This window comes from Panthera onca, chromosome A3 (assembly GCF_046562875.1).
Source record: "Panthera onca isolate mPanOnc1 chromosome A3, mPanOnc1 haplotype 2, whole genome shotgun sequence".
Taxonomy (NCBI): Eukaryota; Metazoa; Chordata; class Mammalia; order Carnivora; family Felidae; genus Panthera; species Panthera onca.
Genome location: NC_138341.1, coordinates 113,568,760 through 113,690,655, shown reverse-complemented (window position 1 = coordinate 113,690,655; position 121,896 = coordinate 113,568,760). Strand labels below are relative to the sequence as shown.

The 121,896-nt window shown below is 47.5% G+C and overlaps 3 protein-coding genes and 1 long non-coding RNA gene across 10 annotated transcripts in view; 1 reads left to right on the top strand and 3 right to left on the bottom strand.

Moving 5' to 3' along the window:
* Positions 1-436: 436 nt before the first annotated feature.
* TM9SF4 (transmembrane 9 superfamily member 4) lies at positions 437-54,342 on the bottom strand. 3 transcript variants are annotated; one of them, XM_060614972.3, is made up of 18 exons: positions 54,176-54,342; positions 32,120-32,233; positions 26,801-26,900; positions 21,820-21,988; positions 21,590-21,719; positions 20,321-20,444; positions 18,884-19,002; positions 18,643-18,754; positions 17,175-17,245; positions 14,363-14,495; positions 13,226-13,307; positions 13,055-13,130; positions 10,027-10,110; positions 8,306-8,481; positions 7,728-7,791; positions 6,316-6,435; positions 5,376-5,465; positions 437-2,400 (listed from the first exon to the last, which is right to left on the bottom strand). In XM_060614972.3, exons 1-18 carry the CDS (start codon positions 54,188-54,190, stop codon positions 2,251-2,253), a joined length of 1,929 nt encoding a protein of 642 aa, XP_060470955.1. In that variant the 5' UTR covers positions 54,191-54,342; the 3' UTR covers positions 437-2,250. The 3 variants fall into 3 exon arrangements, with proteins under 3 accessions (XP_060470955.1, XP_060470949.1, XP_060470964.1); XM_060614966.3 differs by lacking the exon at positions 54,176-54,342 and adding an exon at positions 52,826-52,848; XM_060614981.2 differs by lacking the exon at positions 54,176-54,342 and adding an exon at positions 32,330-32,359.
* On the top strand, positions 53,406-59,088 carry LOC132666849 (uncharacterized). Of its 4 annotated transcripts, none has more exons than XR_009604871.1 (3): positions 53,406-53,526; positions 54,833-54,958; positions 59,050-59,088. It is a non-coding gene; the product is annotated as an uncharacterized LOC132666849 (long non-coding RNA). The 4 variants fall into 4 exon arrangements; XR_009604873.1 differs by lacking the exon at positions 53,406-53,526 and adding an exon at positions 54,277-54,368; XR_009604878.1 differs by lacking the exon at positions 53,406-53,526 and adding an exon at positions 54,518-54,602.
* On the bottom strand, positions 56,177-100,627 carry HCK (HCK proto-oncogene, Src family tyrosine kinase). The gene is made up of 13 exons (XM_060614994.3): positions 100,366-100,627; positions 84,827-84,941; positions 81,472-81,514; positions 81,022-81,121; positions 79,675-79,773; positions 76,157-76,260; positions 73,104-73,253; positions 72,407-72,559; positions 70,752-70,931; positions 69,880-69,956; positions 63,715-63,868; positions 62,733-62,864; positions 56,177-59,504 (listed from the first exon to the last, which is right to left on the bottom strand). Exons 2-13 carry the CDS (start codon positions 84,938-84,940, stop codon positions 59,305-59,307), a joined length of 1,506 nt encoding a protein of 501 aa, XP_060470977.1. The 5' UTR covers position 84,941; positions 100,366-100,627; the 3' UTR covers positions 56,177-59,304.
* A 17,824-nt stretch (positions 100,628-118,451) lies between these two features.
* The window catches only part of CCM2L (CCM2 like scaffold protein), a 17,854-nt gene continuing 14,409 nt past the window's right edge, over positions 118,452-121,896 (bottom strand). For both annotated transcript variants that reach the window (XM_060614948.3, XM_078444165.2), the window contains exons 8-10: positions 121,240-121,369; positions 120,528-120,666; positions 118,452-119,612 (exon numbers count right to left, since the gene is read on the bottom strand). In XM_060614948.3, the coding sequence (XP_060470931.1) occupies positions 119,302-119,612; positions 120,528-120,666; positions 121,240-121,369 (580 nt within the window). In that variant the 3' untranslated portion in view covers positions 118,452-119,301. The remainder of the gene's footprint in view (positions 119,613-120,527; positions 120,667-121,239; positions 121,370-121,896) is intronic.

Genomic DNA, 121,896 nt, shown 5'->3' with positions numbered 1-121,896 from the left:
CTGGATCTATCCATACCTGAAGCCGAACCTTTCCTTTCCTTGATGACTTACGAACCAGTCAATTCCCCTTGGGACATAAGACAGTTTGACCTATGTTTCTACTTGAAGGAGTCTTAGAGGACAGAGAGGTGAAGTGAGTTGGCAGTAAAATATTGGAGCTGGGAATCCAAAACCAGGTCTCACTGCTACCCAAGCTCAAACTTGATTGCCACTTCCTACCTGTGGGACCAGGGCAGATGCCTGCGATTCAGGATGGAGGGACGGAGCCAATGGGAAACGCTATGGGCTTGTACCACACAGGGGAACAACAGGGGCCTGAGCTCCCGAAAGCCTGACATGAGACTGAGCTTTGAGGGAAACCACTCAGCTCAACCCATGTAGGGATGATGACTCACCTCAGGCTCCTAACCCCTTGAAGAGATTCAAGAGACAGGACAACAGGTCAATGGCATATTTATTTACAATCGGACCAAAAAAAGGCATACAGGCATCTTTTAATTAAAAATAATAATGATGATGATTAAAAAAGTCAGAAAAATTGATGATGTTTGAACCTTTTATGAGGAGTCCATTTCCTAATTCCCCCCACCCCCCAAAAAGAGAATCTCTTAGGGAAAAAATCCGAGATTTGAATGAACAAAAGCCTCCATTATCATTCTCTACTGCTTGGGTTCCCTTTTCTCCAACCTGATTCTTGGTGGACACCGTTTGGCGCTACGGAGTCACTGTGAGCAAGGTTGAGAAGTCCACTGGTTTGACTGGTGGAGCTGGTAGGGGCTGCTGGGAGAACCTGGAGTCGGGGTGCAGGGTGTCATGGGGGTGGGGTGTGTTCCGAGCTTAGCCAGCATCCTGAGCTTTGTCTTGTGGTGGGAGTCCCAAAGGGGCTGATGCAAGGGTGAGCGGCTGTTACTTAAACACTAACCCCAGGGTGGGTTTGGCCTCTTGCAACTTAAGAACAAATGTTTGGTTTGGGACATGCACAGGGTGCACAGGGGGTTGGGTGCTGACAGAGGAGCCAGGCTTGCAAAGCTAGCTCCCTCTTTCTAACTTGGCTCTTTGCCTATTCCTGGGAATCGGGGAAAGACTGACAGAACTGACCTTCCGTCTTCCTTCCCACAAGCAGGTGTCACCCAAGGAGGCAAGAATCAGACAGACAGGAGATGGAGGTGGAGGCGGAGGGGATGGGTCTGGCTGAAAGAGCTGAGCATGAGCACTGAGGCTGGGGGATGTCAGGGATAGAACGCCTCTCTCCCCAGCCACCTAAAGGAGGGCATCTGAGGTCTCCCGGCCTTATTCTGTGCTGGTAGGGGGAGTGGAGAGGGCCCGCCACCAGCACACTTCGCAAAGAGCAGCAACCCCCCGGGGAAAGAACTGGGGAGCAATCCTGAGGGGTGAGGACCCTTGTCCCAGACAGACACGTGGATGCTTGGCTTGACTCTGTAAATACTTGGCCCTGGATCCAGGGTTTCTTGGCACACACAGTTCACTGCAAGTCTCTTCTCTGGTCCAGCAAACTCCCGCTGCTCCGAGCAGGGGTGAGTCCTGCTGTCCTGGGGCACTTGGCCCCAAGTACTTCCCGGGGTTTTTCTTGTAGCAATAAGACTTGGTCACCCTGGAGGCCTGGCTGGAAGCCCTGCTTTGGGCAGCCCTGGGAGGAGGTTGGGGGGAGAGAAGAGTGAGGGAGAGGGCTGGTAGAGGCTGGTCGGCACTGAGGATGCACGTCCGGGCTAGAGCTGGGCTTTGTCGCGGCATCAGAGGTGAGGATGGGCCGTGAGAGGCTCGGAAACCTCACCGAAGCCCCAGAAGGCCAGGCGTTTCCTCTTCCAGTTAGTTGTGGGGTGGCCAACAGCCTGAGGAACTGAGGTGGAGACAGTGACCAAACCCAGTGTCTTGGTGATTTATCCATCCTGGATCCTTACGTTAAAAAAACTAAGGAAAAAACCCCCAACCAAAAATAAACCTGAATAAACAGGTCTGAGAGTTCCTGCTGGAGGGAACTTTCGTAGCACTGAAGAAAAAACAACCCACAAAAACCTCATCCCCCACAGAACTGGAATAAATTGATGAAGAAAAGTCCAAGATTTATCTACAGGCCCTCCCGCCCCCCACGCAGCCCCGGGATCCAGGAACACTGTGCCAGGAGTTACATTCCAAACGAGCAGGAGTTATTTTATTTGCGTGCCTGCAGTTCCCCACGCAGAGTGGCTTCCTGTCCGTGGACAGAGTGGGCCTGGCCATGGTCCACCCCCATCAGTCTATCTTCACAGCAGCGTAGATCTTGCGGACAAACATGTAGGCTGCATAGAAGCCAATGGTGCCCGTGAGAAGCCAGAAGGACAGGACCATGAGGGCCGTGTAGCCAAAGTACAGAAGAGAGGGGATGAACTCGACGATGTCCAGCTGGGGCGAGTGGAGAGAGAAGAGAGGGGTGGACACTTAGTGTCAGCCTGCCATGGCCAACCTGGACACCGCCCCCCACCCGACCTTCTCACTGATCTTGTGGTGAAGCGGAAGCCTGGTAGGGGAAGGGGCTTGCTCCGAGTCGGCAGGGAGGGGCAGGCGGAGCTCACAGCCATGGCGAGCCTTCATCGGCAGCAGGGCCCGGGTACCGCCTTGAGTGCTCATGACCACCATGGCAGGTTTTTAACCAGCCACAGATGGGGGACAGAGGGGTCCAACAGCACCCATGGTTCCACAGCTAGGAAGCAGAAGGAGGTAGAATGTAAGCCTTGGGCTGGAGGGCTGGGGGTGTCCAAGGCCCAATTCCACTATCCTAGGCCATTTCTTGTGCGGGGGGTCGGGGGGTGGGGGGGTGGGGCGGGCAGGTAGGGGTAGGAATCTTCCTGGAGAAGGGCCTGAGAGCTCATTAGGAGAGAGAGAGGAGCCAGGGCCAGCATGCCTTAGGAATGGCCACAGCTGTGTCACTTCTTCACCCTCCACAGTCCCCAGAACAGCATGGCAACAATCCTGGATGGCTGGAGCAGCAGCCGGGAGGTGGTGGGAGACAGGATTAAAGAGCGGGGAGCCACCATAAGCCAGCCTACAATCCTCTCCTCCTAAGAATGCTTCTGTCACTTTTGTTAACATCTCACAGGGAATTCATCTTGGAGCATGCTGGACTCTCCTGCAGAGTTTAGGGGCCCGGCAGGGATGCCAGAGACCTGTTTGTGGTGGTGTTTGCTGGGGTGGGCAGAGCTAATCTGGAACCTTGGTATCAAGACCTACTCGGCACACCAGGGCCTGAGTGGGGCCTGTGCTGGGGCTCATGGGCAGACACATGGTCACAAAATGCCAGGAGCTCGGAAGAAATCAGTATATCCTCTAACTGGGGGGTGAAGGCCATGTTTTCAGGCTTAACCCTCCCCAGGTTCCTACTTTCTCGTGTCTGGAGATGGGGTGAGGGAGGTAGGGGACAGGACAGTGGTAGGTAAACCCAGTGGCAAAACCAGGAAAGGTACAAGGCAAATAGGCAAAGCTGGAAAGGCCCCTAGAATTCAGGCCGGCCAAGGCTGTCATTTTACAGACAGGATCTGGGGCTGGGGTGGAGGTTTTTAGAGCAGAGAAGAAAGACTGGGGCACAGGGAAGAAGACAAGGAGATCATGATATGATCCCGGGGCAGTTTAGGAGGCCCTGTAGCTAGGTTTCATTTGCCCAACACTGTCTCCCATCTTCCATCTTCCCAGTGTTTTGGGGTACCCACTCCTTTACTCTGTGGCCCTGCTGGGGCTGTCAGTTTTAACACAGAACCTAAGCAGGTCGATCAGAGGACGCCATCCCATGGGACCTGAGGAGCAGTGAGGGATGGCATGTAACCCAGGCCAATGAGCATCTTCCCTGGGACTGGTAACTTGACGGCAGAGGAAAGATGTTCTTTTAGCTCTAGGGCTGCCACTGGCATCTTTCCACTTTGAGGCAAGATCCTGCATGCAGATTAAAGCCAAGAATACACACAGAGCTGAGGAATGGATGTGGAGCACCATTTGAAATGCTGGATCTAACCATGCCTGAAGCTAGAACTCCAGCTTCTCAAACTTCCCAAGTTATACCAGTCAATACATTCTCTTTTTGCTTAAGCCAGTTGGAAATGAGTTTTGGTCACTTTCCGCTCAAAAGTTCTGATGAATACGGGCTATAGAGGAGGGAAATTAGATTTCTTCTGGATGATTCCAGGAATAAGAAGATGGCCTGAAGATGGAAGTTACAGGGTGATGGATTCCAGTGTGAATCAAGGAAGACTTTGATAATGACAGGAGGTGCTAACCAAAGAGACTGAGAATGCCAGGAGGGAATGTCTTCTGTCACTGGAGGTGCTAGAGCAGGGGTCAGCAAGCTTTTTCTTCAAAAGCCAGATAATACATAGTTTAGGTTTCGCAGGCCATGTGGCCTCTGTCACAACTACTCAACACTGCCACTATAGTGTGAAAGCAGCCATAGACAATACGTAAGTGAACGAGCATGGCTGTGTTCCAATAAAACTTTATTTACAGAAACAGGCTCACTGGCGCACGCACTAGTTTGCTGACCCCTGAACTACATGGTTACTTGCTGGGATCTCTGGAAAAGAGGGGCACAGTCGGCAAACCGGAAGCGGGGGTGGAGTATCATAGGAAGATCCACACAGTTCTTTCCAACCTGACGATTTGGCCAAAGGGCGTTCTAAGCCTCCACCAACTGACCTGTGACTCTGGTTTGGGAGGACACCCTGGTTGCAAGCAGAGAGGACTCTGCCTGTTTTTGGATTTTGGAGACCTGAGAGGCACAGCGGGTGAGACCGTCTTCGGTGGTAGCCTTGGAAGGGAGGGGTCCACCACAGTGAGCCCAAACTCCTTTCAAGTGGCCCATCCATCTGGCTCATGTGTCATGCACAGACCTACCAAAACCACTGTGGCAAGTGGGGATCTGCTTGTGTCCTTCCATGCCACTACTGGGTGAACCTGAGTTCCTAAATTTGGGCGCCAAAGCCTATTTCGGAATTTTCTGCTTTTATCCTCATTAACTCTTCTCATCTACCTTCTTTGTTCTTTCATGTTCTTGCTATTTCTTTCTTAGTTTGAGCTGAGTACCTCATTACCAGTGTCTCCAATTTCCTGTGAACAGTGCTGTAAGGTGAGAGATTTCCTTTAAGTTCTGCTTTGGCTGTATCTCACAGGTTTCGCATGCAATATTGTGCCACTTATCCTGAAGGCTTTTGTCTCCCAAACACACAGAACACAGATTCTCTCTGTCCTAAAAGGCAGCATGTTCTAGAACACAATGACTTTGGTTCTTCCCACTGTTGGTGGGAAAGACTCAGACACTTGGGTGTTCCCCCAGCACCCTCGTCTCCACCAACCTGCCCTGAAAGGGCTGGGGGCTCCCTCACACAGGGCAGTACCTTGTTAACAAAATAAAAGATGGCATAGACAAGGACGTAGAACGCAGATCCCCCGGAGACTAGGAAATTCCTCCACCACCAGCGGTAATCCTGAGGAGGAAACAGAGCAGAGTTATTGTCTCTAGGCACAATCTCTCTTCCCCAAGTTTCATGGTTGCCTGAGGGGCTAAAGACCCTAGATAAGAACAGTGATATTTGGGGTCATGGGAATGTTTTCTGTCTTGACTGTGATCATGGTTACACAACCATATGCATTTCTAAAAATTCACTGAACTGTAGACTAAAATTGGTGAACTTTATTCTGCATACGTGATACCTCAATTAAAAAAAAAAAAAATCAACAAGGACCACAGCAAAAGAGCAGTAGTAACAACAACTAACATTTCTTGAGCAAATGCTCGCTGCAGGCCAGACACCATTCTAAGTGTTATACATGAATCAGCTCATCTACTCCTTGTAGTAGCTGAGTCAGGCCCTCTTGCTATCCTGTCACATGATGAGGAACAGAAGACACAGAGAGGTTAACCAACTGTCCAACCAGGGCTTCTAATGCAGGAGCCAGGAATTCAGCTCAGGCTGTTTGTCCCAGAGCCCTTCCCAAGGGGCTCCACCAAGAGCTAGTCTGCAGAGGGAGGGAAGGTCGTCCCATCTGCCTCAGCTACTGGAGAAACCACTACTGGAGTGGACTCTGTACTGACAAATCTAAGTGTCCTTCTGCAAGTCGCAGTAACTACTCCATGTGACTATGCTGTGAGGTAGGGATTCTTAAATCCAGTCTACAGCTGAATAAATGGGGGTTCAGCTAAGTGAAGTGATGTACTTGCCTAAGACCTCATAGCCAGAGGAGGGGGGCCCACATGGGAAACCCAGACAGCTTCATGACCCATCCAGTCCAGACCCAGCTTTCCTCACCCCCAACTCTTGGCCCCATTCCCCTCACCTCTGCACAGAGCTGGAAGTACACCATGACGATGCTGATTTGTGAACACGACACCACCAGGATGATGAAGACAAGGAACAGGAAGCCAAAAAGGTAATAGAACTGATTCTCCCAGATTGCCTGTGGACACATCACAGCTGGCCTTCAGCTAGCCTGCCTCCACCCAGCGACCCCTTCCCTTGGCACATGCTGCCTGTTCTCGAAAAGCCACCCCTCAGTTCCAACCGGCACACCACCTGCCATCAGGACAGGAATGGAGACACCATCATGATACCATTGGGGCCTGTAGGCCTCGCATGTGGGGTCTGACTGGCCCTTCCTCTCTGGAGCACAGGGGGAGCCAGGCTGTTCTCAGGGAGGAGCTGCGGCATGGCTGATCCTGCAATGGGTGGGCCCCAGCCTGAACTTGACAACTTGTGGAAAATAATGAATCCCACCCAAATCAAAATTACACAGCAGCCACCACCACTTACGGGCATCCTACTGTGTGCCAGACAAGGTGCTACATGCTTTATGTGCATCTCCAGATATAAGCCTATGAAAGTGTGGCCATTCATGGATGAGGAAGCCAAGGCTCAGAGAGGCTGGCAATTGGCCCAGGGTCACACAAAAAGAGTAAGGTACCCCCTCTGGGGGGCAGCCAACCCATCCTCTGACCCTTTTCCTAGGCAGGGCTAGGTGGGCAAGGGGGTCTCAGCAGGGAGGGGCTGGACCATTCCAGAGCAGCAGATGCTGGGCCAGTATATCAGCAGGGAGGGGCTGGACCACTCCAGGGCAGCGGATGCTGGCCCAGTATAGATTTGGTGCAAGGCACTCTAGGTGCAGAGTGCCGAGCTGGCTCAGCCAGGTGCAGATGGCTCTAAAGAGCCCTTCTGCCAACTTCCATCTTGGCAAGCCTGGGCAGGAGTCACATCATTCCAACAGCTACTACTTAACAAGCTCTGCTTGAGTGCCAAGCCCTGTGCCTTTTATAGACATTGTCACATTCTAGCCTCACAACAATCCTGAGAATTAGGAATCACTCCCCCCGCTTTCCTGAGAGTTCAGAGTATAACAGGTAAAAAGATGTATAGGGACCTGGAAATCAAATCAGATGCCATGATGTTAGTCATGGTGGAGACTGGCTGCCATATTACTGACACAGCTTCTATTTACTGAGCACTTCCCACACACCAGACCCCATATACAATGGCCTATCTCATTTATCCTTCCAAGCCATCTGAGGGGCAGGAGTGGACACCCTGAGAGCATAAATGGGCCTGTCTGAAATCTCTCAGGTGGTAAGAGGCAGAGCACATAAGTGGAGGGACAGGGACGAGGCTAGTAGGGGTGAAGGTTGTGTGTGGAGGGGCGGGGGAGCACCCTACCAACCTCTTGGGGCTGACCTAGCCCCGGGGAGAAGCAGTACTCACACTGAAAATGAAGAAGAGCTCGATGAACATGGCGCCGAAGGGCAGGATCCCAGCCATGAGAATGCTACGGTAGAAGGGGAGGGTTAACACCGCTAGGAGAGCCGGGCCACTGGGCATCCAGGCTCCTCCCAGGTAGCATGAGGGATGGTGCTCACACAGGTGTGGTGGTTCTAATTCTCTGGCATACTTTTTGGACCATGACAGCCTCCTGAGAGAGAGGCAAGCTGGGCATCAATCTCCTCATTTTATAGATGGGGAAAGTGAGGTACAGAGAGGTGGCATAACTTGCCTAGATCTAAGTGATGGTCTTCCCCTGTCTCATCTGCACTTTTCCATCCCTCCCTTCCCTATCCTGGGGGTTCTTAGGCCAACACCAAGTCTGGTTACAACTTGGTCTCCTTAATGTGGCATCGAGTTAAGCTTTCACGAAGTCTACGAGAGCCTGTTGGAGCTGCAAAATACCAGGCACAACATCCCAGGGGAGGGAACCCTGTTCCATGTTCTAAGGAAATGGCTCAGGGCAGTGTCCGCCTTGCCCACTCTAGAATTCCCTGGGCTCACCCCTGCCAGAGACTCACCCAACAAATCGGTTCATGTACCACCGCTGTTCGGGGATCTGCCGGGGAATCTGGTTGGTGCGCACAGGGTTGTCATATGGCTGCTTGCGGAAGCCGAAGTAGTAGCCCAGGTAGACAAGGGGCAGGGAGATCCCGAACCACATGCACAGCAGGGCCACCATGGTGGGGAAGGGTACCTGTGGGCACAGCACCGTGAGGCCCCACAAGGCCCTGAAGCTCAGGCCAGGGGCTATGCAGGGAGGAGGGGGACCTAATGGGTCCCACGGAAGGAAGGCCACTACGACCGAGAAGATCCTGCAGACACATCCCCCACAAGGCTCCTGGCCAGAACCTCCTGGGGCTGATCCAGCCCTGAGGAAACATGGAGGGCAGCTTGAGGACCTTAAAGAAGGAGCCCCGGCATCCCAGAGGGGCTTGTCATCCAGGGAGGAGGCAGGAAGCAAGAACATAATGGGGTGGTGAAGAGGCCAGGATGAAGAATTACATGGTATGTTAACCGAAGACGAAAGGGAAAAAACAAAAGTGCACAAATTGTGTGTTCCCAATTTTGTTAAAATGAAACACCATAATACACTATGAAGCCAAAAAAGCAGGTTATAAAACTGTATGTATAGGACTCCATTTTAATAGAAACATCCCAGTATTTATATGTATATGTGCCTACAGAGGCCTATGCTGAAAAGTTGACAGTACTTCCTCAGATGGGATGTAGGGATTATAAGTTATTTTTCATTTTTTTCTTTATCCTGTTCTACACAGTATTATGTTGTTATAAGAGTCATGCAAACTGGAAGAAGTGAATTAATATATACAAAGTGTTGAGAACAGTACTTATTCCAATGTAAGCACAATATAAATGCCTGCTGTTACATTGCAATTTTAAAGTTATATCATTCTATTTTAAATATAGCTGAAAAGACTGCAAAAATATACTACAACTTCTCTGTACTTTCCAAAATTTCTACAATGAGTATTTATAATGAGCAGTTGGTAACTAACTGGGAGGAAAATGTTGAAAGAGAGAAGGAACACAGGTATAAAAGAGGAAGTGAGAGGATGAACATGACTCTGTCTTTCCTGAGGGCGGCTTCCCCAACCGCTGCAGAGAAGCCAGTCCACCGGCACCCCGGACTCCCAGCCTCACCCAAGGACCTCTGATCAATGGGCACCTGCAGGTGGAGGGGAGGCGGCTCTCGCCACTGAGGCCAGGATGGCAAATGCCTGCCCTCCCCCTCCACTGCAATCCTGCCACAGGATCAAAACCCACCCCCAGCTGAGTCTGCAATCCTACTCCATGAGTCCCGCACAAGTTACTACCAATGGCCAGGGCTGGCAGGGTCCCCGCTCTGAGGGCAGGACAACCCGCGGGAGCTGGTGTTGCGGGACAGAGACAGGCGGAGAGCCTTGTGTGGGATACTGACCTAATAAACCCACAGCAGGCAACGTTCGCTTGGCCGAGGCAACGGGAGATTCCCCAGCTGGCCCCTGGACTGTGGAAATCTCCCTTTAGAGAAGTGAGCTCTGGCCAGCTGTCTGCAAGAGCCCACAGGAAGGCCAGGGCTGGAGTATGGGCAGCCGGACGGGCAGGGCTGGGGAAACCCCAGCTCGTCCACAGCCCCTGAGACTGGGAACAGAATGCTGGGGACTCAGAAAAGGGAAGGGAACGGCAGGAAGTGACCTGTGGGAGTGGGACCGAGCATAGCCGGCCCTCCCTTACTTACTGCTCCTGATGAGTGCTTTCCCCAGATGAAGCAATTCAAAACGAAGCAGATGCCAAAAACCACACCAGGGTACAGCGTTGCCGTCTGGAAGCAAGGGAGACCAAGTTGGGGGTTGCAACTAGGGAGCTGCCACCCGTTCCAGTGGGGTCCCCAGACTAGAGGCCCTCAACCCTCCTTGTCCCTCAGGACTCAGCTCAAGGACCATTCCTTCCAGAAAACATTCCCTCAACTGCCCTTCCCCTGCCCTCATCCCAGTCTGTGAATATGTATTGTTACCTGGTCAATGTCTGCCTATCCCCGAGACTGGAAGCTCCTCAGGAGCTCCCCCTGCCCACTGAGCTGCTCCCAATCCTTAGAACACAGTAGCTGCTCAATACACACTTGCTGAACAGGAATGGCAGCTCCCTAGTTGCAATGAATGCAACTCCCTAGGAATTAATGAATAAAACTTTTATAAAACACCTATGTCTGGGCCTCACCCAAACAGCCTAGAGTGGTGGATAAGCTTTGAATCTTAGGGGCAGTGGGTGCTGGCCTCACAACACATCCTCTCACCTACTCCTCACTACATGCCTGCCTCGATGGATAATTAGCATTACCCTTTTTAAAGAAGAGGGCACTGAGGCCCAGCAATGTTAAATACACACCCTGACTCCACACAGCTAAGGGTGGATCAGAGGCTCAAACACAAGCAGTGTAACCTGAGTCCCAGCTCCTGACCCACTGCATTGTAGACCATCCATTCAGATCTCTTGGACTGGGGCCCAGGCAAAGGGAACCAAAGCCCTGGGCCTACAGGAGCCTTCTTTACTGCTGTGGCCGCCCAAGCACCCAGGAGGGCCACTGACCACATTGCCTGAGGGCCCCTGCAATCCGGCACTCAACCTCCAATGCTAATTTCATCTTAGGCCCATAGCCCCACTTCCCCGCCCTCCACAACAGGTCACTGCCCTTGTGCTGTTATGCAAGCAGAGTTATCTCAGGGTATCCGCCTCCTGAGTGCTAATGCTGTACCAAGGGCCTTCCATGCAGTTTCTCTATCCACACAACAACTCTGAGGGGTAGGTGCAACCATCCCCCACTGGAGATGGGGAAAGAGAAAGGACAGAGCCAGGACTGGGAACTAGGAGATTCCAGAACCCCAGACCACCCTGCTGGCTGCTTCCGCCCACCTGAAACCTTCCTCAAGGCCCACTTCAAATGCCATTTCCTCCCTTGTTGCGTGTTCCTGCTTCATACCACTGTGCAGCAGGGCATTCATCTGCCCTCCTGGACGAAATTTACAGAATGGGCACTGTGCCAGGTACCAGGGGTGAGAACAGGAAGGTTCCAGCAAGGCAGACAGACCCGTAAATGGAGAACTAGCTCCATGGCACTATTTGTAGGCATGAGGCTCTGCCCAGGTTCCTCTGGGGTGTCAAGGAGGACACAGAGGTCAGAATGGAGGAGGAGGCTTCTAGAGGGTGACACTGGAGCTAGACCTTATGGATGAGGTGGGAGGAGAGAGGGGGTGGTGTGGCTGGGCACAGGGGAAGACAGGCTGGAGAAGGGCAGATGAGTATCTGTACCGCTGTGGGCCGTAGCACATGCTCACCTGTGGGCAGAGGCAGAGCCCCAGGGAAGGGTCATCTCTTGCAGGGACACCAGGGGCGCCTAAGATAGTCAAGGGTCCGGGCGAGAGGCAAAGATATCCTAAACCTGGGCAAGAGTTCTAGAGCCAGAGCTGGAGCTGGGAGGGAATTCACAGACTGTCTGGCAGGAAAACTCTCGACACTTGTTGCCCGAGAGGAGGTGGGCAGGAGGGAGCAGGAGGCTGGGAAGCAACGCAACAGTCTGGCCTGGGGGTCCAGGTGAATGATGGTGCCTTCAGACGCAAGGCCCAGGTGCGGAGCAGAGAGGCTGGGTTTGGTGTGGGGCTGGCTGAGGGAGGTCCTGGGGGTGCTGTGGGAGGAAGAGCCGCACCAGGGGAGGTGGGGCTGGGTTCCATGCCTCCATAGGTCCTCAGTTCTTGGCACACCGTGGCCTGAGAAAAATACTCAATGCATCAAGAATTTAGGACCTTTCTTTGATCCTTCTAGAACAGTCCCCTTCACAGCTCTTCTACAGGGAGGGCTTAATTTGTGCCAGGGGTGTCGCAGCTAGAGCTCCCCTGGGGCTTTTGAGAGAGAGAGAGAGAGAGAGAGAGAGAGAGAGAGAGAGAAAGAGAGAGAGAGAGAGAGAGAAAGAGAGAGAGAGAGAGAGAGAAAGAGAGAGAGAGAGAGAGAGAGAGAGAAAGAGAAAGAGAGAGAGAGAGAGAGAGAGAGAGAGAGAGAGAGAGAGAGAGAGAGAAGGGTTTCAGAAAGCTGGGACCACAAGCTTCTCTGAGTTTGGCACCAGGGGGTTCCTGGGTCCTGGAGGGCCTCACTTGTCTGGGAGAGGGGGCTTAGGGCTCCCTGAGAGGTAGGGTCAAGTCCCAGGCATCCTCCTGGGTTTCTATGGTCTTTTCTGTTGCCAAGAACTGTCCTCACCACCAGGAGGACAGAGAAGGGCAGGACCTGTTCTCCCTGAAGAGGAAATGGAGACAACAAAGTCCAGAAGATAGGCTGGAAGCACCATGGCCAGGCCTCTTTTACCCCTGGCGGGTACTTGTCTTTGCTCCATGGCACAGGATGTTCTCTCAGCAGCCCTGGTGGTCAGTTTCTGGCCTTAAACTTTAACACCTAGGCTTGGTGCCCAAATTCTGTTATTCTGAATTTTCTATTTCTTCTCTTGTTTGAGCCATCAGACAGTGTAAGCTAAAAATCACCTCAATTCAATCCTCTCTTCTTACAGATGCAGCAAAAGGCCCTTGGAGGTCTCAAGGTGCCTGTGGCAACAGCCCAGTGTTCCTGACCCTCAGGTGAGTACCCCCCCCCCCCCCCACCCCAACTCTATCACTCTGCTGCTCTGCCTCTGGTCCTAACCCCCACCACAGACTGCCTACACTGCTGAGGAGCCTAGGAAGCTTCTTGGCTCCACACCAACACTGGCAGGAGGTTAGGACACTTACACAGAAGGCTCCTTTCTTCCACCGATGGCCTTTTAGAGTGCGGTACAGACGGCCAGCAGAAAATCCACCAAACACCCTGCAGGGAAATGGGAGGGATCCACACCAATGGGATTTGCTGGCTGAAGGGCAGGCAGCCTATGCCAGCCCCAGAGCCTGCTCAGACACACCTACCCCATGAACATGAAGAGGAAGCAGGCCGTGGTCATGAGAGCTCCCCGGCTGGAGGGCGACAGCATCCCGAGCATGGCCACGACTGTGGAGGGAGTGGGGGAAGAGAGAGAGTCAGGGTGGCTGATGGCCATGGTCCCAGGCCCCAGCCCCCATCCCAGGATAGCAAACAGGGCCCAGGGCAGATGAGGCTAAATGAGGCTCCCTTCTCCTTTGGCCTTCCTGACAGCATACTCCCTTCCTCTCTGCAGGGGAAGACCGGTCTCAGCTGCGATGCAGAGGGGCACAGTGGCACTGGGCCTTGGCTGGACACATCTTAACTGTGGCTTCCAGCCCACAGAGCACTTGCAACCAGCCAGGCACTGAGCTGACAGACAGCATTATGAACGCCAGCTCACTGAATCTGCCCTATCAGCCCTCCAAGGTAGAGGCTGGTTATCCATTTCTCAAATGAGAAAACACGTTCGCAGAAGTTAAGTGACTTATCCAAAGTTACAAAGCTCAAAGGCATGAGGCTGAGATACAAATTTAGGCAGATCAGTTGCTGAGAGATTAGATCTTAAAAGTTCTCATCAAAGAAAAAAAATTATGTACCTACGTGGGGTGATGAACGTTAACAAAATGTACTGTTGTGATCATTTCACAATCTATACACATATCAAGTTGTTGTGTTGTCTACCTTAAACTTACACAGTGTCATATGTCAAAAAATAGTTAAAATGGAAAAAAAAAATTTAGGCAGACTGACTTAAGAACCGTCTATAATTACCATATATTAGGGTTTTTTGGGCTGTTCTCTGAGAAAAGACCTGATTTCGTTCCCAATGCCATTGCTGACTTGTGTTAGTCACTAAGGCCTGACTGTAGAGACAGGCCAATGTCACAGCACTAATGTGCGGCTTCACCGATGGAGTGGGCGTGGTAGGCTATCAATAGTGCTGGAAAACTCTGAGGGGCATCAAACCACCAGAGCCTGGTGCTGAGAGGACCCAGCCTTCCCTCTGGAATGGCTGACTCTGTCTGGCCCTGTGTTGCCGACATGCCCCCCTTCTCCAGGAGGGAAGCCACTCCTCTCTCAGACTCAGGCCTGTGCTCCTCTGGTGACAGGACCCCACACCCAGCCCCACCAGGCCCACTCACAGATGACTATGAGGATCATACAGAAGAGCTGAATGCCTGAGCCCAGGAGGGAGCTGAGGATCATGGGGTACTGGGGGGGCCTGAAGACATCACCATGAACCAGCTTCCACCCAGACTCTTCCATGGTGTCTTCCTGCAGGAAAGGGTAAGAGAATGAGGCTGCTTCCTGGGCTTCAGAGGAGGCAGCTCCTGCAGGGACCATCCCCAAGGACCCATGCCACCTGACTAGGGCTGAGGGTCCCTCAGGTATCAACCAGCCTCCACTCTGACAGGGGTGTAAGCAAATGAAATAGCGCTTCCCAGAGAACTGTCACATGGAAAAGGAGGGCACAAATATGAGGCTGATAGCTACATAAAAGGCAAAACTCCTCTCCAAATTCCACATGCCTGGGGCATGAAAAAATAATTTAAACATCAACACAATGAAATGTTAACTCTGAGCGGTTTTGGGTTGTGAGATTTAGAAGCAATTTTTTTTTTAGCTTTTTTTTAATGTTTATTTTTGAGAGAGAGAGAGTGTGAGCGGGGGGTGGGGGTTTCAGGGAGAGAGAGGGAGACACAGAATCCGAAGCAGGCTTTAGGCTCCGAGCTGTCAACACAGAGCCTGATGCGGGGCTTGAACCCATGAACCGTGAGATCATAACTGGAGCCGAAGTCGGATGCTTAACCGACTGAGACACCCAGGTGCCCCACCCCCCCACCGCCAGCTTTTTTTACCTGATTATAAAAGTAGTATGTGTGGGGCACCTGAATGGCTCAGTTGGTTAAGTATTCAACTCTTGATTTCGGCTCAGGTCATGATCTCACAGTTCATTGAGTTGAGCCCCACATCGGGCTCTGCGCTAATAATGTAGAGAGCCTGCTTGGGATTCTCATTCTCTCTCTCTCTCATTCTCTCTCTCATTCTTTCTCTCTCTCTCTCTCTCTCTCTCTCCCTCTCTCCCTCCTCAGCTCGCATATGAGCATGCTGTCTCTCACTCACAAAATACACTTAAAAAAATTATGTGTTCTTGTGTAATAAAAAAGTGAAAAAATATTTTTTTGGCATATGGCATGATATTCAAATGGACAGAAAGTAGAAAATTTTTTAAAAATCCAGAAAGACTACACAAAAGATATAAAACTCATAAGTAAACAGTCAAAAGTTTTTAAAAACCCAGAAAGACATAAAACAATGCCATTGTTTTGATACATTTCCTTTAGCCCTTTATATATGTATATGTGCATATGTATATATAATTTTTAAACAATGGAATTGGAATCATACTGTATTTACTGCGTACTTTGTTATTTTCAGTTGATGTTTGATCATGAGCATTTCACCATTTCCAATAAATGTTCCGTGCATTACTATTTTAAAGTCTGCACAATTTTTCATTGTATAATTGTACCATAACATAACCAATCCATTATTATGGAATATCAGGCTACATCCAGTTTATTCAAGTTATAAATATAGCTATAATAAATATTTCTAGCCCAAGCCTTTGTGTTTTTGTTTTCCTTAGGAAAATTCTAGAAGAATTACTGGGTCAAAGCAAGCAAATCATTTTATAGCTCATGGTATATAGACTGATTAGTTACTTTTCAGAAAACTACCAATTTATACTTGCTTGGGTGGTGTGCAAAGGTGTTTAGCTCAGGTCAACCATGCCAATGGTAAGTATTATACTAAAAAACACTTGAGCTGATTTGAAGGTCCAAACTTTTTTTTTTTAATGTTTATTTATTCTTTAAAGAGAGCAACCGAGCACAAGTAGGGGGAGGGGAAGACAGAGACAGGGAGACAAAGAATTTGAAACAGACTCCAGGCTCTGAGCTGTCAGCACAGAGCCCGACGAGAGGCTTAAACTCACAAACTGTGAGATAATGACCCAAGCCAAAGTTGGATGCTTAACCACCTGAGCCACCCAAGTGTCCCACTGTCTTCTCATTATTGTTGGACTCTGTGTTTGGGGGTGGGGGAGGGCAGTTATCCCTGAGGTAAAAATGGGTATTCGCAAGTTTGCTAGCCATGTATAGTCTATACATTTTTTGTTCCTTCTCACATTAGAAATTCTGGGGCTTTTTAATTATTTTAACTGTATCATCTTTTTTCAAGTTTGTTGCAAATACTGTCTCCCACTTTTCTGTTTTGTGTGTGTATGTATTCTGACATGCAGAACAGTTTTTAGATTTTTTGTTTTAAGTAGGCTCCACAGCAAATGCGAGGCTTGAATTCACGGCCCTGAGATTAAGAGTTGCATGCTCTACCAACTGAGCCAGGCAGGTGCCCCCAGTTTTTAGATTTTTAATGTCATATCCATTAAGTTTTCTTTCTGTGATTTCTCCCAATCCTTTTGTGCTTGGAAATCAGAAAGCCTGTGCTTGGAAATCAGAAAGCCTATCCCCATCATTTTGGGATTAAACATTTATTTTCCCTTTGAAACTACTCTATCTCAGAGACACACACACACACACACACACACACACACACACACACACACACACACACACAGAGTCTGATAGGCCCAGAGCCCTACTGCTAGTCTGCCCTCCCTCTCCAAGTCCATCCCTCCCCAGCCAAGACACACACACACACACACACACACACACACACACACACACACACGCACACAGTCTGATAGGCCCAGAGCCCTACTGCTAGTCTGCCCTCCCTCTCCAAGTCCATCCCTCCCCAGCCAAGACACACACACACACACACACACACACACACACACACACACACACACACAGTCTGATAGGCCCAGAGCCCTACCGCTAGTCTGCCCTCCCTCTCCAAGTCCATCCCTCCCCAGCCAAGACCTCGTACAATGTCATCCTCCTTGTTATAGTTGGCGATGTCCTTCCGGAGGGTCCGAATGATGATCATGCTCAGGATGCCTGAAACAAACGGGTGGGGAGAAGAGTTTTGAGTACTGCCAATACGGTCTCCTGGGCTGCATGCCCTCCTAGGCTTGGTGTTTTGCTGAGTGATGGCTGGGAACTTCCTCCAGTGGGAACTGGCTATGCAGCTGCCTCTCCTGAGCAGAGCTCTACCCCAGCTATCCAGACAAGGGCACAGGGAGGATCGCTCCCCTGGTAGGGGCAGAAAAGAGGGCAGGGGACAGGTATGGGCAGCCAAAGCACAGTGTTTTTTTTTTTTTTTTTTTTTTAGCACAGTGCTTTTTATTCCAGGGAGAACAGCACCCAGCTGCTCTGTGGCTTGGTCTTACTGACTTCTGTAGCCTCACTTCCTCCCAGACTCACCTCTTACTCTGCCCTGCTTGCCTGCTCCTTTTGTCATCCGTTCACAGCCTCCTCTACTCTCACCTCCACGCCTCTACCGGGGCTACTCCTTGCTCCCTTTGCCTGCAATGCCCCACTCTGCCCCGACTCCCACCCCCACTGCAAGACTCACTCTAGGCATCTTTGCCTTTCAACACACCAAATGGTTTGGAGGTCCCCTCACTTGTACCTCCACAGTAGCTCGTTTGCCTCTCTGGGCAGCACACGACAGTGGTTAAGAGAACGTGTTGTATGACCTCAAGCTAACTTAACATTTTAGGCTTAGCTCATGGAATCTGAAGGAATGAGAGGTTTGTAAAGTGCTTATTAACACAGCAGCTGGCCCTCAGTAAGCGTGAAATACAGAGCAGCAGGCATTATCTTTACTTCCCATATGATACTGAAATGACCAGTTTTACTCTACCTCTGCCCACTACCCTCCCCCTGCTCGCCAGCCTCTCACCAAGCCTGTCCTACTGCAGGGCCGTGGCCTTGCTGGACCAGTCCTTCCCCGGGTCTCTGAATGGTGGCTCCTCATTCAGAGAGGGTTTCTCTAAAGCAGCCTTCCACAGCTGGGCGTCTGGTCACCCTGTATCTGCTCCACAGCACTTATCACCCTCAGGTCTCAACCATGTTTTTGCTTTTTTGTCTCTCCTACCACCAGAACAGATTCTGTGGGGGCAGAGACTGGGCTGGACCCGCTCAATGCCACATCCCCGGCCTGTGGCACAGTGCCTGCACAGCATGGGCAACAACAAAATCTTGTCCAATGAATCAAGGAAGGTGTGCATGAAGAGATGTATCTGTCTCTCCCTAGGGAGCTCTCCAAGGTAGAGACTGAATCTTCTTCACCTCTGCACACCTGATGCCTACCACAGAGCCCTGATGTCTGTTTTGACCTACACTTGGCCCCCTGGAACACCCTAGAAGTCCCCCTTAAAGTAATGTGATGCCTCAGACCTTCCTCCCTCACCCTCTTGTCCTCTCTACCTTCCATCCCACAGATCTCTCACCTGATAGGAAGAAGACCACCACGACGGAGTTAATGATAGAAAACCAGTGGATTTGCACATCACTCATGGTCAGGTAAGTGTCCCAGCGAGAGGCCCATTTGATGTCACTTTCCTGGAGGGTGGCAGGGGGAGGGGGAAGATAGGGTGGAAAAGAAGCACTTAAGAGTCAGGTCTCTTGTTAGACAATTCCTGCCCAGACCAGAACCCGCCTCCCCTGTCATGAGCTCCAGCCCCTTCTCACCTCCCAGTGTACAGAGTAGGTGAAGTACAGCTGATTCTCCTTGGTGGGGTCAATTTCCTGGGGCGAGGAGCTGGTGCCCTCAGGCAGGGTGCAAGAACTCTTCTCATCTGCTTTGATGTCTGTGAGAGATAGAGACTCAGTCTGTTCCCGTGGGGGCCAGTGACACTACCCATGGGCTGTTCTTTGGGGGCGGGGGGGGGGGGGCCCTCAGAGGCCTGCTGCTGGGACCCAGGGTCTGAGCAGAAGCAAGACAGTTGTAAAACTGTGCATCCCAGAGCCCTGACCTTCCTAAGGGCCGTTGGGGATGCAGAGAGGCATGTGCTGAGTGTGCAAGAGGGAGTCTGAGACCCTCATTTAATGTCTTCCTTCACTCAATTCAAACATTCACGTATTCACTCAGTCACCCTCACCAAACAGGAAAAATACCACCCATTCATGCTATCATGTTTTCTCATTCACTGTCTCCAAAGGCCCAACACTTCAGTAATGCAATCACTCAGATGCTTTGTTCTTCATTTACTCATCTGTTCATCCTGTTATCTGTCCACCAATTTAACACATAGTAAGAACCTACTACGTGCCCAGTACTGTGCTGGAAACAAAATGGGGAGAAAAGGAGACAGAGTCTCTAAACTCAAGGAAACAGTTGAGGGGAGAGATGATGTCAAAAAATCCCATGGCAAATGTAAAGCTGTGCTCACGACACTCACCAGAAGGAGGGGCAGCACAGTGCTCTGAAAGCACAGGATCTATGTCTTACATGAGATTTCTGGGTATGACTGAAAATGAGGTTCCATAGCTTAAAAAGAAAAAAAAACAAAGAAAAAAAAAAAGCCAGAAACCCACTACCACCTGGACCAAGGCCAGGCCTGCTAAATCCAAGTATGTCCCATGGTGAGCAAAGGCTGACAGGTGAGAAGCTGGACCAGGTCCTATCAGGCCTATAGGGCTAGAGTTGGGCTCTCAGATTCCTGCACAACTGTTGACCTGGGCCAATTCTAGTCTACGCCAATCACTCACACAGAGGAAGAGAAGCACAGAAACCAGCTGCCCGACCGCTCTGCCTGCCCCTTTGTTCTTCAACTGAGGGTAAGCCGGCTGGTTCTTATGAGAGGCCTAGCCAAGTCTCAGTGGCTGTGTGTTCTTGGCCAGGTCACCAATCTCTCTGAGTCTCTGGTTCCTCATCTATGATCACCACATACCTCCAGGGGTTGCCGGGAGGTGGTAAACTGGGAAGATGCCAGGCCAGGACACAACAGATGGCAGCTCTTCCCTTGCTCGTCACCTTTTCTGATGGGAATGCAGTGACCCTACCTTGGCCGGGCCCATATAACACAGCGGCCTATCAGCTGTCTCAGAAACGAGTGTGAGAAGACCCTGGGTGTGGAAGCCCAGGCCCATCCAGCCCTGCCCCTCTGGTCACACCTCCCCACTCACCCTCCAGCCTGATGCTCTGGGGAATCACCTCGAAGCGGACGACGCGGTATGTGTGCTCCTGGTCCTCTTCCAGGTCCTCCCGGTGGTAGTAAAGGATGAACGAGAGGTGATTATGCAGGTAGATCTAAAACAGCGATGGAGAGAACAAAATACCAGCAGTCAAGAAATAGCCAGAGAATCACCCCAGGTAAGCAGGTCCCTCCCCTCGTCCAGCATGCCGAGCTATTTCAACCTGCCAGAAACACTGCTCTCACAGCACTCCCCACTCAGAAACCCTCTAGGGGTCCCTGGGGCTTAGGCCCACCATTCAAGGCCTTCTATCATCTTCTCAGACATCTAGCTCCCCCGCAGTCTCCCCTGACATCTCCCTGCCCCGTGCACAGTCCCCACTCCGCAGCTGTGTTCTCACATCTGCTGCAGCTAGGACACCACCCGACTCCACTCAGCTCTAGCCTACCTAGTTTTCAAGGCCCACCTCCTTCATGACAACCTGAACGCACAACAAGCTCTTCTGAACTCCGCTGGCATCAGTCGTCATGGCGCCAGCACCATCAGTGAGCAGCAACTAGGACTTAAGATGCAGGGTCTACATGGTCAGTCCTCTTCCTAACTGGGATCAGAAGCCCTTTGAGGACAGGGATTATGCCTCAAAAGAAATGGTTTTGCCTTTTATTCCCCACGCGGTAGGAGTTCCGTTTAGAAAATTAGAAAGATAGGAGAATCACTATTACAACCATTGCCATTATCAGCATATTTCTCAGAGGCTGTGCTATGAAGCAGACACACAAATTATCTGATTTACACTGCATAACAACCCCAAAGGGCGGGTATGGCCATTACATACATCTTACCGACGAGGAATCGAGGGCACAGTGAGGAAATAGGTAGGCTCAAGGTCACTCAACAACTAGTAGGTGGTGGAAGTGAGATCCAAAACCCAGGAAGCCAGCATGCTCTAGACCACTACAAAGCTCTCTTTCCTACATACTGACGGAATTCTGTGTTTTTTCTTTTGTTTTAGTCTTATAAATGTGGAATCTAACTTTTTAGGGACTGTGCCTTCCACTTCCTGTGTAGCATCTGCCAGAGCCTTGCCCAAAGCACTCGGACTCTGACAGGCCATGCCTAGGGGCACTAAGAGAAAGCTGCCCTGGCCATCCTACCTTTGTGATAAACCTCTAGCTAAATATATCCTTCCCTGGGGCCCCAAGAGCTCGTGCCTTAAAGGGTGAAACTCCCACAGCCCTTCAGCCCGCCGAGACACCCTACCTTGTTGACATCCGTGAAGCCAAGCCGGTAGCCATGCTCAAACTGCACATCCTTTTCCTTCTTCTTGTCATCGCCTTCGCGGTTGGAGTAGAGCTCCAGCCGGGTGGCCACAGGCAGGTTATCGGCAATGCTGGAAACCGAAGGCCCGCTCAGTCCCTCTGGGCCGCCTCTCCCGTCAGTGCCCTCCCATCCACCAAGGCGAGGCTTGCAGGGAGCAGAGGACAACTTACAGGTGGACATAGTAGTCTTCCGTGATCCGCTCGGCCACAAGCCGGCTCTGTTCCACGGTCAGGGTCACTGGCTTGTTGGACTGGCTACACAGAACTTCACACTTCTTTTCGCTGTTCATTAGCACCTGGAAAGGGGTGTTGACAATCCGGTCCCCTCTCAGCACCTCTCCTGCCGTAAGAGAGACAGATGGATCTCAGAGTTTCAGCCCTGAGGTTGCTGAGGCCAGCAGAGCCACGGGGACACCGGGCTGACTTGCAGGGCCTCTGGCAGTTCTGCACCTGGCAGTCAATGCTCTGCCCTGTCTGTAGATAGCTTGCCCATCCTACTCCCACCTGTACGCTCCACCCCCGTTCTGTTCTACCACCCCCAGACTCTCCAGGGCACATCAAATATGCCATGTCACTCCATGCCTCTGGGCCTCATGTCATTTCCTTTGCCCAGAGTGCTACTTCTTGCCCCATGTTCCTGGGAAATTCCTCCTCACTCTTCAAGCTGTTTCTATTTCACCCTCTGGGAAGTGCTTTCTGAGTTCTTCAGGGCTGAGCCCATCACCCTCTTCCCTGATTTGCCTCTGTGTACAGGCAGTCTTGTACAGTGGCAAAGACAGGACTGGCCACTGAACCTTGGCTCTGCCACTCACTATCTTAGCAGTCTTGGTTAAATTACTTAATCTCAACAAACTTCAATTTCCTTACCTGTAAAATGGGGATTATAATAGTAACCATCTCACAGGGTTACAATGAAAAATAAAGTACCAGGCACAGAGCAGGCAGACAACAAATACTATTTTTATCATCAGCATCACCTTTGCACCTTTCCATGTCAATGATGCGACTTTGCACAATGTGTTAATATATTACATTTCTGCGACCTCTGAGTTCTTTTAAGGGCCGACAATGTGTCCTATTCATTTCTGTGTCTTCAGATCCTAGCTCAGGCAGGGAGAGGAAGTGGACTGAAATCCAGCACCTGAGATTTTTTAGCCAAAACATGTTTTTACTTAACGAACTGGCACATCCTTTGCATGCCTGTTGCTTCAGAGGGGCCTCCGGATGTCATGCTAGCAGGCACTGAGCAGTTAGGGACTGTCAACTAAAACCGATGGCACTTTCATTCTGAACTCTACTAACAGTTCTTCTGGGACACTGTGAAACTGGGGCAAGCTGAAGACCCACCGAAGCCAACAGGCAGGACTAGCTCCTGCACGAACAATTGGTCTAACACGTGCTTCCCAGCATGGACCTGCTTGGATATGGCACTCTCTGCCTAGTCAGTCAGTCAGTCATTCCTTCAGTTGTTTGTTCATTCATTCATTCGTTTGTTCATTTGTTCCTAACGTGAACCTAGTACTGGTTACGTGCTGGGCCCTGAAGATGCAATGTTGAACAGACATACTCATGAATCTTACAGTGTAGTGGGAAGACAGACTTTGGTTAAATCATCAGGATAACGAGACTACACTGTATAACAAGAGGAACTTGCTCTAGACATGGGGGAGCAGGTCTAGGAAAGTTTCTCTGAGGAAGTGATGTTTGAAGTGAGCTCTAAAAGAAGAGAGGCGTTAACTATGTAACGAGACAGAGGAAGAACATTCTAGACAGAAGGAACAGTACATGCAAAAGCTCCTGAGGGTGGGAGAAGTGTGGTGAGTCTGAGACACCTGTGTGGTTGCGGTGCAGAGGGCAGGTGGGAAAGTGACTTAAGGTGAGCTCAAGAGATGGGCCAGAGCTGGACCTGGGGGCCTGCGGGCTGTGCTGGAAGTCCGATCTTTATCCAGGGAGCAAGAAACGCCAGTGAAGGGTTGCTAACAGCTGAAGGAAGACAGTATCTGATTCTGATGACAGAAAGATCACTCTGGCTGTTTTGTCAAGGAAACACAGAAGAGGCAAGGGACTGGTTGGGGCGATGCCAGTCAGTCATGCACGTAAGCGATGACGGTGGCTGGTCAGGGCTATGCTGAGGCTGGAAGCACGTACACAGATTCAGGAGCTACCGAGCAGGCAAAACTAGGGGACCTGATGCTGACTGATAAAAGGGATGAGTGAGGAGTGGTGCACATCAGGTAGACTGAGGTTTCCACAGCCGAGTGCTAGGGGGAAAACAGGAAGAAGAGCAAATTTAGACCGAAGGCGTTTTTTCAGTTTGGAGACGTCAGGTGGGTATGTCAAGCAGGAGGTGAGATATCCAAATTTAGGGCTCAAAGGCCAGGTCAGGGCTGTGGATAGAAGCTGTGAGTTGCTAGCCTGTGAACTGTGCGGCAGGGCACGAGCTGCGCCACCTCAGGGAGTACGACACAGCCATGCAAAGTAGCAGCTGTGACGAGTGTGGACGAGGCCACTCAGGAGAGGGTCTCCCCTTCTCCCCCTTTTAGAAGCCTAGTAACAGCAGCTGACTCCATTAAACCCAGGGAGCGACTGGCCAGTGGAGACCAAGGATGCCAATAAGACACGTGCACGGTCCACTGTCGAAATGATTCAGGTCATCCTCTTCATTTCACAGACGTCCATGCTAGAACCAGACAGGGACAGTGACTAACTAGCCCATGATCATTCAAGGGGACTGTGGTAGTGCTAAGCTCTTGGGCCCCTTCCTTTACACCATGCCCTAATGCCCACTTCTTTTTAGTTTACAAGGAGCTCACTTGAGAAAAGGAAGGACATACACAGAGAGAAACCAATCTGCAGACCAAGCCAGCAGGTATCATTTCTTGATATTTAGAAATTAAATTTAAACCAAGAAAGAGGACATGCTGGTTTGGAATGGCTCATTTCTAATACAGAAGTATTCCTTTCAACCTTTTATAGCTGGAGCAGAGAGCCAGCCAGGCTGAATGAGCAACAAGCTATGAACGTGGACCCTCTAAGAGAGCCTGACATTGTACTCCAGTGCATCTGCCACAGACACTCCCTCGCACGCCATGATATGAACCTCCATCAGTGCGATCACCATGAGCACAGCCCTCAGACAGTCCAAATGAACCTTTCTGGGGAAGGCAGCCAGGACAACAGAAAGAATTGTCTTTAGAGTTAAAAAACAAAACCAAAAAAAACCTGGTCTAGTATCTCAGTTTCTCCACCTATTGGCAAGTCTTAAACCCCTGAAGCTGCTGTTCCCTCTACTATGAAATGGGGGTAACCATATTGGTGAATGACTGGGGCACATGACTTTACCTCCTTTTGTCTCACTTCCCTTACCTATGTTAAGGGGATAGTAAGGGTAGCTACCTTCATAGGGCTCTTGTGAGAATTAACTAAGTTAAAGCAGAGAAGGGCCTAGAACAATGCCCAGCTCCTAGAAGAGCCCTGTAAATACTAACGGTGGTGATGATGATAATGCTAAGTACAAGGCTTGCCATCCAACAGGTATATAATCAAGGAGGTTTCTGCTCCATTCAGGTAGGACACTTAACATTGACTGAATCCTCCTGTGGATTCTGACACTGGGTCAGAAGTGGGAGAGATAGGAATGGAAGGCATGATCCCTCCACTCTAAGAGCCCCTAGGCCATGAAGGGAGCCACTCCTTCAAGACAGAATGATACAATACAGCAGGATAACTTTTATACACAGAGGTTTCTATTTCTTTCTTTTTAAAAAAAATTTTTTTTAATGTTTATCCATTATTTCACACACACACACACACACACACACACACACACACAGAGTGCAAGTGGGGGAGGGGCAGAGAGAGAGAGAGAGAGAGAGAGACACAGAATCTGAAGCAGGCTCCAGGCTCTAAGCTGTCAGCACAGAGCCCGACACGGGGCTTGAACCCACAGACCATGAGATCATGACCTGAGCTGAAGTTGGAAGCTCAGCTGACTGAGCCACCCAGGTGCCCCAAGAGGTTTCCATTTCTATGAGGCAGGAACATCCCCCAGCTTCATAGAAGATATGGCAGAGGCTCAGAGAGGTTAAGATCACCCAGTGTCACACCGAGGTGCTGAGCCACGGGCTGCCAACGAGTCCACACCAGCTCATGGGAAGGGAGGAGCTGCTCTCAAGGGTCCAGGTAGCAAGGGGCCTGGAAGACAAAGCAGGTCACGTTTCTCAGACAGAGACAGGTGGTTGGGCATGGCATGGTGTGGAAAGAGAAACGAAGCATAAGTGACAGGCAGGAGGGGCAGCCCAGACAGTGAGTGGAAATCAGCCCTGAGGCAACAGTACGAGGCAAGACTGAGGGCTGGGAGGTGCTGCCTGGTTCTGGTTAAGCTGACTAAAACATCTGAGCCATGGGTAGCCCTGACAGAGAAGGCAGCCCTTTCAGAGGCCTGCTCAAGAAAGTTCTCTCCTTTCTCCCTCCTCAGCTAAAAGAGGAAAGTCTCCTAAGTTCCTTGAGGTCAGGGACAGCATCCTTCCAAAACCAAGATGGGCACAGCGTAAGTACTAATAATTATGTCAGGAACAGAGGCTTCTGAATGAGTGTCTTTTGCTTTAAGTCTAAAATTCTACCAAATGAAGAATTATTTGAATTAGAATAAAATGGCTACTATTTATGGAACACATATGTCAGACACTGTGCTGGGTGCTTCACACATTATTTGAGGCAAGTCTTGCACAACCACTTAGCAAGAACTATGGTGATGTTTCTGCTTCCTTTAGGGCCAGAGGTAGTCACTCATTCTTTTAATTAAAAGCAGAGTAGGTTACAGAAGCCAAGAGCGACAGAAGGGAGTATCTAGAAATCAAGGGAGAGCCAGTCTGAGCAGTAGCCTGCAACTCTGAAGTCCAAACACATGGACTCCAAGCCCAGCTTAGCCATTAACAACATAACCAGAGGCAAGTCACTTAACCTGTAAAATAGGCATAAAAACAGCAACTACCTCCCCGGGGATGTTACGAGGATTGAATGAGCTGATATGTACGCAAACCACGTAGAATGGCGTCCAGCACACGGTAAAGTCAGGGTTCACGGCTATCACCATTACGCAAAGATCTGGCTTCCCATCTGCGACAGGCTGACAGTGAGAGAAAAAACTTACCGAGATTCTCTGCCTTGTAGGTTATTTTGCTGGGCTGGCAGAAGGGCAGCGAGTAGTATTCATAAGGTAGCTGGGTTCGAGAGCTGGTGAGCTTCACAGCCTGGTGGGAGAAGAGAGGCTGTTTGTTGTTCCTCAATCCAGAAACCAAGACAGCTGTTTCAATAGTTCTGCCTGTACCCACACATTGCTGGTATAGTCGGCAATATTATCAAATAAGCAAACTAAGTGCAGCAGATGCAACTGTAGTATACTACACACGATAAAGTCTACAATTCTGATTTCGTGTGTCATTAGTTTTAAACTACATCACAGATTTTGTTTAAACTCATAACCAAATTCAAATACACTGAGAGTCGGATGTCCTTTGACCCTATAATTTCACTTCTGGGCATCTTTCCTAAGGAATAACTCCAAACGAGGATAAACTTTAGGAACAAAGAGGTCCACTCCTTGCTCATGACCACAGCGTGGTTACAGTGCCTACAGTTCCTCGAGCCCATCAGGCTCTGCGCCCGCTGCTCCTCTTGGTCCGACCCCGTGCCTGTCTGGCTCCTTCTCACATTTAGGTCCCAGCTTAAGGCCCCTCGTCTGGAAGTCTTTCCCCAACTATTTCATCTAAGGGAATTCCTTCATTTGCTGTACTCCAACATGTGTAGTTTCCCAGGTAACAGGTCTGATACAACATAGTTATTCTGTTTACCTGTTTTAAAAAATCAGTTTCCCCCACTAGAATTTAAGATTTAAGCTTCAAGAGGGCAAGGACCTACAGAGCCAGGCACACTTGTAATGCTCATTAAATGTTTGCTGCATGACAGAAGAGAGAAAAAACGGGAAAACAAGTATAAGCCCCCACACTGGTCAGTAAGCCATAATATACTCATCCAATTAAATATCACGCAACCATTAAAAATGAGGTTTAAGAAGACCATGAAGGAGAATGTTTAGGAACTGATACACGCACACAGACTATAGCTCTGAAAACAGTGACAGTCATAGACAACACCAAACCGTAGGTAAACAGAACAAAATGTCGCAAAAAAAAAAAAAAATTCTAGTCTACGTGTACATAAAATTATCTTTGCTATTTAGAAACTATCAACCATTCCTCATGCATCATCTATAAAAGGACCAATAATTTTTAGAATCCAGGTCCACAATCCTTTTTTAAAATTCATGCTTTGATATGGAGGTTCCTTAAAAAATGAAAAAATAGAACTACCCAACGACCCAGCAATTGCACTACTAGATATTTATCCAAAGGACACAGGTGTGCTGTTTCGAAAGGGCACATGCATCCTTATGTTTACAGCAGCACTATCAATAATAGCCAAAGTATGGAAAGAGCCCAAATGTCCAGTGACAGATGAATTGATAAAGATGTGGTGTATATATGCGTATATATACATATACACAATGGAATATTTCTTTTTAAAAATTTTTTTTAATGTTTATTTACTTTTGAGAGAGAGACAAAGAGACAGAGCACAAGTGGGGGAGGGGCAGAGACAGGAGGGAGGGAGAGGGAGGGAGACACAGAATCCAAAGCAAGCTTCAGGCTCTGAGCTGTTAGCACAGAGCCTGATGGGGCTTGAACCCACACACAAACTATGAGATTGTGACCTGAGGCAAAGTCAGACGTTTAACTGACTGTGCCACCCAGGTGCCCCTATATACAATGGAATATTATTCGGCAATCAAAAAGAATGAAATCTTGCCATTTGCAACAACATGGATGGAAGTAGAGTGTATGATGCTAAGCAAAATAAGTCAGTCAGAGAAAGAAATATAATTTCACTAACATGTGGAATTTAAGATATAAAACAGATGAACATAAGGAAGGGAAGCAAAAATAATATAGAAACAGAGAGGGAGACAAATCATAAGAGACTCTAAAATACAGGGAAAAAACTGAGGGTTGTTGGAGGGGTGTTGGGCTAAATGGGCAAGGGGCATTAAGGAGGACACTTGTTGGGATGAGCTTCGTGTGTTGCAAGTAAGTGATGAATCACTAAATCCTATTTCTGAAATCATTATTATACCATATGTTAACAAACTTGGATTTAAATTAAAAAAAAAACCTCATGCTTTGAAATTAGGAATTTATTTTAAAAAATTTTTAACGTTTATTTTTGACAGAGAGAGAGAGAGACAGAGCATGAGTGGGGAGGGGCAGACAGAGAAGGAGGCACAGAATCAGAAGCAGGCTCTCTCTGAGCTGTCAGCACAGAGCCCGATGCAGGGCTCAAACCCATGAACCACGAGATCATGACCTGAGCCACTACCTGACTGAGCCACCCAGGAGCCACAAAAATTTTTATTTTAAAAGGGCAGGGTGGACAATGCCCTCCAGCTGAGTCTGGAGCAGTACCCCATATTTAATGACTATGTGTGTAAAGAAATGCAAAAATGTTCATACTAAGTGGGATAAATAAAGTCAAACACTTCAGGCCAAGTCTTGTCTATAAGGAACTTACAAAAACTGGGTTTCAGAGCTTTTTTAGATGTCGGACTAAGAGACAGAGGACATCTATTAAGCGTTTCATGAATTGCTTGAGACAAAATGGCCAAAAAGTTACTGTCTATTAGAACAGCCTGCTATTTTGTGTTTCTTCCATTCTCTCTTTCTGGATAATCAAAAAAGAATCCACATTACAAAGAAACTGAGCCCCACCTTTATGTTCCCTCCCACCCTCCCTCCCCCAACCCAAAGTGTGCCCTCTTCCATCCCCAGCCTGGCAGGACTGGAAGCCAGAGCCACCCTCTCCTCCCTGTGCCACAAGCTTTGCTCTGGAGGCAACTTTTGACAAAAGCACTGAGAGGAAGGGCACTGTAGTAGTTAAGAGATGGAGCAGTTAAGAACTAATCCTACTTCTTTGTCTCCATATGACCTTGGGCAAGTTGGTTTACTTCCCTGGGCCTTGGTTTCCTTATCTATAAAATATACAGTAAATCTGTAAAATATACAGTATCTGCCTCAGAGCGTTCCTGGGCTGGGGGGGGGGGGAGGCGTGCGGAGAGGGAGGAATTGTGAGTTAAATCAGGCATAATGCCTGGCATGTACATAACCCTCAATAAACGTTACTTTAATTACTGTTCCTGAAAGTAACAGTCTGACCTCCGAGGAATAGAGATGCTCACAATAATGCAACACACCTAATGTTGCATCTACTCATTAATTACTGCTTAGTTCTAAATGCAGATGCTTTTTAACATATTTATATGCTCTCAGACATACTTATACACCCTGCCAGTCTATGTATTAGGAGCTGGTAACACAGCAGTGATTGAGACAGATAAGATCCCAGCTCTTTTACAACTTGATTCATAGCAGTTTTTGTTTTTTTTAAAAAAACAAATGTACTATTTATATATTTATCCTCTTCACTGATTAACAACTCCTGGACAATCACAAACTGCTTGTATGTGATGCCCCAAATAAGCATGACACATAGCAATCTGTCATTTTGCTAATACCTAAAATGTGGTGTCAAACAAAGGGGCCCATACATGGTGGCACATCAGGTAGATGGCCCTTTGTGACCTTCTTGTCTTCTGTTTCTCCTTTTGGACACTGTGACGCTCAGGAAAGGATACAAACTTGATTTTCATGCAATCTTACTGAGTTGCTTCTGCACAGACCAGTGAAGATGTGGTTCACATCAACACGATAACGAGGCAGGAAATGTACGTTTATTTTAGGAGCAGGATTTATTTTTGGAACTAAGTTTTGTTAGCCCTTTTTACAAAATCACTAAGGATGTGAAGGACTACTCAAAACTTTCAACTACTCGTTACTTTGCCAAGGAAGGAACAGTGTAGTAGTCAAGTAACTGGGGACTTATAGAGGCGAGGGGATGCCAAGTGCCCTACACGGTCAACACTGTACAGGAAAAAAAAGACCCAGAAAAATACCAAAGTATTAAGAGTGGTTATATTTGGATGATGACAGAGGAGAGACCCTTTGGCTGGGAGCCCGTGCACAAGATTACGCCCCTTCCCCGTCCTCCCTGGTGGCAGTCCATATCCAATGACTGGTTCATTGGGATACAAAGAACCAGTCCTCTTGCCTCAACTTGGAACAACTCTGAAGGGTCGGCCATTCCAGTTCCAGAGCTTCCCGCAGGCCTCAGTGAATCCCTCTGCCCAGTCCTGCTTCCCTCGCTCCCTCCCGAGCGCTGACCCTGAGAGCCTATCCAATAAATCTGTACTATATCTCTACCTCGGAGTTTGTACGGATCCAAAAAGATCCACCACCAACCCCTAGCCCTACTTGGGGCTCTGAGAATGCCACCACCAGTATACTGTTAAAGAGCCACTAATCAAAGTGCCAGCCTGCCCACTGCCCCTGACCAACCATATTTTAAGAAACTCGTTCCCCACCCTGGCTAGTTGACCGACTGACAGGTGGACATCTAGCTTGAAAAGCAAAGGTGTCTGGTGGGATGGCTTCTCTTTACACTTGAATTGTTCATGCACCAATTTGCCTTATCTATTTACCATTGATTCCACTATTTATTTGGATCTGATTCATTTTTTAAGGAAATACATTTATTTAAGAAGCTAATACTATTATCACTATTAAAAATGGAAAACCAAGAGCAGCCATAAAATCATGAGTTGAAGTAGTAGCTATATTTCTTAATACACATTAAAAGAAAACAGCTATTAAAATAAATCGTATTTGTCAACTACTTGAAATCACCTCATATACCCCCACTCAGATAGGTAGTACACAGTTTAGAAAAACTGAACTGGGGAATCCAGCTGTGGCAAAATCTGCAAGCAAAAACACAGAGCCGTATACGATAGGCTGTGTGTGTGTGGACAATGTGGGTTATGCAAGAGAAACTGGTGACTGAGAAGAGAAGGGGAACTGATGAAAGAGGGAGGCAGAGGTGCCACAGAGGAGGCAGCCGGTTGAGAGAGACAGACAGACAGACAGACACACACACACACACACACACACACACACACACTCACAACTAGGAACAGGGACACACGTGAGGATGAAAGTGAGAGAGAAACACAGGCCTGGCCAGAGCCAGAACCAAAGAGAAAGCCGGAAAGGGACACAGAGAGAACACACTCCCACAAGCAGAGTTGCAGACAGGGAAAGGGAGAGAGATGAAGAGGCAGAGTACCCGGAACGGTGGACTCCGGATAGCACTCCCCTTCCAGCCAAGCAGCACGCAGCGGACTCGCTTTTTCCCAGGGCGACTGGCACGGGCTTTTGTTCTCTGCAAGCTTGGGCCCATCTCACCAGGGCCCTCCAGCCAGGCTGCCAGCACAGAGGCTCCAACAGCCCAGAAACGCACCTACCTTGATTTCTACAGGGTCGTTCTGGTGGAAGTTGATTGGTGCAACCCCAGGGACATAGAAGGCGTGAGAATCACACGCGAGCGAGAGGAGCAACAGGGACCACGGCAACCAATCCTGCTTGGAAGAAGAGAGGCTGTAGTCAGAATGGGGGAAAGAAGCGAACATCTCCCTGGGGCAGGTCAAGTCATAGCACCTTCACGTCTGCTTTACCTGACCCAGTGTCATCCCTACTCTGTAAGTGCTGCCTTCCACATGCCCCCAAGAGTCCCAGACGGCACCGATCTTGCACTTCTGCACTTCTGGAAACGAGTCACAAAATGAGTGAAGTAATTAACATGGGGACAAAAGGGAAGACTGTCATACAGGAGCCACACTTCCCCACTTCCGGATCAATGTTCTTTCCACCATGTCATGTTGTATCACTCTTCAGTATAGCTAGCAGGAAGCTAAGCTCCACAATGTTCCACAAATTCCCTTTTTTCTACGTAGCAATGGGCTTACTTTGTCAGGAAGGTCCCATATCACCAATACAGCTTCATACACGCCTTCTCCAAACTGTATGGGCCTCATCCCCTGCCACTCTCCTCCTCACTCAGTTCCAGCTATGTTGGCTTTCTTGTTGTCTCTTGATAGCAGGCCCTTCTCTACCCCTCAGGGCCATCCCCTTTACTGCTCAGAATGTCCTTCCCACAGATACATGCATGGCTAATCTCATTCCTTATTTCATTCAGGTCTCTCTCAGATGTCACGTCCTCAGAGAAGCCTTCACTGACAATCCTATCTAAAATAAGCACCCCCACGGTTCCCATTACCCATTCTCCACCCCCCTTGCTTCATGTCTCTTCATGGATAATTACGTACTTGATATGTACAATATGCATGTGTTTATTTGTGCAGTCTGTCCCCTTCCACTTGAATGTGATCTCCGTGTGTCCCCAGTGCCTGGCACAGAGCAGGCACTCAGTAAATGACCTACCTGCAGGATAGTCACCTGAGAAAAGACAAGAGTGACCAATTACTGGCCTCAAGAAATGCACTCCATTGAAACATCTCTTTCCCTTAACAACATGCTTCACCCCCTCAAAGAACTAGAAGAGTTTCCTGATTCTCTCTCTCCATTTGGTCTAGACAAGGGACTCTTGTCCAGACACCCGGATCACAGATTCACTAGTGTTCCTGCATCTGCCCTCTCTGCCCCCTGTACTGTCACAGCATTTCAGACCCTTGTTTCCTCTCACTGGACACAGCCTTCTGATCACCTTGCCTCCACAGCCCCTCCATCCTTCAAGTTACCAGCACATGCACGCACACACACACACACTCAGATGGTTATATGGAGTCACAATTGCTCAGGGGGCTTGCCAAAAATGTGGCCTCATCTGCATTCTTACCAGGAGCACAAGCTGAGAAAAAGTGGCTTTAATAGTTTAAGGTTCTGAGCTTGGTGCACTTTCTGTAGATGCATAGCTTGGTTAAAGCCTTAAAAAGAATATATTCAGGGGCGCCTGGGTGGCGCAGTCGGTTAAGCGTCCGACTTCAGCCAGGTCACGATCTCGCGGTCCGTGAGTTCGAGCCCCGCGTCAGGCTCTGGGCTGATGGCTCGGAGCCTGGAGCCTGTTTCCGATTCTGTGTCTCCCTCTCTCTCTGCCCCTCCCCCGTTCATGCTCTGTCTCTCTCTGTCCCAAAAATAAAAAAAAAAAAAAAAAAAGAATATATTCAGAGTGTTCCCCCCCCCCCTCCCAATTTGCTGTAAACGTTTGTAAGTATCTGCCAGCTTGTTCATTATGAAATTACGAAGGAACAGTGTGACCCCAATAAAAACAGTGAAAGATGACTATGACAGCTGTACTGTACTTAGTAATCAATGGGGTCAGGGGTTAACAGCAGGATATTTAAAAGAAATGACCAGACTAGAAGGTAGAAAATTATCAATGGGGTAGGATTCTGTATAGAAAAACAATACTTTCCCCTTTCTGTCCCTTAAAATTTTTTTTAATTTTATTTTTTTAAGTTTATTTATTTTGAGAGAGAGTGTGTGTGTGAGTAAGAGAAGGAGGGACAGAGAGAGAGAGGGGGAGAGAGAGAGAATCTCAAGCAGGCTCTGCACTGTTAGCACAGAGCCCGATATGGGGCTTGGACTCAAGAACCGTGAGATCATGACCTGAGCTGAAACCAAGAGCAGGATGCTTAACCAACTGAGCCACCTAGGCACCCCAGAAACTTAAATTTAGATTTATAAAAGAGTTGTAAAAATACTATGAGAGTTCCATGTACTCTTCACCCAGTTTCCTTTAATGTTAACATTTTACATAACCACAAGCAGGCAAGGCTTTTAAAAATAACTAGCTTAAAAATGTTTTGAAAAAGTAGCACATACACAGTAAATAATTCACACAGTACAAATGGATATACCATGAAAAAGAAATCTTCCTCCCACTTGGGCTCCCTATAGACAACTGCTATCACCAGTTCCTTGAAAATCCCTCTAGAGACATTTTACGCACTCCCAAAGGGAAGGGTGTAGTAGTACGAGTTTGTCTTGAGTACAACAACAACAAATAGGATTTATTCTCTCTTTTTGTGATGGAAAGCCTACGGACCCAGGCTGGCTACAGCATCTGATTTCCTCTCCATCAGACAATTTCCTCTAATTGACCTGTTGTGAGAAGATTATGGCCCTTCCTCTTTGGAGCCCTGTGCTAGGCCTCATTGGTCAGTCTTTAGGAATGTGAGTGCTTTGAGTCAAAGAAACAAATCAGGTCCTCTTTCCCTTAATTCCTCTTTCTACTTGAATTCCAGTTCACTAAATGCAAGGAGAACAAATCCTGCAGTTCTGGCACAAACCGCCCCACAAATGCTGTTTAAAAAACAAAAACAAAAACCACCTGTGAATTTTTGAAAAACGAGGCAGAAGACAGACCATCCTCACGCAAAGATACTATCAACATACCACACATCAACGGATCTTAGAGGAAGGATCAACCGATGAAAAATGGCAAAGGCTATTTCCTTAACGTGCCATCGTCTTTGAATAATACAAGTTGGCAACCAAAAGCAACTCAGAAGTTCAGTTGAGAATTAAGGGCTGCATCAAAATGACACTGTCAGTTTTAGATATTAAAATGTCACTGTTTTGATATTCTCATATGGCTGGAGGGATAATTAACTAGAACCCTTCTGGATCGGGGGGGGCAATCTGGCACTCCATCAAAAGCCTTCCCCCTCCCCCCCAAGCACATACTCTTTGACCCTGCAATTCTACTTTGAGACATGTTAAAAAAAATATGGCAGGGGCACCTGGGTGGCTCAGTTGGTCAAGTGTCCAACTCTTGATTTCGGCTCAGGTCATGATCTCATGGTTCGTGGGATAGAGCCCCATGTTGGGCTCTGTACTGACAGCTCAGAGCCAGGAGCCTGCTTTGGATTCTGTGCCTCCCTCTGTCTGCTCCTCCCCACTTGTTTTCTCTCTCTCTCTCACTCTCTTTCTCAAAATAAAAAGGAAAAATTATTTAACAAAAGAAAAATATGGCAAATATGCCAAAATGTACACAAAAGGATGTTCAATATGGTGTTATTTAAACTGTGAAATTTTCACTAAAATAGCCAATATTAGTGGAATAGGTTAAATTATAATGTATCCACTTACCTATTTATATACTCACTAAAAAGGAAATATTTCTTGAGTGGGAACATTTAAGCTTTAGATCTAAGTAGAACAAGCAGGGGATAGAACACTGCATAGCAGGATTCTCCCCTTTTTAAAAAAGTTACCTTTGAGAAAATGTGTAGCAGGCAAAACGGGCTCTGGGTGTAATGGACTTTCTTCCTTTTTTTATATCTCTATTTCTAACTTTTCTTAGGGGATTATAAAGCATTTATATCAATTAAGAAAAATAATAAAATAAATGACGCAGAAAGACAAAATCACCCTTCTGAACACCTAGGGTAGAGTAATTCTAGGTCGGTACGGAAGGACTTGCACCTGCTGGCCCAAGATACCTTTCCATCAGCACCTTCCACCTTTTGTTTCTAAGCCTTCAGGAAAATCCCAAGATTGTCTTGGCCCTTAGTGAGCAGACTTGGTCAGGTGAGGCTGCCTTTAAGCCTCTGCTCAAGCTGTTTTTCACACCTGCTCTCACCTTATTCAAGTCTACCTACACTTGAAGGTCCAGTTGAAATGTTCTCCAACACCCTCAGATCTCCACAAATATGTCAAAATGTACATAAAAGGATACTCACCATGGCATTATTTAAAATCGTGAAATTCTGGAATATACACAATTTCCTTTTTAATTACCTAGTTATATACTACTTTAATAAGTATATAACTGGGTAAGCAGATACATTATAATTTAACCTATTCCACTAATACTGGCTATTAAAAAAAATTTTTTTTTAACGTTTATTTATTTTTGAGACAGGGAGAGACAGAGCATGAATGGGGGAGGGTCAGAGAGAGAGGGAGACACAGAATCTGAAACAGGCTCCAGGCTCTGAGCTGTCAGCACAGCTCAGACGCGGGGCTCGAACTCACCGACTGTGAGATCACGACCTGAGCCGAAGTCGGACGCTTAACCGACTGAGCCACCCAGGCGCCCCAATACTGGCTATTTTAGTGAACAACTTCACGATTTCAAATAATGCTGTGAACATCCTTTTATGTACATATTTTGTGGAATTATTCTTTCCCTTTCTTTTCAAGGTACCTTGTAAGTATCTCTATGATGTCACTAGAGGCAAGAGAATGGAAACTACCCAGTACCCAATTTTCACATCTATACATGTTCAAGGATTAGTGCTTATGTTATTTGGCCAATACTTAAATCTGCGCTTGTCTAAGGCACTACTATAGTACATTTCATGCTGAATTGTGGTCATTTAAGCTTCTGACATCTGTCCACCTGCACTAATTACTTGTCTAGCCATGTTATGGGAGTACTCAAACTAATAATAAGCGTCAACCAACCTCTGATCTATAAAAATATAAAACCATCCACTCACATAAGATTGAATGCTATGGGTTTTGTTTTGTTTTTTAGTAAGCTTTATGCCTAACATTGGTCTCGAACTCACAACCCTGAGAACAAGAGTTGCGTGCTCCATGGACTGAGCCAGCCAGGCACCCTGGAATATTATGGTTCTTAATCTCTGCTGTATCCTTAAGAATCTGATTTTTTTTTTTTTTTAATTCTTAAATTTAAGGAGTTCTTGATACCTCCTACCTTTCCGCCTGTCCAAGGATCTAGTTTGAGACTCCTGGAGAATATCTATTACCCCTATACCCTATCTGTACATCTAGGATAGTGGTTCTCAACCCTGATGCATATCAGAATAAGCTGGGAGTAAATGGATTAAATTCCCAATCAAAAGGCACAGGTTGGCTGCATGGATAAAAAAAAAAAAAAAAAATAAGATCCAGCAATATGCTGTCTACAAGAGACTCGCTTCAGATCTAAAGACTCACGAGGGCTGAAAATGAAGGGATAGAAAAACATATTCCACATAACAAAAAGAAAGCAGGGGTAGATATACTTCTATCAGACACTACAGACTTACAGTTTAAAATTGTGTCTAGAAACAGAGAAGGTCACTGTATGAGAAAAGGGTCTATTCAACCAGAAGATATAACAGTTATATCTAAGTTAGAAACATATACACACCCAACATCAGAGCACCTAAATGTATAAAGCAAATACTGACAGATCTGATGGAAGAAACTGACAGCAATACAGTAATAGTAGGGACTTCAATATCTCACTTAAAATAATGGCCAGAACATCCGGACAGAAAATCAATAAACAGCTGACTCAAAAAACACTACAGACCAAATGGACTTAACAGACACATATGGAACCTTCCACCCAACAGAAGAAAACACGTTCTTCTCAGCTGTACACAGAACACTCTCCAGGACAGTTCACATGTTAGGTTCACACAACAAGTCTTAACAAATTTTAGAAGACTGAAATCATTCCACATATCTTTTCTGATCATAATGGAATGAAACTAGAAATCATTAACAAAAAAATGGGAAATAAGCAAATATGTGAAAACTAAACAACACACTCTTGAACAACCATGGAGTCAAAGAGGAAATCCAGTGAGAATTTAAAAGTACCTCAGACAAAAGAAAATAAAAAGACAACCTACCAAAACTTATGGAATGCAACAAAACTAGTACTAGGAGGAAGTTTACAGGGGTAAACAACTACATTATACATTTATATATCTCAAAAAGCCTAACTTTACATTTCAAGGAACCAGAAAAAGAACAAATGAAGCCCAAAGTTAGCAGAAGAAAGGAAATAATAAAGATTAGAACAGAAATAAATAAAAACGAGGATTTTTAAAAATAGTAAAAAACAAAACAAAACAAAACAAAAATAACCCCACCCACAACAGAACTGTGTTGGCTTTTTGAAAAGCTAAAAATTGACAAATGAAACTAAACAAAATTTAGCAGCACCAATGAGAGAAAAAGAGGCAATGCTCAAATACAATCAGAAATGAAAGAGGAGACATTATAAAAGGTGACTCAGAAATAAAAAGGATCATAAGGGACTATTATAAACAATTATACACCAACAAATTGGGTAACTTAGGAGAAATAGAGAAATAGGTAAATTCCTAGAAACACATAACCTCCCAAAACTGAATCAAGAAAAAACAGAAAACTAAAACAGACCGGGGCGCCTGGGTGGCGCAGTCGGTTGAGCGTCCGACTTCAGCCAGGTCACGATCTCGCGGTCCGTGAGTTCGAGCCCCGCGTCAGGCTCTGGGCTGATGGCTCGGAGCCTGGAGCCTGTTTCTGATTCTGTGTCTCCCTCTCTCTCTGCCCCTCCCCCGTTCATGCTCTGTCTCTCTCTCTGTCCCAAAAATAAATAAAAAAAAAAAAAGAAAACTAAAACAGACCAATAAAAAAAGGGGGGGCGGGGGATTCAATCAGTAATCAAAGAGCTCCCTTCACAGGTGAATTCTCCCAGACATTCAATAAGTAATACATACTAATCCTTCTTAAACTCTTCAAAAATAAAAGAGGGCATAATTCTGAACTCATTTTATGAGGACACCATCACCCTGATACCGAAACCAGACAAAGATACCACAAGAAAACTACAGGCCGATAGCCTTGATTAACATAGATGCAAAAATTCTCAGTAAAATACTAGCAAGCTGAATCTAATAGCACATTAAAAGGAGCATACACCAGGGGCACCTGGGTGCCTCAGTCGGCCAAATGTCCGATCTCAGTCTAAGTGTCTCTCGGCTCAGGTCATGATCTCACAGTTTGTGGGTTTGAGCCCCGCGTCGGGCTCTGTGCTGACAGCTCAGAGCCTGGAGCCTGCTTCAGATTCTGTGTCTCCCTCGCTCTCTGCCCCTCCCCCACTCCTGCACGCACGCTCGTGCTCTCTCTCTCTCTCAAAAATAAATAAACATTAAAAAAAAAAAAAAAAAAAAAGGAGCATACACCAAAATCAAGTGGGATTTATCCCTGGGATGCAAAGATGGTTCAACTTAAGCAAATCAATGTGATACACATTAATAAAATGAAAGGAAAAAAACCCCACATGATCATCTCAATAGACACAGCAAAAGAATACGACCAAATTCAACATCCATTCACAATTTAAATTCTCAACATAAAAGATATAAAAGGAACTTACCTCAACACAATAAAGGCCATATATGAAAAGCCCACAGTTAACATCATTATTTCTTGCTAATCAAAAATATATATATGTGTTCTGAATTTCCCCTCTCAGAAAGCCAGATACCGGACCTTTTTGCCTTACCTAATACGTGATTTGAAGCCAGGGCAGAGGATTACAACCTTCTGTAGTCATCAAGCCAATTAAATCTAAGAAGTTACTCCAGTTCTACCTTCTTGTGAAACAGAGATACTGCCCTGGACAACTAAGGGGCTCCCTGAGAGCTTAAGGCTGCAGACAAATGAAAAGCAAATCCTGAAAGGCTTCAATACGCTTCTGTTCCAAAGTCTCGAACCCATAGCACAAGTACATACACCAAAACCAAAGAAAAAGACACAACAACAATGACAATACTCACTCACCCTGGTGGAAAACTCAACACGAAAAAGCAACAAGCCACAGAGCCACTGGGCACCTACCAAGTAAGTACAAGGCACTGTGGCACACAGTCCTTTCCACTTTACAAATACTGACTGGTGCCATTCTCACAACGACAACTGCCTGGGGATTTCTGTCACCATCTCACAGACGACGACTGACAGTTAACCCGAGACTCCGAGATTAAATAACTTGACCCAGCTGAGAAGGCGGAGGAACAGGGATGGTCTTTTCAGGCAGGTGAGCTGCATTAAGAGATGACGAGCATGTAAGGACGATACTGATCACAAGGGCAGCCAACACTCACTGAATGCTGGTTACGTTCTACGAAATACTAAAATACAGAGCTCTCCAAACTGGTACTGGAGAAGGCAAAAAAGACTTAAACAGACAAAATGAAATGGAAGTGTTAGAAGCAAATATAGATATACTTTTAAACAATCTTGACATGGAAAGTTTTCTAAGAATGCAACAAAATCCAGAAGCTAGAAAGAAAAAGGATATATATAGGAAAAAGGAAGAAAAATGTACAATTATATACATTATAGACAAAGAAAAAGACAATTTGGGTAAAAATATTTACCATACACCCAACAGAGGATGAATTCCTTCAGTATACCAAGCGCTCTTACAAACCACTGAAGGACAAATAACTGAAAAGAATATGCATGGGCAGTTAAAAAAAAATTCAAAAGGCCAAACAGAAATTTAAAAATAATTTTAAAAATGCAAGTCAAAATAACAACATCTGACTTTTTTTTTTTAATTTTTTTTTTAATGTTTATTTATTTTTGAGACAGAGAGAGACAGAGCATGAATGGGGGAGGGTCAGAGAGAGGGAGTCACAGAATCTGAAACGGGCTCCAGGCTCTGAGCTGTCAGCACAGAGCCCGACGCGGGGCTCGAACTCACGGACCGCGAGATCATGACCTGAGCCGAAGTCGGCCGCTCAACCGACTGAGCCACCCAGGCACCCCACATCTGACTTTTTACCTATCAGAGTCACAAAGCTTTAAAAAATCTGAATACACTAGATATAGGTAAACTGGTGCAGTCTTTAGGGAAGGCAATTTAGTAATATATACTTAAATGGAATAGAACTATTTTTGAAGGACTGCCCACATAAGTTATGAAGTGTAAAAAAATATAATGCACAGCAGTGTGTATAGCATAATCTCATTTATCTAAAAAAAATTTTTTTAAAGCATGCCAAAGACATCATAAGAAAACTACAAATCGTCCTCATGAACACAGATGGAAAAAATTCTTAACAAAACATTAGCAAATCATATCCAGCATATATAAAAAGGTCTACATGGGGCACCTGGGTGGCTCAGTTGGTTGAGTGTCCAACTCTTGATTTCAGCTCAGGTCATGATCCCAGGGTTGTGGGATCAAGCCCCATACTGGGCTCCACACTGAGCGTGGAATCTGTTTAAGATTCTCTCCTTTCCTCTGCCCCTCTCCCCTGCTCCTGCATGCTCCCTCTCTCTCTCTAAAAAAAATAAATAAATAAATAAATTATACATCTTAACCAAGTGGGGTTTATCCTAGGAATACAGGAGGGTTGGCTTAATATCAGAAACTCAATGTAATACCCCATATAAATAAAGGACAAAAACCACACAATCTTCACAAAGAAAAAGCACTTGACAAAATCCAACACTCATGATAAAACCTCTCAACAAACTAGGAATAGAAAGGAACTTCCTATTCCTATTCTAAGAGCAGCTATGAAAAACCCACAGCCAACATCATTCTTAATGGTGAAAGACCGAATGATTCCTCCCAAAATGATTGATAAGGCAAGAATGTCCACTTTTGCCATTTCTATTCAACACTGTGCCATAAATGCAGACAGTGTGCACTGAAGCAAATAATTAAAGACACCCATACTGAAAAGTAAAGGAGCTTTCATTTGTAGATCACATATTATATATCTAGAAAATCCTAAGGAACCCACAAAACAACTATTAGAACTAATAAAGTGAGCAAGGTCAGAGACTACAAGGTAAACATAAAAATTAATTGTATTTCCACATACTAGCAATAACCCCAAAATTAAATTAAGAAAATAGTTCCATCTGTAATACCTTCAAAAAGAATAAAATATTTAGGAATACATTTTTAAAAAAGACTTGTATACTGAAAATTACAAAACATTCTAAGTAATCGGAGAGATGTTCCATATTCATGGATTGGAAGACTCAATATTGTTAGGGTAGCAATTCTTCCCAAACTGATCTATATATTCAATGCAATCCCTATCAAATTCCCAGCAGCCTTTTTTTTTTTTTTTTAATGTTTACTTATTTTTAAGAGACAGAGAGAGACAGAGTATGAGCGGGGGAGGGGCAGAGACAGAGAGAAAGACACAGAATCTGAAGAGGCTCCAGGCTCTGAGCTGTGAGCACAGAGCCCAACATGGGGCTTGAACTCACAAGCCATGAGATCATGACCTGAGCCGAAGTTGGACGCTTAACCGACTGAGCCACCCAGGCGCCCCCCAGCAGCCTTTTTTGTAGAAATTGAAAAGTCGATCCTAAAATTTATATGGAAACACAAAGGACTCAGAACATCCAAAACAACTTATAAAAAGAACAAATTCTAAGCTTATTATAAAGCTATAATAATCAAGACAGTGTGGTAAGGATATACATAAAGACCAAAGGAACAGAACTCAAAGTCCAGAAATAAAGCTATATGTTTAAATTGATTTTCAACAAGGTTGAGAAGGCAATTCAATAGGGAAAGGATAGTCTTTTCAACAAATGGTTCTTGGACAACTGGGTAGCTATCTACAAAAGGAGCCTCACACCATACACAAAAATTAACTCAAAATGTATCTTAGACCTGAATACAAAAACTGAAACTTCTAGAAGAACAGTAAGGAGATAATCTTTGTGACCTTGAGTTAGGCAAAGCTGTCTTAGATACAACACCAAAAGCACAATCTATATTTAAAAATTTGATAAAATGGATTTCATAAAAATTTAAAACGTTTACACTTCAAAAGATATCATTAAGGAAATGAAAGATATGGGCCAAGAGGGTACTAAGCTAAGTGAAATAAATCAGACAATGACAAATACCGTAGGATTTAACTTGTATGTGGAATCTAAAAAACAAAACAAATGAACAAAACAGAACCAGACTCATAAACACAGAGAACAAATCAATGGTTGCCACAGGATATGGGATGAGGGGGATGGGCAAAATAGGCAAAGAAGATTAAGAATTATAAACTTCCGGCTATAAAACAAATAAGTCATGGGGATGTAAAGCACAGCATAGGGAATACAGTCAATAGTACTGTAATAACTTTGTACGGTGACAAACGTAACTACACTTATAGTGGTGAGCATTTCATTATGTATATAAAATATCACCATTCTGTACAACTGAAATGAATACACTGTAGGTCAACTATACTTCAAATTTGAAAAATTTGAAAAAAAAAAAAAAAAAAGGAAACGAAAGGTCACAGACAAGAAGAAAAATCTTTCTAAATCACATATCTGATAGAAGACTTGTATCTAGAATACATAAGGAATTCTTATAACTTAATGATAAGACAAACAACCCAATTTAAAAATAGGCAATAGGGGGCGCCTGGGTGGCTCAGTCGGTTAGGCAGCCGACTTCGGCTCAGGTCATGATCTCGCGGTCCGTGAGTTCGAGCCCCGTGTCGGGCTCTGTGCTGACAGCTCAGAGCCTGGAGCCAGCTTCGGATTCTGTGTCTCCCTCTCTCTCTGACCCTCCCCTGTTCATGCTCTGTCTCTCCCTGTCTCAAAAATAAAAATAAAAACGTTAAAAAAAATTTTTTTAAATAAATAAATAAATAAAAATAGGCAATAGATCTGTATATACATTTCACCAAAGATGTAGGAAAGGCTAATAAGTACATGAGAAGATGTTCAATATCATTTGTCATTAGGGAAATGCAAACCAAAACCACAATGAGGTAGACCACACATCCCTAAGAATGGCTAACCTCAAAAACAAGACAATAACAAGTGTGGACGAAGATGGGGAGAAACTGGAACTCTCATATACTGATGAGAGTGTAAAATGGTACAGCCATGGGAAAGTTTGGCAGTGTCTTTAAAAAGCTAAACATAAACCTAGTATACTATTCAGCAGCTCCAATCCTAGGCATTTACCCAAGAGAAGAGGAAACAGTAGTCCATACAAAGACTAGTACATGGGGGCACCCGGGTGGCTCAGTCAGTTAAGCCTCCAACTCTTGATTTCGGCTCAAGTCACTATCTCATGATTTGTGAGATGGAGCCCTCTGTCACTGGCAGGGCAAAGCCAGTGCCTCTGACACTCAGAGCACTGACAGTGCCTCTGCCACTGGCAGGGCAAAGCCTGCTTGGGATTCTCTCTCTCTGCTCCTCCCCCACTTGTGCTCTTTCTCTTTCAAAATGAGTAAATAAACATTAAAAAAAAAAAAAAAAAAAAGACTTGTACATGAATGTTCTAACAGCTTCAATCACAAAGTCCAAAGCTGACAATCCAGACACCATCAATTGGTGAATGGAGAAATAAAATGTAGTAGTCACTCAATGGAATACCATTCAGTAACAGAAATGAGGGAACTACCAATTCATGTTGCAACATTGATGAACTCCATAAACATTACGCTAGGTTAATGAAGCCAAATGCAAGTCTATATGGTATATGATTCCCTTATGCGAAATGCCCAAGAAAGGCAAATCTAGAGACAGAAAGATCAGTGGCGGGCTGGTGTTCGAGCAGGGGTGGTCTCCAAGTGTCATCCCCTTGGCTGGAAGGGAGCCTGCTGGGGTGACAGAAATGTTCCAAAACTTTGTGTCATTGTGATGACGATTGCACAAGTCTATACATTCGCTAAAACTTACTGAATTTTACACTTAACATCAGTCATTTTATGGTGTTAAATGACACCCTTATAAACCTGAAGAAAAAAATAACCAGCTCAAGGGAAGCACAGAGGGAACAAGTCTGGCAATAGAATGGCAGTTGTTGAAGCTGAGTGATGGGATATGGGGGCTCCTTACGCCGTGTCTTCTTCTTTTGTACATGTTGAACACTTGTTATAATAAAAAGTTTTCTTAGAGATTTTTATGTGTACAAAAATGTTCTAGAGGAACTTTTCTTTTTTCATCAAAGACTATGTACCCCTGACGAATGGACTAGGAGGGTAGCTGTGTGACTTTTTCATTGATAACTTATTTACCCTGTTTTCCAGGTACATGGATCACCCATATTCAAAATAAATATTTACATTTTAAGAAGGGGAAGGAAATGGGTTGCCTCTGAAAACACCTGGGCAAATTCCTCTGAAGATGTACAGAAAACGGGGGCTAGAAGGCAAGGACGGTGCAGAGGGGATTCTGGCAACAGATGCAGGAGTAACCAGTGCTGGCTTCAGCAGCGCATGTACTAATTAGAACTGGAACGATAACGGCGATTAGCATGGCTCCTGCACAAAGATGTGTGAGTAACCAAACAAGATCAGTAATCCTTAATCTTGCGGAGAGTACTGCAGACCCCTCTGAAACTCTTCTAAGTCACTGGGATGAAAGGTACAGCATAGAGAAGCAGTCAATGATACTGGAACAGTGTGGTATGGTGACAGATGGCGAGCAGAGCATAACGACTAGAGTTAACAATCAATGTTGTGTGCCTGAAACGAATACAACACGTGTGTCAACTATATTTCAATTAAAAAAAGAAAAAGAAAGAAGGATCTAGAACCTGTTCCCAGAAAACACACTCCAAAACACAATCTGATATATGACTCCAGGCCTAGAAGTTCACCGGTCCCAGAGATAAGACCCTTGTACTTGTTACCATTCCGACTTTTTCTGACTCTTTGACTTTATTGTTGCTGCAGCCCAGACAACCTGATAGAGGATGTTTGATCCACAGTTCATTTCTGTAAGGAAATTAGGAAGTAGCAAAATACCTGCTTTTTAGGAAATTCCTTTGTACCTTCCTGTAACTTTTAATTATCGTCATAGCAACTTCCGTGTGTGGTTCACTATGAAAAGCCAATTAAGTAGTTAGCAAATGTCTGTTCAGAGCCAAGAAAGGAGTGGGAGGGAGTCCTAACATGTGAACCAGCCCATTCAACATTATTTTGCTTTACTCGGTTTCCAAGTCACGAGGCAGCAAAGGTAGCGCGTCAAGAAACAAGGCGATAGCAATCTAGAAGCCCTTCATGGTGTAATCTAACACGCCATCACTGGCAAAGATATGGGTGACCTGGAAAGTTATAAAGCTCAAGAGACCCAAGAATCAAGGTCTTGCCCTCCCTACCTATTTTATTCTTGGGGGGCTGGGCAGGCAGAAAAATCTCTCCCAAGAGCCCAATGAAGAACTGGTAGGACTAAAAAGTACCCCTTTCCTCCTAAAATTTGCTCCACCCAGTTTGAAAGGTGTGAACAATTAACTTCTTCCAAGGAAAATAGGAAGTTTCTTCCCCCTACGAACTAAAAATTATGGGGCGCCTGGGTGGCTCAGTCAGTTAGGCGGCCGACTTCAGCTCGGGTCATGATCTCGCGGTCCGTGAGTTCGAGCCCCGTGTCGGGCTCTGGGCTGACAGCTCACAGCCTGGAGCCTGTTTCAGATTCTGTGTCTCCCTCTCTCTGACCCTCCCCCGTTCATGCTCTGTCTCTCTCTGTCTCAAAAATAAATAAACGTTAAAAAAAAAAAATTTAAAAATTAGTTCATTCACTCATACTTCTCTGTAGCCATAAGTTAACATTCTCACTTCTGGAGCCCCCTGCCTTGCAGTCTTCTTTCCCATAAATAGCATCACCCCAGTGATCGAGTCTGGCCTGTCTGAACAGCTTTTCTGGTTCTTATTCCACACCTCTCCTGCTGCAAAAGCAGCACCTTCCTGAACTGTAAGCTAGACTCTTTCATTTCCTTCTCAAAGATACAGTCACCATTTTAAGATCATGTAGTAACTGCTCCCCAGATTAAGAAAAAAATAAAGAAAAAGAAAACGGCTTTGGGGCACAGTTTGCCAACAATGAACTGAAATCAATTACCCAATCAGTTAAAGCTCCCTAAGAATTCAACCACACATGCAAGATGGCTAATGACAGCTTAGGACCACTTACCAAGCAGCCCCCATGGAGCTAAAGAACTAATAGAGGAAAAAGAAAAAGGGAGGAGGGAGAACCAAATTAGCCACAGGAGGCTCTGAAAATGTAGCCTTTATTTCAGAGCTCATAGATACAGAGTTGCTGTTGAGCAGATACATAAAAGACTCAAAGCTGTTCTTTGGGAGTTGGGAAAACCCACAGCCAGCTGTGCAAGAGTCCAAGTGAAAATAATAACTACCCTCACCAAGCAACAGACAACCAGGCCTAAACCTTCAGGCCATAAAGTGCAGAAATAAAACACAAGAAATGCACTCACCTTCCCTCTCCCCTTTGGGCATTTATAAAAGAACGCTCAGTTAGTTGAACCAACAGGCTTAAATGGTTCCCCTCTGGAAGACTTCAAACCTTGGAACTGAAAAATTACAGAGAGCTCTTTTTGTGCTAGGCACTCTCATCTCATATTCTATTTAATCATTACATCAATCCTTTGAGGACAGTATCATTCTCGTTTTAAAAATCAGGAAACTGGGGGCACCGGGGTGGCTCAGTCAGTTAAGCATCCGACTTTGGCTCAGGTCATGATCTCACAGTTCGTGGGTTTGAGCCCCACACCGGGCTCAGCGCTGACAGCTCAGAGCCTGGAGTCTGCTTTGGATTCTGTGTTTCCCTCTCTCTCTACCCCTACCCCTGCTCGTGCTCGCTCTCTCTCTCAAAAATAAACGTTAAAAAAAAATTTTTTTTTTAAATCAGGAAACTGATTCAGTATGGGATGATATCAAGTTCTGAAGATGGATGGTGATGAGTGTTGCACAACAATGTGAATGTAATTGATGCCACTGAACTGTGTACTTTAAAAAAATTACAATGATAGGATCTCCTGAGCCCCTCATCCCCTCACATCCCCTCATCGGGTTCTCTGCTGTCAGTGCAAAGCCTGCTTCAGATCCTCTGTCCCCTTCTTTCTCTGCCCCTCTCCTGCTCGTTCTCTTTCAAAAAAATAAACATTAAATTTTTTTTTTTAAAGTTACAACGATAAATGTGTACATACATGTGTATATATATGTATTTTTTTTAAACACACACACAAAGATTTTAAAAATGGCAATTGAAGTTTAAAAAACAGCTTGCCCAAAGTTATGAAATCAATCACAGTGTCAGATTCTAGCCCAGGTCCTTAGACCAAGGCTTAGTTTCTTCACCTGTAAAATGGACTTTTGTAAGGATTATATGGAATAGTGGATGGGCATATGGTTTATCAACTGAAATATCATGTGAGTAGAAATTTTTCTCTTAAAGTCAGGTCACATAGGTGGTTACTACAAACCTTTGATAGCTTTTGAATCAGAATGTCAGAGTAGGACACACCTTATGAGACCAACTTATTCGGGGGTTGCAAATTTAAACACTTAGTGGGACCATGCACGTGACCTAAACGGTGACGCTGCTCAAGAGTAACACAGGAGGGCACCGAGGATTGGTGAGCTGGGCCCCATATGGGGAACGCCCTTGACAGGGAATCTGGGCCCAAATTCTCAAGAGAAAATGAAAACCTAGAAGCTTTTAAATGTGAAATCTCCCAATTATGAAATGTTTTGGCAACCAACTCAAAAAATTTTAAGCCTGTGCCAGTCAAAACAAAACAAAACAAATTAAAAAAAAAACCCACCCCAAATCAAGTCCACATGAAGATGTGGCCCATGGACTGCGAAATTTATAGCATCTAACGTACCACGAGTAGAAAGTAAGGCCCGAAGATGTTAAGTGACTTGCCAGGGCACCCACACTCCCTTCTAAACCGGCTTAAGAATTCAGTTCCAACTTATGATTTGATTTTGTTTTTTAAGAACTGTTAGTAGCACTAAGCATATCCTCTGAATACAAAACCTCAGGATTTCAAACCGTGGGAGGCCTGTCAGTTTAATGCTCAGGCATAGGTGAGAAATCATGTTAGGAAGGCAGAGAAGGAAGCAATGAGGAGGACGGAGATGGAACTGAGAAGTCCTGGGTGTCCCCAACAGTGCCCCATTTGGGAAACACTAGTGTCAGCAAATGGTTCAGGGATCAAAGCAGGTTGGGGGGTGGTAGGTGGCTATCATTCGTCCGTGGCCAGATGGCCCTGCTCATCCTGGGTCCTTCCCACCTTCCTGCCAGTGCCCAGAGATCAAAACTCAACCTTCTCCAGCATTCTGTGACCTGTTTCTTTAATGCCAAGATCAAAGGAGAACTTTCGTCCAAGTTGTAAAAAAGAAACCAAGAGGCAACTTAATGTTGTCTCAGTCTCCTCTGTACTTCCTGAGAGGATTAAGGTGCTCCTTTAAAGGGACTCCTCAGAGAAACACATCGGAACCAGGGCCTGGGGTCGGCACCTTAACTCCAAGGACACAGCGGCTCCTGTGGAATCCAATCCATACCAGGTAGGGCAACTGGAGAGATCAAAGAGGCAGCACACCCAGTAGACAGCAGCTGGGAAAGACTACAGACACTATGATCATGGGGGGAAAAAAAACACTTAAATTTGAGTATTCTGAAGTACAGAATTTTCAACCTGAAATTTTGAAACCATTAACTCCAAACTTTAATCTCACGTATGACATTTGTGGAAACAAACCAAAAAAACGCCAAAGTGACTTGCCTCAGGCCACAGAGTGGATCCGTGTCAGTGCTGGGACTAAGCCCAGACTGCTGACTCGGGCTCCAGGGCTCTGTTCTCAATGAGCAGATACCAAGCCACACGCGAGGCCCGGACAAAACAGCAACTTTCCCACACATGGGACTGTTGGCAGAGTCCAGGCCTCCTGCAGTCCAGCCCTCTACCATCCAGATTTAGCCATTAAAAACAGTTCGTGTGCTTCTGACTGGAACTGCTGGGATGGGGGTAGTTGGCTACACTGCCTCCATCTGTCCAAATGAAGCTTGTGGTCATTCGGCCCATTCCCCTGCTTCTGGACTGGATCAAACCCAAATAACTTCAAAACACTGTGAACTGACCTAGCAATTCCACTCCTAGGTGTACACCCAAAAAACTGAAAATATGTGTTTGCACAAAAACACACACATGCACATAAATGTTCACTGCCACGTTCTTCACAACAGCCAAAAGTCCCAGCGTCCATCAACAGATGAAAGGATAAACAAAATGTGGTCTATCCACACAGTGGAACATTATTCAGCCACAAAAAGGAATGAGATATTGATACATGCTACAACATGGATGATCTTTGAAAACATTATACTAGGTTTAAAAAAAAAAAAAAAGCACCACATATTCTATGACTCCAGTTACAGGAATTGTCCAGAGTAGGCAAATCTTATACAGATAAAAAGTAGATTAGTGGTTGACAGGGACAGAGGAGAGTGGGAAGTGACTACTAAAGCATTTCTTTTTGGGGTGATGAAATGTTCTAGAAGTCAATGGTAGTGAGGATTGCACAAGTTTGTGAATATATGGAAAACCACTAAACTGCCACTTCAAAAGGGTGAATTTAATGGTATATGAATTATATCCAATAAAGAAAGGAAAACGATAAAATCCAGATCGTATGAACCATGATACACGTGAGAGAAGTACAGTTTTATTCTCCAACTGGAGGTCTCCACACTCCTGAGGTGCCTACAAATGTACTCAGTGGACATTTTCCAAATGCCACCAAAATATTTCCCAAAACATATTTCATATGCTCAGTAATTCCAGCAAGAATGAGATACGGGCTTGCCTCTCACCCAAGACCCAGGTAGAACAACTCAGTATCTACTTTATAAAGTCCTCTAAATCCAGGGTACTAGGAAAGCAGGAAACTGACAGAACTTCCATTTACATCCAGGTAATTTACATCATTTACATCAGCCATCCACTGCTATGGTGGGAGAAGTCTTGCCCTGCAGCTTTAGGAAACACCCACTGTGCAAACACAGACCTGAGAGGTGGCAGCCCAACCCCTGAGGAAGAAGAGCCGTTCACCAAAAGGGAGGGAGGGAAAATTCCATAAAACGTCTCTAGCAACTTGCACCCATAACCCTAACTTTCAAAACAAAAGGACAAACCCAAAACCCAGCCTGTTCCCATGGTCAATGAATCCACTAGCTTGGTTCCTCTTTAGTTGTATGACTTACCACAGAAACCCATATACCCCCAGAGCACATCCACACACCTCCATCCCCACTGGTTGTGAAACATTAATTATACAAGGGTGTGGGGACTGTTCTGACTTCCGTGTAATAAACGCTTGACACAGACCAAACTCAAGTCTATCTGTGACCCCACTCTGCCCTGTTACGCACGTCCCTCTGTAATACACTTGCTTCCACTCATTTTCACTATTGCATCAAACATAAAGTTTCTCATGTGCACCCTTTAAACTGGCCTCTGTGAGTCACTGTATACATTACAACTTCAGCTTAAAATCAGTTACTCTATACACCATGAAAGCACAGGACGATACTCCCAAGTGATGTGACAAACACCAAATCACTGACCGTGCTTTTCACCGAACTTAGAATAAAATCCCAACTCCTTTTCATGGTTTCCCTGCAGGCTGAAAACAAGCTGGCTCCCCAAATGGAATGTTCTGGAGGGGTGGGAAAGGGAAGCGCCCTAATAGAACAGTCTATTTCAAAATGCAGCCCACAGACTACAAACTGTAGACTACAATCCACTGCAATGATAGGCGTGCTTCTAGAAACACAGCTGCTCTTGCCTCTCCAGTTTCATTTTGCATCATTCTCTCCCACCCCCACCCCTCACCATGCTTCAGCCCCTCCAGCCTTCTGTGTTCCTCAAATATACCAAGCTCTTTCCCACGCTGGTCCTTTATGCTTGCCATTTTCTTTGTCTGGAACATTCTTTGCATTATGCTGGTTCCTTCTTGTCAGTCAGGTCTCAACTCACATCACCTCTGAAAAGACTTCTCTGACCATTTACTCCAAAGTGGTTGCATCACCCCATCGCCCCTAAACACTATCACTTTACCTTGCTGTCTCCACAGCATTTATCACAATCTGACCTTATGTCATTCATCTACCTGTTCACTGGTTCACTGCCTGTCTCCTCTCCTCGGACTAGAAAAGCTCCGCAAGGGTGGGGGATCTTGACCCTCGAATTCACAACTACATCCCTAGTTCCTGCCACAGAGCAGGCACTCATATATTTATTCAGTCAATGTGTGCCAGAAATACGTATTGCTAACTTATTACCTCTTTAAAAACCTCTGAACAGGGCAGGAACTTCCCCAGTGCAATGTGATAAATGCCACTTTATTGAACTTTTCCCCTCGGGCAAAGGAGGGTGTGACTTTTTCTGTTACATTCTTACACCATTCTTGTTTTGAACATAGTCCAGAGAAAAATCAGTTTCAACACACCACTTGTGGTTTAAACTGAAGTCTGAAACCATAGAAATCAAGCAAGGCTATGAAATCTTTTACCTGACCTCTGAGGTTCTAAATAAGGAATCCCTCATTAAACAAAAAGGATGTTACCAATTGGTTAACAGGAGGGAAACTCATTGTCAGCCATTAACATACCATTGTTTGGAGAAAACCAACACCAAAGAATTTACACAAGAATCTTGTCTGTCTGTCTTTCTTTCTTTCTTTTTTTTCTTTTTTTTTGCTGAAGTTAAATGTCAGCTCCTTTTTTTCTGTCTTCCTTTGCATTTACTCTCAGGATGAAATTATCTGCTGAGGAAGCAACATACAGGAAGACCTAGAAAATCGCTCTGGATGAAGTGACTTCAATTCTGGTTCTGGTCTCTTGACAAGGAGAATGTGAGCTGAGCTTCTGGAAGGAAGGTCAGTCTTTCATAGATCTACTTCCTGGGTTCTGTACTAGGAGCCAATAATGTTCTGACCCACATTCCAGGCACAGCTCTTTTACCTGCACTCTTATCCACACACAGGCTTCATCCTAACAAGCTCCATTCTAATGAACCCTCCACCTAAAGAGCTGTGTGGCCCTGCAGGGGCACCCAAGAGGGAGGCAGCAGACAAGGCTGGTAAGGTGTTTTTCACAACGCAGTTCACAGATCACCTGCATCATAATCACTGGAGTGCTTCTAAAAGTGCAGATTCCTGGGCGTCACCTAGACCTACTGAATTACAACTTTGGGAGTGGGGCTCAGGAAACTACATTTTTAACATGCCTCCCCCACGCACACCCCGAGTCTTATGCACAGTGAAGTTTGAGAACCAATGGGATAAAAGCTCCCCAGAAGAGAGGCAGACAGGTGATTTAGAGACGGGACAAAGGTTTAGGGAAGGGTCTGGAGACAGAAGATGGGGAGGGGGGGCGGGGGGCAGTGTAAGGGCATGCTCCGGGGTAGCGACAGTCAAGACCTGTGCGCGGTGGGAACAGTTGAAGGTGGAGGTGAGGACAGGGCTCCGGAAAGGATCTGAGACGGGGTTTGGGCTGGGAGGCCGGTCAGAGGTGAGGTCGCATCCGCGAACCGGTCAGGACAGAGGGGAGGCGGGAGGCGGAAGGCGGAGGGACCAAAGTCTGGACGTGAGGAGGAGGAGCAAGAGTGGAAATAATAGGGGGCTCTTCAGAGGGGTCGGAGCTGGGAAGTGAAAATTAGAAAAAAAGGGGGTCACAGGAGGTGGAGACCAAAGCAGGAATAGGAACCCGGCCGAGACGGTAACCGAGACCTTCCCTCCTACCGAGTGCCTCCCCCAAAACTCTGGGCCCTGACAAGCCTGAGTGTGGGGCCAGGGTCGGGGAGAGGGAGTTTGGGAGAGACAAGCCCAGTCAGGGACGTCCCTCAGGACTGAGCTAGGGGTCCCGGAGGTGGCTCGGGCCAGGCATGGGGCGCTGGAAGGTCCTGGGAGCCCCCGGAGGACCCCGCTCCAGCTCTGGCTCCCGGAGTCTCCTTCACTCACCATCGCCGCCGCCATCTTGGATCCACGTGTCGCCGTAATGACGTCAGCGGAAGTGGTGTTTCCCTGGTTACGGAGTTTAACTCCGTGGGGTGCTGCCTGGCTTCAATCTCTCCCGTAGTCGTGTTCAGCAGAGGGGCGAGAAGACTTAACTCCTGATCGGCAGCCTGGTCTGGGCAGGGAGGTCGCTGATTAGGTGACGAAAGGATGGTGTAACTATGGGGGCCATATTAACTCCTGGCAGAGACTGCGCCTCCTCTTCTTCCCCACTGTATTGTGGGTAATGGGGGTGTGCGTAAACGCGCTTGTTCTCTGGACGCCATCTTTACTATTGGCAGGAAGACCCGTTGCCAGGGTTACCTGAGGCCCTGATTTAATGAGTGGGATGGGTACCAGGGCTCCAATAGCAGTCCAACTACGAGAATAATTTGTAATTAAGTATATGATTATTTGCTTGACTATTTTATATCCTCTCTAATAGATTGTGATTCCTATGAGGGTTAGATCCGCTTTTATTTAACCTTGTACTACCTTATTCTCATTGGCAAAATAGGTAGGGATTATAATAATAGGTTTATGATGAGGATCTAATGATATAATGTTATATGGTAGGTATTCAATAAACAATTGTCTTTTTACATTTATTTTATAATCCTTCAGGTAGATGGTAGGTGCCCAATACAATACACTACTTATTAAATGATGAAAAGCAGCATATTTCATGGAGGAAGACATCTTTGAATATGGACTTCACCATGGCTTGGTTAGCTAAGAGTGTGACTGGAGGTAAGTTACTCAATCTTGCTAAGCCTCAATTTCCAATATCTGGAAAGGGGACTCAAAAGAGTCATGGTGTTAACATTGGGAAAGATCTGCAAGTTCATTTATTCCATGTATTGCTGTAAAGTGGATACAGTACCAGTGTTACCAGAGACTTTTTCAAAAATTTGTTTAAAAAAAAGAACCATGAGATCATGGACCTGAGCCAAAATCAAGAGTCCAATGCTCAACTGATTGAGCCACCCAAGTACCCCCTTAGAATGGGGCATCTTATCTACGCTCTCCTTTGCCACCTTGCAGGGGAGGAGTGCATGAAGTCTTCCCAAAGCATTGGTGGCAAAAAATTTATTTCCATGTGTTTTTTTTCTTTCGCTTTTTTATTTAACAGACTTTTTAGAGAATGTTTATTTTGAGAGAGAGAGAGAGCGAGAGAGAGAAAGGGAGGGAGGGGGAGAAGCAGAGAAAGAGGGAGAAAGAGAATCCCAAGCAGGCTCTGTGCTGTCAGCATAGAGCCCCCAGTTCGGGGTTTGATCTCACAAACCATGAAAAATCGTGACCTGAGCTGAAATCAATAGTTGGACACTTAACCCACTGAGTCACCCAGGCACCCCAGCAGACTTTATTTTTTAACGTTTATTTACTTATTATTTATTTATTTATTTATTTATTTATTTATTTAGAGAAAACATGAAAGGGAGAGGATCAGAGAGAGAGAGAGGGAAAGAGAGAATTCCCAAGCAGGCTCTGTGCTGTCACTGTGGAGCCTGACATGGGGCTCGAACCCATGAACTGTGAGATCATGATCTGAGCCGAAATCAAGAGTTGGACTCTTAACCGACTGAGCCACCCAGGTGCTCCCAGACTTTATTTTTTAGAGCAGTTGTAAGTTTACAGAAAAATGAGTAGAAAACACAAAATTCTCATATACTCCCTCACCTGGTCTCCAGTTTCCTCTATGATTAACATGTTGCCTTAGTATGCTACATGTTACAATTGATGAGCCTATTATTATTTTTATTTTCGTTAACTTAATTCTGTAATTTGCATTATAATACACTCTTTGTGCTATGCATTGAGTTTTAACAGATAATGATATGTATCCACCATTAAAAGTATCATACAGAATGGTTTCACTACCCTAAAAATCCCCTATGTTCCTCTTTATTCATCCCTCCTCCTCTGCCAAACCCCCGGCAACCACTGATCTTTTTATTATCTCTGAAGTTTTGCATTTTCCAGAATGGCACAGTTGGACTGCATGGTGTGTAGCCTTTTCAGGTTGGCTTCTTTCACTTGGCTCTGTGCGTGTAGGGTTCTTCCGTGTCTTGATGGCTCGTTCCTTTGGATCACCGAACAATATTCCAATATATGGATATACCACAGTTTGTTCATCTCTTCACCTGTAGAAAGGCATCTTAGTCACTTCCAAATTTTGACAATTGTAAATAAAGCTACTGCAAACATTAGCGTGTAGCTTCCTACATGGACAAAAGTTTTCAACATGCTTGAGTAAATGTCAAGGGATGCAATTACTGGATTGTATGGCAAGAACATGTGTGGTTTTGTAAGAGGCGACCAAATTTTTTCCAAAGTGACTGCACCATCTTGCATCCCCACCAGCAATGAATGAGAGTTCTTGCTGCTCCAAGTTCTTGCCAGCCTTTGGTATTGTCAGTGGTTGGATTTGGGCCATTCTAAGTAATGTGTGGTGATATCTCTGTTTCAATTTGTACTTCTCTGACATATGATGTTGAACACCTTCTCGTCTTCTCAGGTGAACATCTTCTCAGGTGGCTTGTTTGCCACCTGCATATCTGTTATTTCTTTTTTAATGTTCATTTATTTTATTTTTGAGAGAGAGCGAGAGCACAAGCCAGGGAGGGGCAGAGAGAGAGAGGGAGACCCAGAATCTAAAACAGGCTGCAGGCTCTGAGCTGTCAGCACGGAGCTGGATGCGGGACTCGAACTCACAAACTGTGAGATCATGACTTGAGCTGAAGTCGGACACTTAACAGACTGAGCATATCTTCTTTTGTGAGGTGTCTGTTCAGGTCTTTGACCATTTCTTAATTGGGTTGTTTGTTTTCTTATTGTTGGCCTTTAAGGATGCTTTGTATATTTTGGATACCGGTCTTTTATCAGACATGTGTTTTGCAAATATTTTCTCCCAGATTGGAGCTTGTCTTTTCATTTTCTTTTTTTTTTTTTTTAATTTTTCTTTTAACGTTTTATTTATTTTTGAGACACAGAGAGACAGAGCATGAACGGGGGAGGGGCAGAGAGAGAGGGAGACACAGAATCGGAAGCAGGCTCCAGGCTCTGAGCCATCAGCCCAGAGCCCGACACGGGGCTTGAACTCACGGACCACGAGATCATGACCTGAGCTGAAGTCGGACGCTTAACCGACTGAGCCACCCAGGCGCCCCGTCTTTTCATTTTCTTAACAGTGTCTTTCTCAGAGCAGAGTTTTTAAATTTAATGGAGTCCAGTGTATCAATATTTTCTTTCATGGGCTGTGCTTTGGTGTTGTATATGTCCCCATAGTTTAATCTGTTTTTCCTGTGACCAGATGGATAAATCACAGTATAGGGCAGTTAAACTGAAGGAGCAGGAGGGTAGGAATTGACCCCTGGTCTTGTCCATGTAGCAATAGGCTCCCTCCTATGGATCACTGAACAGCAATCCAATGCACCACAAATCATGAGTGCAAATTCCTACTGCAGGAGATGAGCTCCGCTTTCGAATACCCAAAAACATATCCCAAACAAGAAAGCAGGAGAGAAATTCAGTTACCGACTAGGTAAGTTGAAACACTGCTAGATGTGCTTTCCACTGCTTATACCCAGTTCCTCTGTGCTACTCAGGGGTACAGAAGCAATTCAGGATAGGGCTCCAGGGGACCCTGGCAGGTGCTGTGAAGTAAATCTTTCAGGGGATGCAATGATATAGAAAGGTGTCATTGGCTCCCCATCCCGCTGTCCACCTCTTCCCGTTGTTCCCCTTCCAACAAAAGCTAATGTCAGGCACTTTCAACGGAGACAACATGCAGGAAGGGCCCATTGATCCTTGTCCTCTCTACTTCCTTCCCACATCTCCCTCCCCTCTACTGAGAACTTCCCACACAGGGAACCAGATAGCTCTCAGCAACTACATCTCCAGACTCTGGTATTCCTACGATGGTGGATACTATCTTAACAACCACGATGGCTGCTTGGCCATGGGAAATGCCCCGGCTTCGGACAGCCCTGCAGCCCTAGGGGAGACCCAGACTAACCAGCTCAAGTATCACTGTGGCTTGGCAGGAAAGTCCGGGCTCCAGTCATGAAAAATCATTCCTATCATCTTGGCAAACTCAGCTCTTTGGAGACACAACCCATCCAGCATCCCAGTGCCAATGTGATTAGCAGAATAATGCCCCTCCTCCCTGCCCAAGATGTCCCTGTCTTAATCCCTGGATCCTGTGAAGATGTTGCCTTACATGGCAAAAGGGGCTTTGCTTTGCAGATGTGATTAAGGATCTTGAAAGGGAAAAGTTAGTCTGGATTCTCCAGGTGGGCCCAATGTACTAACAGGTATCCCTACATGTGAAAGAGGGAGGCAGGAGCCGGTCAGGGAAGGAGATGTGACGACAAGCAGTTTGGAGTGACGAGTGGAAGAAAAGCACGAGTCAGGGAATGTGTCAGTTTCTAGAAGTCAGAAAAGACGAGGAAATGAATTCTCCCCTAGAGGCTCCAAAAGGCACGTAGCCCTGCCAAACCCATTTCAGACTCTGACCTCTGGAGCTGTGAGATAATGAATTTGTGTTTTAAGCCACCAAATTTGTGGTCATTTGTTGCAGAAGCCGTAGGAAACTAACATAGCCAGCGACTACTTGGGGGGCCAGTTAGAAAAGCTGGAGCATCGGACCCCATTTCTCTTCAGACTGCTGGTCTTTGGAAGGGTCCCTGCCCCTTTCTGTCTTGTCATCTAGCAAAAAGGCAAATAGATATTCAGGAACTGGCAGAACAAGACAAGCTGTCAGGAAAGCCTTTAGCATTTGTATCGTTTATTTAAATATTTATTTCATGATTTTTAAAAGTTTCCCGTCCAAACCACAGCTGTAACCGGAATCCAGCTGTCCCAGGCACTAGAAGAAATATCAACTTGGGGTCTCCTGAGGATGGCAGACTGGAGATTGCTAGAGTCAAAAAGAGATTGTCCAGTTCAGCCCACCCACCTGACAGGTGAGGCGCTGTGGCTGGGACGAGGGTGGGTGTCCGGGAGTGGGAAGGACAAGCAGGCACCAGGCAGATGGCGCTGGAACCACCTTTTGGGCGTCAGCTGGGTACTCGGCCCTGCCCGGGCTCCACCCATCATGGCTGTTGGTACTGGCTCTCCGTGGCCGTGTAGAAGTCATCCAGCACGCTCTGGATATATTCGAAGGTGGGCCGCTCCTCAGGGCGGTTCTTCCAGCAGCGTGTCATCATGTTGTAGAGTCCCTCGGGGCAGTTCTCGGGTCGAGGCATCCGGTATCCATGCTCCAGTGCCCGGATCACCTCAGGGTTTGACATCCCTGAGAAGGGGCCATGGAGTGAAAAAGGGAGGGACTGGGACAGGGAATCCTGGGGTGGCAGACACTGTTGCGTCCTCAGGAGCCATCACTTCTTACCTCTCCTGGGAGCTGAGCCCCTCCCACTGGGAAAGCCAGGTACCCCTTCCCCAGCCTCCCCTGCAGGCAGGGCAGGGACATGGCACCCAGTTTTGGCCAATGGGAGCTGAGGGGCATTCTCCCAGGAGACTGAAGGAAAGGTGTTCCTCCCTGATGAGAAAAGAGGCCTTGGAAGATACACCCCTCCGCTTTCCTTCAACACAGACACATGATCCTGCCAGGCTCCTCATCCTGGGGACTAAGAACTCGCCTACTGTTTCCACACTCTTAGTTATTTTGTTACTTCCAGCCTAATGCATCCTAATGGATTTAGGTCCCATAACCGATTGCCTGGTTTTTACTGGTGTACTCTCAAGAAAAAAACAGGCAGCCTGTCTCTATGTCACTCTGTGAGTGGGACCATTTCCTTGTTCAACTGATGTTTATGTGGGGTATCCTTAAATTTTTTTTTTAATGTTTTATTTATTTTTGACAGAGACAGGGCATGAGAGGGGGAGGGGCAGAGAGAGAGGGAGACACAGAATCCGAAGCAGATTCTAGGCTCTGAGCTGTCAGCACAGAGCCTGATGCGAGGCTCAAACTCATAGACCGCGAGATCATGACCTGAGCCAAAGTCGGACGCTCAACCGACTGAGCCACCCAGGCGCCCCAATGTGGGGTATCCCTAAGAACAATCTTCCACATGTCTATGATCCCCGATTTTATACTACCAGTCTGGAGCACCAAACTCATACATCCAAGTGCTTCTCTGAACATCTTTACTTGGATATTACAAGTCACGTCAAATTTAACAGGGCTAAACCAGAACTCTTGAAGTTCTATCCCTAGACCATCCACCAACATCTACCCAGCTGCTCCACAAAAACCAAGAGGGTCGACCTTGGTTCTCGTCCCTCTCTCTCTCTGTCTCACCTTCCACATCAGCAAGTCACATTTTTCCTTCTTCTGAAATGTAGTATCAACCCATCAACTTGAGTCTGTCTCTACCACCTCTCCCTGTCCCCACTGCTGTGGCTGTTACCTTCTCCCCAGCCCCCAACCCACTCTCCATGCTGAACCAAAGCATCACTTAAAGATGGAAATCAGATGATGCTACTTCCCTGCTCCAGACTCTCCAATGGCTCCCGTACACTTAGACTAACATCCACAATCCACACCCTTCGCCATGACCATGGGCCCTACCTGATCTGGTCCCTGCCAACCTCATTGTTCACCATCTGCTCTCATTCCTTGTCTCCAGCTACCAGGCTTCCTTGCTTTTCCTCAGGCACATCTCTGGGCCTAAGAGCTAGCAAAGCAATGCCTTCTCCCTGGAATCTTTTCTCTAGATCCTCACTGAGCTGTCTTTCAAGTCACATATGACCTGCTCTGACAGGTGCTGGGGAGCCCCACATCACCCTCTCTCACAGGTGCCCCATGTCACTCCCTCACACACGTCCTGCTTCATATTCTCCTCAGCAGTGATCTCCAGCTGAGATGGAGAGCCTAGGATGACATGCTAGCCTGGATGTGCTCCATGGCTAGGATGTGCTCCTTACGAGCAGAGACCTCATCTCTCACTGTATCCTCAGTGCCCAACACATAGTAGGTATTTGATCAATAGTGATGAATGAACCAAGTATCTACATCTTTTATTTCTAATCTTTTCAAAAATGTCTTTTTAATTTATTTTCGAGAGAGTGCAAATGGGGGAGGGGCAGAGAGAGAGGGCCAGAGGATCTGAAGCGGGCTCTGTGCTGACAGCAACAAGCCTGATGTGGAGTTTGAACTCACGAACCGTGAGATCATGACCTGAGCCGAAGTCAGAAGCTCAACCAACTGAGCCACCCAGGTGCCCCCTTTAAATTTTTTTTAAAGACATTTAATTTTTTTTTAATTTTAAAATTAAATTTTTTTTTTTTTAAGAATCCCAAGCAGACTGCGCTCTCAGCACAGAGCCCAGTGCGGGGCTCTAACTCACACACCGTGGACCATGACCTAAACCAAAATCAAGAGTTGGATGCTTAACTGACTGAGTCACCCAGCTGCCCCTATTTCTAATCTTCATAACCACTTCTGCAAGGTTGATGTCATTGCCTATATTTTTAAAAAGTGAGAACACTGGGGTAGAAGAAGCGAAGTGAATTTCTCAAAGTGTAATCGAGGATGGGGCAAGAACATAAACTCAGGGACCCTTTATATCTACCTTTCCCCTTCTCCCCAGTGTTCTGGCTACAGATCCATAAGGACACACCCTGACCAAAAAGGAACAGAAAATGAGATTATTTACTGAGTCTTGGGCAATCTACATGTTGGGTATACCTGTACCTACGTGGTCTGTTCAGCATAGGGTGCTGCCCATAGACATTGGGGATACAGTCATCCATTCAACAAATAGTTATTAAGTATCGACTGTGTGCCAAGCACAGAGGTGAGCAGTGCAGATATATTAATGAGGAATATAGACATGTTTTCTGGCTTCATAGAGCTCAGTGTCTGGTGGGGAAAATTAAAAAAAAATTTTAATATTTATTTTTGAGAGAGAGACAGAGCATGAGCGGGGGAGGGACAGAGGGAGGGATACACAGAATCTGAAACAGGCTCCAGGCTCTGAGCTGTCAGCACAGAGCCTGACACCGGTCTTGAACCCACGAACTGTGAGATCATGATGCTCAAAAATAAACATTAAAAAAAAAGTGGATGTGTATTTTTTTAAGTGTATTTATTTTGAGAGAGAGAGAGAGAGAGTGAGCATGAGCAGGAGAGGGGCAAAGAGAGAGAATCCCAAGCAGGCTCTGCACTGCAGGGCTCGAACTCAAGAACCGTGGATCATAACCTGAGCCAAAACCAAGAGTCGGTTGTTTAACCAACTGAGCCACTCAGGTGCCCCTGGGTGTGTATTTTGGAGTCAAATGGCCAGAATCTTGTGACTGCTTGGATGTAGCAAGGCGTGAGAGAAAAGGAAGGACCAAGGAAGCCCCCAGATTTTCAGCCTAAGAAATTGGGTGGATGGTGGTACATTGAACTGAGATGGGGCAGGTGAGGGGAGGTTGGGGGCAAGGATCAAGATCTCTGCCTGAATGGACACACTGACAAGTGAAGGGAGCCAGGCTGGGCCATGGAAGCAGTCGCAGCTGATGCCCCCTTCCCTACCTGGGTAAGGGATCCGGCCATAGGTGACGATCTCCATCAGCAGAATACCAAAGGACCAGACGTCTGATTTGATGGTAAAAGAGCCAAAGTTGATGGCCTCAGGAGCCGTCCACTTGATGGGGAACTTGGCCCCTGTGGGGTTGGACAGAGCAGAGTCAGCGAGAGTCTGGGAGCAGTCAGGGCTGGGTGTGTGCTGGGGAACGGGACAGGGGAACACCCTTCAGTCCCGCCTCCGCGGAAGCAAGGGGTATCTATCCTCAGGACAGATATCTAGAGTGGAGAGGAACAGGCACAGGGGTGTGGGGTGTGGCGGGGGAGCTGACACTCTGGGACCCCTCGTTGATTCAGCTGATACTCCAGTGAACCACAGCCCCTGAAGAGTAGGGTCCTCAAGGCCTCGTATAAATGGAATCATACAATGTGCCATCCTGGTGTCTGGTTTCTTTCACTTAACATGATGTTTTGAAAGTGTATCCACGGTTAGCATGTATCAGTACTTCATTCCTTTTTTGTGGCTGAACAATATTCTGTTGTTGCTTCCACTTTCTGGCTGTTGTGAATAATGTTGCTATTCATACCCGAGTTTGCCTGTTTCTGAATTTTATATAAATGGAGCCATCCTGCAACGACTTTTGCATGTAGCACTGGTTTGGAATTTTCCATTGCTGCATAACATTATATTACATGAATGTACCACAACTTATATATCCATTCTACTACTTATGGACATTTGGATTTTTCCCAGTTTTCATCTATTACCCACACAGTTGCCCTCCCCTTAAATCCAACATGCACTTGGCTAGCGCAACCTAAAATTGATCAGAGCCACTGGGTGAGACTACAGGCCTGGAGACTCTATCCAGAAGGACTCCATCAAGCTTAATGACAAGAGCTGGTGCCAGGACAGACACATGTCTCAACTCTCAGCACTCACTCACAGCCCACCCAAGTGGCCCCACGGTCCCTGGGCGGCGCTCCCTACCTTCCCGGGCCGTGTATTCATTGTCCTCAATGAGACGCGCCAGGCCAAAGTCGGCAATCTTGCACACCAGGGACGCAGAGACCAGGATGTTGGCGGCTCGGAGATCTCGGTGAATGTAGTTCCTCTTCTCGATGAAGGCCATGCCTTCTGCAATCTCCACCCAAAACAGACAACTTCATCCTCACAAGTGGCCCAGCCCAAGGTGGGTCCCACCCCAAAACACAAGAGGAGCGTCCAAGTTTGAGAAAACGGGGAAGTGTGTGCACGCAGCTCCCCCTTTCTTATGGAAGGGTCCTGAGCTCAGGTTGGCATTTCTCTACCTTCATGTCCAGGCTGGGGGGAATCTCAGGGCCTGGTTCTCTTTGGGGGGTTTTCTCTAGGGTTCCCAAACTCCCAGAGACTACTTAGAGGAGAAAGCAATGGCATTATTTTCCCAGGAGCCTCCCCCGCTCACACACACACCAGGATACTGTGAGGTACTTTCATCCCCAGCCCTCTTTCTGGGGACAACCTAGGCTAATGTCATATTCTGCTGTATATCTCTTGTACCTTCTTCATTCTCAAGCTTGGGTGGGGAAAATTCATTTATTCGTTCAAGAAAAATCTACTGAGTGTCTCCCGGGTGCCAGACCTATTACTTGAGCAGGTGCTGAGGCAGGCAATGCCCCCGCAGGTGGCGGTAAGTTCCATAAAGCATAAAGCAGAGTAGCAGGACATGAAGTGTAGAGGGCTGTTTTGGATTGGGTGGTCAGGGAAGGCTGCTTTGAGGAGGTGAAGTTTTGGCAAAGATCCAAGTGGTGGTACTAAGTGTGTGAAATAAGAGTATTCCTGGCAGCAAGAACATCATATGCAAAGGCCCAGAGGCAGGAATGAGTTTGGGTGTTCATGGAACAGGGGGCTGAGCAGAAGTTGCCACATGGAGTTGAAGTTGAAAGGGAGGCGGCTGATTGTGAAGAACCTTCTAGGTTTGAAGAGGGGTTGGACTGTATTCTGAGTGCAGTGGGAGGATGGTAGAAGGACTGGAGCAGGAGTATGACATGGCCTGATACATATTTTAATGCCATTATGGCTGCTGAATGAATAATAGATATATGGAAGATTCTTTTTTAAGTTAAAAAAATCTTTTTTAAGTAATCTCTACATGGGGCTCGAACTCATGACACCGAGATCGAGAGTTGCATGCGTTTCCAACTGAGCCAGCCAGGTGCCCCTGTATGGAGGGTTCTTATTCACAGTGAATGGGTCCCTGGAAGCCTCTGACAGAAAGATGTGGGATTTTTTTCCTCAGAGACATTTTCCACTTACAAGGGTTTGTGCGTTTAACTCTCATAAAGAGGTTTATAATGAGCTCCCAGACAACCAGAAAACAGTACTTACAGTTTACAAATTGGGCTTTGAGCTCCTTGGGCCAGGTCTCATTATAATACGTTTATATGTTTTATAGAGGGGGGACACTTTCCAGATCATACAACCAGGAAAATTTTGAATGCCGGATTCAAACCAGTCTGTGGATTTCCAATACCTGTGCCCCACGTTGCCTCCAATTACTGCAGAACTGGAGGACTGTTTTGGAGGATTGCAGCTGGGTGCAATCTGGTGAGATTTTGGGGGTGGGATAGGGGAGCATGGCAAGACAGACCAAACCAAAACAAGCCTACTCAAGGTCAGAGGCAAGTGGGGGGCACACTTTTGGGAAGTGGCCAGCAGGGGGCACCCATGGCTACTGGAACTGAGGTGTGAGGCTTCAAGCTTTCCAGCCAAAACTTGACACTGTGCTTTGGTTGGGAATCGCAGGCTAGGGGTGAGCTGAGACAAGGTCTTGCCGGGGCGGGGGAGGGGGACATTTATCAGGAGTCCTTAGACGACAGAAGAGTTAACAAGGGTTATTATGTTAATGGAAAACATTGTCGTTTATACATTTATCGGAAGATGATACTTGAGCTGAGATCGCATTTACTCTGTGCTCTGGGGGGAGGCACGATTGCTATCAGCCATATTTCCCAGGCAAGAAAGGTTAATCCTAGAGAAATAAGTAACTGGTCCAAGTGGAGACCAGGATTGGAACCCCAAAAGCCCAGCTCAGCATCTGTGCACTAATCCATTACCCTACCTGGATTTGTGGCCTTAGATTTGAAAGAACAGGCACTCATGCTACCAGTTACCATTTTTTTAGTGCCCACAGGCAGACGTGCACGTTATTGATTTTCACATATGCTCAGTGGGGCAGGTGGGATTAACCCAATTTGGGAGATAGTAGAGGTTGATGCCTCGGTGACTCCGGAGTTGGACCAGCTCAGCCTGAGCCCCACAGCTCTGTGATCTCAAGCAAGCTACTTCACTCCTCTGTGCCTTCCTTTTCTTCTCTGTAAAAGGAGGACGACAATAGAACCTGCTTCTGAGGGGTCATGTGAGGATTAATCCTCCATGCCTGCATCAAGGGTTTACAGCAGTGTCTGGCGCGTAAGTATCCACTTTAACAGTGGCTATTCATGCTCCCTGTTGAGGAAAGTGGCATTCAGAGAGGTTAAGCAACTTTCTCCAAGCTACACAGGCAGAACTGGGATCAATACCAAAACTCTGTGTGACTCCTCCGCCCATGTACCTACACAGCGTGGCTTCTCAAGGGTTTGTCACCTGAATGAGTAACGAAGAGGTTCCCTGGGCTCAGGGGTGGTCTAAGAACTAGGAGTTGCTGAGGGGGTGAGATTTCATAAGCACCAAGCAGGCTGCCTTGATGTTGAGCATTAAAACTTGGGTTTACTTCTGAGAGTTATCAGGGAACCCACAGAATTAGGGCTGGAAGGGTCTGTAGGGCTGTTCCAGCTCTGGGCTCTTCAAACCGAATCCTACTGATACCTCAAGGTCGTCTTGTGGGTGACGGGACAAAGCAAAGGGCACCCTCTTCAATCAGAGCCGGTCTGTTTTAAAATATTTGGCTCCTGGGACACCTGGGTGGCTCAGTCGGTTGAGCATCTGACTTTGCCTCAGGTCATGAGTTTGAGCCTCACGTCAGGCTCTGTGCTGACAGCTCAGAGCCTGGAGCCTGCTTCAGATTCTGTGTCTCCCTCTCTCTCTGCCTCACCCCCATTCATGCTCTGTCTCTCTCTCTCTCTCTCTCTCTCTCAAAAATAAAAACATTTTTAAAAAATTAGACAAAATATTCAGCTGCTATATAAGATTTCCTTTCATCAACAGAATTATGGCTTAAAAAAGGGCTTTTGAACTTGAAAAGTACAGATGTGGTCTAATTCCCTCATTTGACAAATGAAGACACTCAGGTTCATGGTAGATCTGAGGCCCAGACGGCCAGTTGGTGACAGGGCTGGGGCATCTTCTACTGCACAATCTGCCTCTCTAGGACTGGAGGTGAAGACCAGGTCCCCAGGTTGCCTCCTTCCTATCCCCAGACCCTCTGCCCTGGACATACAAGGGCCAGGAACCTCTTTCGCTCCCTTGGTTTCTGTTTTCCCATCTGTGAAACAGGGAGAGTGGCTTCTGCCCAGCCTGACTCTCCCCCAGCAAGATTACTTGCCAGTCTGATGGTTATAATTTAGTTACAGGCCAGACTATTGTTTGCCTAGGGACAGGGACCATTACAGTGAAAATAAACATCAGGCCTTGATTTCCATGTGCCTCTGGCATTCCAGGCTCCAAAACTTAAAGCCTTTTTTTGGGGTGCCTGGGTAGCTCAGTCGGTTAAGTGTCTGACTTCGGCTCAGGTCACAGTCTCGATGTTCGTGAGTTTAAGCCCTGCATCGAGCTCTGTGCTGACAGCTCAGAGCCTGAATCCTGCCTCAGATTCTGTGTCTCCCTCTCTCTCTGCCCCTCCCCAACTCATGCTCTGTCTGTCTGACTCTCTCGCTCTCAAAAATAAACAACATTAGAAAAAAATTTAAGGCCTCTTTTTTTTATACCTCTGGACATCCCCTCCCCCACCGTTGGGATTTTCATACTCAAATGAGTTCTGCCTTAAAGATCTCCAGAAGACACAGCCCTAGGCCCTAGGCACGTCTCACTTAACACCCTCCAGGCTGCAAACCACACCCCCTTTATCTTTGCCAGTCCCAGGTTCCAACTGACCAGGCCCAGCTCTTTTGTTTTTCCCCCATGGGCTTTGGCACAGGCTGTTTCTTCTATCTAGAATACCCTTCTCTCTCCATTTCAGCTGCCTAATTTCCACTCACCCTTAAGGGTTCAGCCTAGAAGCCTCTTCCTCTGGGAAGACCTCTTGGGTTGCTCCTGGACCATGATAAATGCTCTAGCCATGTACTCCCACAGCATCCCTTTCCTCCCGGTTTCCCACAGAGAGGAGAGGATGACAGAGGACAGAAGTGAAAAGCACTCAGGCCGCAGGTAAGAAGAGCTGCAAAGAGTAAAGGGAAGATGAGAAAGAAATTGGGATTTTAAGAGTGCTTCTGTGGTTTGTGTACATTATTTGTTTTGCTGGATACTTCTTTCTTTTGACGCTGAGCCAGGATCACTTGGGTAATGGCTCTTTCAGAGAGTCAGTTGTTTAATGTCTCTAAACTCTGGGAGGAGAGAAATACTCTCCATTTCATTCACTGCCATATCCCCCCAAATCAACACAGTGATTTAGGCAAACTACTTAACCTCACTGGGCCTCAGTTTCCTCTCTATGCCTTAATTTCCTATTCTGTAAAATGGGATAACAATTACCTATCTGTGGCCAGACTGCTACACTGGTGGCCCCCAATGGACTGTGTGTCTTGGGACTCATGCCCTTGTGCAGTCCCCTCCCACACTGAGTCTGGACTGGGCTGTGGGCCATACTTTGGCCAATGAAACAGTGGCAAGCATGATAGGAGGAGAGGATTCATAAGGCCTTGCACATAGAGCTAGACCTGTTGGAATACTCCTTCTTGGAACCGAGCCACCATGCTGTAAAGAAGCTCTGACTGGCTATCAAGTGACGAAGGTCCACAGGAGAGAGACCCGGGAGGATGAGCCGCCATGTTGGCCATTCTAGCCCCAGGCAAGTTCTCAGCAGAAATGAGTGACCTCAGTTTCACCATGTGGAACAGAAGAACCACCCAGCCAACCCCAGTCAACCCACAGAATCACAAGAAATAATACATTACTGTTAATTCAAGCTACTAAGCTTTGGAGTAGTCTGTTCCATAAGAACAGGTCATAAAAATCCCACTCTCTAAGGTTCATGTGAGGACTGGATGAACCAGTACCTACAAGACACATAAAAAGTATACAGTTGGGGCACCTGGGTGGCTCAGTCGGTCAAGCGTCTGACTTCGGCTCAGGTCATGATCTCACGGTTGACGAGTTTGGGCCCCGTGTCAGGCTCTGTGCTGACAGCTCGGAGCCTGGAGCCTGCTTCAGATTCTGCGTCTCCTTCTCTCTCTGCCCCTCCCCGGCTCACACTTTGTCTCACTCTGTTTCTCAAAAATAAATAAATGTAAAAAAACCCTTTTCTTTAAGTATACAGTTGACCCTTGAACAACACAGGGTCAGGGGCACCAACCCCCACAGTCAGAAATCCACATATAACTTCTGAGTCCCCCCAAAACCTAACTACTAATAGCCTACTATTGACAGGAAGCCTTACCGATAACATAAACAATTGGTTAATATGTGTTTTGTATGTTATGCGTATTATATCCTGTGTTCTTACAATAAAACAAGCCTGAGAAGAGAAATGGTATTAAGGAAATCATAAGAAAGAGAACATACATTTACATTTACAGTACTGTACTCTATAAAAAAGAATCCCAGCCTGGGTGGCTCAGTCGGTTAAGCATCCGGCTCTTAGTTTCGGCTCAGGTCATGATCTCGGGGTTGGTGAGCTCAAGCCCCGTGTCAGGCTCTGGGCTGACAGCTCGGAGCCTGGAGGCTGCTTTCGGATTGTGTCTCCTTCTCTCTCTACCCCTCCCCCACTCGTGCTCTGTCTCTCTACATCAAAAATAAATAAATGTAAAGAAAAAGTTAAAAAAAAAAAAAAGAACCCACTTATAAGTGGACCTGCCACAGTTCACTCGTGTTGTTGGAGGGTCAGCTGGACTATTGTTCTGAGCGCTCAGTACATGTTAGCTATGATTGCGTGCTATTATTACAGCACGTGTCCAATGAGAACGTGTTACATAAATCATTGAATTCCTGTCCCCTCCCCCCACTTCCCCATCAGACTCTCACCTGCGCTGAGAAGTCGATGAGCTTTGGCAATGGCTGCTTGCTGCCCTCTACACTTTTCAGGAAGTCCAGCAGGCTTCCTGTGGGGGGGCGGGGGGGAAGCCACAGGACTGCGGTCACTGTTTTGGTGTATGGTTAAAGTTGTTCGTTGTGATGGACTTCAATAAAAACACTTACTTGCCACTCCTTGTGTTTGAGACATACAATTTGAGTGTTTTTAAAGATGACTTTGTGATTCCTAGACCGGGGGGCAATCACTATTTCTTTTGACGGAGAGAGAGCTTTCTGAGCCTGGTGGACCGGGGCCATGGCTTTAGGGCGCCGGCATAACTGTGTATTTAGAAAATGAAAAGCGTTTTCAGGTTTCAAGATTGCACTAAATGAGGTTGCGTGACGTGCTGCTGTTTATCAAAAAATGGGCAGGGATTGAAAATGGTTGTGGAGTGGTGGCCTAAAAAAACTCCCTGAGAAACACGGGTCGGCCGGGTGCGGGCAGCTCGGAACGAGTGCTTGGCCAACTCTTTTCCAGAGCATGGTCCACACAGGAGGGATGGCTGGTGAGGCAGGGAGCCGCCCCCAGCCTCGAAGGCTTAAGCCTCTTCTAGCATTACCCAGCGGGGCTCTGGCCATACTGCCCTCTCCTGTAGCTCCGTGAGCTCCCCGTCCTCTGGCATCCCCTTACCATGATTTTACCCCATGAACCAGGAGGGCTGGGCCACTCACTGCCAATGGAGGCCCAAGTACTCAAGTTCAAGAAGAGCTCCTGGCCAGACCAGGGGCATCTTGAGGGCAAGAGCCATGTCAGAGTCACCTCTGAGTCCGTAATCGACTAGTATGAGCCACGGCCTGCATCCCCAGCCCCCAGAGGGCAGCACCTTTGGCCATGAACTCTGTGATGATGTAGATGGGCTCCTTGGTGACCACTGCATACAGTTTCACCAGCTTATCATGCCGCAGAGTCTTCATCAGGTTGGCCTCTGCCAGGAAGGCATCCACGGACATGCTCCCTGGCTTCATCATCTTCACGGCCACCTTGGTGTGCTTGTTGTAGGTGGCTGGAGCAGGAGAGGGAACAGGAAAGGTGGTCAGAACCCACTGCCCTTTCCCCACAGCTCTGGGAGGCCCTGCTGCAGGCCTGCCTCCTCCAGAAAGCCTTCCCTGCTTATCTCAGTCCTCAGAAAGGGAAAGGCTTTGGCCTCAGAAAGATGCAGCTTGAAGGCTAGTTCACCACTTCCTGGCTGTGTGCCCTTGGGTAAGTCACTTGACCTCTCTGAGCTGTGGTTTCCTCATCTGCCAAGTGGAAAGGATCAGTACTGCCTTTGAAGGGCTGTTGTCAGGATTCAAGAATCGCCTCAAAACAACGCTCAGTTATTACTTGCACATGCATGTGCACACATACACACATCACTTTTGCTTTGACACATAATCATACATACACACTATCTTTGCTTAAAATATTTTAATCTGAACACTGCTCTCAAAATAAACACCAGCCATATCACGGTCCACAAGGCCCTGCATGATTTGGCCTTGCCCGCTTTGCCTACCTCCTCATCCACCAAACTCCCCCTTCCTTTTTGTGCACCAATCAGCCTGCCTATCTATCAATCAGTCTCTCAAGCACCCAACTCCCCTGCCCACCACAGGGACCCAACCCACCACACCCCTGCTTCATCTTGTTGATCTTGTAAATCTCATAATTACTTGTGTTTCCATTTTTGCCTTGGCTGCCAGGAAGCTCAAATCCAGATCTGAGGTCTTCCTGTGGTGAGGGTCTAAGGCCTTACATAATATTTTTGGTTTTCTAACCTTATCACCCAGATCCATTTTACATTCTTCTCTATACTTTCTCTGCCACATTCTCTTATTCAATACCTGGCACACAACAGAGTCTTAGTAAATGTATTTGAAATACATGAAATTTAAACTTATTTTTTCTGGCTGAATTGCTTGCATCTCTGTAAGTCACCTTCGCTCCCATTTGGAACATGGTGGAGTGCACCGGGCACTGGCCAGGCCTCTACCCCACATCCTGCAGAGAAGACACTGCTGTTCTCAAGTTATTAGGGGCAGGACAGCCTGCCTTTTGGGTGTCCCACGATGCCTTCGTATGGCGCTGGGCACATGACGAGCGCTCAGGGCAGCTTGTTCATCAGTTGGCAACATTGAACTTACCTGAAAATCTCCAAACTACATTTCCCCACTTTTTCATCATCCTAGGAGGCCTCTGGTTATCTCCACCCCAGACTGGTGGACTGTTCCAGCTCCACACAAGGAAGCAGATTCCTCATCCAGGACTCCTCCTTCCCAGAAGGAAGACCTGGACCCCAACAAGCCTGGCCTCCAAGGCAAATCGGTGTTTGCATAGCAGGACAATGTGGTTGCTATCAAAGGAATTGCTCCTTTATGGTTATTATTCAAATCTCCCCTTACACCCGGTGGCATCCCCACTTTGCCTCAGTCCGTTCCTGGAAGCAAAGACCTCCTTGTCTTTCTGCCCTCCCTCCACCCTCTGGCCCTGGATCCTTACCCATCCAGACTTCCCCAAACTGCCCGGCTCCAAGTTTCTTCTCTAGCTTGAGTAATTCCCGTGGGATCTCCCAGGCATCTTTCTCCCATGGCTTCTGGGGCTTGGAAGACACGCAGGGCACTATCAGCTTCTGGCAGAGTCCATCACTCCCCTCTGAAACAGAGCCCTTGGTTAGTGGAGGGCAGCCAGCTAGAGGCTTCCCCTTGGAGGCCTCCCTGCCTTGTCCTCTGCCTGTGGCTGCTACCATCGGGGACATTCCCAGGACGCCACCTTGACCCTCCTGTTCAACAAGCCTGAGACTTCAGGAGAATCAAAGCAACTATTTGTCAGGGCGCCTGGGTGGTTCTGTCGGTTAGGCGTCCGACTTCTGCTCAGGTCATCATCTCGTGGTTTATAAGTTGGAGCCGCGGGTCGGGCTTTGTGCTGACAGCTCGGAGCTTGGAGCCTGCTTCGGATTCGGTGTCTTCCTCTCTCTCTCTGCCCCTTCCCCACTCACGCTCTGTCTCTCTCTCTCTCTCTGTCTCTGTCTCTCTCTCTCTCTCAAAACTAAACATTAAAAAAAACCCTCACAGCAACTATTTGTCTGGGGAGGGTCAGGAAGAGCTCAGCAGGCCTTAGAGGCTACAGGGCACCCTTCACTAAGATTCTTGAGAGACGAGTCCACGCTGGTTGGGACGCAGCCCTGGGCAGGACTCACTCTTGTAGTGAGCCACCAGCTCCTGCAGGGTGTTGAAGGTGCTCCGTGGGGAGATGTAGAAGCCCCCGCTGTCCAGGGTCCGGATCTTGTAATGTTTCACCGTGTCCCCGTGCTGGGGGTCGTAGTCTCGCACTGACAGAGAGTAGCTTCCTGCATTGGCCAGAGAGAAATCCTTCAGGAGTGGGGTCTCAGCCTTGCCACCTCGTGTTAGCACTCTGACACCCCCTCCCGACACCCCTGTAAGGCTACTGCTGACACTGTGTGGGCACCTGGGCAGTGGAGTCAAGTTAAGAGTGGGCTGTGGAGTCAGGCCGTCTGGGTTCTTGTCCAGCCTCCTCCATGTCCAGCGGACAGACTCTGAACAAGTGCTACGTCACCGCTGTATGCCTCGGCTTCCTCATCTGTGAGATGGGATTGGTCACCATCACTCCCCCTACTTTATCACATTGCCTGAGGATTAAAAGATGTAATGCTGGGGCGCCTGGGTGGCTCAGTCGGTTAAGCGTCCGACTTCAGCTCAGGTCATGATCTCACGGTTCGTGGGTTCAGGCCCCGTGTCGGGCGTTGTGCTGACAGCTCAGGGCCTGGAGCCTGCTTTGGAGTCTGTGTCTCCCTCTCTCTCTGCCCCTCCCCTGCTTGTTCTCTCTCTCTCATAAATAAATTAATTAATTAATCAATTAATTAAAATAAAAGAAGTAATGCAATATAGCACTCAAGATGTGAACACTCAGTAAATGTTGGCTCTCATTTATCTATCTATCTATCATCTATATCTATCTATCATCTATCACAAAAGCCAAGACACCACATCGGATTGGTAAATACGTTACTCAGAAACAAACAAAAAATTAGCAACAACAAAATGCAGTCTGATTATTGAAATGTAAACATGAAATATTGTGGTAGGCTGAACAGCAGCCCCCCAAGATGTCCATGTCCTAATGGCTGGAACCTATGACTTTCTTAGCTTATGTAGTAAAGGGGCTTGGAGGATGTGGTTCCATTAGGATCTGGAGATGGGACATTATTTTGGATTGTCCAGGTGGGCCCGATGGAAGCACGAGGGTCCTTATAAGAGGAGGTGGGAAGGTTGAAGTCAATGGTATGACATGCGAAGATGGATACACAAAGTTGGAGAGAAGTGAGAAAGGGGCCATGAGCCAAGGAATGCCAGTGGCCTCTAGAAGCTGACGACGGCAAGGAATCAGATTATTTCCTGAGGTCTCTAGAAGGAACCAGCCCTGCGGACACCGGGACTTGAGGCCAGCAAGACTGATTTCAGACTTCTGAGCTCTAGAACTGTAAGATAATAAATTTATCTTGTTTTGAGCCACAGAGTTCGTGGTAATTTGTGACCGCAAGAATAGAACCTAATGTGCATGACATCGCATAGACCAGAAACACCCAAGTCTTTCAGTCCATGACCATACTTCTGCCATTTGCAAGCTGTGTGTCCTTGGGCACGCTATTAGCCTCTCTGTCTCTCAGTTTGCTCCACCACAATGGAGCTCCACTGCTCCACTGTGTCTCAGGATCTTGCAGGGGTTTAAATTGTTGCATGAATAACAAGTGACCATATATGCCAGCCACTGGCCTAAGAACTTTGTCCAAATAAACTATGAATAAATATGAATAATAGCCTCTACAACGAATTGTAATTATATGAATATAATGAATTACATAACTTATTATAATGAATGAATAACCCCACATGGTACAGGTTTTATAGCACCATCATTTTACAGGCAAGGAGACTGAGGTCCAGGCAGGTGCGCTAACTCACTTGCAGCCACGCAGCTGGTAAGCCGCAGAGCCAGGATTCAAACCCAGGCCGCTGGCTCCCCACCCCACTCATTGCCACTCTGCCCAGCCAAGGTGAGGCTGGCTTGGCTGATGCTAGATGGGGCGGGGCAGAATCCAAGAAACAGCAGGACGGGATTCAGGGCACTCGTGCTGCCACTTTTATTAAATTGGCTAAATGGGTCCCTACGGCCCTACCTCTGGAGAGCTGTGAGAGGGAACCAGGCTCACCCTTCTGCCCTGCAGGTCTGGGTTGTTTCTTTGGCTTCTCAGCCTCTATCTGCAAAATGGACCAGCTCAACCAATCCCCCAGCTGCCCTGGGAGCAGTTGGAGAGGAGAAGCTGGGGGTTGTATACAGCTTTGCCTTTTTGTCCTATTTCTCTTGTCCCTGGGCTTGAAGGGGGCTTGTTGGGTGGGAGAAAATTAAGCCTAAATATTCACTGGTCTGAAACACTGATTGTGAGTGGCGTTATCCTGCCATGTTCAGGCTTGGCCAATTCAGACATCCAGCAGTAGAGTAGAGGACCACACAGACGCCTTTGTTGGATGTCCCCAAAGCTGCTTAGGGTACTGTGGGGTCACACTTTGTACAATTTACTTGACTAATCTGAACCAAGCAGCTTCAAGTCTAAACATATTAGTAAACACGCTTCCATGTATGAAATCTGACATCACAAGACTCCTTATTTCTATTCCTTCCTTTGGGAAAGTTAGCCTCAACTGATGCCAGTTTGAGTGATGTGATGTTTTTGGGTACTGTTCTAGCTTCCCGTGCAACGGCCCTGCAGAAAACCAACCTCACCACCCAGGAACTTCAGGAAGCAGGTCGCCAACATCAAAACTTCCAAAAAACATCAAAAGAGACAGTTTAAGCAGTCTCAGAGGAGCCTGGCCTGGGGCTCTTCCTGCGGGCTGGTCTACCCCTTCCTTATGGAAGGAGGGGCAATCAGCTTTGTGGACAAGATATACTGCGATGGGTATTTTAAGTAATACAAGCTGGTAAAGATCAAGCTTCACTAGAATATTTTTGTTAAGGGTCCACAAGCACTGGGGCTTACTTCTAGGGACCCAACCAGGAACTACAGAAGCTAAGAAGACCCAAACCAGGCTCAAGCAAAGGGCAGGAGAAAATTTGGCAGTCTGGTGGGCTGGGTGAGTTACTCAGCAGAATTGCATTTGCAGAGGGAGCGTGGCGGCCAGTCATGCCTGGGGTACCCCTGCAGGGCGGGCAGGGTGGGGAGGGCTGTGTTACCTTTGGTGGTCTCGCTGTCCCGGATCATGAAGGAGCCCAGCATGTTGCCCGGGGCCAGAAGTTGGCGCTCCGCATCCTTCCGGCTGATGCCCTTGAAGAACCACCTGGTGGAAAGGGGTGGGAGCCTTGTGTGAACCTCCGAGTAGGCCAGTCCTGTCCCACCTCCACGGGGCGCCAGGAGACGGAGTGCCTGGCTTCCTGCAGCGTTCATTTTCCTACAAGATTCTTTTGGGAAAAATCACCATTCCGAAATGGTGATTTGAAATCAAAACAGAGACATTTTTACTAGGAGTGAATCCAGTTTGCTGAGATAGAAACTTATGCAATTTGGGGAGATTTCTTTAAGAAAAATGATACCAAAAGAAAGAGCCCCCCTCCCCAAAGGACTATTAAAAAAAAACAAGAAAAGAAAAAGAAAACTGTTTTTAAAGAAAAAGAATACAGCATTACAAATACAAAATGCCCATGGGTCGTTCCAATGCCACCCAGTGTTAGGGATACGGTGATGGATAGAAAGACGGGAATGGTAAGGTAACAGCAGTCTTAACCAACTGTGGTCAAAATCTGGCTTTTGCAAATTTCACAAGGCCACATGACCATCCTCTCAGGGTCTCAGAGGTCCATGTGAGTGGAGGCCTGAGATTCGTAAACTTCACAGTGTATCCTCTCCTATGGGTAAAGTTGAATACAAAGTCAGCAAGAGGGGCGCCTGGGTGGCTCAGTTGGTTAAACAGCCAACGCTTGATTTCAGCTCAGGCCATGGTCGTGCAGTTCGTGAGTTCAAGCCCCACATCAGGCTCTGTGCTGATGGCATGGAACCTGCTTGGTATTCTTTCTCTCCCTCTCTCTCTGTCCCTCCCCAGCTCATGTGTGCGCGCTCTCTCTCTCAAAAATAAATAAACATTAAAAAATAAATTCAGCATGAATTTTCAAGCTAAAATGTGAGATTTCAAATAATTTTATACTTGGACCCATATTCTTGGATCTTTTCATTTTTCCCCCGGGATGTTTGGGATATTGAGTGGGAAAGTCCAAGCAGCAGCTGTCAAATCCTACCGTCAGCAGGGTGAGGAGTGCTTTGTGTGCTCTTAAGGAAAGAGTCCCAGACCCAAGGTCAGCTGGCCTTAGACCTGCCACCAACCTGCTGTGTGACTTTGAGCAAGTCGCTTTCCCTCTCTGGGCCTCTGTTTCCTCTGCATCAACGGGGGGAGAAAGACAGCTAACATTCATCAAGTTCTTGTCATCCACCTAACAACTGCATGGAACTGTGGCCCTTATCATCCCCATTTTATGGATGAGGAAACTGAGGGAACAGAGAGAGCAAGCTACTTGCCTGGCGTCACCCAGCTGGGAAGTGGTGGAGGCAGGATTCAAATCCAGGCAGGCTAACTCTTAATCACCATGAGACACTGCCCACCCGCCTTCTTTGCTTTCATTTTGTGGAGTAAGTCCTGCCGTGGTAAAATTTTCAAGCAACGGAACAGGGTACACGGTAAGAGCTGTCTCCCTGGCAACCCCCTCCCCCTGCCCCCCCCCCCCACTCCCACCGGGGAAGTTATCCCAGGGGATCTTGCATGAGGAAGAAATGACATATACACACGGAGAGTCATTATAGCACAAGACTGGAAGCAGTTTTGATGACCACTGACAGGGGGCGGTAGGGCGTCTACACAATGGACACTGCAGCTGTGAAAGGATCTGAACAAAAGGTGCAGAACAGCAGGCGTGGTACCTTCCACTTGTGTAAAACAATGGGAGCTGTATGTATTTTTCTTACACGGTAGGAAGCATTTGGGAAGACTCATAAGAAAACTGCTTGCTTCTGGGGAGGGGAAGTGGCTGGTGGGGGAACAAGGGGGCAAGGGAGACTTTTTACTCTCTTCTATGTCCTTCCCCTCCATTTGCATTTTGAAACATTTACAGCATTGTTTATTTCAAGGAGGGAGAGGAAGTCAGATCCCCTCCCCCTCTGCTTTCCAATGCCGGGAAGGCCCTCCCCAAAGGCACCCTCTGTTAGCAGTTTCTTGATACAGGTACAAGAACCTGTGAGTGCAGTCTGCAAGACTGCTGTGTCTATTTAGGTCAGTGGTTCTCAAGGTGAGAACCTGGACACAAGCAGCAGCCCCACCTGAGAACTTGCTGGAAATACCAGGTTCTGAATCAGAAACCAGCATTTCAACCAGCCCTCCGCGTGATGCTGATGCACTCAAGTTTGAGAACCACCATTTAGGTTATCGCCCTTGTTTGCAAATGATAACCCATCATACATGCTGTCTGCACCTTGCCTTTCCCACTTGGCAAGCGTGTTGACCTTGAGGAGTACCACCAGCCATGCCTCCTCCAAGGCTGCTGGGAGGTGTGGTGCAGGGATTCGGTGAGTGTTCAGATCTTGGAGTCCGGGAGCAGAGCATTGGATGTGCCAAGAGAAAGCCTAGAAGGAGGAAGAAGGAAGCAAGACCCAGCTGCAGCAGGCAGGAGGTGTGCTGGGGGGTGGTCCAGGACAGAAGAGTCCGAGGTAGGAGAGGGGCCTTCCTCACGGCCACAAGAAGGGAGACTTCACAAGGTAAAGAGGTTTCATATGCACTAACAAGAGCATGAGTTTAAGATGGGGAAAAAGAGCCCAAACATCGTCATTTTTAACTGGTCAGCATTTCAAACCGTCAACACCATCTAGCCAGAGGGAGGAGGCAGAGGAGAGAAAACCGTAGGGACTGCCGTGTCTTAACTTTTTGAATGGCTCGTCCTGAACTGGACCCTTTCGTCGCCCTGTAGCATGGCCATCTTTTTACTCGCCGGTCCCACCCACCACACCGTGAACGTCTCCAGGGAAAAACCCTGTCTGAGTCACCTAGTGTCCCTGGAACGGGGCTGCTGGGTGCATGAATGACGTATAACCATCTATATTTTCAGAGTCAAGACAGACGCAAAGAAGAGCCTGCAGCCAAGCACGCTGGGTCACAGGGAGCTCTTTGAGGGCAGGGCTGTGTCTTCCTGGTTCCTGCAGTCCCCGGTCCGGCACAGGGTTGGTGACGTGCAGGTGCGTATTTATCGAATGAACCAAATGAAGGGTGACTGAACAAGCGTGGGCTGGCTCGTCTCTCAGAAGACCCTCTTTGGCACAGGCCATGTACTTCAACCAACACGTATCGAGTACCTACTGCATGCCAGCCTGTGCCCAGGATGCAGTCACAGACAGGCAAGGCCCCTGTGGGGAGGGGGAGGCAGGCAGTGAACGTGTGAGCAACCACAGAAACAGGATTGTTTTTGCTAGCGAGGAGTGTTCAGAAGGGAATAAAACAGGTCTCCGTGAGAGACAGAGGCCCGGAGGGATCCACGTTAGACAGGATGGTCAAGGAAGGCCTCTTTCGGACAGGAAGGGTGAGAAGGAGCCAGGCAAGCCAAGATCCCTAGGAAGAGTGTCAGAGAGGGGAGATAGAGAGTGCAAAAGCCCTGAGGCAGGAACAAACCTGATAGAGCCCACACTGCCTTCTGTAGGGCAGGAAAAACGGAATACTTACTCCTCTGTCTCCAGGGAGTCAACTCGGGCGACGTAGTTGCTGGGAATGTAGCCTTCTTTCCCTGTGGCCAGGGACCGAGCCCTCCACCACTCCCCAGACCTGAGGGACACGAGGGAGCAAAGGAGTCAGGGAGCAGAGGGAATCCCCCCGGACCTCTTGGGCCCCCCAGCCTTGGCCTAGAATACACCCCCAACCCCAGGAAGCTGATAGGGTAAGGGGCAAGGCCGCTACTGTCCCAGTCCCCAGCACGCACTCCATGATTAAGGTAGGGATCTTTACAACAGTCCCCACTGTGCGTCCAAGGGTCTGGAATCAAGCCCTATCCCTGCATTCCACAGCCCACAGCCCTAGGTCTCTGGCCTCACTCTTTTCCCCAGGACTTGCAGGGGTCCCTACTCAGGGTATGGGGCCCTGTGCCCATGGTGGACTCATTGTGGGCCGAGAACCAGAGTGGTCTGACCAAGGACAAGCACTCCCATTCTTGAGCCCCATCTCACAGTGACACAGTCACCCCCCTACCTTATGGTGAAGAGTATTGGGGATTGGAGGTAGCAAACTCTGAGATCTGGGGATTCCTGAATGCAAACGTACCTCAGCAGGTCTGGTCCATAGATAAACCTGTACCTTAATTACAGGAGCCCAAGGAAAGCCTCCTTGAGAAAGCCTTTCGCCCGTTCACTGTCGCCTGGATGTGCACCCCTAGTAAGTACACAAGGCCCTCTTTGGTGGCTTTCGTCCAGATTAAGAGCAAACCCTTTCTCCTCTATTATGATGAGGTTCTCATCAGCCATTTACTCCCTACTTTAAGATAGCCTGTTGGGGTGCCTTGATGGCTCAGTCGGTTAAGCGTCCAGCTCGGGCTCAAGTCACAATCTTATGGTTTGTGAGTTTGAGTCCCGCGTTGATCTCTGCGCAGAGCCTGCTTTGGATTCTTTGTCTCCCTCTCTCTCCGCCCCTCCCCTGCCCGCCCACACTGTCTCTCAAAAATAAATAAATAAATAAATAAATGTATTTTTAAAATTGTTATTAGTTTATTTTGAGAGACACAGAGACAGTGCAAGTCAGGGAGGGAGAGAGGGAGAGAGAGAGAGAGAGAAAGAGAGAAAATCCCAAGCAGGCTCCTTGCTGTCAGTGCAGAGCCAGACGTGGGGTTCAAACTCATGAAACTGCAAGACCACGACGTGAGCCAAAACCAAGAGTCGGAAGATTAACCAACTGAGCCACCCAGGTGCCCCTAAATAGACATTTTTTTTTTTTTAAAGATAGTCTATCAGGCTCTTTATTGAAGCACAGAGGAGAGCACATTGAGTGTTGGAGGTAGCTATGTCTTAGGAGTGGGAAACTCACTCTTCCAGGATCACCATTTTATCTCCCTTCTGGAAACTGAGGTCTTCATGGTGAATGGCCTTGTAATCATACAGGGCAATCACAGTGATGTCGTCAGGACCTGCAGGGAGAGAGACACGGGATGGTGAGGCTTTATCAGAGCACCGCCACAGTCCTGGGTGTTTCCCATCCCAACAACCAGCACCCAGCCCCGGAGCCACTGAGGGATCTGTCTCATGGTATAGGCATCTTGCCATGTGGGGCGGGATTCTGGAGTTTAAAGCTAATGGTGTTTTGTCTGTGTTAGACAGTGTAATAGAAACAAAATAGCCTGTACAAAGTACTTTGGGAGCAACTGAAAGGATTTGCAAGCGTGGTTTTGACGGTTTGGGATTTGGGCCTTAAGCTCTGACTGAGAACCTAACCTAATCCTTTACATAAGACTCCGCCACTCGTCTGCCCAATACTTACCCTCCGTCGACCCTGGTGGGTTGTCGTTGTTGTTGTCAGGCCGCTGCGGGGAAGAGATGGGAGAAGGGGATGAATCCAATAGTGTGTGGGGAGCCACAGGAGGTCTGTGTCCAAAAGGATACCCGAGAGCATCTCATCTCAGCCCTGTGTGTCATGGGAGGAGGACCTGAGAGGGCTGGGAACCGATGTGAGGTCACACCGCGCATTAGAGGCACCACAAAGATCCAGGTGGCTTGGGTTGTGGCCTTGGCCTTGGGCATACTGGGGGACACTGGCCTGTTCCCCCCACCTTGACATATGGTGAGGGGTTGGTCCAGATCAGTGTTTTCTATGATACATTTGAAGAAACTGTAGGTCTTCCAGTATGTCCCATGCGTAAAGGCTCCATTATAATTATGAAAGAAACTGTTCCTCCAGAGGGAACTGGCATCCACTGTGGTGCTCTGAGCAGCCCTTAGCTGCGGCGGTGGAGGCGGGGGGGGGGGGGGGGGGGGGGAAGGGGGCTGGGACTTCATTCCTGGAGCAAATAGACCTTAAAGATACATTGTTGAGTGAACAAAGCTAGTTCTTCAGAAGGATAAACATGATACATATATAAAGAACACATACACACACATCCTAAATATGTTCTGTGCACGTTACTGTATGCGTGTGAGTGTAAATTCATAGAAAAAGGTTTGCAAGGGTCCATACCAAACTGACAACAGTTGATGCCTCTGGGGAGGGGGGCCATTGATGAGAAGAAACTGTAGCTTTAACTGGGGCTGGATGATTTTTTTTTTTTTTTAAATTTTTTTTTAACGTTTTTTATTTATTTTTGAGACAGGGAGAGACAGAACATGAACAGGGGAGGGTCAGAGAGAGGGAGACACAGAATCTGAAACAGGCTCCAGGCTCTGAGCTGTCAGCCCAGAGCCTGACGCGGGGCTCAAACTCACGGACCGTGAGATCATGACCTGAGCCGAAGTCGGCCGCTTAACCGACTGAGCCACCCAGGTGCCCCGATGATTTTTCTTTTCAAGGGGAATGTATTTGTGTGTTGCACACATAAGTGAACTTACAGAAACAGGTGTGGGAAACGATGACAAGTATGTCTTTTTGGGGGGAGATTCACAAAGCACATTAAGATACATGAAAGCTCTGAGGACTTCCACAAGAAAGGACCCTGTGTCTTTAAAAAAATTTTTTTAATCTTCATTTATTTTTGAGAGAGAGACAGAGTGTAAGCAGGGGAGGAGCTGAGGGGAGGGAGACACAGAATCAGAAGCAGGCTCCAGGCCCCGAGCTGTCAGCACAGACCCTGACACGGGCCTGAACCCACAAACCATGAGACCGTGACCCGAGCCGAAGTCGGACACCCAACCGACTGAGCCACCCAGGTGCCCCAGAAAGGACCCTGTTTTACCCAGTATTTTATAAACTGATTTGGCCTAGGAACCCTCTGTCTGAAGAACACTTACTAACTCATCACTGAACTAATGCTCTGCAAGAGAACAACGAAAGGCTGATAATAGCATCCCTTAAACCTGATGCTCAGGAGACAACCAAAAACTAGTGGGAGAAAACCCTCGGCCTCCCACGGGTGCCAGGCTAGAGGGACTCAGAAAATCTGGAACCCTAGCCACAGAAAGGGCCCAGGGCCACACAGGTTAGGAAGGAACAGGTCTAGGAGTGACTTAGGGTTTAGGATGTCAGTTCAGGACATTACTGGTGAGAAGCTCATGCAGTCGCAGGCTGTATTAATAGAGGTCAAATGTCAGAGGGAGGGAGGAGACTGACTATTCTATCATCTGCCCATTGCCAGAATTAGTCCGATTCTAGACATCACGCTGGGGAAGGGCAAGCAGAATGGAGAGAGGCCAGGAAGCAGTCCACTCCCACCTCTAGAGACCGCAAGCAGAAGCTATGCTTCCCTAGATGATCTCAGATAAGGCCATGGACTCCAGGACTCCAGAGGAGACAGAACCCCAGCCCTGGGGTGAGAGCGACCCGGCCCTGTTGCTGCCCAGCTGTATGACCCCCGGGGAGGCATTTCACCTCTTCGATCCTCACTTACAGTGGCTTTCAAGTGGCATAAGTCCTGGCTCACTTTCGGTGGGGACTAACGGTGTAGAAACACTTCACCCCAGTTGCCCGGAACACGGTAGGTGTTCCAAGAATGGTAACGGTTGTTACAACTGCTCCTGCTGCTATAACCACTGTCCCTACCTGTGCCAGTGGCGTTACTGTTGGCACCACCCGTGTCCAGCATTGCCGCTCTCCTATTTTACCATCACAACCACATGGCTAGTGGTGCTGCTGTTGTGGGAGGGTCCCCTCCCTAAGGAGAAGGACAAAACAAAACAAAGCAACTTCAAGGTGACCTGGCTGTGCGCCTCTGTGACCACACCCCTCATGACCCTGTGACCTGCGACCACTTAATCAGACTACACATTTGTGCGCATTAGCATCCGTGGGAGACAAAGACATCGAAAATGCACTAAAAAAAACGATGCCCCGTGACGTTCGGTGCTCGGTGCTTCGGGGACGAACCCCAACTGAGCGGGGCCGGCACGAATGAAGTTGCTTCCTGGAAAAAAAGCCGCGGCGAGAGATTCCCACTACACTGGCTGCCATGATCACCACTATTCCTGCCCTTACCGCCACGCCTCACGAGCGGTTGGAACTTGCGCTGCCTGGGTTTGAATCCCGCCTCTACCCTTTACTAACCACGTGGCCTCCGGCACGTTATGAAGCTCTGCGTCTCACCTGTAAAATGGGCATGATAAAAATCGTGACCTAGGGTGACCGTGAGGCTTCAGGGTGTTGACAACCGTATAGCCCTTGGGCTGGGGCTCGGTTCCTCGTAAGCTCTGTTTAAGCAGAAGGTAAGCAAGCAGATGCCTCTACGAGTGTGACCGCTTCTCTTATTTACTGCTTTTGCACTGGCCCTTCTACTCCCACCCCTCTTGCTGTTACCACAATTGTTACCATGGTGATTGCTACCACAATTGTACCATGATCACTGTCTCTAGTTTAACTGTTGGCTACTGGTCAGGTCACTCACAACTCTCAGCACTGCTCATGCTACCGCCCAGGCTCGGGGCCTCTCTCGTGCCCTCTAGGACCCGGTCCCTGGAGCCCAGGCTGAGAGGCCAGGGCCTGGGCAGTGGGACCGGGAGAGCCGTCATTGCCCTGGGTACTCGGAGCAGATGTAGCCCAGAGAGCTGGGGCTACATCTGCTGGTGAAGGGTAAGCTCCATGTCACCCCAACACACCCTGCTCACCCTCGGAAACACAGGAGGATGTGAGGGCGATTTGGGGCAGCACGGGGCAGCCCACAGGCTACTGAACTCCTCTTTCTTCCCCCACTCACCCGTTTGCCCGCAGATGTGGGATCCGGCACATATACGGGGCTGTGCAGGGCACTGGGCTCCGTTTTTGAGACCTTGCCTCTGTCCTGGAGGAACTTGGACTTCATGCATCCCATCCTGCGGCAGAGAGAAGGGAAGTGAGCCCAGCTTGCCCCGAGTCCCACACAGGGGAGTCTTGGATGCTGAGTTCCAGGCCCCCTGCCTTCAGACTGGCTCCCTCTCCCCTACCCTGTCTCCACCCACCCCCCCCCCTTACCAGCCCCACTCACCCCACCCTTGCCACACGAGCTCACTCTGCCCTTGCCACTTCTGGGTTTCCCCACGTCCATGTCAGCCACATACCCACACAGGGCTGACTAGCTGTCACAGTCCTGCTACCGAGGACCCCTGCCACGGGGAACTTATCCAGAGAATGAATCATGATGATCATCAAAATTCAACATGCAGAGCCTTGGAGCAGTGTGGGTGGTAGGCACCACAGGTCTGGGATCAGAAAGCCTTGAGCTGACACGTGGCCCCTCCACCCCACTGACACCTCACTTGTCATTCGCCCTGCTCCCCAGTCTCAGTTCCTCATCGGCAAAGTGGGGATAATAATACTGTAGCCTACTCGCAGGGTGTTGGAAGGGTGAGAAAACATGTAGGCGGGGAAATACTCAGCCCAGCGTGGGGCTCAGAGCAAACAGTAAAGTGAAATCACACTATTATCATGTAATAAATTATCATTTTATATGAAATGACCAAGGTGAGGTCACATCGTATGGCTCAAACAATCTAGCTAAATGATCATAGTCAAGGCACCATATATCCCTTAGTATCATTTTACAATTGCCTTGCACTAGTTTCCTTCCTCCTCTCCTCCCTTTCTCTTTCTTTCTTCCTTCTTTTCTTTCTCTTGTGGGTTTATTTGGTCATTCCCTCCTACATTTACTCAGCAAAGATTTATTGAGTATTTTTCGAAGCCACGAATAAGACAAGCAAGGTCATGCCCTTAAAAGAGCTCACCCTGGAGATGAATGGGAGACACAGACAAAAAACAGGCAAACAAATACGTAACAAGATAAATTTCGTGAAACGTGTGAGGACAATTCAAAAGGATGTGACAGAAAACAGTGCAGGGCTTCTGTAGACAGGATGATCGGGGAAGGCTTCTCTGAGGAGGTGACGTCAGACCTGGGACCTGAACGGCACAAAGCAGCCAGTCGTGTAACACTCTAAGGAAACGGTGCTTCGGGCAGAGGGAAACGTCAAGTGCAAAGGCCCCGAGGCTGGAATGTGCTTGGAGAGAATAAGGCACTGAAAGGAGGCCAGTGTGGCTGGAGATCACAGGCATAGAAGAGGAGTGTGGTATGGCACAAGGTTGCCATATCTTTTACAGCCAATGAGCAATCTGGATTTAATTCCAAAGATTAGAAACCATGTAAAGTTTTAAGCAGGAGAATGATGGGATTCATTTGCACTTCAAATAATGGCTGCCAGGTGGCGTATGGACCGTAGGAGGCAGGGCAGGGAACCCTGCCTGTCCACTGCAGGAGTCCGGGCATGAGATGATGGTGGCCTGACCTGGGGTGGTGACCATCGAGGACATCTGTAAGCAATGGACAGATTCAGGGGGACATTTGGGAGGTAAGGATGACAGACTTTGCTGATGGGTTCATGAAATTTTTTTTTTTTTTTTTTTTTAATTTTTTTTTTTTTCAACGTTTTTTATTATTTTTGGGACAGAGAGAGACAGAGCATGAAGGGGGGAGGGGCAGAGAGAGAGGGAGACACAGAATCGGAAACAGGCTCCAGGCTCCGAGCCATCAGTCCAGAGCCTGACGCGGGGCTCGAACTCACGGACCGCGAGATCGTGACCTGGCTGAAGTCGGACGCTTAACCGACTGCGCCACCCAGGCGCCCCATGAAATTTAAAGATACTTAAAGAAAACCTGTTTACCTGATCAGAGTCAAAACTTAATCACAGAAAGTGGCAGAAATGTTTTACTTCTTCTCTCAAAATGCCCACATGTATTTGCTGAGAAGACACGCCATAGGCATCCACATAAGAGAGTAATTGTTTTCCTCATCTCTGCACAATTACTCATTTCTTCCAAAGCAATTAGAACTCACTTATACTTATCTGGCTAAATAAACACATGTTTGTGGTTTAAGGAAAAAAGTCCATATTCGTAGGCTCAGTGGAGTTACTTTAAAAAAAAAAAAAAAAGATTTTTAATCACAAGGATGTTTTTGTCTGTCCTGGTGGGAACTGGCAACAATTTACCACTTCAAGACTTAAGCGGTTTCTGCTTCACTTGCCTGCCTGTTGTGAATAAAGTAAGGAACTGGTTCAGACTCCCGGAGTGCTGGATCATTAATTTGAAAAATTATCACAATTAATCACTGCTTTATAATGTACTTGTATGCATTTAAAACACCTCTCTTTGATTTGTGATACGTATGCATTACAGTTCTGGAAATAAGACGCATAGCGTGTGGTTCTGTATGGGATACAATTATATTACATTGCATATATTTTGATTACATAAGAAAGTTCTGGGAAGAACACTGCTGTGATGCAGAACAGCTCCTTCTGCTTCTCTGAGTACCTACTGAATTTCATTTATATCGTCAATTTACGTATTCAAGATAGCCACAGGGGACGGAGGGATGGGTCTCTGAGGTCACGTTCGTGCATGATCCAAGGTCACCTCTGAGACCGGATGGTGGGGCTCTCCCTCACAGGGTGGTGGTGAGTACTGAATGAGTTGATAAATGTAAAGGTTCTTGGCACACAGTAAGCACTACAGAAAATGTTGACCATAACCAATTCCGTTTACTAGCAAACGTGGACGTGCTCTGGGGGATAAAGCAAAACCACATGGCAATTCCTCAGACCCACAAGCTTAGAGATACAGCAACACTTAAGTTAACCTTTTAGGGGCACCTGGGTGGCTCAGTCGGTTGAGCGTCCAACTTCGGCTCAGGCCATGATCTCACAGTTTGTGAGTTCAAGCCCCGCGTCAGGCTCTGTCTGATGGCTCAGTCTGGAGCCTGCTTTGGATTCTGTGTCTCCCTCGCTCTCTGCCCCTCCCCCTCTCATGCCCTGTCTCTCTCAAAAGTAAATAAACATTAAAAAAAGAAAAAAAAAAAGAAGTTAAGCTGGAGTTCCCATTAGTTCAACTTTTGCACAATAAAATATTATTTTTAAAAAGTGATATGCTGGCAAGAGTCAAATTTGCATAAAACGTGACAGTCCCCCTAAATCAGGAGAACTGTTCTACTCCCTGGTGTGGAATGGCCTCAGACATGTTCTTTTCGTGACCACCAGACCTAGAAATGTAATGTGAGCCATGTATGTAATTTAAAATGTTCTACAGCAAAAAAAAAAAAAAAAAAAAAAAAAAAAAAAAAAATGTTCTACAGCCATATTTTTCCAAGTAAAAAGAAACAAGTGAATTAATTTTAAGATACATTTATTTTCTCCAATATGTAAAAAATGATTGATTTGTAACCCATATAAAAATGCTCAATGAGGGGCGCCTGGCCGGCTCAGTCCGTAGAGCATGCAACTCTTGATCTCAGGTTTGTGAGTTCGAACCCCACGTTGGGCCTAGGCTTAAAAATAAAAAGTTAAAAAAAAGTTAAAAATGATCAGTGAGATACTTTATACTTGTTTTTCCCTCTAAATCTTCCAATCCCAGTGTGTATATTACATGTTCAGCACACCTCGTTAAGATTTGCCAATGTTTCAGGTGCTCAATAGCCAAGTGGCTGGGCTCAAAGCTAATGTATCAAACAGCGCAGACATAGAACATTTCCATTATCCCAGCACAGCAGAGGCTGGCCCTACATAGATCTGCGTCCCTCAGTGCTTGGCTTAGCACCTCCCTACAGCTCTTGGTTTCTGCTCAAGTTATGGTCTCATGGTTTAGGAGTTTGAGCCACACATTGGGCTCCATGCTGACAGTGTGGTGCCGGCTTGGGAATTCTCTCTCTCTCTTTGCCCCTCCCCTGCTCATGCTCTCTCTCTCTCTCAAGACAGATGAATAAACTTAAAAACAAAAAGATATATAGGGGCATCTGGGTGGCTTAATTGGCTAAGCCTCCAACTTTGGCTCAGGTCATGATCTCACGGTTCATGGGTTCGAGCCCCGCGTTGGGCTCTGTGCTGACAGCCTGGAGCTTGGAGCCTGGGGCCTGCAGCCTGCTTTGGAATGTGTGTCTCCCTCTCTCTCTGCCCCTCTCCAGCTCATGCTCTGTGTCTCTCTCCCTCCCTCCCTCTCTCTCTCTCTCTCCCAAAAATAAATGAACGTTTAAGAAACTAAAAACAAAAACAAAAACAAAAAAAGGAATTGTAACCGAATGCCTGGCTACTGTGTGTGATCACGGTGGGGACCAGCAGCAGCAGCAGCACAGAGGAGCTGTTAGAAATACAGACTTTCAAGCCCCATCGCCCAAATCAGAACGTGCACTCCAACAAGGCCCAATGCCTTGCCCAATGAATTGCGTGATCATTCTAGCTGAGAAGCAGTGAACATCTCGGCATCCATCCCTCTTCTGATAACAGCACCTGGCTTTTCCTCGAGAAGCCAGCCTTCTCCCACTCAGTGCAAGGTGTTTCAGGAGGCTAACCCCACTCTTGCCTTCAGGGAGTGACAACTTGATACAGGTCTGGCCGATCAGAGAATTCTGTGTCCCCCTGGCAGCCAACGGTGGTCGATTCAGTTATAGGTATGTAAGTGACCTTGACTGAGGCGATCAAAGTTAGCCCTGGGATTTTGCTGGGAAAATTAGGAAAAAGGCACTCTGTTTCTATAAGGATTGCTGATGCAGATGTAGGTGCAGGTGTCGAGGCAGATATAGATGTAGACGTAGGAAACTAAAGTGAGGGACTGTCTTAGTGTGAGGCCGTCACAGAGGACAGCAGAGCCGAGCAATGAAGACAGAGTGATTCCTGAAGACATGTATGAACACCTGAAGCCAGCTGTGCCTGAAGCTTGCCAACCTCAGGATTTTTCCAGTTCGTGAGCAAATAAATTCTCAATTGCCTAAGACAGTTTGAACTGGATTTTTACCGTTGGTACCCCAACAGTCCTCACTGCTTCTTACATATCCCTGTGCCATGATCTGGACCGAATGAACCAGAGTCTCTGGGGATGAGGGCCCGGAATCTGCATTGCTAACAATTCTTCAGGAGATTCTTATCCACACTAAGATGTGAGATCCACCAGTGTAGTAGAGGGAGGGCTGAACCTGGGGTGAGAATGCTCGGGTTTGGATCCCGGTTTTGCCCCTGACCCTATATGACCTCAGGTAAGTCACTTCCCCTGAACTTCATTTCCTGCCCTGTGAAATAGGAGGCTCTTGCTTCTCAGGTTTGGCCTGACATCCTGTGTGACAGGGATGTGAAAGGCTTTTGAAAACCTCTGTACACATGATTCTTGTCTAATTGTGGTTCAAAACCAGGCTCTGAGAGCAGAAGTGGCCTGCCTGGCCCCAGACCAGTTGAGAACTGCTGACCCCTGACAAAGGCACGTCCTCAGGTCACTGCCCAAATCCTGGAAACTGAAACTCGCTCCTTCCCCATTCAGCTTCTGTTGGCCCTACGTGGGAGGGATATGAGAAAGGTCGGCTTGCTTGCCCTGGGACCTTCCCACGGTCACTCCATGTAGGCCATGCAGCCTTAGAGACTCCTCCTGCGTGCTCAGAGTGAAGCCCAAGGAGAGAGGCCAGTGCACTGCCTGGGCATCCTGTGGAGTGGGAGGGAGACTGTTTTCAAGGAGTTTTTAGGGTCAAGCAGAGGCCTGTCAGGGCTGGGGCCGAGGAGCCCTGGATTCTGGTTTCGCCTCTACCACAAGCTCACCGTGTGAGCTCAGGCAAGCCCCAAACTCTCTGGGCCTCAGTTTCTCCAAATATGAAGCGAGGTGTTGGATAAGTTGTCTGAAGGGGACAGCTATAGTTCTTTCCTACATAGTCTCTGCTCCCCCTTTTTCTGAGAACAGCTCCCCAGTCTTCCTTTTGTCACCACCTCTCCCGCATTCTCATTTCGTGCATCGGGGTAGGGCTGACTTCAGCCTCTGGCTGAAGTCTGACCAAGTCTGGCCAATCGGAATTGCAGTAACAGAAGCAGAGCTGGATGTGTGACCCAGTCCTGGACAAGGAGAGTCATCCATTGGCCTTTGACTGGAAGAGAGTTGCAAAGCAGAGCCCAGAAATGGAGGAATGCAGATTCCCAAGCCCTTGAATCCAGCCCTTCCTAAAGTGGAAGTGTTTGCGGACTTTCTAACAATATCCCTCTTCTGCTTGAGCCAGTTTAAGTTGGATTTCTGCCCCCCCCCCCCCTTAAACCTCAAAGAGTGCCGCCTCATGCAGAGGAAATTCTTACAAGGGATTGCAATTCATACTTCAGTGTAAATGGCTTAGGGCAAAGACTTCGTAGACAGCAGGTATTGATGGATGAGAAGAGGGTACTAGACCCATTAGGATGGGTGAGGATGTATGCAATAGGGACCCCAAGCAGCTGATGGCACTGACACCATGCCTAGGAAGTGCCTGGCATGTATTAGGACCTCCATATGTATTTGTGGACTAAATATACTGTGTTCAACCTTCTACAGGCCTGACCATACTTGGCTGAAGTCAGCAGTACCAGAATTAAGAGCCCATTTTGCAGACAGGGAAATGGAGATCCATGGCACAGAGATTCCTCAGGGGGTCACTGGCAGGTAGAATGAGAACACAGCTCTCTTGCCTCTCATCCTCGGGAAGGGGGGGGGGGGGGTGGGGGGGAGTGGGCAGCCCCAGAGGCTGCAGTGGGGAACTGCAGGGTGAGAGCGAGGAACCCCAACAGGAAGTTCAGGAAGGCAGACCTCAAGGGGCCCAGGGCTCAAGACTGTTCACTAGAGGAACTTTCCCTTCTCGGAACAGCTCAGCCATGGAGGTGGGGAAAAAGTCCTCCCCCATCAGGGACAATTTCCTAAAGAGTTTGCAGGGGTGCAGAGCCCTGCAGAGCCCTCTCCTCTGGTTCCCTGACGATCTTCTCAGTGAACCACCCAAAGTGACTGTTATCCCTAATAGACGTGCGGGGGTCACCCCAACTCCTCATCTCTCCCCTTTCCTGACCCCCAGCTTCTTTCTGATCAAAGAGCTCAAAACTTGGACTCTTCAAAAGGAAGGAGTCAGAGACACCTCTGTTACACAGGCAGAACAGCAGCCCCGGAGAGGGCAAGTGTTGTGCCCACGTTTACACAACAGCGAGTGACAGAGCAACACGCTGAAGAGGAATTCAAGGCCTCTGGTCATCTGCCCGACTCGCCCAGAGGCCTGGCCCTGAGGCGCATTTGTCCCACCTGTTTGTTCTAAACATGTACTAGATTCCTAGCATGGTCATTGCTACCTCTGGATCACCTGTTAAAGTCTGGAATGCCAGGGCAATTGTGACCCTCCTTGGAATACTTTTATCTCTAAGGTAAGCAGGGGGCAGGCAAGTTTGGAAAATATGGGATGGGATTGGAAGTCACAAAGAGCTAACTCTGAATACCAATCCTGCCTCTTAGAGACAAGCAAACCTTTTCATTTATTCATTTATCTATCTATCTATTTATCTATCATCTATCTATTTTTAAATGTTTATTTATTTATTTTTGAGAGAGAGAGAAAGAGAGAGAAAGAGAGAGAGAGAGAGAGAGAGAGAGAGAGAGAGAGAGAGAGAATGAGTGGGGGAGAGGCAGAGAGAGAGGGAGAGAGAGAATCCCAAGCAGGTTCTGCATTGTCAGCATGGAGCCCATCATGAGGATTGATCCCATGAGTTGTGAGATCATGACCTGAGCCAAAAATCAAGAGTCAAACGCTTAGCCACTTGAGCCACCCAGGCACCCCAGTTTATTTCTTTTTTAAAGTTTATTTGTTTTGGGGGGGGGGCAGAGAGAGGGAGAGAGAGAATCTCAAACATGCTCTGCACTGTCAGTGCAGAGCCTGATGTGGGGCTTGAACCCATAAACTGTGAGATCATGGTTTAGGCCAAAATCAAGAGTTAGACACTTAACAGACTGAGCCACCCAGGCGCCCCAAGCAAGGCTTTTAAACTGTAAATCAGGTCATATCCCTCCTCTGCTCAACAACTCCTGGGCTCCCATCTCACTTGGAATAAAAGCCAAGTCCCCTCTATGGCTGCCAAGGCTCCATGATCTGGGCTCTCCCCAACCTTGAGGTCCTGTCATCCTCCCTTGATGTTTCCTTTCCAGCCACACTAGCCTCTTGCTGTCCCTCAATTCACCAACCACGCTTCCACCTTGGGGCCATCACACATGCTACTTTCCGGAATGTCCTTCCCCCGGAAAGCCTCTTTCATGCCACCCAAGTCTCTTTGCAGACCTCTCTGTCTCAGAGAGGCCTTCCCTCACCACCCTGGCTAAGAATGGGAACACCCGCCCCCAACTCCCATCACTTTCTAGCCCTTCCCAGCCGAATTCTTCATGGCTTTGACCACCAGCTGATGTGGCGGCCATGAAGATGAGCCTCCCAGATCTCTGACTGCAGACAGTGGCATTGACCAATGGCCCCAGCTGCTGTGCTTTGAAGTGCATCATCACTGTTGCCATGGGCTGTTCCCGGCCAATGATGGAGTGTGGCAGGGATACTGAGGCAGGCCGTGACAGGGGGGCCTATGACAGGGGGCTTTGGCTAAGGGGTCCAGGCAGCCTTGCCAAGCCTTCCTTGGAACTGCACTGTAGTCTAAGATATTTCCGCCTCTCCTTCCCTTCTTCTTGCTTTCCTTTCCTCCCTCCTTCCCTTTCTTCTTCATTTGGAGTCAAACATGCCTTGCTGTGTGCTGGCTGGCTTTCCCAGCCTTTTCTTGCAGGGCGCCTGGGTGGCTCAGTCGGTTGAGCATCCGACTTCAGCTCAGGTCATGATCTCCAAGTTCATGGGTTTGAGTCCCATGTCGGGCTCTGTGCTGACAGCTGAGAGCCTGGAGCCTGCTTCAGATTCGGTCTCCCTCTCTCTCTGTCCCTCCCCAACTCACACACACTCTCTCTCTCTCCAAAATAAATAAACATTTAAAAATTTTTTCTTGCATATTTAATCTCTGAAGTGACAGTCTGCTTCTCACCTAATGCACTAATATATTACCTAGGGATTTGTTTATAATCTGTCTCCCATAGGATGCAAGACACATGAGAACAGTGATTCTTTTGTGCCTTGCTGTATCCCAGTATAAAATGAGAATGCAGTAGGTGCTCAATAAATTCTTGAACAAGTGAATTAAGTCTCCTTCAGCTTCCTGGGAGCCCCAGCTTTCCCCATCAAAACGAGTTACATATGCAGGTTTAAACTGGAAAGGGATATCCGTGTTTGTTCCTCTCTGCTTAGAGAAGAACAACATCCCTCCCTGACTGTGACTGACTGGAGTCTGCCCCCTTCACCCAGGACATGGTGGCCAGTTTGCCCCCAGGGATGGGGAGAGCTTTTCACCGTAGCTTCTCATCATGCTCCAAGGTCAACTGCCCCCAAATCTTCCCCCCGACCCCAGAGGGAAACCTTGAAGCTGCCATAATGCCTGCTCTGACCATGTTACAGTTGCTTTTTTATAGTTGACAGAATCTCAGTTTCTTTTCTGTTTTGGAGGGTATTTTGTTTTTTAAATTACCTTTCATCACCTGGTAAACAGTACCTCGTCCTTATACATAACATTGCAGATAAATCTAAGATGCCATTGGATTACTCCCTTTGCAGGCTCTCCGTGGCCACTCCTTTCCCCTCAGGTAGCCTCTGCCTCTGTGTTTACACCTATGCGTATTGACGCACGTGAACCTGTCCATGCACATCCCATCACCTTGCCTGTTACCGTTTCAGAACACTCCTGCTGGCAGCACCTGTGTTTCTTCGCCTGAGAGATTTCTCTGTGGCCATCGGTGTCTGCTCAGCCCGTGAGCTTGGCAAGTGGGAGTGTTAGAGAGACATCCCCCCACCCCCCGCCCCGGGAGCAGCCTTCAACCAGTGACTGATAGGAGCAGGTGCATAAATACCCCAGCTCCCTCACCTCTTGAACACGTTCACCAGCTCTCAGAGCCCGAGGGCTCCCTGCCCTCCAGGTGTCCACAGTAGTGACTGGTGCGATAACACTTTTATTGGCTGCCTTCTCTTCTGTCTCACTTCCCCACTCTCCTACCAGGGCTTTCTGGGACCCTCTCCCAAAGAGACTAAATAATAAATGCATATGAGATTTTTTCTAAGGTCTGTTTCTAAGGAAACTCAAACTGAGACCTATGTCCACGGAAACTATGGAGTATCGTTTTTTTGCGTGTTGACCTCAAAGGATTTGTACTACGTGAAGTGACCTCAAAAGGTTTGTACTACGTCAGTTTGTGTACTGTGGAGTATTGTTTTTTTGTGTGTTGACCTCAAAGGATTTGTGCTTCGTGAACTTGTGAGGTTGTATCCTCCTTATCCCCATTTCTCAGATGAGGAAACTGAGACTCAGAGAGTGAGCGGCTTGGCTGAATGCACCACAACTTATCTGAGGCACCGTCGGCACCCAAACTCAGGTCTCCCACGCCCGATCTCCGGTTCTTCATTTCTCTGGCAGAGATGAGGGAAAGTCTGCTATTCGCTTGGCTGCACCTACGTCTCCCAGGCCAGAGGATTTCAGGGTGATGGTGAGAGCTTGGGCTGTCTTAGGGCAGTATTAGGAATGCAGGCCCTACTCGGTGCCATCCGGCGGGTGCAGTGACACGCAGAGGGTGCAGCCTGTGTGGCCACAGGCACCAGCCAGGAACAAGGGCACACTTTCCATTTAAGGAAACTGGACAAATGGAGCAGGGCACGGGTTGTTTAGAAAGGTGGAGGCTAAGAGACATGGTAGCACTAATGTTCTGTGTAACTTTGGGAAAGCTACTTACCCTCTCCAGGCCTGACATTCCTTTTCGGTGAAAAGGAAGGCCTTGTCATGATAGGGAGGCAGGACTTGAAGACTAAAACGGCTACAGGGGCCCACAGGGACACCCACGGGAGGAAAGTGATCCAAGAAAGGGTGGTGCAGGCCGACAGCTCAGGGTTAGTCTACAGGGCGGCCCCCACACCGCTTCACCGATGCTGCCGTGAGTGAATAGCAGACGGGCATGGGAGACGGAATTTCTAGCCTCGCTATTGGCAACTCTGCCAGTTTTTCACAAGACAGAAACCCAGATTTGTGTGAGTTCTCTTGACTTTAAAACTTGGCGACTAATTAGGCGCGCTTGGGTGTCTCAGTCCATTAAGCAGCAGACTTCGTCTCAGGTCATGATCTCAAGGTTCATGAGTTCAAGCCCCGCCTCGGGCTCTGTGCTGACAGCTCGGAGCCTGGAGCCTGCTTCGGATTCTGTGTCTCCCTCTCTCTCTGCCCCTCCCCTACACTTCTCTCTCTCTTTCTAATAAACATTTAAAAAAAAAGTTGGCAGCTAATTATAAAGAATCACTATGTGGGGCCAACTAAAATACACCTATATGCTGAAATATCTCAGGCAAGAGAGGGGAGAGTTTGTTCAACATTCCTACAATGTTTCTGAGGCCCTACCATGTGCCAGGCACTTAGTATGTGTTAGCGGCAGAGTGGTTTAGGAGCCTTTACTTTCTAGAAGCGTTTAAAGTGTGCAAGGCCTGGAAGATCCCTTGAATGCAGGTAATTTTCTCCTCACCCTCACGGGAAAGGGCCCCCAGCGAGCAGCCTGGTTGGGGTGAGATTAAGATTCCCACACCCCCTAGGGTGGCTATAATAACCGTAATGTTTTAAAAAGGAAAATAGCAAGTGTTGGCAAGGATGTGGGGAAATTGGAACCCTTCTACATGGCTGACGGGAGTGGAAAGCGGTGGAAAACAATCTGGCAATTCCTCAAAATGTTAAACATGGAATTACCACAGGACACAGCCACTCCACTCCTAGGTATATACCCAAGAAATCGAAAACAGGAGCTCAAACAAATACACTAGGTGAATATTCACGACAGTCAAAAGGCTGAGACAACCTAAATTTCCATCTACAGATGAACGGATAAGCAAATCGCGGCATATACATACAATGAAATATTATTCAGCTATAAAGAGAACCGAAATACGAATACATGCCTCAAGTTGGGTGAACCTTGAAAACATTATCTTAGGTGGAAGATGCCAGAATAAATTAATCCAAAAATACAAAAAGCAGGCTGGTGGTGGCCAAGGGCCAGGGGGTGGGGGGTGGGGCAGAAAGAAGAATGGGCATGACTGCTTTCATGGGTACAGGGCTTCCTTCTGGAGAGATGATGATACTTGGGGACTATACAGAGGTGGCAGTTACACAACACGGTGAATGGACTAAATGCCACTCAAATGTTAGTTTTCAGATGGTTAATTTTGTAATGCTATGTGAATTTTGACTCAAAATTCAAAAATTACAAACTACAGGGTGTCCGGGTGGCTCAGTGGGTTACGTGTCCAATTTCAGCTCAGGTCATGATTTTACGGTTGGTGGGCTTGAGCCCCACATCAGGGCTTCCTGCTGTCAACATGGAGCCCTCGTCAGATCTTCTGTCTGTCTGTCTCTCTCTCTCTGCCCCTCACTCACTTGCTCACTCTCTCTTGAAAAGAAATGAACAGTTAAAAAAATGGCAGAGGCGCCTGGGTGGCTCTGTCGGTTAAGCATCCCACTTCAGCTCAGGTCATGATCTCATGGTCCGTGGGTTTGTGGGTTTGAGCCCCGTGTTGGGCTCTGTGCGGACCCCTTGCTTGGAGCCTGGAGCCTGCTTCGGATTCTGTGTCTCCCTCTCTCCCCACCCCTCCCCCGCTCATGCTCTGTCTCTCTGTCTCTCAAAAATAAATAAACATTTTTTTAAAATGGCAAACTACCTAACAGTGCTCTCCTAGGACGGTTAAGCAAATTATAGTGCATCCAAACAGTAGAATGATATGCGGCCATCAAAAATCCAAGGATATTTTGGAGGGCCTGGCCGAAGGAGCATGTGGCTCTTGACCTCGGGGTCATCAGTTCAAGCCCCATGTTGGGTGTAGAGATGACTTAAACAAATAAATAAATAAGTAAACTGAGAAAAATAAAATGACAATTTAAAAAATCCAAGGCTGTCTTAATGACATAGGAAAATGTTTACAATGTAGTGCGAAGCAAATCACTAGGATGGAAATTGTATACGCAGCAGTTTACTGATTATGTTAAATAAAAAGGGCACAGAAAAGACTACGCAAAAGCAAACTATTTGTTATCCAAAAACTTTTTTTTTTTTTAATTTTTTTTTCAACGTTTTTTATTTATTTTTGGGACAGAGAGAGACAGAGCATGAACGGGGGAGGGGCAGAGAGAGAGGGAGACACAGAATCGGAAACAGGCTCCAGGCTCCGAGCCATCAGCCCAGAGCCTGACACGGGGCTCGAACTCACGGACCGCGAGATCGTGACCTGGCTGAAGTCGGACGCTTAACCGACTGCGCCACCCAGGCGCCCCAAACTTTTTTTTTTTTTTTTAAGGAGCCGTGATTCCATGGTTTGAGTTTCTACCAAGTGTCGGGCAGATGAAGAGCTTTGCCCTCCTGCTGGAGAACAGGAGACATGGAACAGCGAGTGGCCCTGGGAGGTCAGCAGACCCAGACTCTGCTGTTGTCCCTGACCCAGACTCCTCAGGTGACCCTTCCCGGCTTTAGTCCACCTCATACACAAGAAGACTTGTGGCCCCTCTCTCCATATTCCCCAAGAAACACCTGCACCCCACACCTCCAAAGCCATCCATCCAGGATGGTCCCAGCAGAATGGTTTGTTGTAGTAAACACCTGTTCCACACCTGAATGTTTAGCAGCAGGGGAATGGGTACTAAGGTAGGGAGGTCAGTCACCTGCTGGGACACTCCACTTAGAAGGAATGAACTAGGCCTCCCTCTGTTTCTCATCCTGGCTAGACCCTGACACCTTAATGATGAGAAGGCAGGGACAAAGGGTATTGTAGAGGAATCACAGCTGGATAGCATTTTTGGAGATCTTCAATACACAGAAAACAATTCTATGTATAATTTGTGCATCCATCTCTATGCAATACATTCATGAAAGCACAGACCGGGAAGGATTATATTTCATGGCAATGGTTGCCTCTGGGAAGGGAGAAAACAGGACTGAGAGGGATACAAGGTGGAAAGGCTTCCGTTTTATCATTACTTTTAATAATTTTATTTTTTGAAAATCAGAAGCAAAAACATGACAAAATGCTAACATTTGTTAATTCTGGGTGGTGGGGTTCCTGGGATATTTGGTATAGGGTCTTCTTCACTTTTCTTTATTTTAACCTTCCCTCCTCCCCTCCTAATGAAAACAAAACAAAAGGATAGTGAAGAGAAAGCCATGGGTAAAGGAAGCAATATCTATTGAGGCCTTTCTCTGTACTGGCCGAAGACTAACGTGGTGGCTTTCGAAGTGTGGTCCCTGGACCACCAGCAGCATTACTCCAGAATGTAAATTCTCAGACTCCCAGGCCAGACCTACTGAATCAGAAACCCTGGGATCGGGACCCAGAAATCTGTGTCTTAACAAAACCTTCCAGGTGGTTCCGGGGTACTGCTGAAGTTGGCGAGGCACTGGGCTAGACCATAATGTAGCTATGACAACAGTTAACGTGTATTAAGCATGCATACCTGTCAGGTGGTGTCCTAAGAGCTTAACTTACTCTAACCTTCAAAACAACCCTGTTGAGGGAGCCATTATCGTTATTATCCCTAGCCGACAGGTGTAAAAACGGAGGCACAGGAAGGCAAAGTCCCTTGCTCAAGGTCAACAGGCAGCTTGCTCCCGGAAACCCCCTTCCCCTTACACCACACTAAACATGACTTCACGTACTCCAGCTCCCTGTGGCCTTGGGAAAACAACAGCCCCACCTAACAGAGGAGGAAACTGGAATTTGGAGAAAGAGAGCGACTTGCCCAAGGTGTCACAAGGAGGAAAGCGACCGGCAGCCACCCTGCGGTCTGTCCAGGAGGTTTTGAGGTTCGACCTAGACCTGCTGGGGATCAGGGCCCAGCGCGGGAGGAGGAGGGAGCACAGCCGGCCCAGCTGCAGCTCCGCCCGGGTGTGGTTCGCACGTCACGCCTACGGCCAGCTGGCCCCTTCCCCACGAAGGTCGCCAACCCGGCTGCCAACCTGCCGTGACTCGTCACCCACCCCCACCAGGAACCGTAAGGGCCTTCCCCTCCCGGTCTCCGCGAACCCCCATCCCTTCCTTCTCGTTTTTTCTTGTCTTTTGCAGAAGGGGAACCTGGACGGCCCAGAAAAGTGGAGGCTGGAACAAAGTCACTCGGTGGCCAGAGCTCCCCTCCCCTCGAGCTTTTCCAGGTTCGCAGGGCAATCCCGCCCCTCATCTGCCCCACTCCCCGCTCCGTGGGCCCCTCATCCCACGGCCCGTCCGCCGCTTCCCCGACGGCACCTTCCCGATGCGCACCCCAGCCCGCCCTGTGCAGCCCCAGCCCCCCACCCCCCTCCCTCCGCAACAGCCGAAGACCCTCAGGCCGCGCTCACCCTCAGGCTGCCCCGCTTCCCCCGTCCGCCGCACTCACCTGGGCTCCCGCTCCTCGTCCTGCGGGCAGCCCGGATCCTCGCAGCTCGAGCCCCCCCCCAGCTCAGCAGCCCCCGGCGTCCCGGGGCGCCCGTTCCCTAAGGGAGACGGGCCAACTTTCGAGCGGCAAGGATGACGCCCTGAGGGGCCTCGGCGGGCGCCGCGGGGCTTCTCCGGCTCCCCTGGCGCAGAACTGCCCGCGTCCTCTCCCGCTCGCCTCTGGGCCCCGGCGGTGCGCCCGGGCAGGGACCAGCAACGCCGTGGCACTCACAGGCCATCTGGGCTCCTTAGCCGCGCCCAGAGCGATGCTAGCCCCGCCCCCAAGTATCCTAGCCCCGCCCCTGAAGACTCCAAACCCAACGCAGGGACTCTAATCCCAGGCCCCACCTCCCAGCATCCGAATCCCGTCGCCCATCCCAGGTTTCTAAACCTGCCCCTAAGGATCCTAACCCGCTCCCTAAAGGATAATAAGCCCGCCCGTAAGAACTTTAACCAGTCCCACAAAGATCCTAACCCCACCCCCTCCAACACCTCCCCCAATGCATTGTAATCCCCGCCTCCCCAAACCTAACGCGGTTCCCAAGGGATTTAACCCCACCCCAGGAATCCTAACCTGTCTTCAAGAACCGCAACACCCTCTCTTCCTCCCAAAATCCCAATTCTGCCCCAAGGGATTTTGAATTTCACATTTGAATAATTTGTAATCTCGCCCACCAGAGGTTTCTAATCCTGTCCCCAAAGATTCTAATCCAGCTAACTAAAGGATCTCAACCCTTCTCTTCAAAGGATTCTGACCCAGCCCTCCAGATTTATAACCCTAACCCCAGGGATTCTAATCCCGCTCCTGGGTAACCCCAATCTTGTTCACAAAGGATTTTAATCCACCCCACCCCAGGATTCCAATCCGACCCTCCAAAGATTTTAATCTCTCATCAAAGGATTCCAACTGGGTCCAGAAGAATCCTAACCCCTATCCCCCTCGCTCTCACAGGATTCTAATCTCCTTCTTCCCGCCCCAAGCATTCTGATCGGTTTTCCCTACCATTCCGATCCACTCTCTCCAGCCCAGACCCCTCCCCCAGGCCGTGTCCCAAGCCTTCCTGGTACTTCTGTGGTCCGCGGTTTCCGCTCCGCAGCCTCTGCGCTATTCAAACCTCATGCAAATTTTCTCACCCGCAGGCACCGCCCTGGCTCATTCTTGGCCGGCTTCCGGCAGCTCAGAGGACTTCGAAAATTAGGGGGGCGGGATGCCGGGCTTGGAGGGCAGCTGGAGGCCCCACATGATTGTGCTCAGGACCCGGCAAGGGCAGAGCACACCTGTTCCTGGAAAAAGAGAGATATTGTCACACTAAATTCTGCCATGCACACTTCCGAGATGTGTAAGAATCCTGGTGCGTTTCTGTGTTCCCACCATTACCATCTCTTCATTCACTCACTCACTCATTCATTCACTCATTCATTCATTCAGCAATGCTGTGCTGGGCTACACAGGGCTTCTCAAATTCAGTACTTCTGACATTTGGGCTGCATAATTCTTTTGGGGTGGGTTGGTGCTGCATGATTCTTTGCTGTGGGAAGCTGTCCTGGGAATGGTAGGATGATAAACAGCATTCCTGGGCTGCACTCACTAGATTAACCTTCTTCCCCAATTGTGACAACCAAAAATGTCTCCAAACATGACCAAATGTGTGTGTGTGGGGGGGGGGGGGGAATGGGGCAGTAGAACCATGAGTTAAAAGATAATGACCCTGCTCTTATGTGTTTGGTATATGTGCTTAAATACATATGTGTGAGTTTTAAAAATACATTTAATTCTGTGTTTAATTTACTTGAATGAGACTCAGTTTTGTGCCCCCCCCCCACAACATCACTGTTACTAATATTTAGTAGCCCACATTGTCTACATCCTCCAGTTTATTTACCCATTCCCCTAGTCATGGACACCTACATTGTACCCAACTACCATGCCTCCTATGGACTTGTTGTAAGAATTTTGTAAAGGCTTTCTTTGCCAAGAATGATGGATGTTTGCAGAAGGGCTGCTGCCAACATTCTTCCAACATTTCCCCACATCTTGATGGACTCTTGGTATCATCCAGTAGTCTTAATTTGAGTTTCCCAGAAGCAGACCTTAGACACAGATTCGAGTGAAAGTAAGTTATCTGGGAGATGCAGAAAACACTGGTAGGGAGTAGGTGGATGAGACAGGAGAGGGAAGAAAGCCAACTAAGAGAGCATTGTTGGGGTGCCTGGGTGGCTTAGTCGATTAAGCGTCTGACTCCTCTTTTTCTTAAATTTTTTAATGCTTATTTTTTTGGGGGGAGGGGCAGAAAGGGGGGCAGAGACAGGATATGAAGTGGGCTCTGCACTGACAGCAGTGAGCCCGATGCAGGGCTCAAACTCAGGAACCATGAGTTCATGGCCTGAGCTGAAGTCAGACGCTCAACTGGCACCCTAAGCATCTGACTCTTGATTTCGGCTTGGGTCGTGATGTCATGGTTCATGAGATTGAGCCTCACATGGGGCTCTATGCTGACAGCGCAGCCTGCTTGGGATTCTCTCCCTCTCTCTCTGCCCCTCCCCTGCTCCTGCTCATGCTCTCTCTCAAGATAAAGTTGGGTTTGTTTGTTTGTTTGTTTTTCTTTTGAAAGAGAGCATTGTTAAGCAAGTTACAACTGTGGGCTCTTGGAGCTCACTCCTGCTGGAGCAGGAACTCTGGAGAGAGTGTACTATTTTCACTTCAGAGTTATCCTGCCTAGGTGATGAGGGAGCCTGGGCATTTCTATACCAACTCCTGGCAGACATTGGTTGAGGGATGCTCCCAAGAGGTATTAATCCTCCAGCACTTCTGGCCTGCCCCATGTGTGCTCCAGCCACCACAGGGAGCCTCCAGGAAGAAAGATACGTGTTCTGGGGACTTGAGAGTGTCATCATTAGCATCAGCTACACCTTCCACAAATTTGTTATTCTGATGGTAAAGGACCACAGATAGCTGAAACATTCTCCTCTTAATAGCCAATTCTGCCTCCCCGCCCCCCCCCCCTTTTTTTTTTTTGCTATTGAAGTACTTCTGCAATAAAAATCTTTGTATGTGTTTCCAAAGTTCCTATAAACTTTACTGTGGTATAGTTTTATAAATAAAATGCACCATTAAAACATTCAACTTGATGAGTTTGGGCAAAGGTATACATCTGTGTAACCACCACCCTAATCAAGATCGAGAACATTTTGGGGTGCCTGGGTGGCTCAGTTCATTGGGTATCCGACTCTTGATCTCAACTCAGGTCTTGATCTCGGGGTTGTGAGTTCAGCCCCGCTCTGGGCTTCACGCTGGATGTAAAGCCTACTTAAAAAAAAAAAAAAAAAAAAAAGATACAGAACATTTCTCTCACTCCAGAGAGTTCCCTTATGCCTATTGGAGTCCATGTCTCCCACCCATTGCCTTAGGGAACCACTGTTTGGCTCTTTGTCATTCTAGATTAGCTTTGTCTTTTCTAGAATTTTCTATAAACACAATCATACAGTATGATTCTTTTATGTCTGTCTTCTTTTTTATTTTTTTTTAACATTTATTAATTTTTGAGAGACAGAGAGAGACTGAGCGTGAACAGGGGAGGGGCAGGGAGAGAGGGAGACACAGAATCTAAAATAGGCTCCAGACTGAGCTGTCAGCACAGAGCCCAACATGGCGTCGAACCCATGAACTGTGAGATCATAACCTGAGCCAAAGTCGGACAGTTAACTGACTGAGCCACCCAGGCATCCCTTGTCTGTCTTCTTTTACTTACGGATTGCTTTTGAGATTTCCCATGTTGTTACATGTTGCAGCATTTTGTTTCTTTCCACTGCTGAGTAGTATTCCATAGTATAAATGCATCACTATTTGTTTATCCATTTACTTGTGATGGGCATTTGGGCTGTTTTCAGATTCTGGTTACATGAATAAAGCTGCACGAACATTCAGGTACAAGACTTTGTCTGCACATATTTTCATTTCTCTTGAGTAAATACTTAGGACTGGAATTGCTGGGTCATATAGTACGTGTAAGTTTTAACCTGATGATACACTGCTAAATCAGTTTTCAAAGCGTGCATATCATTTTGCATTCAAACCAGCAACGTATGATTTCCAGTTTTTCCACATCCTTGCCAATTTGGTATTGTCACTCTTTTTTAATTAAAAAAAGTATTTCTTATCTAACTCATATTAGCATTAAAAAAACATTTGCACAATCACAAATTTTATCTGGAAACACATCCTTACCAGTACTCGGGATGGCAAACATTTTGCCTATTCATTCATTGCCACAGGGTGATCTTGAATGAATCAAATCACCCCTCTGAGCCTCAGTTTCCTCACCTGTTGAGTGGAAATAACAATAGTATTTGTCTCAGCGAGTCATTGTGAAAATCAATTAACATCTTACACGCAGGGGTGATAAGAATTCCAAGAAAAATAAATCAGGGAAAGAGGGCGGGATGTGACTTGAGACAGAGTGGTCGGAAAGACCTCATGAGGAGAGAACATGCAGAGACTCACTGGGTTGGGAGAGCGAGTCATGTGACAATCTAGGGGAAGTGTGTTCCAAGCAGAAGGAACAATAATGGCAAAGGTCCAGAGGTGCATCCACACTTAGTGTGTTTAAGAAATAAAGGAGGCCCACGTAGCTGGATCAGAGTGGGTATAGGGAAGAGAGTGATGGAGATGACGTTGGAAAGGTAACGAAGCCAGATTGTGAGGCCGTGAAGTCTCAGTGTTGATATGAAACTTTAATTGACACAAGATGAGAGGCACTGGAGGGTTTTGAGCAGAGGAGTAAGCCACACTGGCTTGTATTTTAATAGGATCTCTCTGTCTGCTGGGTGAAGAATGGATTGGAGGGGCACGAGGAAAGCAGGGAACCCAGTGAGCAGGCTGAGGCAGTCATCCAAGGATAATATGACAGTGAGCTTGGGACAAGCTGGTGGCAACTGACAATCATAAAAACTCAGAGAGAGAAAAGATCAGAATACCTGAGACTTCATGGGTATGTACAAGGAAAGTTATTACAGTGCCACTTCTACTGGAAATAACCTCGAAAAGGACTAGTCAATAACCTAGAAAAGGAATAGTCCTAGGGAAGGACTGGAAAGAACCTAGATATCCATCATTTGGGGACTGGGAAAATAAATGATAAGACAATAATGGAGTACCAAGCTATTGTCGAAAAGAATAGGGATGTATAAAAGCTAATTGTATTTCGTGGCGCCTGGGTGTCTGAGTCAGTTAAGCGTCTGATCTCAGGTTAGGATCTTGTGGTTCATGAGTTTGAGCCCTGTGTCGGGCTCCCTGCTGTCCACGTGAAGCCTGCTTCAGATCTTCTGTTTCCCTCTCTCTCTGCCTCTCTCTCTCTCTCAAAAATAAATTAATTAAAAAACTAATTCTGTTTCTATAGAGTAGCAATGATCAATCTGAAAATAAGATTAAGAAAACAATTTCATTTACAATATCACCAAAAAGAATAAAATGCTTGGGAATAATTTTAACAAAAGTAGTGCAAGGTACTTCAAAACCTAAAAAAAAAAATACCCTCGAAAGAAACTGAAGAAGACCTCAACAAAGGCATCTCATGGGGTGGGAAAGATATCTCATGGAAAAGACATTCTTTCATAGTTTGGAAGATTTCATATTGTTAAGGTGAGGATAGTCTTCAAATTGATCAACATAATTCTCATCTATTAAAAAAATAGACACGCTCATCCTAGAATTTGTATGGAAATGCAAGGAATCCAGAACAGCCAACCAATCTTGAAAAAGTAAACCAAAGTTGGAGGACTCACAATTTCTAATTTCAAAACTTACTCCAAAGTTGCGATAATCAAGACAGTGTGGTAGAAATACCTATCAGTGGAACAGAACCGAGAGTCCAGAAGTAAACCCTTACATTATGGCCAACTGATTTTCTTTTTTTTCTTTTTTTTTTTTAATTTTTTTAAAAATTTTTGAGACAGAGAGAGACAGAGCATGAACAGGGGAGGGGCAGAGAGAGAGGGAGACACAGAATCCGAAACAGGCTTCAGGCTCTGAGCTGTCAGCACAGATCCCGACACGGGGCTCGAACTCACGGACCGTGAGATCATGACCTGAGCCGAAGACACTTAACCGACCAAGCCACCCAGGTGCCCCGGCCAACTGATTTTCAACACAGGTGCCAAGGCAATTCAATGGGGAAAAGACGAGTCTTTTCAGTAAATTGTGCTGGAACAGCTAGATATCCCCGTGCAAAATAATGAAGTTGGATCCCTATCTCACACCATCCACAAAAATAAATCAAAATGGATCATAGACCTAAAGATATAAGCTAAAACTATAAAATTCTTAGCAGTAAACCTTCATGACCTTGAGGTAAGCAAAGCCTTCTTCATGTGACACAAATAACAACAACAAAAATAAACTGGACTTCATCAAAACTAAAAATGTGTGTTGCAAATGAGATAATAAGAAAATGAAAAGACACCCCACAGAATGGGAGCAAATACCTGCACATCACAGATCCGGTAAAGGACTGGTATTCCAAACACACAAGTAACACAACTCAACAATAAAAAGACAACATAATTGAAAAGTGGGCAAAAGATTTGAAGAGACATTTCTCCAAAGAAGTTATACAAATAGCTAATAAGCACATGAAAAGATGCCTCTTATCATTAGTCGTTAGGGTAATACAAATTAAAGCCACGATGAGATGTCACTTTACCTCCGTTAGAATGGCTATAATCAAGAAGACAATCACAAGTGTTGATGAGAGTAAGAAGAAATTATAACCCAAATATATTTTTGATGTGAATGTAAAACGGTACAGTGCCTTTGGGAAACAGTGTAGAGGTTCCTCAAAGGGTTAAACGTAGAGTTACCGTACGACCCAGATATCTCATGCCTAGGTATATACCCAAGAGAACTGAAAAGATATGTCTGCACAAAAACTTGTAAATGAAAACTTCATAGCAGCATTATCCATCATAGCAAAAAGCGGAAACAACTTCGATGTCCCTCAACAGATACATAAAACGGGGTATGTCCATACAGCGGAATATTAGTTGGCAATTGGCAATAAAGAGGTATGAAGTACTGATATATGCTGCAACACAAAAGAACTTTGGAAATCTTATGTTAAATGCAAGAAGCCAGTCACAAAAGACCACATATTGTATGATTCCATTTATATGAAATGTCCAGGAGAGTCAAATCTACAGAAACAGAAAGTAGACTAGTGGTTGCCTAGGGCTGGGGGTTAGAGTAAAATAAGGAGTGACTGCTAATGGGTATGTTTTTTTAAGGGGGAGTTGGCTAATGAAAATGTCCTCAAATTGATTGCAGTCATGGTTGCACAACTCAGAATATACCAAGAAACCACTGAGTTGTACATTTAAAATGGACGAATGTATGCTATGTGAGTCATAATTCAATAAAAACATTTATTTTTTTTAAAGAATGAAGAAACTCCTTAGGTACCACTAGGGGATAAGTGGATAAGTGGATTGGGCAGGGAGCAAAGTGCGCAACAGCTCTTGTATTTTACCATTTGTGTCGAACAAGAGAACAAACATACATGGGAGTTTACCAGCACATGTCGGGCTGAGTCAGGAAGGGCGCACCTAAACACAGCCCCCATGGTTTCTTCCAGGGAGGGAAATTGTGTAGCCGGGTGACAGAACAGGGAAGGAGACTTACAGGTCCTGCTGGACCCTCTGTACTCTTTAATTCTGGATCACTTGACTATAGTAACTACTCAAAAATTAAGTCAATTTAAAAATCAGAGCCTTCACGGACAAGATAAAATTGAGGCTGGGTAGGATTTCCAGAGGATGAAAAAAGTCGAGAAAAGTTTGGTATGTACTTGACAGTGGGGTCGAGGATGGAGGAAAGATGGAAGCAAAGGCTGGACTGACTGCCTTTAACTAGCCGTGACTTTGTTTTCTCATCTGCAAAGTGGAATGATAAGAGTACTTACTTCACCAGGTCATTAAAACTTGCCTTAAAAGCTCTCATTATTATGCCCTCACTTATATCATCTCATTTAATCTCTTTGAGCTAGGAATGATTATAAGGGGGTGGCTCAGAGAGTTATAGACACCTGTCCAAGGTCACACAGCCAGCAAATGGGAGACCTTGGGATTCCCAAGTCTGGGACCCTCAGGTGTACCTCCAAAGCTGGTGCTTGTAATCTGTACACAAGCTCAGTAAGTGTGCCCTGGAAACTGAGGAATAGAGAGACAAATTGGGACCAGAGGACACACCCCAGAGTTCAGTCCTGGAGGGAGGGCAGGAGCTAGGGAACAACATGGGCTTCACTTCACAGTGAGTCATTTGACTCTTCCAAAAATATATTTTCCTATTTCTAGGGGTCATTTGCATTTCATATTTCGAATTCTTCGGGACCACTGTTGATTGTTCCATATTCAAAACAGGATGGGGGGGGTGGGGAAGAGAGCCACAATCATTATTTCAGGACTCAGATATTTCCCCTTTAATTTGCAAAGTAGCCAATGCTCATTTCACAGCAATACCCTCCCAGGCAGGTCAGTGCTGCGCTCATTTCCCAAGACAGGTAAATGAAAATCTGAGAAGACTAGCCCTTAAGATACTCAACAACAGCCCCCAGCAGGTCCTTGGCACCCCTTCTTAAGAGTTCCTCCACTCTCCATCTTCTCCTCTCACCCTGCCTTATTTTTCTCCAGAGAACTTGTCACCACCAGGCACTGTAATACTTATTTATAATAAGTTAATCTGTTTATCGTCTGTCTCTTCTGCTTATTTGCAAGTTCCATGCGGGTACTATTCGTGTGCCCATTTTACAGATGAAGAAACTGAAGCTCAAGGTTTGCAAACAGCCAGTGAACGATAGCACTGAGATCCAAACCCTTCGTACTTTGATAAATTTTATTAATGTTTATTAAGGACTTATTATGTACGTCTCTGCCAGGGGCTGGAAGCACAAAAAGATGGACAAGATAGTCTTGGCCGTCAAGCAACATCCAGTCCAATTAGGGAGAGAAAAACTTAAACCAATAACTTAGATGCAGAGCGGAAAATGCTGTGGGAGAGAGTGAGGCCCATGATATTGTTAAGACCAAAAGTTGGAGGGACACTGGTCCAGCCTGGGCTGCATCAAGGAGGACTTCTTGAAGGAGGTGATAGGTTGACCTTTCAAGGTTGCTAACAGAAGATCATGGCAATGGGTATTTCAGACAGAAGAGACAGCCTGGCGAAGGCTGGAGGGAGGAACAGCCTGGCCTGAATGATGAACCGTAAACACTTCTGAGTCGTTGGTGCCTGAAGCCCTCGGGCGTAGACCGGTGGAAAATTAGGCTGGAAATGGCAGCAGACGCTGATAAGGAGCTGGGGCTTTCTCCTGTGGTGACCGCGGACACCATGAGTGCCTTGGATCCCTACAGCAGGTACCATCGTAACGTCAGCTGACCTGTGCCCAGGGGTGTGGCGCGGGAATGGGGGTGCTGAGGGGAGCCCCTGAAGTTGTTTTTCTGCCCCCAGCTGCGTGGCCTCCTCCAGCTGACGGGTCCCCCCCCCCCCAGGGGGATTGGGGGACAGCTCGGTTTCACAACCCCCTGCCTTCCCCCAGGGTCCCCGGAGGGCAAGAAAAGAGGAAGCGCTTATCTGACTTCCTCCTGGGCCCCTGCGCGGGTGCGCAAACCCAGGCAGGTCCCCTAGGCCTGCCGCCCCCCAGCATTCTCCGACATAAAAGACCTGCCCAGGGACGCCTGGGTGGCTCAGTCGGTTGGGTTGGGTGGCCGACTACGGCTCAGGTCATGATCTCGCGGTTTGTGAGTTCGAGCCCCGCATCGGGCTCTGTGCTGACAGCTCAGAGCCTGTAGCCTGCCTCGGATTCTGTGTCTCCCTCTCTCTCTGCCCCTTTCCTGCTTGCTCTCTGTCTCTCTGTCTGTCTCTCTCAAAGATAATAAACAATTTAAAAAAAAAAAAAAAAAAGACCTGCCCTGCCCCCTCAGCCTTGGCCGGGCTCCCGGAGGGTGCGGCCAGGCCCCACAAACCAAGAGAATGGGTTCGTGTCCCAGCAATTCGGATTTACCGTCTGCTCTTGAGCAATACCTCGTGCCTGAGCTTCTCATCTTGAACACGGCACGTCCTCTACTCAGCAATTTAAAACTGGGGCAATTGCATGAATTGACGTGGAGAGATCCCCAAAACACACGGGCAGGATAGGATGAAAACACACTCCTCAAAAAAAAAAAAAAAAAAAAAAAAAAAAAAAGAAAGAAAGAACACGGTTTTGTATTTACCCATATATGTATGGAGATGCTAAGAGAAAGGTCTGGAAACTACACAGGGGCAACAACAGACGTTGTCGCTGAAGAAGAAAGGAAAGTTGGAATCAGGGGGAAAGAGATGATGACTTTTTCTCAGTTTTTTTTTTTTTTTTTTTCCATTTTTAAACCAGACTGTATTTGTTTTTATTTTGTGTAATTGAAACACTAATAATTAATGAGAGGACTGACATATATGGTTATTGAAGGTCTTTTCCCCAAACATTTTGTTAATGAAAATTGCCAGGCATGTAGCAAAATTGAAAGACTTTTACAACAAAACCCCTACAGGACTTACCACTTTACATTCCGCCATTAATATTCTACTGGCTTCTTCACATGTCTGTCCATCTAGCCATCTGTCCACTCCCCCCCGCTTTTTTTTTAATTTTTTAAAGTGTTTATTTATTTTTGAGAGAGACAGAGACAGAGACAGAATGTGAGTGGGTTAGGGGCAGAGAGAGAGGAGGGAGCCACAGAATCCGAAGCAGGCTCCAGGCTCTGAGCTGTCAGCACAGAGCCCGATGTGGGGCCCGAACCCACAAGCCGTGAGATCATGACCTGAGCTGAAGTCGGACCCTCAACTGACTGAGCCACCCAGGTGCCCCATGTCCACTCCCCTTTTTAAAATGTATTTCAAAGTAAATTACTTCAGGTCACATTTTCATTTTTTTAATTAAAAAAATTTTTTTTTATTTTTAAATTTATATCCAAGTTAGCATACAAGGCAACAATGATTTCAGGAGTAGATTCCTTAGTGCCCCTTACCCGTTTAGCCCATCCCCCCTCCCACAACCCCTCCAGCAGCCCTCTGTTCTCTGTATTTAAGGGTCTCTTATGTTTTGTCCCCCTCCCTGTTTTTATATTCTTTTTGCTTCCCTTCCCTTATGTTCATCTGTTTTGTATCTTAAATTCCTCATATGAGTGAAGTCATATGATTTGTCTTTCTCTGACTACTTTCACTTTTTGGCTCACATTTTATTAACTGGAATTCAACGTTTGTTTACAGTATTTTTCGTGTAAAATTTACATACAACAAAGTGCATAAGATTAAGTGTTCATTTGCTGAGTTTTTATAAATGCACGTACACCAATGTAACTTCAACCTGATAAGATACACATTTCTATCACTCTAGAAAGTTCCCTTTTGTCCTAGAGGGTATTTTAATTGCTAACATTTTGTGTCAGCGTTCAGCACAGGGCCAGGTATATAGTAAGTGCTCAATAAATGTTAGCAGAAGGACCCCTGGCTGGCTCAGTGGGTGGAGCGTGCAACTCTTGACCTCGGGGATGTGAGTTCGAGCCCCACGTTGGTTGTAGAGATTACTTAAAGATAAAATCTTTAAAAAAGTAAATGTTAGCTGAAGGAATGAGCGTGCACATGGCCTGCTCCCCTGAAGTCATGCCGTTTTCCTTTTGCAATCCCCCTGCCCTGGGGCTGAAACTCAGTAAAGGCTTAATAAAGATTTATTGATTGCATTGGGTGTATATTGCTGCGTACATTTAGCAGCTTAAAACATTAGAAACAGTAATTATCACGCACAATTTGGGGGGGGGGGGGGCGGTCAGGAATTTGGAGGCAGCTTAGCTCAGTGGTTTGGCTTGGGGTTTTTCACCAGCCTGCCACCAAGGTCAGGCCTGGAATCATCCAAAGGATTGACTGGGGCTGAGGATCCATTTCCAAGATGCCTCACTCACACAACTCGTGGCAGAAGGTGGCAGTTCCTCACCAAGTGAACCTCTCCATAAGGCTTGCCTGAGTACTCATGACACGATGGCTGGCTTCCCCCAGAGCGAGGGCTCCCGGAGAGCAGGGTGAAGCATCACATTAGTTCTCTGGGTCATCCCTGTTCAATGTGGGAATGGTCTGCACGAGAGCAGGGATGCTAGGAGGCTAGACTAACCGGGGTCTCCTTGGAGAAGGTAGTCATTGTGAATGTGTATTCAAATTTTCTGAGCACTTGCTTTGTGCTGGGTGCTACGCTGAGCTCCAGGGAGTGCAGGAATGAGTCAGAACCAGCTATCCCTCTTCCCCTCACAAGATGTGTGTGTGTGTGTGTGTGTGTGTGTGTGTGTGTGTGTTTGTGTGTGTGTGTGTGTGTTGGGGTGGCGGATGGAGATCAGATAGACATGGAAACAGATGGTGTTACAGAGTATGATAAATATCACAATAGTGTTTTTTTTTTAAAGCTTTTCTATAATTCACATTCATGGTACAACATTTAAGACACATCATGAAACAAAGTTTCCTTCTCTCCTTGTTATATAGCTACACACTCTTCCAGCTCAGAGGCAGCAGCTAGAACTGTTTTGTATATTCTTCCAGAACTATTCCATGCATATACACAAAGACATTTCCCACCCTTTTTACGCAAAAAGACAGCACTATTCAAAGTGCATTGCTCTACACCCTGCCTTTCCCTCCCTCACTTACTTTATCTTAGAGATAATTTCCTATCAGTTCATAGACAGCTTCTTCATTTTTATGAATGGCTGTATGGCATTCCATTGTCTGCGTGAGCCACAGTTTATTTAACCAGTCTCTTATCCCTGAACATTTCTTTCTTTCTTTTTTTAAGTTTATTTATTTATTTTTGAGAGAGAGAGAGCAGAGGAGGGGCAGAGAGAGAGGGAGAGAGAGAATTCCAAGCAGGCACTACACTGTCAGTGCAGAGCCCCACGTGGGGCTCACGTTTGCCTCACAAACCATGAGATCATGACCTGAGCTGAAACCAAGAGTCGGACGCTTCACTGACTGAGCCACCCAGGCGCCCCTGTTTATTTCTAATCTCAATGATTTTCCTTGCGCATCCATCTTCTCCACTTGTGTGAGTATTACTTGTAGGAGAAATTCTTGGCAGTGGAATTGTTGCATCAAGGGGTCTGTGCATTTAAAATATTGTTAAATAGGGTTTATACCAATGTACCCTTCCACCTGCCATATGTGACTGTTTCCTTGCACCTGCAACCACATGTACGTTACCAAACTCTCCAAGCTTAGCCAACCCAGCACTTGAAAAATGTTTTCTCAATGTAGTATTAATTCGTGTTTCTCTTATTATGGGTGAGTTTGACACTTACCACATATCAGAGTTGTTTGTATTTTCATTAAAAATTTTTTAATGCTTATTTATTTTTGAGATAGAGGGAGAGAGAAAGAGAGTGAGCACGAGTGGGGGAGGAGCAGAGAGAGAGAGAGAGAGGAAGACACAGAATCCAAAGCAGGCTCCAGGCTCTGAGCTGTCGTCGGGCACACAGCCCGACGTGGGGCTCGAACTCACTAACTGTGAGATCATGACCTGAGCCGAAGTTGGATGTTTAACCAACTGAGCCACCCAGTAACCCCTGTATTTTATTTTCTGTGAACTGTACAAGTTGCTACTGGGCTATGGGTGTTTATTATCTATTTGAATATCCTCTGCACATCAGAGGCCCTATCCCTTTGTCTACGTGATAAGCTTCAAAACCCAGGTTTTGAAGTTTTGGGGTTTTTTTGGAACAAGTTGCTTTGAGTCAGATAAATGAGAAGTTTCTGCAGGTTGTGTCATTTTCTGTACATCACTGCAGAGCTTGCCCGGGGTCCAAGGGAGCAGCTGTGTCATGTAGGGCTCGAAAAAAGTGATGCTGGGACCTGGGGGTGGGGAATAGGAGGTGAGTGGGCAAGGAGGCAGTTGTTAGCTCTTGCACTGGATGGAAAGGGCTGTCACAGGAGACAGGGAACTCACCATCACAGGAAGTGGGCAGGACAGGCTGGCCTGGCTCTAAGACCCTTTGTCCTTCATCTGAAATGCCTGACATAGACAAGTCAGAAATGGAGGGCACACCAATAGGACTGCCAATTTCTGATCGTTTAAGCCTAAACAGGTGGATACTGCACCTGCGGGCTCCAAGTAACATTATTTAATAGGAATATAAACTTTCTAGAGTGTAAGCCCCACGAGGCCAGGGTTCAAGTGCGAAATAAGTAGTCGTGGAATGAGTAAACGAACAAATGAACGGATGAATGAATCCAATCAAAGGATGTGAAAGGCAGCTGTTTCTGAACAGGGAGGGAGCCCTCTCAACCCTGCCCCTCCTTGAACACGCCTTCTCCTTTTCTTTCTCCTCGCCCTATCTGAGTCAAGTCTCTGCCTTTCTCCTCAGGTCCTGCCCAGCTCCCAGGCCCAGACTCTCCTTGGACCTCCAGTCAACCCTCCTCTCCAAGCAGCTAGACTCACTTCAGTAAAATGCAAGCCCTTTAGGTCACTCTCCATTGCCTGCATTTCAAAAGCCTTCTCAATCTGCCCACTCCTTTGCTTTCCTCTCCTTTAAGTCCTGGTCCCCACCCCCGACACCCCATGTTCCTCCAGCAATAAAAATGGTCGTATTTATTGAGCACTTGCGGTATGTACGTTTATGTGGATTATCCTGAAGTCTTCAGCAATCTACAAGATCTCTGAGGGTGATGCTATTATTATCCTCATTTTGTAGGTGAGGAAACCAAAGACCCAGAGACATGTAGGAGCTTATCCAAGGTCCCCCAACTAGCAAATGATAGAATTGGGATTCAAAAGTCACTTGGTCTGACCCCCGGGGCCACCAGTGCCTAACCACGGCAGTAGAGCTAACTGGTTACCAGTCCTTGGAGTGTGCCATGTTCCTTCGTGCTCCCTGCCCTTTGCTCATGATGGCCCTGCTGGGGAGGGTGGGGTGGGGCTCTCCTGTCTACCTTATTCCACTTGCCAAAAATCTTGCTCCTCCTTCAAAGTCTTGCTCGTAAGTCACCCCCTCTGCAAAGCCTGTCCTGTCTTCCCTAGGAAGAAACAGTTTCTCACTCTTTGATTTGACCGTTGAGAACTTTATGCTGTAGTGATTTGGGGACTCCCATCAAACTGAGAGCCCCCCCAGTGGGCGGGGATTGTTCTATATCTCCCTCTTGTCTAGCACAATGCCTGCTACAGAGTGTATGCTCTCTAAACATCTGGTGATCAAATGACAGCGGCCAGAGGACTCTTTCCCAGCACACAGTCAAGGAGCGCCGCTAGGAGTCTTCTGTTGGAAGCTGGGAGGGAGAGAAGTTAAGTTGCAGGGCCCTAAATAAAAGGAGCCACACTGTAAGGGGCAGCTGGAGATGATTTCACTAACTTTACCACTTGTCCATGGGTCAAAACTGTGCCCAGGAGACCTAGCTGGTACAGAAATTCCATCCTTACCCCACCCCTAGAGGTCTTTGGGAAGCAGCTATCTCATGCCCAGGGGTATTTCCCCTCTTGCAGTGCCAAGAATGAAACCATATTGGGAAGTGATCCTGGCAGGGTCTCTGAATGCTACAGGAGGAAGTGTGGCCAGAGTCCGTAGGCTCAGAGCCTAGACTGCCCCAGTCAGGGCCCTTTGGACCTCAGAAACCAAGGCATTACATGGCTTTGGTAAGAGGGTAGTTCCGGGGTGGGTGGGGACTTCCTTGGGGTGTGAGGGAAATTGCTCCATCCCTGGAGCTGTGAGGCAAGAATGTTCCAGTGACTCTGGGCAGCCCTGTCACTGTGCTTCTCCCTCTACGTCTGCCTCACTCAGGAACTTATTAAAGTTCCCTATAGTCTCAGGACAAATGCCTCAGCCTGTGGTCACTACATCCCAAAAGCTGCCGGACAGGATAGCAAAGCGGCTAGGAGCATGCGCGCTGGGGTTGGCCAGATATGGGTCCGAATCCCAGCTTACTGTGTGACCTTGGGTCATTCACTTCACCTCCTTATGTTCCAGTTCCCTCATCCATAAAATGAAGGTAAATAGGGGCGCCTGGGTGGCGCAGTCGGTTAAGCGTCCGACTTCAGCCAGGTCACGATCTCGCGGTCCGTGAGTTCGAGCCCCGCGTCAGGCTCTGGGCTGATGGCTCGGAGCCTGGAGCCTGTTTCCGATTCTGTGTCTCCCTCTCTCTCTGCCCCTCCCCCGTTCATGCTCTGTCTCTCTCTGTCCCAAAAATAAATTAAAAAAAAAAAAATGAAGGTAAATAAATTTGAAAACATCAAAATTATGGATTTGTTCAGTGGAACAAATTTGTTCAAAGGAAGTCACCATAGGCCAGTGGTTCGAAAAGTGTGCTCCCTGGACCATCAGCATCACCTGAGTACTTGTTAGAAATGCAGAATCTCAGGTCCCACCCTTACTCTATGGAGTCAGAGACTTTGGGGTGGGGCTCAGTGATCTGTGTTTTAGCAAGCCGAACAGGAGATTCTGGTGCACGGTAGAGTTTGAAAGCCACTGCCACAGACAACCCAGCGGATGAGCAGTGGATTAGGTGAAGATACTGGGAACATCAATATCCAGCAAGAGATTAATATCTAAAATTTACAGGCTACTCCTGCAAATCGACAAGAAAAAGACAGGAAACCCAATTCATAATGGGCACCAGACAGGAACAGGCAATTCACTGAAGGGGAAGCCCAAATGTCTGGCAAGCACAGAAGATTCTGAGTCTCATATCATCAGAGAAATTCAAACACTGAGATGACCTTACACCCAAACTATAGGCAAAATTGAAAATATGGGGAGACAAGCATCTTTCACATGCTACTAGTAGAATTTAGTGACATGTAAAAAATATGTGCCCTGTGATTTAGGATTCCATCTTGGGTATAGGGTCCAAAGAAGTTTTCACACAGGCTTATAGGGTCATGTACACAGATGTTCATCACAGTGTTGTTTGTGGTGAGAGGGAATTGGAAGCCACCTGGGCATCCATCACAGGGGGACAGGGGTGAATAAATTACACCATGGATGCTCAGCTTGGAATGCTTTGCAGCAATATGATACAATAGGCTAGATTTTCCCACAGAAACATGGGTGGAACTTAGAAATAATCATATGATGGAGTGAAAAAAGAAAGCGTCAGATTGAGATCTTTACACAATACCATTCATGTGGTGTAAATACACACACGATGCATTGTGTATTTTACGTCCAGGACGTAGATCAACACATAGGGTGGATGCCCACGGTGGGGAGGGGAAGGAAGGTGGGGAATGGGTGGATGGAGGGGGGAATAAAGCAAAAGAAAACATCATTTGCTACAAACTGAGTATAAATCCTGGAACCCTGGACCTGAAGCCCTAATAATAATATTACTTTAAAATTGGTGATAATTAGGGGCACCTGGGTGGCTTAGTCTGTTAAGCAGCCAACTTTGGCTCAGGTTATGATCTCACGGTCTGTGAGTTCGAGCCTCGTATCGGGCTCTGTGCTGACAGCTCAGAGCCTGGAGCCTGCTTCTGATTCTCTCTCTCTCTCTCTCTCTCTCTGCCCCTCCCCTGCTTATGTTCTGTCTCTCTCTGTCTCTCAAAAATAAATAAATATTAAAAATTTTTTTTAATTGGTAATAATTGTACCTACCTCACAGTAAGGACCATGTGTCTGGCCATGGAAGGCTCTAAAACTTTACAAATAAGTTTCGGCACTTCTGCGTGAGTCTCTGGCCCCCTCTCAGGGGTCACTCCTTCTAGCTTCCAAGCCTTTACTCAGGCTGTGTTGAAGCTGTCCTCATGCCGACTTCTCTAACCTCTCCAACCCGGCTGTCAGGTTTCTTTAACCACCCCGGACCCCTGTGATGATAGCCTGTGGAGTCTCAGGTACTTTTCATTTGGGGCTTGAGCACAGAGCCAGGGTGTAATAGGGCCATGAAGGGCAAGTCCTAGTTCCTCTTCACAAACTTCCCCAAAGATCTTCTTACATCTGACCCCCACCTCAGTTTCCATCTAACTGCGCCCAGCCAAGACAGGTACACCAAGTCCGAAAGTGTTAGAAGTAGAAGGGAACGTTTATTGAGTGCCTACTATGGGCTAGACCCAGCACCAAGGCCTTGTGCTTTTGTTAATCCCCACAACCAACCCTGTGAGGTGGATGGGGCCGACCTCATGGGACAGATTAGGGAATGGAAGTCACCAAGAGGTGAGAACACTAACCAGACAGGAGACCTAGGTCTGTCTGGCTCCCAATCCAAGATCCGAACAAGCAACTTGTTCAGAGTCTTAGGGCCAAGACTGGGACCCCCATCACCTACCTCTGACCCAACTGTCAGTGAAGATATGCCACACTGGTGATCCAATTCCTGCCATCAGGGGAGGGGCGACCCTGCCATTTAGAGTCTTAAAAAGGCCCTCTACGCTATTGTGTGTGTACTTTGAGGTAATATCTCAGGAGAAATAGGAGGTTTCCTCAAGTTCCTTCACCTTTTTTTGAACCTCAGTTTCTCAAACTGTAAAATAGGAGGAACAAGAGGTCTCTGGGCTCTGGGAAGTCTTTTCTCAGTCTGTCAGCAGGTGGAGCCCACTCCTCATCTGTCCTTTGGCCTCCAGAAAGCTGCAGGAGTGGCGGGAGAGAGGGGCTGTCCCTGGCACCTGGGGCTAGTGACAGAGGAGAATGTTGCCCACCCAGGTCTGGCAGAGGGGCTGGCTGAGCCTCCGGCAACTGCCTGCGATTTTGGGGTCCCGCCCCCTGCAGGACATTCTCGGTATTGCAGGGACTGGAGCGCCAAGGGCGAGGTCGGACACCCCGGGAGGGGGGCCCTGGGGCTGGGGTCCCACAGGCAGGAGCGAGTGAGACACAGGTGGGATTGAGGATGCTTCCCCGCCTTCCCCATGGGTGGCGGCTACAGGTAGTTGTCCTCAACCGTGTCGCCCCCACCCGGGGAGTCCCTGGCCTCCTCGTCGGTGCTCTCATCGTCCGGTGCCAGCGCCTCGATGTCATGCGTGATGTCGGCCAGCAGCCGGTGGAAGGCCTGTGCTTCGGGCCGCTGGGCCGCCCCGTCGTAGCTGCGCACGGCCGACGCCGACGTGGAGCTCATGCTGCGCTTGATGCGGCCGAAGCTGTCGGTGAGGATGCCCCCCTCGCGGATGCCCACGCCCTCCAGGAAGCCCTCGAAGTAGCCAATGTCCTGGTCCGGGATGAAGGGCCGCATCCCTGCGGGGCCAGGGGCAGAGGGACGTCTCAGGGTTCAGCCCTTCCCCTTCCATCGTGGAATCACCTTCTCCGGAGAACCGAGTTCAAATCCCCAGCCTGCCCGCTCTCTGGCTGTGTGTTCCTGCACAAATTCCTTGACTCTGAGCCAGAGAACAATGACCTAATGCTCAGCACATAGTAAATGCTCACTACGCATTAGCTTCTCGTTGTCATTATTGCAACTGCTACTTTCCCATTTATTAGTTGTGTGACCCTCATTAAACAGCTGCTCTGGGCCTTACTTCCTCCCTGTAGAACTGAGATGATTGCACCTCTTCTCCCAGGGGGGGATGTGAGGAGGGGCCAGCACACTGCGTGCTTCATACAAGTCAGCTTGTTTTGCTTCCATCTCCACTCGCAAGCTATGTGACCTTAGCACTTTACTTTGCTTCTCTGGGCCTCATTTTGCTCATTTGCCAAATGGGGGCAAATGAGAGTTTCTACCTTCCCAAACTGAAGCATTCAGTGAGATGATGCTTGACAAAGATATTACCTGTTAGCTTATTAATATTATTCCTGTTATTATGATCAGCCCTCCTTACCAGCTGTGTGATCTTGGACAAGTGCCTCAGCCTCTCTGAGCGTCAGCTGCCCCATGGGGTAAATGGGGAGAATATTCCCCCCACCACCCCAGCTTTGCTATGAAGGTGAATGGATATACCAGTGCTCTCTACTGATGGGCTGTGACTGCAAGCAAGTCCCTCCCTGCCCTGCGCCTGTCTCCTTAAATGTGCAATGGATTTCATGATCTTGGCTTTATCGGAGGCTGAGGACTAGGAGAAAACGCTTCTAGCCTGATGCCTAATCGGGAGTGTCGTGGACCAGTTGGGAGTAGGGTCCTTGCCTGATCTCGGGGGGGTGTGGCAGGGGGCTCACCAAGGAGGAGGAACTTGCGCCGGTCCCCATAGAGCTTCAGCAAGCCTGAGCAGTAGTCCTGGATGGGCAGCCCCAGCCGGTACTCCCGCAGCAGCATTGCAAACTTCTGGATCTCGGGGGGCCCTAATTTACTCCGCAGCTGTGGGGACAACATCCAAGGTCAGTCCCAGGGAGCAATCCCCACCCAGCCTTTGCCTAAAAGACCCAAACCCTCTTTAAGGGTGTATTTGGCCAACATCTCCCCCAAAACCTTTCCCATGGCCTACTGGGGGGGGGGGGCATGCAGACACTGGGCTGAATCTAAGCACGAGATGTGCCTGAGTTCAAATCCTGGCCCCTTGGTTGATCAGCTCTGTGATCTTGGGTAGGGGGCAACCTCCTTGACCCTTGCTTTTCTTAAATATAGTAAAGATAATGGTACCTCCCTCTTTGGCTGTTGAAAGGATTAAAATAAACGCATAAAATGTGCTTAGAACAGTGCCCGCTATACAGAAGACACATAATGAATGCTAGCTGACATTAGTGAAGGCTTTCACAAGCTGCCCAGTTTACTTTCCTAACCTCATATCCCCTCACCACCACTCCGCCCCCAATCTTCCAAGGTCTACTTCAGTTATGTCCAGAATTATTCAGGATTCCTGAAATACTCTCTGTGTTTTCTCCAGCCTCCAGACCTTTGCTTGTGCTGTTCACATTGCCTGCCCCTGCTCACCGTGACCATGTAATCCTGCAACTGCTCAAGGCCCAGGCCGCTGTGGTCGCTGCCGCTGCAGTGGGAGCCGTGGAAAGAGGGTGTGGACGTGCCACTATAACACGCTTCAAATGTATCCTGGGAGCCATTGCTGCAGAGACAGGCAGAATGGGGCCCTCACTCACCTTCCTCTAGCTCCTCTCCCTACAGCAGGTGGGGGTGGGAGGGCACAGCTACTGATGCTCTGGGCTTCATCCTAGATCCCATTTTGGCCTCCAAAGCCCCACTTATCTGGCCCTTGGCTGCCTCTGAAGCCTCATCTCACCCTTGCTCTGTGTGCTCAGGCCTCTCTGCCATCTTCTCTAATACTTCAAGTACCTCTTTACCTCCGGGCCTTTGCACATGCCGTTCCCTCTGCCTGGAATGCCTCTCTACCCTATCTTTTGTTCAACTAACGCTTACTCATCATTGGAGCTTAAATGTCACCTCGGGAAAGTTTTCCCTGACCCTCCCCTCCCCATGACTGGGTTGATCCTCTGTCAAATGTGGTCACAAACTCATAAGTCTACCCATGACATGCAAGGCCTTCCCAGATCCTCCCCACCGACATCCACGGTGGCCTCCTGGCTGCTCCTCAAATGCACCAAGCTTTGTCCTGCTTCAGAGCCCTTGCACTTT

Coding starts and splice junctions, on each gene's coding strand:
- TM9SF4 (XM_060614972.3), bottom strand. Junction 20,445..21,589: donor GCTTCACGGATGTCAACAAG/GTAGGGTGTCTC, acceptor TCGCTGTTTTAG/ATCTACCTGCATAATCACCT. Junction 5,466..6,315: donor ACTTCCAGCTCTGTGCAGAG/GTGAGGGGAATG, acceptor TTTCCTCCTCAG/GATTACCGCTGGTGGTGGAG.
- HCK (XM_060614994.3), bottom strand. CDS start 84,940: ATGGGATGCATGAAGTCCAAGTTCCTCCAGGACAGAGGCAAGGTCTCA. Junction 81,515..84,826: donor CCACATCTGCGGGCAAACGG/GTGAGTGGGGGA, acceptor TCTTCCCCGCAG/CGGCCTGACAACAACAACGA. Junction 76,261..79,674: donor GACTCCCTGGAGACAGAGGA/GTAAGTATTCCG, acceptor CCTTTCCACCAG/GTGGTTCTTCAAGGGCATCA.